We start from the raw sequence: 143,042 nt of genomic DNA on the forward strand, positions 1-143,042 counted from the left end.
ACTTCACAGTGTGGTCTGAGCACAGCTGAACTCACAACGCCTGTACAGTCAGTAATGGTTCACAGCAAAGTTGACACAGTCAGTGTGTATATGGGCAGCTTTCTTGCTTGACCACGTTCTTGTGCACATTCTGGGGTGCAACAAATCTCATGCATCCCCCCCTGTTATTTTCCACTGCGGTGACAGCACTGTGTATCAGATGAACTGAAAACCACACAGACACTAGCCTTTAAAACCACACGCAACAAATGCTTTGCTGTTTTCACAGAAATGCGTTGCTTTCGTTCTCCTTTTTTTGCCTGCAACAGAGGAATGAACAAAGGTGTGACTTTAACCACGAGCTGGTTTCACTGTTTTCAAATGGATTCACTGATAGAGTTTTAGAGATTAAAAACAGCTTCATAACATAAAACGTGATGGAGCAGCAGTACTCTTTGTCACAGTACATTATTAGTGCCAGACTAGCTTGAGGTGACAGAAACACAACTGAAATAACAACCCAGGTTCTCCGAACACATGTTGTGACCCTAACTGCACAATATTTTTGTCTACCAGTCAGGAGATGGTGCAGCAACATCAGCTCCAATCCTGATAATGCCTTGCCCAAGCCAACATATATACAAAAGCAGCAGTTTCCAGTTTGCATGTGATTAAAGCATAGGGCTTTAATAGTGGGACACACTGACAATATTCAACATCAACCCTTTTCAATCTCATGATCCTGTCTGATACTCTCCACAACACTAGTCGCATATTCTTCCTTAAACATTACCATTACTCCATTTCTCTTTATATCTATGCTGTAGAACAGATTGAACCCACCTCCAGTGTTCCTGGCCTTACTTCACACCTGGTCTCATGCACACAGGCTTACTGATGGGTGGCTGTAGCTCAGGAGGCAGAGCAGATCATCTACTGATTGGTAGGTTGGTAGTTCAATCCCTGGCTCCCCCTAGTCTTCATGCCAAATATCCTTGGGCAAGAGCGTAACCATAAGTTGCTCTAAGTGTGAATGTTAGTTAACAAGCACTTAAAAATCATAGAGGGAAGTGGTGTGGTGTATTAAGCGCTTTGAGTACTCCAAGAGAGTAGACAAGTTCTTCTCAGCCCGTTTCTCTTCCTTCTCACCATTACATGAGCTGAATCTCTCCTTTTACCGGTCACAGGCCCTACATTTAAATCAGAATACTTTATTGATCCCTAGGGGAAATTATGCTGGTTACGATGCTCCAGTACAAACAGTAATAAAAAAAAGCAATACAAGAAATAAGAAATAGCACAATATATACAATATATGAATATATATAAGTCATTTACCAATAAATATCTGAATAAGAAAGAAGAGCATGTGCAAAAAAGGTGTAGCTATTGCAGTGTACAGTGTGTTAGATGGAGGAGTTGTACAGGGAGATGGCCACAGGCAGGAATGATTTCCTGTGTCGTTCCGTTCAGTGGTGCTTTTTGGTAATCTTAGCCTCTCACTGAACGTGCTCCTGTGGCTAGCCAGCACGTCATGGAGTGGGTGGAAGGAATTATCCAACATTGTCTTTATCCTGGATAACATTCGCCTCTCCATCACCACCCTAAGAGAGTCCAGCTCGTAATCCTGAGCATTGTCTGGCAGATGTTGAAGGACCTCAGCCGCCTCAGGAAATAGAGTCGGCCCTGGCCTTTCCTGTTAAGTGCTGAGATGTGTTTAGAGCCCAGTCCGGTTTATTGTCAATGTATACTCCGAGGTATTTATAGTCATCTACAATGTCAACATTGACCCCCTGGTTTGAAACAGGGGTCAGGCGTTAAACTTCTTACTCTCACCTCCACACTCCTGCCTTTTCTTCTCTCCCACTGCCTCCTAGCAGGACACCCCCCTTTCTTCTTCTTTTGTCTTTGGGCAACTGTAGCACAGTTTCCACTTGCAGCCTGTTGGCCAACAGCACTAGAGGTGGTTATTGTTGTTAACTTAGACCCAAATATCTAATACTGAAATTTCATTCTTGATGAGCTGCAAATGTGATTTGGTAAAGCATTCTGACTCAATCCTACTAGTCTGGGCTTGGAAATGCCAGTAGGAGTAGGTGTAGGCTGGTTATTGCCCTTTGTAAGAGCTGTGAGTAATTTTTTGTTGTTGTTAGTAACTCAATTATTTTAATTATTTTAGGGCTTTAACTCGAAGTTGGTGTTCTTTTAATTGTCAGTCAGCATATTTACATGTCTACATGCAGCATGCTTACCGAGCTTCAGAATATTAGCTGATGAACTTAGAACTCCAGCCTCTCTTTTAAATACAGTAACATCCAGCTAGAATTAAAACAACATGACTGTGACCACAATCTTTTACTGAGTCCAGAAACTAGTGGTCACCATTGGTGACAACACAATGGTGACATGTACATGCAGTCAATTTTTAGTAATCATGGGTCTGACCACACACATCTTTAAACTCACGCTTTGATTTTCATCTCAGTTAAACATTTATAGACCATGAAAGCGTACATAAAATAATTAAGTTTATAAAGAGCATTGTGCCACTTTCAACCAGTAATTCAGAATAAAGACCTTCCTATATATAACATTTATAACCATTAAATAGAAAGATCAAAAACGTATCTTTTGCTGTTTGTTGTTACATAAACAAGTAAATGTAACTATAACTCAAGTTTCCACACCAGCTTTACATGTAAGCAGAAAAGGAGTTTAAAAAGGTCTGAAAAAGAAGCTGAATTTCATACAGAAATCTAAAAATGTTAGATGGTGTCATGTCAAGAATGAGCACAAGAATCAACAAGAAAACAGTAAGCCTTTAAACAATTTTACAACTTTAGGATATAAAGTTACTTCCTTATCTCATCTCTATGATCAAATCTAAATGGTACCCTTGGATAACTGCCAAAAAAGGGGCAGACCTCTGTAAACCCCCCCTTTCCTTTCTTTTATGTATCACACCAGACTTTTAGGGACTAAAATAGAATATTTGCTCGAAAGTCCAAGAGTTTTTGAGGAAGTTCATTGATAAGTGACTCATTGTTTGACTCTGTTTAATATGTTCTGAAATGGATGTAACATGGAATTATAAGTCTGTGAGTCTCAAAGCTCAGAAATCATAAGTGAAAATTTTTCAGTTATCTCATAGTGAATAAAGCTAAAATATCTACAAATGCATTGCATTGCTTTGGCAGGTCATTGACAAGATGGAAAAAAAAAATCACCCCGCCCCTCTAAACCCCTTTATAAAAGCTGTGTGGTTCACTAACTGTCCGAGCAGTGAAGGATTAAACACACAATGAGGAGCTTCGTCTTGATAACAGCTTTGATTTTCTGCAGCCTCAGTAAGTACTGGCACCTCACTACTCTCACCTTAAAATAAGTAATGGAACGAGGAGCCCAACAAAATTTAAATGTGATTGTTAGAAAGCAGTGATGTAATTAAATTGAATAAAAAGTTGTCACCCTGTTATTGGGTCTGTTGTACTGTACATTTCGAGTTGAATCTCATTTTGTCTTTGTTGTTTGATTCAGGATGGATCTTTGTCTTGGGCTCTGAGGTTCACACTGTGACGGTCCAGCCTGGTGAAGACGTCACACTGCAGTGCTCCAACATTTCCACAAGTCAAACACATACAGAGTGGTTCAGAGTGATTAACATGACTAAAACGAGCTGCATCTCCTCTATGTTTGGGTCTCATGGCCAAGCTTCTTTCTGTAACGGATTTCAAAATGGAAAATTCAATATGAGTTCGAATGTCACTTCTGTCTTTCTTAAAATCACACAAGTGGGTTTATCTGATGCTGGGCTGTATTTCTGTGGATTTTACATAGATGTGCATATTATTATTTCCAATGCAGTAGAGTTAAGATTTGAAGGTAAGCTTTCCTTTGTAGCACAACAACATGATGAGACTTTAAATAAGAATTGGAAGTCACAAAGTATTATAAGACCCATGTTTCTTTACAGGTGGTGAAATGAATGATGAAGAATTTAAGACTGAAAGTAAGATTATTTTCCTGTCTCTAAAAAATGTGATTTTTATTGGGATCATAGTTATTTCACTATTGTCAGTATTATACCTGAAGTACACAGCCTGAAATGTTTCAGTGTAATTTTTTTAGCAGAGTCTGATAGAATGATACACCCAATGAACATCATCCCAGGTAGTCTGACTGGTTTACTCATTATACTGGTCATCATTCTGGTTTTAAAAATCAAAACACCTCAAACAGGTAAAGTTGCTTTTAAAAGACAATTTCTATGGTTGCTAAAAATAAACTAAACACACTTTTATATTTTCAATTTAACTCCAGATCCCCAACCAGGAAACATCAAGGTAAATGTGTTTTTACTCACACTGTGTAAATTGCATGTCATGACTGAAAAGATTAATTTAACCTTGTATTTCTGTGAAGCTTGGAAAGAAAAGCGTTTGGACTTGTTTAAGTTGCTTGAAGATGTTTCACCTCTCATCCGAGAAGCTTCTTCAGTTCTAAAGGGTCAACTGGTGGAGAGTCCCAGATTTAAACTCAGTGGGAGTTTCCCCGCAAAGAGGGACAAAGGACCCCCTGATGATCCTCTATTTGTCCCTCTTTGGGGGGAAACTGGGTTGGGTTGCTGCATGTTGTCCAGCTGGGGCTGTTTTGGATGCTCACTTTCTTGATCAGAATTTTCCCAAGCTTGAGCCTCAGCTAATGCAGCTGCAGCTGCTTTCTGTGATTTGAGTATGTGTAGATTCGCATCCAGATCTGCTTTCCTTTTAAGCTGTTCATCCTGTTTCAGGATGTTATCTTTCTGCTTGTGTAGCAGATTTCAAATGGTAGACTGCCTTGTGATGACAAACAGGGCCCGGTTGCAAAATATGGCTTTATTTTACAAAAGACAAAATGCAGCAGTAAAATCAGTGGACACACACAGCAGCAGGCCTCTCTTCATCCCAGTGTGGGCCACAGTATATATAAAACATACAAATATCAAACAATGGTGTGGTTTCTCTCAACAGCAACATCAAAATCAAATGTAATAGTGGGTTAAGACTGAGACAAATATGAAGCAAAGGATACTCAAAAATAAACTACTGATAATCACTTTTAATATTTAAACTAAAACACATAAATGGGTGGTATAATGGATAAAAGGCTGTTGGTTACTATTTTCGTCGTTCAAAGAAATCAAAAGCACTTTGGGGATATTTAGCCCTCAGAACTAATGCTTAATAAAACAAAATACACCAAATTTAAACTTATAATTTAGTACAGGGAGAGGAGGAAATGTGCCTTACCTGCGTGAAGTCCATACGACTCCGGCTGGGAGCCCCCACACATGCAACATCATTAATGCCCTACTACAACAGTGGCGTGGAACCTTAGTATTACAAACAAATTACATTTAAATAATACACACACACACACATATCTATCTATCTATCTATCTATCTATCTATCTATCTATATATATATATATATATATATATATATATATATATATATATATATATATATATATATATATATATATATATATATATATGCAGTTTTAAGAAAGTTCACTGTGACCTTGTCCGTATGTTATTGCTCAGCTACAAAGGAGAGCTCGACACGTGCAGCTTCTGTTTTTGCCCGTACTCTGTCGGCAGCAGTAGATGAAGACGTAAGCTAGGTGGACCAAAGAGAACTGGACACTCTTGGTCTCGTTTCCAGCATTTTGTCCATCCTTTCTTTTACAGAAATATGACTGATGCGGATGCAGGAGTGGCAGGACAGGAAGAATAAAAGCTAGATCAAGTGATGCGTTAGGTAATGATTTATTTACAGCTACCTTGAGGGCTAGTAGTATTTGGCTTTTAAGCTTCATGGTAAATTAATACTTGGTTCAACAGATCTCTGACTCTGAGTCTTCACACAGTGCTGAAATGAAACCTGGAGTTCTTACTTTCTTCACTAAATGTTATTTTATTCAACATTAAGCTTTCCTGGCTTTATGGGCTTCTTAGCTTTAGGGATTCTTTATAATAATTTGTACAGAGCAACAAAACCCTCTTCTTTTTTTAGCAAAAAATGAATGAAATAATGCTATTTTCCTTCAGTTTCTCTTCTTCAGTCATACCATCCTTAACACTGGCACCCTTCAGGGCTGTGGTCTCAGTCGACTCTTATATTCAGTTTTCACACATGACTACAATCCCATTCATAGCACAAATTTCATATATAAGTTTGCAGATAACATATCCATGGCGCAGATGATAATCAACAACAATTCAGCAACATACAGAGAGAAGGTCCAGGCCCACACATAATCTGGTGGAGAATACCTAACAATGGTTTAGCTTCCTTCATCTGCACCAATCACAGGGGCCTGGCTGGTTACAGGGTTGTCAAGGGTGCAGATCTGGGTCTTCAGTTAACTGAGTGTGATCTCCAAAGGTACAACCAGGCTAAATTTATTGCAGGTATCATTATTAATAAAGGAGGCCAAGGAGTAAATAAACATCGTTACTAAATTGTTATGTAAAGGTTTGTAACTAAATGCGCTATACAGATTAGAAAAAACACCACTAGCAAAGGAAGTGATGTGACAACGCTGTGATCCAATAGCACGTCACCACCAAGAGGAAGTGGCTTGATGATTTTTAAGCCAAGGTACTGCAATGTGTTAACAGGTCACTGACAGGATGAAAAACTAGAAACACCTCGCCCTCTAAAAGCCTTTGTAATAGCTGTGTGGTTTACTAAATGTCCGAGTAGCAACTGGATTAAGCATACAATGGGGAGCTTCACCGTTATAACAGCGTTGTTTTTCTGTATTCACTGTAAGTACTGGCATCTAATGATTCTCAGTCCAAGATATGGATCCTACCAGAATTTAAATATTTTTGGAACCCTGTGAAAATTATTACAGTTAATTTAATACTAATTTGTCTGTGGTGTTTGTTTCAGGCTGGATCTCTGTCTCAGGTTCAGGGTTTCAGACTGTGGAGGTCCAGCCCGGTGAAGAAGTGACACTGCAGTGCACCAACACCTCCAACCATCAAACACAGGCAGACTGGTTTAAAGTGGTCAACCAAACTAAGCCCACTTGTGTCTCTTCTATGTTTGGATCTCATGGCTCAGCATCGTTCTGCGACGGATTTCAAAATGGAAAATTTATTATGAGTTCCAACATCACCTTTGTCTTTCTTCAAATCAAGCAAGTGAATTTATCTGATGTTGGGCTGTATTTCTGTGGATTTTACACAAATAAACACACAGTTATTTCTGATGCAGTAGAGTTAAGAATTCAAGGTAAGCTTGTGGGGTAAAGGCTTATTTCTTGCACATGATTTATCATCAAATTGTTATGTATAAAGTTATACCATGCCTACAGGAAATGGTGAACCCAATGATGAAGTGAAACTCAGTAGTCAAGGTATGGTTAATTTTATCTCTCTAAAATGTTTTTCTTTTGTCACTTTACTCTAGTAAACTGTGACCTGTTTTGTAGCATAATTTTCATTCCTAAAGTAATACAAGTGGATTAATATGCCTTTGCACTTTATTGCCTCAAATTTCAAAGAAGTAAAAATTAGAAACACATTCACAGTAGCACATACATGGATGAGTTAAAAAAAGGATCTAGTAAAAATGTATTTATATATCACCTTTGAAAATAAAACATAAAATATTTAATGAATATTGAACAAGACAACTGAAACAAGAAAACTGATGTAGAAGCCACTTTTGTGTTGTTACCTTATATGCGCTGCTAGGTGTGTATGGTGTGTTTATGGGACCATATTTAAGGTAGACATACGTAATTGGCGCCAGGTGTTATTGGTCGGAAGAAGAACCAGTTTGTGACTGTCGTTCTGTTGTGATAAATGTTTTTGGATAAAGAGAACTGAGTTCAAAAACAAATGCAACTGATGGAATACCATACAGATGTTAAATGGACAAGATAAGTATGGCTGGAGTTATTGGACTTGGTTACAAGTTTCATTCATAACAGTGGCATTGCGTCAACCCCACCAATGAACACCACCGTGGCTTCAACTGTGGTCTTAGCCTCTATAACAGAGAATAAAAATAGTATAACAGATATGTCATGTAATGACAAGTATTTAGAAAATGCACTGATGACTCTGTGAGCTGGGCAGCACAGTGGCACGGTGGTTAGCACTGTTGCCGCACAGCAAGAAGGTCCTGAGTTCTATTCCCCCATCAGGCCGGGGTCTTTCTTGGCCCTGCGACAGACTGGCGACCTGTCCAGGGTGTACCCTGCCTCTTGCCCTATGACAGCTGGGATAGGCTCCAGCGCCCCCCGCGACCCTAAAAAGGATAAGCGGAAGCGAATGGATGGATGGACTCTGTGAGCTGTATGTCAGACAGGTCATTCCAGAGTCCTGGGCAAAAGATCTGTTAAGAGCGAGTACGCTTAAAATAAGTTTTAAGCACACAGAACTGGGGTGATGTAATTCCATGTCTTTCAGTGTATTTATTTATAATCTTCTTTCCATATAAGTAAATATTATTATGGATCTGATGGTCTTTCTCAGTGTAGCTTAAAGCTAATTAAGTTACTCTTATAATCAGGCTCGGTTAGTCAAGATCTTATATCTGTTATTGCCTGTGTAGTGATTTTCTTTAATCCCATGTCAATATTATTTCAAGGAGACCGATACATTAAACAGTAGTTCACTAGATTTAGTTCAGCACTATTTAAGTTTTGTTACTTATTAAGTTATATTTTATTATCAACAGTTATTGTACAGGTCAGCGTATCTAAAATCTTATATTAGACTATCAAATTTGGATTATATGATTTTAACATAAAGAGTGTAACAGTGTAACTCAATGTGTTGTATATTTGCCATTTAAAGATAAACTAAGCATCTGTTTTCTATGTTTTAAAACAGCAATAATCAAGCAAATAAACCCACATATTTTGTTTTAAATACATTTGCTGTGTAAAAATATTTAACATCAATTTAGGTTACTTCATTATTAATTTTTGATTGACCAAGTGTATCTTTTTTTAACTATCAAATCCAAATGTATGAAACTTTTATGTGCAACTGAAATACATAATCGTAACTATTCAATTCAATTAAATTTTTCAAATCAATTTTATTTATATAGCCAAATCACAACAACAGTCACCTCAAGGCGCTTTATATTGTAAGGCAGACCCTATAATAAAACATACAGAGAAAATCCCAACAATCAAATGACGCCCTATGAGCAAGCACTTTGGCAACAGTGGGAAGGAAAAACTCCCTTTTAACAGGAAGAAACCTCCTGCAGAACCAGGCTCAGGGAGGGGCGGGGCCATCTGCTGCGACCGGTTGGGGATGAGAGAAGGAAGACAGTACAGAGGACATGCTGTGGAAGAGAGATAGAGATTAATAACAAGCATGATTCAATGCAGAGAGGTCTATCCGGTCTTTAAGTGATGACGTGATGAATCCTGCTTCCGGGCCCAAACGACTCCACGTTTAATAAGGCTTTTGTGTTCTTTGCATGTTTTAATGCTTTATTTGTTGTTCTATTTAATCTCAACAAGCCCCTGAAAGCAGTCAGTGATCACTGGCGGCCCCTCTCGTTTTTTATTATCGCTAATCATTTTAAAGCTCATTTTTTAAAACCTTACAATATAACTACAGCTCAGCCCATGCAGCAGTGTATTGATAACTAAGCTCGTATTGTTCATGGATTATCTCAGTTGTTCTTCCAATTGAAGTTCAGTCCGTTTACAGCATCCTGACATGCGATTGCATTTGTCCCGAACCTTTGGGAATCCTCACCTTAACTTTTATTGAGTGGAAAAAAGTTAGCGTTCATCATCCAGCTTCACTGTTTATATTATGCTAACATAGCTGTGTCGCTAGCAATCACGTAGATGCAAAGTAGCAAGCTAACTTCCTGCTAACTTCTAACTCTGCTAAATTTCTTAAACTCCGTTTTCGTGGATGCCTGGATGTTAAACTTAGAGCAGCAACGGTGATCATTTTATTACAGATGAAAGGATTTAGACAGTTTTTAACTCTCAGTGATGCCACAGTTAGGGACCTGAAGCAGAGTTTGAGCCCAGGCACGGCTAATGTCATCGGACTTAAAGACCGGATTGACGCATAGTGAGTGAGAAAGTTGACTGAAAAGGAAAACCTCAATGCATCATGGGAATTCCCCAGCAGCCTATGCCTATTGCAGCATAACTAAGGGAGGATTCAGGGCCACCTGGTCCAGCCCTAACTATACACTTTAGCAAAAAGGAAAGAATGCTCTATTAGGGTGATGTGGTACACAGTGTTGGGAAGGTTACTTTTAAAATGTATTCCATTACAGATTACAGAATACATGCCCCAAAATGTATTCTGTAACGTATTCCGTTACGTTACTCAATGACAGTAACGTATTCTGAATACTTTGGAATACTTAATATATTATCATGCTTTTTACAACAACGTGAATGTACTATTGCTGTGTGATTTATTACTATTACTGAAGGTCCGCGACTCCGAACTGTAGTAAAGGGACCTCTGACTAATACGGCGGGGTCCCTGTCGGCTCGTAGCCGAAAAATAGCTTTACTTTGTTGTGTGGGTCAACTTTTCTTGCGAGAGACAGAGAGAGGCGTTGAAAGGCTGCTGCAACGGAACTTATTGTTTTCGGAGGAAAACACGAACACAGTGTACAGTCGAGTCTTAATAGCTTACTTACAGCTGGGCTCGTCAGGCTCTCTTCTTGGCTACAGTGGTTATTATTATATTTACATGCTTCCAGCTCCCGTTTTTGCTCGATGACAACTCATACCTTTCCACTCCCCTTTTTCTCCATCCTCGCGCTCACAGACCCATAACGTGTTTGGCAGTCCATTCTCCCTGCAACACGGACTACACTGCCCATGATGCTACATTCTTTAGAGCTATGCTTGTAGCATTCTGCCTGTTAGCTTAGCACAACAACAACAACGAAAAGGCGCTCTCTCACCCAGGAAACACACAGTCGCAGAGAGAGAGAGAGCGTCGCCCTGTAACCATGGCAACCTAACGCTGCCGCCTGGAACAACAGAACGTAGCTGTCAAACAAAACCCAAACAGTCCTGACCCGCGACAAAATGAAACAGGAAAGTACCGCAGTGTAATCCATTTATTTCAACAAAGTAACTGTATTCTGAATACCACCTTTTTAAACGGTAACTGTAACGGAATACAGTTACTCATATTTTGTATTTTAAATACGTAACGGCGGTACATGTATTCCGTTACTCCCCAACACTGGTGGTACATAAGGTCATTAAGATATTTATGAGTATGTTATTATGTGAGGAGCAGGATTTTGAATTCAATTCTGGATTTACCAGCGAGCAATGAAGGGAAGCTAATACAGGAGAAATCTGCTCTCTCTTTGTAGTCCCTGTCAGTACTCTTGCTGCAGCATTTTGGATTGAAGGCTTTTCAGCAAGTTTTTAGAACATCCTGATAATAATGAATTACAGTTGTCCAGCCTAGAAATAACAAATGCAGAACTAGTTTTTCCGCATCACTCTGAGACAGGATATTTCTAATTTTAGAGATGTTGTACAAATGGAGAAGGCATTCCTACATATTTGTTTAATATGTGCGTTGAAGGACATGTCCTGGTCAAAAATCACTCCAAGTTTCCTCACAGTGTTACTGGAGGCCAAGGTAATGCCATCCAGTGTAAGAATCTGATTGGATACCATATTTCTAAGATTTTCAGGGCCGAGTAAAATAACCTCAGTTTTATCTGAATTAAAGAACATGTTATCTGGCTTCACGGATAGATAGAGTTGGGTGCCATCTGCATAGCAGTGAAAATATTTGCTATGTTTTCTAATGATAATGCCTAGGGGAAGCATGTATAATGTAAGCAGAATTGGTCCTAGCACCGAACCCTGTGGAACTCCATAATTAACCTCAGTGTGTGAAGAGGACTCTCCATTTACATGCACAAATTGGAGTCTATTAGATAGATATGATACAAGCCACTGCAGCACAGTACCTGTAATACCTACAGCATGTTCTAATCGCTGTAATAGGATATTATGGTCAACAGTATCGAACGCTGCACTGAGGTCTAGCAGGACAAGCACAGAGATGAGTCCACTGTCAGAGGCCATAAGAAGATCATTTGTAACCTTCACTAAAGCTGTTTCTGTGCTGTGATGAGCTCTGAAACCTGACTGAAACTCTTCAAATAAACCATTCCTCTGCAGATGATCAGTTAGCTGTTTGACAACTACTCTTTCAAGGATTTTTGATATGAAAGGAAGGTTCTTCTTTCTTCTTCTTCTTTGAGCAGTTTTGTAGGAATGCGGTCTAAAAGACGGTTTGGAGGAAGTAATTATTGAAGTTAACTCAGAAAGATCAATTGGAGAAAAAGAGTCTAACTTAACATCAATGGTACTAAGAGTAGCTGTAGATAATATTAAATCTGTGAGATGATTATGGGTAATTTTTTCTCTAATGATTAAAATTTTATTTGTGAAGAAGTTCATGAAGTCATTACTAGTTAACATTAAAGGGATGGTTGGCTCAACAGAGCTCTGACTTTTTGTCAGCCTGGCTACAGTGCTGAAGAGAAACCTGGGGTTGTTCTTATTTTCTTCAATCAGTGACGAATAGTAGGATGTTCTGGCTTTGCGGAGGGCTTTCTTATAAAGCAACAAACTATTTCTCCAGGCTAAATGATGATCCTCTAAATTTGTGACACACCATTTCCTCTCCAGCTTACGAGTCATCTGCTTTAGGCTACGTGTTTGAGAATTATACCACGGAGTCAGGTACTTCTGATTTGAGGCCTTAGTTTTCACAGGAGCTACAGTATCCAGAGTTGTACGTAGTAGGGAGGTGACATTATTAACAAGATAATCGACCTCGTTTGGAGTAGCTGCTCTGCTCTGTGTTGGTACAGGGCATTGAGGATGATAACAGTGGGTGGATTATATTTTTAAACTGAGTTAAGATGTCTTTGCTTTCAGAAAGACATCTACTTTGATAAAGTCTACTCTCCACTGCTGTGTAATCCATTATTGTAAATGTAAATGTTATCAGGAAATGATCAGACAGGAGAGGGTTTTCAGGAAACACCACTTTGGACACCACTTAGACAGCCAGCAATTTAAGGAGAACATGCGGCTAAATATGTCACTCCTGGTCTGATTGGTCTTGTATTTGCAATTGATAAACATCCACTTAAACAGTTTGGCGTGCTAGTGTAACTTTCTAACACCATTTAAATACCTTTTCAATCTTTACTGCAGAAGAGTGTAATGGAAATACAAAAGCTGTCACTGTGATGTTTATCAGCATGGCTGTTTTCTTCATGATGATTTCTGCTGCTTTGGCTATTAAAGTCAGGCAGCTTCATGCAGGTACAGAAACAAGTGATTTATTAAACATCCTCATATATCTGTAACAATCATGTACAAACTTCTAACTTTTTACTTTGTGTTTTAGCCTCAAAGAACGAGCTGCATCTTGAAAGAAACAAGATGGAGAACATTTTTTGTTACTCAAAAGCTGTGTTACAGGTAATTTATAACTGTGATAGCCTTTCTATTAGAAAAAAGGAGTAATTTAAAAAAAATATACATATATATATATATATATATATATATATATATATATATATATAAAAAGTATGATTATGCAACATTAACCATGTATTGCCAGCAAAGCTGTCTTATCCTATTTGTAGCACTCATTCTGCCTTTTGATGTTAGATTTCTTCTACTCTTTTTAGAGCTTCATCAGATTTTTCTCTGATATCTCTGATTTAAGTAGATGACACTCAAGGAAAGCAATTTTGTACTTGTTCAGCAGTATCACTCAGATGTGCACCAGACTGTCATGAATAAGATGGGTGCAATGACAGTCTCTTTTTTTGCTTTTGTTTTTGTATGTGACTCTAAACTGTTCATTTGCAGGATGAGGGCTCTCTTCACCTGAACTCTGCAGCATTGTGGCTTCTTGCCAAAACAAGAAGCAGAAGGCCTGCAATAGAGAGGAAAGTGGAAACTCACGTTGTTTATTATGTTGGCAGATAAAGTGCGTTCTCTGTGTGTACAATGGTGTTTTTGTTATGGTTATTATTTTGTCCTAATATGTCAGCTCTCTCCTGAAAAGAAAAAGACAAAGGCAAACTTGATTTGTCACACACAACTGAAACAAGGTCTCTACAGTAATTTCACTGAGTAATTTCACTCAGCCCTCTCTTCCTCCCCCTTCAGACCATTTGACTCTCACTCTAAGTAGGACAGTCATCAGGTTCCATTGTTTCTGTTTACCACGCATTTAATAAAAATAGGTTAATAATAGGTTCCTTTCAGATGAAAATCAGAGGAAAAACAACTGAAGAAACAACCATAAAAATGTAACTTTTGATAGATATATGGATTTTAGTAAAACATGTTTTGTTTGTTTTAATAAATAACACTACAGAGCTAATATCTGTTGGCAATTTAATCAACATGAATTTCAGCCTCCCTCATGTCTTCTGACTCTTGTTGTTTTTGTGTGATTTGAACAGAGCTATAGCTCTCTCAATGAATAATTTGGAGCCATAAGTTTTTTTAAAAAGTGGCTAATCCAGTCTGTTAAAGGCCAGTATATGGCAGCTTCCTTCATACAGTCATACGGGAAGACAGTCTTTGTAACAGGCAAAGTGAAAAGGGGCAGACAACAGAAACATTCAACAAGCAAAACTCACAAAACAAACCCAGGGAAAACAAGAGGCAGAGCATGACTTCATGCTGATTAAGCGCACTTATCAGGGCGCTGGGCAATGTGAGTTTATTTTGTATTTTTGAGTACTTATGATGTACTAGAATATTAAGTTCTCGTGTTATTATTTAGTGTGTCTTGGGTTTTAGCTAATATTATCTTCCATGCTCCCTCGCTTGTGTCATTTTCCCATTTCCTGTCTAATTCTCTCTTTTCCGCTATACTTTTAGTTATGTCCGTCCCTTGTCCCTCTTATCTGATCCCATGTTCCTCTCCTTGTGTTCCCAGTCTGTTATGTATTTCATGTCTGCGTGTTCCACATCCTATTGTCAAGCTCATGTTGTCATTTCTACATCTCATTATGTTTCCTGTTTTATTTTCAGTCTCGTTTTCCATTCTCAGTGGGATTAGTTTTGCTTCCCTTGTTGCTATCAGTTTGTGAAGAGTGGGAGAAGAGGGTTGCATTGACAATCCAACACAATGGGCAACACATTGAACACATGTTATGAGTGGTCAGAAACTTGCAAATAACTCATGAAAGAATAAAGTTATGTTGAAACCAAGCACACCATTGTTTTTCTTGTGACATTACCAATAAGTTTGATGTGTCACATGGCCCTCTTCCTATTGAAAAAAGTTGTATCCAAGATGGCCGACTTCTAAATGGCCACCATGGTCACCACCCATCTTGAGGAGTTTGCGCCCTCACATATACTAATGTGCCACAAACAGGACTTTAATATCACCAACCATTCCCATGTTATTACGGTGTATCCATATAAATGGCCCACCCTGTAGATTACTCTAAAGAAATTAACATTCCCATGGCTGATTTGCATTGTTACGCCAATGTCCAAATCTCACTCATTTTTTCTTAATTGCTAAAATGCTTTTATTTTTCATATTTGTATTTTAATGTTTTTAATGTTTGTCAATGGCTTAAATGATTTCAGTTGTCCGTTATACAGCAGGCCTGTTTTATTTAAATGTGTTATATAAATAAAGTGTTTTCACTTCCTGCAATTGTCAGTGTGAATGTTCATATGCAGTTAAAATAAGAAGTGCAAGCACTCTGCTTTAGAGACAGTGAATGTGTTGTCAAGACATTTTTTTTCATCAGAGGTGTAAAGTTGCTATAATGTTTTATTGTCATGTACAACAGCATAACATCCTCACAGAGTGATGCTGAGAAACTAGTTCATGCATGGATTACTTCTAGGCCAGAGAAGGTTGGATCAGGATGACCTAAAAGTTTCCTGAAAAGCCCTTTAGTTGATCCAAAATGTTGCAGTGAGGGTTCTGACAGGCACTAGAAAGAGAGCATATTTCTCCCATACTGGCTTCTCTTCATTGGCTCCCTATTAAACCCTGAAGTTAATTTAAAATCCTTCTACTCATTTTCAAGGTCCTAAATAATCAGGCCCCATCTTATATTAAAGACCTCGTAGTGCAATATCACCATATAGAGCATGTCGCTCTCACACTGCAGGCTTACTTGGAACCAGCTCCCAGTTTGAATTCGGGAGACAGACTCTGTCTCTACTTTTAAGATTAGGCTGAAAACGTTCTGTTTTTATAGAGTTAATAATAAAATAATAATAGTAATACATTTTATTTCAAAACCCTCAAGGACGCTGTACACAAGCAACAACAACAACAAACATAACAATTTACAAAATAATAAGGATAAAACATTGAGCAAATAAATAAAATAAATTAAAACCAGCAGGATGGAAAAATTTATGCGGAATAGGTTAATGTGAACAGGTGAGTTTTTAGTGTGGACTTAAAAGGAGGGAGGGAAGTGATGTTTCTTATCTCAGGAGGAAGGGAGTTCCAAAGATGGCGGGCAGAGAACTCTAAAGTAAGAGGGATGGGGGTGCACAAAACTGGAGGGTTAGTTATACTGCAATAGGTCTAGGCTGCTGGTAGCTTCCCATGATGCACAGAGTTTTTCTTCTTCACTCACCTTTTTCACTTACTATGTGTTTTGTTAAATTCTCAATTCTTTGATCTTTGGGCTGAAGGAAGAACAACACAGAAAACAAGGAGCATGAGTCCAGAGCAGTTCATAAACAAGAAAACAGTTCAACACAGAACCAGATCCATCACGATTCCACGAAAAAGTTCCGGGGGCCGACCGTGCGGACGGCAACGGCGGCAACGGGCAAACAGTTCCGGGGACGACCATGCGGACGGCAACGGCGGCAACGGGCAAACATTTCTGGGGGCCGACCGTGCGAAAAGCAGCAGTAGCGGCACTGGTGGAACAAATCCGGGGAGCGGCCACGCAGAAGGCAGTGGCGGCAGTGGCGGCAGTGAAAAAACAGGTCCGGAGGCCGGCCACGCCAAAGGCTGTGGCGGCGACGGCCTCGTTCAGGGGGCCGCCCTCGACGGCGATGACGTCTGACCAAAGGCCTGGAAAGTGGCCGGCGACGCTGAGGTGGCAGTTGGGGACCTGAAGACGGCGTGGCCCCTGCAGCACCAGGCGAGGGAGAGGCTGGGCCAGACGAGGCAGAGGCAGAAGCTGAAGCAGAGGCTGCACCAGGCAAAGCTGAAGCCGATGCAGGCGAGGCTGATGCGGAGGCTGGACCAGGCGACGCTGAAGCTGATGAGGAGGCGGCTCCAGGCGACGCTGAAGCTGATGAGTAGGCGGCTCCAGGCGACGCTGAAGCTGATGAGTAGGCGGCTGCAGGCGACGCTGAAGCTGATGAGGAGGCTGCTGCAGGCGACGCTGAAGCTGATGAGGAGGCTGCTGCAGGCGACGCTGAAGCTGATGAGGAGGCTGCTGCAGGCGACGCTGAAGCTGATGAGGAGGCAGCTCCAGGCGACGCTGAAGCTGATGAGGAGGCAGCTCCAGGCGACGCTGAAGCTGATGAGGAGGCGGCTGCAGGCGAGGCGGAAGAGGCTGCCGCTGGACCAGGCGAGGCAGAAGAGGCTGCAGCTGGACCAGGCGAGGCAGAAGAGGCTGAAGCTGGACCAGGCGAGGCGGAAGCAGCTGCTGCTGCAGGCGTGGATGAAACTGCTGCTGCTGCAGGCGTGGATGAAACTGCTGCTGCTGCAGGCGTGGATGAAACTACGGGATGATAGTTTTTATATTCCCAGCCCCCAAAAGAGCACAAACAGAAGAGTCTTTAACGTCCAAAGAATGGGAATAAACAGCATCTGAACTATCAGTGTCTGAGACGGATATGTCAGCTGAGACAGTTTTGAGACCTCTAAGTTCAGTTTTGGCACAGCCTGAAAAGTCAGATATGGGGTTGTCAGATAGAGGAGAAACTGACTCAGGGTTAACAAAATCCGGGCTGGCTGTCTCAGAGGGATTTGCCCCAAGATTAGGAAAAGTAACACAACATAAGTCCTTTAGCCCCTCAACTCTGGCATCTGGGTGAAAATCAGTCCTTAAATCCTCTGAGCTGGAGTCTGTGGAACCAGATACATTGGTGTTTGCATTCCTGCTCTTAGGGAGTGAACCGAGAGAGTCTTTCTCACTCACCACAACTGGCGGTTCGGAAGTTCTGGAATGCGGCTGAGGGGTGGAGCGCCGATGGGGCTTATGTCGCTTTCTCCTGGAAACAGGGGCTGGAGATGTAGAGGAGACCGGTAATGGCGAATTAGTGGAAGCTGGCTCCTCGTCCCCCGACCACATTGTTGCCAGAAAAGAGGCAGGTGAACGATAGTCGGACTCAACCAGAATGGGTGGGTCATTCTGTGGCAGCAGCGAAGGATCACTATCCTGCTGCCGCGGTCGTCGTGCCGTTGAAGAAAGCTCCATGTTCTGCCGCTGCTGTGTCGCGGGGAGCTCATACTGCTTCGTAGCAAGCTCCTTCCACTGCTGCTGTGGTTGCTGCGACTTCGGCATGGAGTACTGGGAGCGAGCAAAGGCTGCTAGCTCCCGAGCTTGAAGAACCTCGTGGGCTTCGTGCAGCTCATCCAACAAGCCCATGAACCCCCTGAGTTGGCGGAAATGTGGATTCCTCTCGAGGATTGCTTTGATAGCATTTATCCCAATTGCCATCGCCTTAGTATCCTCTGTGTGGGAAATCCGCTTCATTAAGCTCATGATGCGGGCGAGCCCGCTGGGTCCAGGTTATGGTCGCATCGTTCTGTCATGGCTGTGTGCAGGCAGGCAGAGCGGAAGGACCCAAAATGCAGGACTCACGGAGGCGAAAGTAAACTCAGAATAAACTGCTTTATTGCAGGCTGCTGATCAAACAGAAGACTAACTAAACTGGAAAATATAAACTAACAGGCAGGCAAAAACAGGTAACAGAACACACAGCGGAAACTGAGGGTGAGTAGACATTGATGACACGACACTGACACAAACACACACTGGGCTTAAATACACTGAGGGAGTCATCAAGGAATGAGAAACAGGAGGGAGACACAGCTGAGAGGGTTTGGGCTAACGAGACGCGCGGGAGCAAAGCTAGACACACTGACATGAGGCACAACCTTTCACAATAAAACAGGAAACAAGAAACAGACACAGACTTGACACTGAACTGAACCTATACTAAACACGAGACACAACCCAAGAACTAACCCCTCACAAAGAACATAGAATAATACTAATAAACAAAGCATAACAAAAGGATCAGAATACCAAACCAAAATATAAAGGAATGTAAGAACTGAAAATGCTGGGTCAAAATGACCCAGGACCGTGACAGTAATCAGTAAAGAAAGGCCATCATTCTACACAAACAGCATTTCTAATAACTCTTCTAATAATGCAACCTAAAACTACATAATGATTTCACAATCTTTAATAAGAGGTATAACGTGGCATAAGATAGTATAATAATCTCACAGTTTATTATAACATGTTGCAGTTAGTTATTATTAATCACTGACACTTCCACAGTGTCAGTGATCATTCCTTTGCCCTGTCCTTGCCCCTCACCCCCAGCTGGTTGCCGTAGATAAATGGTGAATTGACTGATTCTTATATAGCACTTCACAATCTGCCTTTGGTGGCTTTTCAGCTAGCAACTGTTCAGCAGTCACCTCATTGTTTTGACACACAAAACAAAACAATCGACAGCACTACACACAATTAAAGAACACACTTACTACACACTCCAAACATGCTAAATGCCACAAATCTCTCACATCTCAAAACTCACCATCTCTCTCACCTCCGTCACTCCCACATCTTTCCCCTCTTCCTAAACAACCACATGTTCTCATATAATTTTTGATTGGTTGTCATATTACATTTTTCCACCAATAGGAAAGGGATGGGGTCTTTTTTCTTGCAAGTAGAGAGTGCTTCAAAAATGCTGTTTTTAAAAGTGACATTAGTACACAGGAAAAAACATCACATACATTTTTTCATGAACCAAGGCTTGGACCCAAATGCAGACTCAGTGCACACAATTAAACTGTTTACCAGACTTTATTTACATGGAAGGAATGAAGAATGTGGCTAGAGCTAAAAATGTCAGCAGAGAGCAGAAACCAAAGGAAAAATGTTTGCCACTGAGTGACTGGTCTCAGGTCTGTCCAATGAGAAATGGGTGTTCGTCTCCCTTCAGCCAGTGACGCCATTCTTCCCAGGCTTCTTCCCAGGCTAATTCTGCTCCTTGGGCAGGCAACAGGAGAAAAAGGCACAATGACTGGAGTTGACCTTGTGGCTCTGACCTTTGAGACAATACTGCCTCCTATTTGAATTGGTCAAAAATGGAAAATTACTGTTATTTGTACTCAGAAGGAGAGTCAAATACTCCAGGGGGAGGTAGGACTGAGTGAGAGACATCATACCACAGGAAGAGAGTTCGCTGTGGCCTGAGACCAAGTGAAATCACAAGGCCTCTACAGACAGCAGAGCTTTATAGCCGAGTTCAAGAGCAAATGACTAAAGACACTATTGCCAGATAATATGAGACTGCATACACGTATAGATATTTGGGATATAATTATAAAGAGATTGTTGACTGCTGCAGCTCTGACACTTTGATTTGAATGCGTAAGTAATAAAACAATTACAATTAATTTTTCATGGAATGCCCATCCTTTTCTCTGTCATCTCTCAACTTTCATAAATCAGGTGGCCATTTTGCCGGACCCTGCTTCTGCAGTAGGTTATTTTCTGTCTTTTGTAGGTGGCATTATATTAATGAGTCTCGTTTTCAAAGCTGAAATAAACTGACAAATCTTCTTCTTTAAAATAAGATTATATTTCCAACTACTGTGCGTGTTAATCATTATATGTAGAGTTGCATTTTCTGAAAATAATCAGACTCAGAATGCTTTATTAATTCCTAAGAAAATTATGTGGTTACCTATCATGATTTGTCTGTATGGCAGGCAGGAGGAGGAGGAGGAGGAGGAGGAGGAGGAGGAGAACTAGGAAGCGCAGAGGAAAACACAGAGCCAAGAGACCACATGAATGTTAATGACACAACAACAAGCAGGGGAAGACTGAGGACTAAAATACACCGGTAGGATAACAAGAGGAACAGGTGGAAACACAGCTGAGACTAGTCAGACGTAAAGAGACAGGGGAAAAGCAGAACTCACAACACTGAACAAAGGACACAGGACTATCAAAGACAAAAAGGAAACAGGAGACAGACACAAAGAGGGGAGACAGAGCGAACATGGAGCACAGAGACAAGAGTAACAAACTGCAACACAGGGACACGGCTGGCTGGGGACACACAGGAGACGCTAGACAGGAAACTAAAGAACAGGCGTGAAACACAGGAGACGCATAGGGGCAAAACCAAAGAACTAGGACGAGAATGAAACAAAGAATATTAATAATCAAAAAGATAAACACTCAGGATGATGAAGGTTACTATTGCTCCAAGACAATAAGAACAGTAACAGACTGGACTAAATTAAATATTACAATATTACAATGTTTACAAAGTATAAGAAAGACCTCTTATATACACGAGTAGCTCAGTTATAAATGTTGAGAATATGACAGAGGTGAAATCTATATGATTGACATTTTGATAAAGAATAACTTCAAAATAACACTTTATGACTAAACACGTGTATCATGACTCTATGACCTAAATGCATTTAGCTTTGAAAGCAACACAAAACTCCTCCCTCTATCACATTTATCACACTGTGGCACCCTTCCTGGTGAACACACCATCTGCGGACATTGCAGGGCAGCAGTCATGTGCACGATGATGAACGTGATACAAGCTTTAGCTCTTTCTTGTTTCTGTAAGTTTGCTCTATTACTCTTTGACATCATTAGCTAATCTTTTATTGCATTTTTAACCTATAATAATTTAGACACATTTGCTTATTAGTAACTTTACACTCACAGGTGTAGCACCATGTAGAGTTATTAAACATCTCATTGTTTCCACAGTTTCAGGCTGGATTGCTGTCTCAGGTTCTGAGTTTCAGACCTCAGAGGTACAGGCAGGTGAAACTGTCACTCTGCAGTGCCCCAGGATTTACACATATGACGTTTTGACCTTCTGGTTCAGACTGGTCAACAGAACCACAGTCAACTCTATTGCTGTTATGTCTAAGAATGTTAATTACAATGCTGAATTTCTTGGAAAATTGGAAATGACAGAAAACACCTCTGATGTCTGTCTCAAAATCAAACAAGTGGATGTGTCTGACTCTGCGCTGTATTTCTGTGGATATTTCTCAGAAGGACGTCTAAATTTAAGCGTCATGCAATTAAAAGTTGGAGGTAAGATTATTGTAAAGTCTTTGTCTCCTCATTCTTCGGTTATTACTCTTTTAATTTATATTACATATGCAATGTAATTATTGTCAACACGCTGTATACAAAGACTATGGTGGTTATAGATTAAGATAAATATAGAAATGAGGACTAAAAAAATCAAGGCTTTATTTTTTAATAGGCACCGATGACCCTCAGGATGACATGGACTGCATCTCTAAACGTAAGTCAACATTTCTGTTATTGTGCAGATGATTAGAAACATTTGAATGTAAAATACATTTTAGCCGTGTTGCTTTTTACCTTTATTTTTGTATTAGAGGCTCACGAAGTAGCAAAGCTGACGAGTGTCACCCTGGGTGTTCTGTCTGTTTTCCTCTTAATGCTCATCACTGGCATGGCTGTTCAACACATATTTGGTGAAACGTCAACTATATGAAAAAATACAAATGTTGCCACAAAGTCTTAGCTTTTAATGTCACTGTATTGTTCACTTAATTGATGATCATGTCTTTAAATTATCAGCTAAAGAACATGAAAATAAGAATCCAGAACAATTTGAGGTGGGAGCCTTTTTATACAGTATGCTATAATGTTTGAATATTTTGATGCTTGCAGCTTTAAGCCAGTTCAGTTATTTTATTTCTGTACTTTTAATTACAGAGTCTGGACCCTGGCACCCTGAAGGATCCAGCACTGCAATCAGCAGTAAAAAGACGCAGGAGGCCTGCAGCAGAAACTCATGTTATTTATACTACAAACAGATAAACTCATTTCCCTGTTTGACTGGTGTTCGTGCTGCTTCTTGTTTTTATTTCTATTTCCTGTCTACTTTCGGCTGCATCTTCACCCCATCAGCCCCTATTTGTTTTGTTTGCTACATGGACTGCCTGCCACTGTATGCAGGAAGCTGCTGTACACTGTCCTTTAACAGATATGATCAGACACTTTTTTCAGTATGTGATTCTAGATTTTTTGTTGCGTTTACCTCAACCTCAAACCAGCAGGAGACAGAGAGCCTGCAGCTGAGAGAGAAGTAAAATTCATGTTGCTTAAGCTGCCAGCAGATAGTAATGTGATAGTAAAGTTTTAAAAGAAGCTGTGAAACCTCATCTACTTGTTTTGATTACATACAGTGTTGGGGAGTAACGGAATACATGTACCGCCGTTACGTATTTAAAATACAAAATATGAGTAACTGTATTCCATTACAGTTACCGTTTTAAAAGGTGGTATTTAGAATACAGTTACTTTGTTGAAATAAATGGATTACATGGCGGTATTTTCCTGTTTCATATTGTGGCGGGTCAGGACTGTTTGGGTTTTGTTTGTGGGGCGATCGTGGCTCAAGAGTTGGGCGTTCGCCTTGTAATTGGAAGGTTGCTGGTTCGAGCCCTGGCTTGGACAGTCTCGGTCGTTGTGTCCTTGGGCAAGACACTTCACCCGTTGCCTACTGGTGGTGGTCAGAGGGCCCGGTGGCGCCAGTGTCCGGCAGCCTCGCCTCTGTCAGTGCGCCCCAGGGTGGCTGTGGCTACAATGTAGCTTGCCATCACCAGTGTGTGAATGTGTGTGTGAATGGGTGGATGACTGGATATGTAAAGCGCTTTGGGGTCCTTAGGAACTAGTAAAGCGCTATATAAATACAGGCCATTTACCATTTGTTTGACAGCTACGTTCTGTTGTTCCAGGCGGCAGCATTACGGTTGCCATATTTACAGGGCGACGCTCTCTCTCTGCGACTGTGTGTTTCCTGGGTGAGAGAGCGCCTTTTTGTTGTTGTTGTTGTGCTAAGCTATGCCGAGCAGTTTGGTAACAGCGCTGTGTTTCTGTTGGAAAATAAACGGCTGTGCTCCCTGGCAACTCAGGGTAGCAAGACCAAACGACACCTCTGTCTCCTCCTTGTCTGAGCTTGCCACAGTATGTTTGGCTTGTTTCCTCCGAAACAATAAGTTCCGTTGGAGCAGCCTTTCAACGTCTCTCTCTGTCTCTCGCCTCACAAGCAAAGTTGACCCAGACAACAAAGTAAAGCTATTTTTTGGCTACGAACCCGACGTATTAGCCAGAGGTCCCTTTACTACGGTTCGGAGCCGCAGACCTTCAGTAATAGTAATAAATCACACAGCAATAGTACATTCATGTAGTTGTAAAAAGCATGATAATATATTAAGTAATCCAAAGTATTCAGAATACGTTACTCTTATTGAGTAACGTAACAGAATACGTTACAAAATACATTTTGGGGCATGTATTCTGTAATCTGTAGTGGAATACATTTTAAAAGTAACCTTCCCAACACTGATTACATAATGTCAGACTTTGCAGATTTTTAGAAAAATAATTACAATTATTTAATGAAAGTGATTAAAACTGCCGCCATGCACCCTTTGAAGACAAATAAATGAATAAATGGATAAAGTCTGCACCACAGGAAGATTTCAGCACTAACAACAAATATGAAATGACTTCATTAATTCAAATACTAAGAGAGACGTTATTTACAAAACTCTCTTCTTGCTGGTGTAACCGGTGTGTTTCTGTGTTGTGTCTGACAAAGAAGGGGGAAAAAAAGAAAGACCTCCAAGTAAATAACTTACTCGCTCCAGCTCCTCTCCCACAGGGGAATTGTAGAAAAAGGGGAGGGGCCAAAGGGGGACACTGTATTCATAGGGTTGCACCAAAGAAGAAGAAGAACAATGAGGAGGGGCTCTAACTGATAATGAATATAACTACAGGCTTGAAGGTCCTAACAGTCAGGTATAAAGAACACATTTTGTGTAATTATAACAATATGTAATCTATGACTGGGTTACACTGGTCTTATATGCAAAAACAAAAACAATTAAATCATTGGAGCTATGGTATAAGGTATGTTTCTCTGAAATTAATTCCATCAAGTTTTATATAAAACACAAACATGATTTTAGTTTGAATACACTGACATTAGTAATTGTTTCATAGTTTCTATTATCTTGTACATTGGAGATTGAGATAGTGGACTCTTATAGGTACCTGGGTGTTCACCTGAATAATAAACTAAAATAAACTCATTAGGAAGGCCAGCTCTGTTCTGGGATGCACCCTGGACCAAGTGCAGGTGGTGGGAGACAGAAGAACTCTGGCAAAAATTGCATCACTTTTGGACAATGTCTGCACTACATGCATGACTCTGGCCAAAATAACATCTCTGATGGACAGTCTCCCACACCCTGCATGTAAATGTTGCTGAACTGCAGAGCTCCTTCAGTGACAGACTGCTGCATCCTAGATGCATGAAGGAGCGTTTGCGCAGGTCCTTCCTCCCTGCAGCTGTCAGACTGTACAATCAGAACTGCTCCCAACAAACATACATGTTTACATCAATGCTGTAACTGCAATAAGTTAATCAACCGATTCGTCCTGCAACCTGGTTTGCCTCTTATCTGTAGTTATTTTTATTTAATTTAATAACTGTACAGTACTCTGTTTATAGCAATGATTGTCCTTAATGTAAATATGTAAGAAAAATTGTGTATGTTTCTGTTCTATGTCCTGTGTAGTGTTTGTTTGTATATGTGTCTTTCTGGCTGCTGTTACAACCAAATTTCCCCTTGTGGGACAATTAAAGGATTATTCCATTCTATTCTATTCTATTCTATTCTATTCTATTCTATTCTATGAGAAAAGAGAAGTTTTCTTTCCTGACATTTGAACAAACAGAAAGTTTGTAGCAACACTGTTTATCAAAGGGTTTTAGCGTTGCAATAAACCCACACACAAAAATAGCGTAACTGCTTTAACAGAAAAGTTTCACATCTCTCTTTCAGCTGTTTATGTCAACTGCTTTAATGCATTTGAAAAGGGTAACATGCTTTTAGAGACAAAAACACTGATCCAGTAAGAGGCTCTACTCTGAAGGCCAGGCTGGCTTCATTTGACAGAAAGCAGCAAAAACTAATCTCCAAAAGTTGATTCTGTTCATCTGGACGTAGCGTTTTGTGGGAGAAACGTTTCATCACTCATCCAAGTGACTTCTTCAGTCTCAGCTGACTGTAGGTTTCCCCAAATCTTATAAACAGTACATTTGCATAATGACTGAAGCCAGCCTACTGAAGGAACAATGGGCTGGGAGGTCAGTTCTTTAATCATAATTATGCAAATTCTCATGACCATTGATCAACAACCAGTGACCAAAACCCACTGATCAAAGACCACTGATCAATGGCCATGAGTACCATTCACAGAGAGTTGGGGAATGGCTGCAATCACAGCACTGTAAGATGGCGAAAGATGTACCCTTAGGCCCCCTCCTCGATTCAGAGACAGTCTTTCCCTTTTCACGTAAATGGCCTCCTTGACTCCGCGCTCAAACCAGCGTTCTTCCCTGACCAGGATGTGAACATCCTCATCATTGAAAGAGTGTCCACTGACCTGTAGGTGCAAATAGACTGCAGAGTCCTGGCCTGACGAGGTAGCTCTTCTGTGTTGTGCCATCCACTTCGCCAGAGGTTGTTTGGTTTCCCCGATGTATAAATCCTGGCAGTCCTCCTGGCACTTAACAGCGTACACTATGTTACTCTGTTTGTGTCGGGGGACCCGATCCTTGGGGTGGACCAATTTTTGGCGCAGCGTGTTTTGGGGTTTAAAACCCACAGAGACCCGGTGTTTCGAAAAAATGTGTCTCAACTGCTCCAATACTCCTGACACATATGGGATCACTAGAGGTTTTCGCTTGGGCAGCGGTAGTCCTTCTCTCCTGGATCGGCTGGAGCTTTCTTTAGGTGCCTTTCCAGCTTTGACAAAAGTCCAGCTGGGATAACAACATTTACTCAGGGCCTTCTTGATGTGCTGTTCTTCTGCCTCCCTGGCCGCTGTGTCAGTGGGGATGGTGTTCGCTCTGTGTTGTAGCGTCCTGATGACACCCAGTTTGTGCTCCAGTGGATGATGAGAGTCAAACCTTAGATACTGATCCATATGTGTAGGTTTACGGTACACGTCAGCTTTTAGATGTCCCCCATTACTGATGGAAATCTCACAGTCTAAGAAGGCTAACCTGCCACTTTTCATATCCTCCCTGGTGAATCTGATGTGTCGGTCCACCGAGTTAATGTGATCCGTGAATTGTGGTACGTCCTGAGATTTGATTTTCACCCAGGTGTCATCCACATATCTGAACCAATGGCTTGGTGGTGTTCCAGGGTAGGATAGCAAAGCCCTCTTTTCCACTTCTTCCATGTACAAATTGGCCACAATGGGTGAAACTGGGGAGCCCATGTTTCTGCCTGTAGTACTGACCCTTGTATGTGAAGTAGGTGGAATGAAGACACAGTTCCAAAAGCAAACACACTTGGTCGATGCTGAGAGTGGTCCTGTTGCTGAGGTTGGGGTCATCCTGTAATCTCTTACGGACTACCTCCAATGCTTCCGTGACTGGGATGCAAGTGAAGAGAGATGTAACGTCGTACGAGACCATGGTTTCATCTGCCTCCATAATGACATCTCTCACCTTCTCAACAAAATCCAGGGTGTTCTGGATGTGGTGTTCAGAGGTGCCCACCAGCGGGTTGAGGATCAAAGCCAGAAACTTGGAGATGTTATAGGTGACAGAGTTGATCATGCAGACAGTCGGTCTTAAAGGTGCACCCTGTTTATGTATTTTCGGTAAACCATACAGACTTGGTGTAGACTCCCCTGGGTATAGCCTGTGGTATGAGGTCCGGTCAATAGCCTTGTCTTGTTCTAACTGCTTCAGACAGTCTATCACTCTCTTCCTGTAGCCACTTCCTGGGTTTCGTTTCAGGGGCTCATAAGTATTTTCATCACTGAGTAGTGACAAAATCTTCTCATGATAGTCGTTCTGGTTTAGCAATACTGTGCACCTACCCTTGTCTACCGGAAGGATGATAATGTTGCTGTCATCACTAAGTGATGTGAGTGCCTTCCTCTCCATGGTGACGTTGGATGCTGGGGGCTTTGCATTGCTGAGACAGGCCGGAACTTTTGTCCGTAGTTTCTCTGCTTCCACTTCTGCAATATTGTTGTTACGAATTGCTGTTTCTGTGGCTGTGATCAGCTCCCCTAGCGGGATTTGTCTCGGTGTGACAGCAAAATTCAACCCTTTAGCAAGGACGTTTTTCTCTGTTTGGGTGAGCTGTCTGTCAGACAAATTCTTCACCCACTTGTCCACATCCTCCGTGTCGCATTTCTTGTCTCTTCTGGCCACTGAGGACACTCTCCGTATTTTGCGGTGGTTTCCGACGTGCAACAAGTAAGTCAAACTTCCTTTGTTGCCTGGTCTTAGACTTCTTGTGCTGTGCTAGACGAGCCCTTCAGTGGGCTGGTTTCAGTCATTATGCAAATGTACTGTTTATAAGATTTGAGGAAACCTGCAGTCAGCTGAGACTGAAGAAGTCACTTGGATGAGTGACGAAACGTTTCTCCCACAAAACGCTACGTCCAGATGAACAGAATCAACTTTTGGAGATTTACTTTCCTGGATGATTGAGAATGTATCAAGACAGCAAAAACTAAGTTTGGCCTCTTTCAGTCTTTTAAATTGTTCCTCATACTCAATGAGCTTGTAAAGGTTAATCATCATATTTAGAGAGGATTACCGCCAGTACATGTCAGACTGGGCAAGGCATGTGATGTGAAAAAAATTGACTAAGAACCAAAATCAAACTGATTTTCAGATATTTATTGAAAGATTGTTGAAGCCTTTGTAAAGACATCAATACTGCATGAACAGTCTTATCACAAGGATTGGCCAAAAAGCAAAATTTAACAGCTCCTTCATACCTATTGTGTGGATACAATGGGCATAAGGGATCTTTCTTTTCCATGGTTGGGAATTCTTACCATCATGCTGATGCTGATGGTGGATTTCCACAGGTGCAGACCCACCACACCAACACCAATGAACATCTGGGGAACTGACAGTGGGATAGTGGACTGATGCTCATTACAGGAATGGTCAGAGCTGACTCTACCTGCTCAGGAAGCTTTTGGAGTGCAGCAGGTGCTCCTGAAGACCTTTTTTGACTCTGTGGTGGCATCAGCCATCTTCTATGGTATCTGTTGAAACAGCAGCTTATCTGCAGCTGAGAGGAAGTGGTTGGATAAGCTCATCAGGAAGGCCAGCTCTGTCATGCCCATTGACTCAGTGCTGGTGGTAGGAGACAGAAGAACTCTGGCAATTAAATCATCAATGTCTGCACTATATGCATGAATCTGTTGGAGACCTGGGGAGCTCCTTCATTGACAGACTTGGACTTTATAATTATCACTGCTCCCAGCAAACACATGACAGGGGGAGAAACAATCAGTCACATTTATCTCTGAAGGAGTAAATACACCCTGTGGGGGTTCAAAGCATATTGGAGGCCTCGCAAAATCACTTGTGGGAATCAAATGACCACAGAGTACTGGAATTTAAGATGATGAGTCAAAATTTGTGTGGTTGATATGACAAATGAACTTACAGCAGTAATTGTTATCATTATTAGGGTTGACTATAAGTAGGTCTAACTGCCATACAGAAAATTCACTAAGAATTTATTAGTGAAGTAGTTGTGAGATTCAAATAGTGTAGGCACAAATTTATTTGGATAAAATTTAGGACTAGAGAAGAAGCTGAAACTCTCAGGAAGAAAGCACCTTGAGTGATTCTTCAAGCCTTTCCAGCGTTTGTGTTTATGTGGATGTTGATCATATGTGAAAATGATCACGAATCACAGAAAACACAACACAACTGAAAAACCTCTCAGGTCACACCATCCTAAACAGGTATTGTCTGTGTTTAGCTGCTGATACCTGGTGACAGAGTTTCCCCCCGTGTGTCACTTAGTTGGAGCTTGATAAGCTCTTGTTGGGGCACTTTTTCACCCAACACTATTACTTTTGTTCCAACGCAGCTGTAGATTGAAAGGGCAAAGCACGTTGATCAACCTTGTTGTCTTCCTCAGCATCAGTGGGCAAATCTTTAAAACTCTGAGTAGGTTTTGTGGTTCTGGAATCCTCTTGTAATTGCTGGCATGAATCTTAAGCGGTTCAACTTTGACTTTAACCTCAGTCTGGGTTCACAGAAGTATCTGGAATCGTCTTTGAAGATCTCTTATCACTTTTCTGGTTTGTAAGGGTGTGGGTTTTTTTTATGCACATTGTGCCTTAACCTGCTGTTTCAAAACTAGTGCTGAGCTTATCTGGAATTCGCCACTTTGAAAGGGTTTCTTTGAGCAAGGTTTTTGCTTCTGCACCTGCATCTTATTTGCAAGAAAGGAAATCTGCTGCTTATTTTGAGAACATGTCAGCAAACACCAAGCATGTTTCTTTACGTTCACATGGCCTGAGTTCAATGTCAAAGTCCACGTGTAGATGATCAAAAGACTACTCTAGGTGTGGATGTGCTGCCTGTAGCCTTTGAATGCCCCTGCTTTTATTATTACTTGCACAAATCATACAAGAGTTAAAAGATTATTGAAAGGGTAATTACAGAATCTCTTTCTAAACCACTGTTGCTGTATTTGTTGTAAAATCCCTCCTTTTAATACATGGTTCTTTCCATGTGTCAGTGTAGCATGATAAGAGCATCATCTCTATCTCACCGTGTCACATTAAGCTGGCTGGTGTTCTTCATGGACCTTTGGTTTGTTCACTGCCCTTGACTCTTGTGCTGCTGGACTCCTTTTCTTGGCTGTTTGTACTGTCTGGGTTCTGTTGGTTCTCAGCAGGGGCCTTGAGCACTGGTCTTCCTGTATGTTTCAGGCTTGGCGTACTGATGGCATGCACTGCGATTTGGTCTTTGTTTTTGTTGGGGCCACCTGGGGTTTCTGGGCTCATCTGGGTTTTTGTTAACACTTTATGTGTTGGTGTTCAAGCTCTAGTGATTTGAGAAGCCTTGATTCGTGTAACAAAACTATGACAGACCAGTCCACATGTTCATGCTTTTCAGAATCTCACACACTTTATTAACACTCAATGTTGCTGTTACAACACGGCTGCAGCTTTCCAGCTGCCAGCCGTGCATCTCGCCTGCAGCTGCATTGCGGACCACGCCCCGCCACATACCTCCATCACCCGACTGAGGCCAAGGAAAACATCCAGGTGAACCTACTCCCTCCCCCTGCAAGTGAGAGATTGAATTGGCCCGGACCGTTGGCGCCCCCAGCTTCTGGCCCAGCAATGGGGAGGTGTCGTTCTTGGTGGCCACCCGCGCATCCAGAGGTGCCGGTGTCGTAGGCTTGGGACCACCCGCGTATCCAGTGGCAGCAGCGGCGGCGCAGCAGCCGTGGAAGTGCACTGAGGCTCCCAGGTGGTTCGGCCGGTGTCATGCTGCATCTCCCCAATCTCGGACTGCACAGGTCCTCCAGACTAATTGACCTCAAGCTCAGGCCGAGCAGCCCTCTGTGGCACGTGGACCTCCATCTCCTCGCACAGCTCATCCACCGCTCTCAGCTGGAGCAGCCCCTCGCACGCCTCCTCCACCATTGGCTGGTCCAGTTCTTCATCTACCTCCGGCTGGAGCAGCTCCTCCTCCACCTCCGGCAGGCGTAGACCCTGACGCACCTCCACCTCCAGTGACTGCGTGGCAGGCCCCCGCCAGGCACAAGCCGCTGCCAGGCACAAAAGGAGTGCGGATGGGTGCAGCAGCAGGCTGCAAACTAACATCTTGTTGTTTCTACTACTTCAGGCTGTGTTTTCTGTCTTGGGTTGTAAGTTTCAGAGCACAGTGGAGTGGGTGTGATTGGTTGTCAATGATGGAGAACCGTTTTTTCAGTTACCTTCTGTTCTTTGTAGGTTGCATTATTTGATTATTATTTGATGTATTCTTTAAAAAAAAATATAAGTACTATGGCGCATGAAGTAGTAAATCAAATCCCAACTTTGTCATATAACAGCATGTCTTTTGTTGTCATAAAAGTGTTGACTCAAGGACTCTTTGACTTTTACTATCTTTCATGGTTCCCATGACAGATAGTAAATGTTTCTTAGGTCTCATTTGATATTTTGTTTAGGTTGCTTGTTCTTCCTAGTTTAAACATTTAGTTTTCTAGTTCTTAGTTTCTTCTTCATTTAATCTGTTCCCTTTTGTGCTCTGGTTGTTTTGGTGTCGTCTGTGTTCTCCCCAGCCCGTCATGTCTATCACCCATGCCTGTTTCTTCCCCAAGTGTCAAGCCTGTGCGTCTTGGTCTGCGTGGTTCCTGTTTTATTTTGACAGGCTCTCATCCTGTGTTCAGTGTTGCTTCCTACTGTCCTGTTAGTTTGATTATTTCCAGCTGTGTTCCATGTTTTCCTCTGCTTATTGTGGTGTCATTCCTGCTGCAGTGTGTTTCCTTGTTCCCCTTGTTTCCATCGCTACTCCTTGTTTCTAGCTTTTTGTTTCCAGTTCTTAGTTTCTAGTTTTAGAGATTTGTGTTTAGCTATGGTTTATAACTTTACAGCAATAAAACTCCCTTCTTTTGGGTCTACCCTTTGCCTGCCACACAGCCAACCCTGACACTATCAGCATTTTAACAACAACCAGCTTTTTAATAATGCATGTTTTTAAAGCTGAGAAAAAAATGAAACATCACTCTTCTTCTTCTTCTTTAAAGTAAAGACAAAAAATAATCTTGCAAAAAGCCCTTTAAGACTAAGCACGTGTATCATGACTCTATGACCTAAACGCATTTAGCTTTGAAAGCAACACAAAACTCCTCCCTCTATCACATTTATCACACTGTGGCACCCTTCCTGGTGAACACACCATCTGCGGACATTGCAGGGCAGCAGTCATGTGCACGATGATGAACGTGATAACAGCTTTAGCTCTCTCTTGTTTCTGTAAGTTTGCTCTATTACTCTTTGACATCATTAGCTAATCTTTTATTGCATTTTTAACCTATAATAAGTTAGACACATTTGCTTATTAGTAACTTTACACTCACAGGTGTAGCACCATGTAGAGCAATAAACATCTCATTGTTTCCACAGTTTCAGGCTGGATTGCTGTCTCAGGTTCTGAGTTTCAGACCTCAGAGGTACAGGCAGGTGAAACTGTCACTCTGCAGTGCCCCAGGATTTACACATATGACGTTTTGACCTTCTGGTTCAGACTGGTCAACAGAACCACAGTCAACTCTATTGCTGTTATGTCTAAGAATGTTAATTACAATGCTGAATTTCTTGGAAAATTGGAAATGACAAAAAACACCTCTGATGTCTGTCTCAAAATCAAACAAGTGGATGTGTCTGACTCTGCGCTGTATTTCTGTGGATTTGTCTCAGAAGGACGTCTAAATTTAAGCGTCACGAAATTAAAGGTTGGAGGTAAGATTATTGTAAAGTCTTTGCCTCCTCATTCTTCAGTTATTACTCTTTTAATTTATATTACATATGCAATGTAATTATTGTCAACACTCTGTATACAAAGACTATGGTGGTTATATATTAAGATAAATATAGAAATGAGGACTAATAAAACCAAGGCTTTATTTTTGAATAGGCACTGATGACCCTCAGGATGACATGGACTGCATCTCTAAACGTAAGGCAACATTTCTTTTATTGTGCAGATAATTAAAAACACATGAATGTGTAATAAATTTCAGTCGTGTCGCTTTTTACCTTTATTTTTGTATTAGAGTCTCACGAAGTAGCAAAGCTGACAAGTGTCACCCTGGGTGTTCTGTCTGTTTTCCTCTTAATGCTCATCACTGGTCTGGCTGTTCAAAACATGAAACTTCAGATGGGTACTTTTTACAGCTACAAAATCGCTCTTATAATCTTTACTCTTCACAAATGTATAATTGGTTTATGAAATAGAATAACACTAAGTTGTTTTTTGTGGATCAGCAAATAAAGAAGAACAGAATCCGGACCACAGTACGGTGAGTAAACTTAAAAATGTACTTTTATGCTCTGATTGGCAGCGCTTAAACAAAATGTGCCTGTACAGCATTACAGTGCAAAATGACATCGTATAAAGGGAGAAATAAGATTTTTAGTTTGTATGTTCCAATTAGCTGTTGACTAATTGTCTTCTTTCCTTTAGAAATGTAAGATAAAAACTTCATTCTTATTGCCTATATTTGTCTATAATTATAATTAATATGTATATATTAATTATAATAAATGAACTCTGAATGTGCTTTTCACAGAATCATGGATCTGATGAGGTGAACTATGCTGCAGTGACAGTTCGACCAAAACCAAAAAGAAGAGAGATCGAGCCGAATGTGATCTATGCTTCCACCAGATAGAATCAGCAGGCAACTTGAACTGACTGATGAGGTCATCATGACTTATTGGGGAAATGAAAAACTCTTGTTAAGAAAAAAAAACAACTTTGCTGTGGTGAACCAATGCTAACTGAATTTTCATATGTGTTTTCCTGTTAATTCTAAGTTCTTACTTCGTCCATCAAAGTGTATTTAGCCAAACAAAAATGTAATGTGATTGTTAATGAAATGGAAATCTGCACACGACCTGAATGGAAACAGTCGATACTTGGTGACTACAAATGTTCTTGAAAAATAAAGACTACATTCATGTGGCACATGGATATAACTGTGACAGGATACTGTATGTATTATCTTATGCTCTTATATGTCTTGATCAAAAGACAAAAAAAACACATGATTATACTTCCACTTCCTGCAAAAGACCTGTTTTTATTACTGCTGACTACACACTTATATGAAACATTTCCTCTGGTTGAAACCTTGCTATCTATGCAGATAAAAATCAGCTGAGTTTTCTCAGCTTGTCCTTGCTGTTGTTGACTTAGCAAGAGTTCTGGCAGCTTCATTTTTGTTTACCGAAAATTAGCCTCAAGATCAATAAATTGGTGATGGGTTCTGTTGAACTATTTAACTTATTGTATTATCAATCATAAAAAACTGAACAATGGCTATGATTATTTAAATCAGATTCATGGCTCTGACGGCCCAAAATATGCTGCAGCGACATTTCGACCAAATGCAAAAAGAAGAGCGATCGAGACAGACACGATCTATGCTGCCACCAGACGGACTGACTATGTAACTGGAAATGATATGATGCAGCAATTCTAACTCTGCAGTGAAGAAACAATGCTACCGCAATTGTACATTTGTATGTTCTGTTTTATTAATTCTCAATATTTTCGTGCTCATTTGAAATCTTTGTCGTCAAACAAACATGATGCTAAATGTCTTGAACAAACACAACATATATTAATAAAATAGAGTTCAGTTAATATAAATACATCTGAAACTCTTTCATCAGACGATACAACATAAGGTCTCATATATCTGTCAAGGCTCGCAGGGCAAGCTGAGAAACAGAAGGGAATGAGAAACAGAAGGAGGGCACAGCTGGGAGTAATCAGACATGACGGGACAGGGGAAACGTAAACACACTGACATCAGACACGGACCTTCAAAGTAAAACAGGAAACACACACACGCAAAGACACAGACTCGGATGCGGGCTTAACACAGAGACCTGACTACACTTGAGGGGACACACAGGCAGGGATGACACAAAACAGAGGGAGCACAGAATAAACACTGGGAAACCAAAACACAAACTGTCATGATTCATAATAAAATCAAAAGTAAAAGTACAAAAAACAAAAACACTGGGTCTCCGACCCAGGACCGTGACAATATAATCCTTGTTGCATATTGCTTTTATATTCATTTGTACATAACATTGATTCCTGCTGTAAATATGCTGCAAAATAACAGCACAATTCTGAAGTGTTCATTAGTGGTCACTGCTTTCCAACAGTTATAAAGTGTTTCATCTGTATAACAACTTTACTCTCCTTAAGCTTCAGTAACGTTTTGTCATGAATTATTCTCAAGTGTATAAATTCTTCAGTGCTATTCAGAAATTGTTCATGCATCTTTTGGTTAGTTAAAAGTAAACTGTTTGTTGCGTCTGCTTGTTTCAGACTGTATATCTGTGTCAACTGAAGCGCTCAAGAAATCAGTACAAACACACAAACTGTTTGTGTGTAGTTTGTCACAGTGCTGCTGACTTCACACTTATATGAAACATTTCCTCTGGTTGAAACCTTGCTATCTATGCAGATAAAAATCAGCTGAGTTGTCTCAGCTTGTCCTTGCTGGTGGTGACTTAGCAAGAGTTCTGGCAGCTTCTGTTTTTGTTTACCAAAAATTAGCCCAAAGATCAATAAATTAGTGATGGGTTCAGTTGACTTATTTTACTTATTGTATCATCAATCATAAAAAATTGAACATCGCTCTTCTTTTCGCTTTTGGTCAAAATGTCGCTGCAGCATATTTTGACCAAAAGCAAAAAGAAGAGAGATCGAGTCAGATATGATCTATGCTGCCACCAGATGGACTCGCTGTGTAAATGGAAATGCTACTGTATCATATTAATGATATAGTGCAGCAACTCTTCATAAAAAAATTTAAAAAAAAAATCTAACTCTGCAATGCTACTGTAATTGTACATTTGTATGTGCTGTTTTATTAATTCTCATCATTTCTGGTAATATAAATACATTTCTAAACATGCTCCAAAATAACATGATCTTATAAAGGTTTAACAGCACAGTGTTCATTAGTGGTCATTGCTTTCCAACAATCATTCATTATGAAGTGTTTCATCTGTATAACAACTTTACTTTCCTTAAGCTTCAGTAACTTCTTGTCATGAATTCCTCTCAAATGTAGAAATTCTCTAGTGCTATTCAGGAATTGTTCATGCATCTTTTGGTTAGTTGAAACTAAACTGTTTGTTGCTTCTGCTTGTTTCAGACATACAGTCTGAAACAAGCAGAAGCAACAAACAGTTTAGTTTCATGACACAGATATACAATCTGTGTCATTTCCATATGCTAGCAAAAGGTACAGCTGCTGTGTTTCCAGGGAGAGAAAAAAGTGTGAGATAATTTTACTCAGAGATGGTAAATGGCCTGGTTCTTCTATAGCGCTTTTCTACTCTGAGAACTCGAAGTGCTTTGTACAACTTGCTTCATTCACACATTCATAAAAGCACTTTTTTATAAGCTTCCTCCAGGTAAGTGCTTTCTATCTAACATTCATATACATTCATACATATACACACATAGAGCAACTCGGCCAAGGATACTTGGCAGAAGAGTAAGAAATTAGGTTATGTTTAAAGGTAAGGGCGACTTAGTGACACTGGATAATATATCATTTTATACATTCAGGAAATCACATGATAGAGTGGGGCTAGGTTTCACAATGAGCTCACCCGAAACCCTGGCTGATTGTGACCCACACCCGTTTTCACACCTTGGCTCATGTGATAAGGTAGATCATCAGGAGGTCCTTTTGTCCCTCTTTGGGGGGAAACTCCCACGGGGTTTAAATCTGGGACTCTCCACCATTTGACCCTTAGAACTGAAGAAGCTTCTCGGATGAGAGGTGAAACGTCTTCAAGTAACTTAAAGAAGTCCAGACGCTTTTCTTTCCAAGCTCCTTAGACTACAATGACCTGGATGACTGAGAACCTTCACAAACTGTAACTGTTGTGTGGAATTCTTTAGATCAGCCTTTAGCATAGGACTGCAGTGTGGTCATCTCCAGATGCATCTGTAAGGAAAATGGATAATAAAAGGATTGTGTAAAACATGGAAACATCTCTGCGTGATCTCTACCAAGATATAAAGAATCGGAGAGAGACCGCCGTTGTCTCTTCACACACATGTACATCTAATAAAAGATATAAATATTGAGACACTGATCCAACATTTTTCTTGATTGACAAATCATTTGATCTTACAGTTTTACTTGAATGTGGCTCCTTTTTTTTTTGAAAAAGCCCTGTACACAAACACGTACACACAGAACAGGAGTTAGAAGGTTAATGGGCATCCAGTCAGTTAGCTAGTTAGTACCTTGTTAGTACCTAGTACCTTAGGCACGTGCGCATATGACAAAATAACCAGCTTCTCTCATTCTATTTCAAACAGGACAAAGATTTAGATTTTTAGATTGTAAATAGGCTATATAAATTTCAATGGGAGCAACAGGACCGTCAAACATCACTGATTTTATTACAGAGTAGGACGGATTGTAGGGTAGCAAACATCGTTCAACACTGTAGGTTACCTGGATGTAATGTTTTCCAGTTTTCCAAGAAACATGGTCTGACTCCTACTGTTGGTATGGTCACAAAAGGTTAAAACAGTGTGTGTGTGTGTGTGTGTGTGTGTGTGTGTGTGTGTGTGTGTGTGTGACAGAGAGAGAGAGAAAGCCTTTTTATGGGATGATCTCATTGTAAGATTTAAATTCAATATATTTAGACTGGTTGACTGAATTGGATCTTGTGTGTGTGTCTGTGTGTGTGTGTGTGTGTGTGTGTGTGTGTGACAGAGAAGGAGAGAGAGAGAGAGAGAGAGAGACCCTCTTTAGGGCAGCATCTCATTGTTGGAAAAAAATATAATATATTCAGACTGGTTGACTGGCATAGACCCTCCGTGTGTCTCTCTCTCTGTGCATTTGTGTATACATATTTGATTTTGTGTGTATCTGTTGGCTGTTCCTTCTTGTTTTTTAAATTTATTTTTATTTCTTTATTTTTTTTTCACAGGTGAACAACAATTAGTTTTGAGGGAACTTAACCATGTTCCGTTTTTTTTTCAGCTTGTCATCTTACTTTTCCAGTATTTTCACTTAAGTTATTACTATTCTGCTCAATCATAGTATTTGTTCTAAATCATTGTTATTATGCTGTATTGTACTATTTCTGCTAAATCATACTATTTCTACTATATTATATTTTTCTTTCTAAATATAGCATTTCTGCTATATAATTGTATTTCTGCTATGTTATAGTATTTGTGCTAAAACAGAGTATTTGTGCTGAAACATAGTATTTCTGTCCAATTATAGTATTTGTGCTAAAACATAGTATTAATTTAAAATGACAATATTCATAGTTCATCACAGTGTCTCTGGTAAATCACAGTATTTCTGCTCTGTTGTGCTATTTTTCTAAATCATAGTGTTTCTGTAATGCTTAAGTATTTTTGGCTAAATATATTCTTTCTGTTATCTTATACTATTTCTCCTAAATTCTTGTATTTTTGAGAAGTTATCATGTTTCTGGTAAGTTACAATATTTCTGCTAAGTTCTGCTATGCTATTGCATTTCTGCCAAGTATTATGTTTCCTCTAAGATATTGCAGTTCTGCTAAGTTATTCCATTTTAGCAAAGTTCCTTTGCTTCTGCAAAGTTTTTACAATTTCTGCAACTTTTCAGCTTTTTCAGCTAGTTTTGCATACAGCTTCAGCTTTAAAGCATCCACACTGCATTTTCGCAGGAAATGCAAATTTTTCTAGTTCTGACTAAATTTGATATTTTTGTCCTTTTACACATGTTTTTGTCCAAATAAGCTCCCGCTGATCAGTTTACATGATTTAATTTCTGGGGAAATAGATGGCTTTACATCAGTGTTGGGTTTAGAGCTTTTATTGACAACAGCAGGACAAGTTAGAAGTCGGGAACGTGAACTCTACACGTGTTCAGTCGTCATGTCCTCATATTGTTTTAAGCTGTGAAGGACATGAGTGTGTTTAAGTAGAAGTCCTCATATGGTAGGAGCAGTGATTATAGTGTGTGTTACATTGTCCTCATATTGTTTTAAGCTGTGAAGGACATGACTGTGTTTCAGTTGCCTTCCTCATGTGGTAGGACCAACAACTCTAGTGTGTGTTACACTGTCCTCATATCGTTGGGTAGCAGAACCGTACAGTGTTAAGTTTCTATAGAATCTGGTATAAGGAAGTCAGATCCTTCTGTAATAATGTTCACTGATACAAATATGATCTGTAGTTAATTAAATAGTCGGGATTTATACTAGAGAATGTTTCTGACGTTATATTGTTGTCTTTTGTTGCAGAGACCAAGTGCTGAGATCCTGTCTCAACCTCCTTCAGACCAATTGGTGAGTGACATACCCACTTCATTCTTCCAACAGGTTACACATTATTTTTTTGTATTTGGTATCAAGTATATGTGTCAGTTGGTCCTAGTGTGTAAATGAAATGCCTTTTGATTGTATTAAAATAATCAGTTTGATTGAAAGTTTCCCATATTCAACATTAGCATTACTTGTTTGTGAACATCTTAGGAGAAAGAAATTGGCGTATCATTTGTTAGTCCTAACTTTCCCTTTAAAGCATCAGCTTGATCTTTATTCCTACTAAATTTGATGTTTTTGTGTTACATTGTCCTCAGATTGTTTTAAGCTGTGAAGGACATGAATTTGTTTTTTTTAGCCTTTCTCAATTGGTAGAACCAACAACTCTAGTGTGTGTTACATTGAAACTGAACAGCAGGGATGTTTGTCATGATGATAATAACACTCTATCCGATTTCAAACAATCACACTGTGATGAGTATTATTAGTAGATTATGTTCACATGTAAAATATTCATATCAAATGGTAAATGGCCTGTATTTGTATAGCGCTTTACTAGTCCCTAAGGACCCCAAAGCGCTTTACACATTCAGTCATTCACCCATTCACACAGACATTCACACACTGGTGAATGACTGTATTTGTATAGCGCTTTACTAGTCCCTAAGGACCCCAAAGCGCTTTACACATTCAGTCATTCACCCATTCACACAGACATTCACACACTGGTGATGGCAGCTACATTGTAGCCACAGCCACCCTGGGGCGCACTGACAGAGGCGAGACTGCCGGACACTGGCGCCACCGGGCCCTCTGACCACCACCAGTAGGCAACAGGTGAAGTGTCTTTCCCAAGGACACAACGACCGAGACTGTCGGAGCCGGGGCTCAAACCGGCAACCTTCCGATTACAACTCTTCAGCCACGATCGCCCCTTAGCCGCTTAATGTAGAATTACACACTGCCCAACGCTGACTTTGCCTACAATGCAGAGAAAAAAGCAAACAGACCTATTGCATGCATTGATTCTCATATTTCACTGTTACTTTTCAAAGGCTCAAGGACCAAGTATTCCGGGGGTTCCAAGCCACACGCTTTACTCAGCTGCCCTGGACAACATGAAGGGCACCTCTGCCTCAATCACCCTGGACAACAAAAACATTAGCAACACTTCACCAAGAAGGGGTAAAGGCACCCAAATACAAAATGTTTTAGGTGAATATACTTGTGATCAAAGGACAAGTTTGTTTTCAGACATGACACTATTGAGAGCTTTTATCATAAATCATTTCATCTTATTTGATTCCCAGCAGAACACAGCACTTCAAATGGTTCATTCCAAGCATCCTTAAAGGAGCAATAAGCAATATCTTTTCACTGCTAGGTGTGCTGTTTTGCACTGCCTGTAAACCAAACCAAAGTCTATGGCTGGAGATCAACACAGAGAGAGGGATTGTGACTTCATGCTGTACTCCAGATGTAATTACACCTCTAGTTCTTCACATAGTCATTTTTAATTCCTTCAACCTAAGTATGATGAATTGTGCTTATTGCTCCTTTAAAGTGCTCCAGTAGAAAGCAAGGTTTAAGAACATTTTGTATTCACATTATAAACTAGAATATTTTCTATCTTTTCTTGCATTCGCATTAAGATATTTTCTTTTGTTTCCATTTATGACAGCTGGGACGGTGAGAAGCAAGTGGACAAATGATGAAGTGAAGGTTGCTGAGCGGCACGTTTCACTTCATAAAAAGCTGCAAAGTACCAGGTAAAAAGGAATGTGACTGCTGCCTCCAAGCAGAGCCGGCAGCTCTGAAAGGCAGAGACTGGGTTGTCATAAGGTACTACATCCACAACAGGATCATAGCATTAAAAGAAAGATGCAAGAAAAAAAGAAACAAGCAAGAGAGATACTTTGTTACTTCCACAGTTATGTCAGTATTGCAGTTTTCTGTATTGCATTGTTCTCACTCATAAATCTGTGGTTTATGCTGGGTGCTTTTTGCAATTAAATGATAAGAAAGGCAGATAATGTTCCACGTTTTTATTCACATGAACATTCACTGCAAAATGAATTAATGCATTACAATATCAAGACTTAAAAAGTAGACTGACCACATTTGACCCATGTCTTTTTTTTTTAAGTCTTTACACAGCTCAGATTTACTGTTTTATTAACACATAAATGTCTGATATTTCTGTCAGAAGTTACCCGACTGGTGAGCATTACTATTGTGCATCCATGTCTATTATATTGTAATCTCAAAAGGAGCTAAGCTAAAAATACAGAACCTACCCTTACCTGGTCCTTATAAGTCATGTATACTTGAAAATTATGTGTTTCCATGGGCTTCACAATTCACCTAAACGTGAAATATCTGTGTGTGACCTTATGGTACTCATAAGTCACATAAACCTGACAGTGTCCTCACAAGTAGCATTAAATTCAGGTTTGACCAAAATTTAGCCCTAGCCAAAATCTCAACAGATGGGCGTGTTCCTGGAAGCATGGGTCAAACTTTTTGTGATTCCCATGCCTCTAGGACCTTCGGAAAGGCACGTTCCCATTTGTCACATTTTTGTCATACGTACTGATATATCATGAAAACACGTATGTGTGTGTGTGTGTGCACGTGAGTAAGTGTGTGTGAATGGGGGTGTGTTACGACCCGGCTCAAAAGGGTCATAAATAAGGAGACGAACATCAGATTGTAGGTGAGAAGAAGTTTTAATCCTAAAATGTGTAGCAGGTTGGCTGAAATGGCTGGTGCCACCAAGGCAAAGACAAGTGAGCTTCTGGGAAGCTTACCTCAGGTATGGTTTTATCCACACCTGACTAGGTGTGGCCAATTAGCACCAGCTGAACACACTGCCATGATTAGGGGCTGCAGAGGGACGTAACAGGGTGCGTTTGTGTGACTTCCTGCTGATCACAAATGGTCATCTCCCCTCACCCCTGCCTTTTTAACAGTCTCACCATACACAAGCACAGGTGAGCACATAAAGGGCAGGAAGTAAAACATCCTCACTAAATAAAAAAGCAAAACCCTCACATGGGATGTGCCTACATATACGCCCCCCTCACCATTCAACAGGCTGGGGAGGGGAACAGAAACAGAAGAATGTCTTGGATCCTACAGCTTGAACTAAGGATTACAAATTTAAGTAACACAATGACAACATTTAACAATTTCAACCTAACACCTACCTAACTATATAAAGAGTATACACCTTCTGCAGTTCTCACACCACTTGATTTTTCAGTACAGAAATGCAGTGGTTGACTGATTTGTCGAGCTTGTGTTGTCATGTCTAAGTTCCATTATGCTTCCTATTTTATTTTGAAAGTCTTGTGTTTCCATGTTCATTGTGTTTAGTTTTGCTTCCCCTGTGGCGTCATGTTGGTTTGTGTCAGCTGTGTTTCCCCAGGTGTTTCCATTACCCACATTACCTTTGTGTATTTAAGTCCTCTGGCTGTGTCCCAATTAAGAGACCACACGCTTGAAGTACACGCACTACGCATACTACATACGGTGCGTACTATGAGTACGAGAAGTGCGGAAGTGAGAGGCTTGTGAAATGCGACGGTCTAGCCTTCGTTGCGCTGTTCAGGTTGCCTAGCAACCATGACACTAACTGCGAGAAACATTGTGTGACATAAATGAAGGAGAAAAAATGTTTTGTTGGTCATTCATTTTTGTCATGACATCACGTTGATTAGTTGAGTATCTGAGGCCACGGGACTGTAAAACATGATTGTTGGGCTTCATTTCTGTACTGAACAGTCATTTTAAGATTTAAGACTAAAATCATCTCACTGTGGTAATGTAAATATAATATGGCCAATATTATATATATTGTCAGATTGTGTGTGTGTGTATATATATATATATGTATGTATATATATATATATATATATATATATATACATATATATATATATTACAGGCTATATTACAGCAGTGAGCTTGAACTCTGGGTCAAAGATTCAAGTTGAAGTTATTTATATTTCCTATCACCTTAAATCTTCACTCAAAGACAAGTATCTTTGACAGTGTATACACAGATGTATTATACATAAGAGACAAATATTGTTCGTTTAATATGTTGGCGTTACATTACATTTGGCTCAATGCTTACATATATGTGTAATACGGAGCCCTGCAAGGGACATGAGAGAAAAAAAAAGATTAAGATGGAATTTTGCAAGATCTCACAAAACAAACTCGGGATCTCGCAAAAGTTTTAGCTGCATTCTTCGGAGGCCACCAGCTCGAAGCTAAACGGGAGGTCGAGGCACGATGTGCCGGGAGAGCGGTGTTCCCCCCGGCTGTAGTAGGTCTCGACCTCCCGTTAGCTTCGAGATGGTGGGTGTCAGACATCTCCGAAAACATCGGAGCACTTTTGCAAATATGTGATGTCTTGTAAACAGGGCAGATATTTGACGTTTACACAGCTACATTCACGCCTCAAAATATCTTAAAAGTTTATTTTGTGACCCAGAAAGAGTAATATTACAACTAAGTAGCTGCCGGCATTGTTGGAATTCAACTTTTGCGAGATCCCGAGTTTGTTTTGCGAGCTCCCGAGTTAGTTTTGCGAGATCTCGCAAAAGTTCATCGTAATTTTTTTTTCTCCCATGTCCCTTGCAGGGCTCCGTAGTGTAAAAACAAAATGTACGATCTATGAAAACTGTTTCTGATAGAATGAAGAGTAAGTAAGCAAGTAAGTAAAACTATAGAGCACCTTTCAAGATAAAAATCACAAAGTGCTTCACAGAAGCTAAAACCTAAAAATAAAAATAGAGTAGACTGATATATTGAATATTCCTTTATTGGGTGAGAAAATCGCACCATGTCATAACTGCTTTCAGTCATACAGAATAGATATCAGAGCCTTAAACAGGCTGACTTCTGCTAAATGGGTCAAACTGGGCAGAAAGTATACAAACACGTAACATCCTTATAAAATATGATGTAACACTATAGATCAACTTACCTCAGAATACATAAAGCATATAAACAATTACAGCAATATGATGCAACGAACACAGCAGTGCTACTAATCCAAAATAAGCTTCATAGAACTGAAACAAACATTTATTTTTAGATCCATTCTGCTGCTGATACATACTTTAGGTTTCTGAACATTAAACTTGTTTCTGCCTTTCATAGTGTGTAACTTGAAGGCTCTGAGTACTTTCTGTGAGTTTGACCTGGTGGATCATCAGGGGTGCAAAGCCTCACAGATGATGTGCAGCAGTGGGCCACACATGGAAATCAAATGTGTGATGAGCTGCAGGATTCAAACACAAGTGTAACTTATAAATACATGTTCATACTTTTATTCCACAATCAGAGAGAAAGAAACAGAGAGAGAGTGCAGGACAGACAGACAGGTGACAGTCTCAGGTGTATACACTGCTACAAAACAGCACCAGAGAAGGAGGATTTAGTGTTTGTGTTATTACGAGTGCTAAACAAGAAGAGTTCCCAGATGGTACAGTGGACACATGTGTGACTCCTGTGATTAAAGCATCTTTCTTTCAGCTTAACGAGTGAACCGTCAGCTTGTTCAAACACACGTTAAAATCCGTTTGGCTCGACACCACCGAACAGAGGCAGTAATATAACATAGCTAACATTAACAGTGCAGTGAATCCTGCTTGTGCCGTGATATTCAGGACTGCAAACCGAGCAGCATCACTGACTTTCAGCTTGTTGTGTTTGTGGATATATGACTGACTTTAATTATCCATAAAATCTTCACATTCTCTGTAAGATTAAGGTCGACTATATATATATTTTAAAGTAAAGGCTTTAAAACCAAGTTAACGCTGAAAGTACAAACATCACTAATGTCACATAACTTTGCCGACATGTGGCCAACAGTAATGTTTTAATGTTCTTCATTATTGAACATTTGCACATAAATAAGTGACATCATATTCAGTACTTACTTTTGACAGTTCACTCTTCGGCCGCTCCCTTCTGCCGTATTTTGCCACAAAATTATCCACACCCACCGCCGCGCTATGAATTGTAGGATATATGGGACCACGAAGCATGCACCGGACCACGCTTGATATTTGGGGAAATCGACGGCGCATTTGGAGTACGCATTTGAAGTACACTTCGGATTGGGACAGACGTCGTCGCGTGGACGTGACATAATCGCACTCAAAATGCGTACTTCAAGCGTGTGGTCTCTTAATTGGGACACAGCCCCTGTCTTCCTCTGTTAAGTGTTGGGTCATCTGTTTTTCTAGCATCACGTACTTCAAGTCACAGGATTACTTTCAAGCTTGGGTTCAGATTCATGTTCATGTGTATGTTTCATGTCACTGTTTTCATAGTTAATCCTAGCTTCCCCAGTTTAGGCTATAGTTTAGTTTCATCATTGCCTTTTGTTTCTACGTTTCGCTGTCAGCCATAATTAAAGGCTTGCTTTTTGTTAAATCCAGTTATGTCCCTCGTGTTTTCCTGCTCTTCTGGCAGGAAAACCTAAAGCTTATTTTGTGCTGTTTGAGTTTTTATTGACCGTACTGGCAAACATCTGTATTTAGAAAGTGGTAAATCAAATAGATATTCATCTTGGGAAAGGAAGTGAAATGAAACGAAGATTAAATTAAATTTGCTGTTACTTGTTAACAGTAATGCGTGTGTTCATTTTACTATCTATAAAATGGCTGAACAGAAATAAACACTGTCTTGAGAGAGCCAGTTTGAAATGGTTTAAGCACCACGTGACACTCTGCCACTATTGCATTGACAGTAGTACACTGAGAGCAACCTTTCTAGTGAACACACCAACTGCGGAGTTTTTAAAGTTTTACTTAAAAAGTTTAAACATGCTATGTTTCTGTGTTCTGTTGCAAATAAAATGCAGTTTTATGAGATTTGCAAGTTATTGCATACTTCTTTTATTTATATGTTAAACATAACTAACATAACTTAAACATACTACATATATGAACTATGCCACAATGACTTTTAATCAATGCCATAGGCAACTGTTGTGTATGCTGCCACCAGATTTGTTCAGGGGGAAGTGAATTGCTGCTCAGAGTAGAAGAAATGCCTTTTCCCACCTGCTGTTTGTGAGACCCCTGTGGGTGGAGTTGTTACTTTTCATAATGCACTGGAGATCCTAATTTCTCTTTGTGCACATTCAAAGTGCAAGAAAACACTTTCTTGTCCACACTATGTTGTAACTTGAATAATATCTATTAATATCTACTTAGCAATAAATCAGGAATAAAAAACAGTTATGTGTCCATGTAATATTTTGAGTTTTTACCCCAGAGTCACCTCAAACATGAACAAACTACTATAGAGAAACAGGATACTTGGTGCTCACAGCTGGTGAGGAGCAAGGATTCGATTTTGTGCACACGTGTGCACACAAATTAAAAAAACTACCCAATTTCTCACTTTTTTACTGTAGACTCTGACATGGGAGAAAAAAAATTACGATGAACTTTTGCGAAATCTCGCAAAACAAACTCGGGATCTCGCAAAAGTTTTCAATGTTAGTGTCCCTTTTTCTATTTAGTGCGATTTCATATTTCATTTTCGTATTTTTTTCTGCCCCTGATCTTTATTTGAAAAAAGAGAAGAAGAAAAAAAGGGCATATTCATTTTTTTGGTGAGCAGACAAAATGGAAAATGATGGTTGTTATTTGTACTCAAAAGGAGAGTCAAATCCTCCAGGGGGAGGTAGGGCTCAGTGAGAGACATCATACCACAGGAAAAGACAGCTCACTGTGGCCTGAGCACAAGTGAACTCACAAGGCCTCTACATACAGCAGAGCATTATAGCTCAAGTTCAAAACAAATGTACACTATGACTACGATATAAGTAAATTTAAGTCAATAAAAAATTTAATTTCCTGCACCTCTAAAACTTTATTTATTACTTATGCTTTGATATCAAAGTCTGTCTGTCACAGGAGAACTTAACCACTGACAACAACTATCAAATGACTTTGTTGATTTCAGGTACAAACGTGATGGTACTTAAAAACTAAACACCCTGATGTGCTTTTGAGTCTCCTAATAAGAAATAACAGAACTCAATGATGGCTCTAATTGGATCTATGGTATTTCTATTAAAGTCATGTCATCAAGTTTATGTAGTAAGGTTATTGCTACTGCACCTGCATCTTATTTGCAAGAAAGGGAAATAAGAGCATCATCTCTATCTCATCGTGTCACATTAACCCGGCTGGTGTTCCTCATGGGCCTCTGGTCAGTTCACTGTCCCTTGACTCTTGTGCTGCTGGACTCCTTTTCTTGGCTGTTTGTGCTGCCTGGATTCTGTTGGGCTGCCCGCGCATCCAGTGGCAGTGGAGGCGCAAGAGGCGTGGAAGTGCGCCGGGGCTCCCAGGCGGCTCGGCCGGCGTCAGTCCCTCCATCTCCTCAACGTCGGGCTGTGCAGGTTTCGGCCACCATTTGTGCCAGCTCCTTCCCTGGCTGGCCCGGTCCTGGGACACACAGGTGCATCCATCTCACATGCAGCAGCATCACAGACAACACCCGCTACAATGTGGACCCTGTTTCTTTTTCTTTCTTGCGATTTATCAGAAGAATAAAGCATAATTGCTTTCTGGAGAAAGGTCTTATGGGCAGATAAGACAAAAACTGAGGTATGTTTGGAGAACTGGTGAGTCTTTCAAACTGTACCAGCTTTTAAGCATGTAGGTGGTAGCTGTAAAGTAAATGTACAACAGATTTTGCATCATGTTCATTTGAAACATCTTTCTACTGTTTCAGGCTGGATTTCTGTCTTAGGTTCTAAGTTTCAGAGCACAGTGGACTGGGTGTGATGGGTTGTCCATGATGGAGAATAGTTTTTTCAGTGACCTCCTGTCACTGTGTTTCTGTCTTTTGTAGATGGCATTTTTTGATCATTTATTCTTTTTTAAAAAACATTTGCTATGGCCCATGAAGTTGTAAATCAAATGGAAGTTGAAACACAACTTCATTATATAACAGCATATCATTTGTTGTCAAAAAAGTGTTGACTTATCTTAACTCAAGGACTCTTTGACTAAGACTATCTGTCATGGTTCCCGGTCCATGACCCAGTGTTTCTATGTTTGTTTCCTGTTTCCTGTTTTGTTTGTTGTTTGTTTTTGGGTTTTTTGTTTGTTTGTTTGTTTGTTTGTTTTTGGTGGGGGGGGGGGTTGACAGGCTCTGTTCAGTTTTTCTTCCTACTATCCTGTTGGTTTCATTATTTCTACTTGTGTTCCATGTTTTCCTCTGCTTACGTGTCTTTCACATAGCTGTTTGTTTCCATCGCTGCTCCTTTATTCTAGCTCTTTGTTTCCAGTTCTTAGTTTCTAGTTTTAAAGTTTTGTGTTTAGCTATGGTTTATAACTTTACAGCAATAAAACTCCCTCCTTTTGTACATCCCTTTGTGTTCTGCGTCCTTCATTTGTGTCCAACCTTTGCCTGCCACACAGCCAACCATGACACTATCAGCATTGTAACAACTGCCAGCTTTTTAATATAGTACCACACGTGTACATCACTGTGTATTGGTTTTCATGTGGATTTCCAGTGATATTGATTCATGTTTGTGGCTGTAATGTGACAAAATGTGGAAAAGTTCAAGGGGGCCGAATACTTTTGCAAGCCACTGTAATGCAGCAAAACAACCTGAAGAGCCGGTTGGGAGCCGAAAGAGCCAGCTCTTTTTAGTGAGCCGAGCCGAAAGAGCCGGTTCTCTAAAAAGAGCCGGAAATCCCATCACTACCAGTTACTTGAAGACAGAAGCTGGCTATACACCTTCTGCAGTTCTCACAACACTTGATTTTTCAGTACAGAAATGCTCATTTTGAATAGTGGAGTACATTCTTCTAAGTATCAAGAAAGGACTTCGAGGAAGTGATCCAAACATGCTCAAGCTCTAAAACTTGCCAGTATTATCAGGGTTAGCAGGGTAATTAAATTAGGGTGCGGTTACTGACCTGTTTGCTCACATCTCATATATTCTTATTTTGTCCTGTTTAAGTTTTTATTGACCCTATTGGCAAACATCTGTATTTAGAAAGTGGTAAATCAAATAGATATTCATCTTGGGAAATTAACTGAAATGAAATGAAGATTAAATAAAATTTGCTGTTACTTGTTAACAGTAATGTGTGGGTCGATGTTGCTATCTACAAAATGGCCAAACAGGAATAAACACTGTCTTGAGAAAGCTCACATGGCCCCTTTGAAATGGTTCAAGTAAAACATGACACTCCACCTCTATCGCATTCACAGTAGTACACTGAGAGCAACCTTTCTAGTGAACACACCAACTGCGGGCTTGCAGAGCGTCAGACACACAACGATGAACTTCAGCTTTATAACAGCTTTAAGTCTTTGTAGCTTCTGTAAGTATAGTTTATTACACTTAACATCAATATTAACTTATTATTGTTTGTTGAACCCATCATCAACTACATTTGCTTATTACTAACTTTACTATTTAGAGATATTGAATTCCCCATCATGTTATCTTACAGTAAGTCTCTAAAGAACATTTGTCTGTTTTTTTTCCATTGTTTCAGGGGGAATTTCCATTTCAGCTTCTGATTTTCAGACTGTAGAGGTCCAGCCAGGTGAAGATGTGACTCTGCAGTCCACTAACAACTCCAAATGGGACTCTTTGACTTTCTGGTTCAGAATGGTCAACAGTACCACAGTCAGCTGCATCTCTCTTTCTTTAACTTCTAAACGTGAGGTTACATACAGTGATGGATTTCAAAATGGAAAATTTGAAATGACAACCAACATCTCCACTGTTTTCCTCAAAATCAAGAAAGTGGATCAATCTGACTCTGGGCTGTATTTCTGTGGATTTTATGATGGATGTCTGGTTTTCAGTGTGACGCATTTAAACGTTGGTGGTAAGATTATTGTATTATTGTAGTTCCCATTGTTTGAATATTTCTCTTTATCATTAAGCTACACTTCCTACATTGCATATACAGTTGAACCCCGGCTTACGAAGACCCCATTAAATGAAAAATTCAAGTTATAAAGGCACTTAACGGCAATATTTCTGCCTGTGGTACGGCAAAATGCCCACGCTGGCTGAGCTCAGAATGCCCACAATGCCTTCCGAATGATGTGATAACCCCTTGGCTTTTGTACTTGCGCTTCGCTGTTCCACATGAAAGACATATTGTTGTTGCATTGCGCTATTTCGTGTGCTTTTCGTTTGCAATTAGCCTATTGTTCATTCATAATGGTGCGGAAAAAACTTTCTGCAAGTGATTCGAGTGAAAAAAAGAAGCGTAAAGTGCTCTCGATGGAAACAATGAGATTATTGATATTGAATTATTGATAAATATGAGTGAAGTCCTCCTCCACCAAGAACTTCGTCTTTAGCCAGCATCGCCTCACTCAAAAGGCGATGGAAAAAGGTGCTTTAACTTATGAAAATTTTGACTTACGAAAGACCCTCTGGAACGAATTTATTTCGTAAGTCGGGGTTCCACTGTACAACAATGTGGATGCTCTATATTTTTATAATTATAATTATTGAATCAATAAAAAACTAATTCATTGTCTTGTTTTCAAAAGACACTGATGAGCCTGTGGATGACATGGACAGCAAATGTAAACGTAAGATTTTTCTAAAAATGTATTTTATTGTGCATGTGCACATGATTTAAAAGCCAAAAACAGTTTTGGAGGCTTTAATTTTCTGCATTTTTCTTGTAGAAGAGTCTGACGTTGCAGCTAAGCTGACGAGCGTCACCTTGGGTGTTCTGTCTGTTTTCCTCCTAATGGTCATCATTGGACTGGTTGTTCAAAACAGGAAACTTAAGCAAGGTACTTTTTAAAACATACAACAGCTTTTCTTGTATTTAATGTTCATGATGTGCACTAATGAACAGAGAGTAACTGTGGTGTTTTTGCCTTCTAGCTTCTAAAGAACAACAACATCTGGACCAAAGTGAGGTGACTAAATTTAAAATGTACTTTTGTACTTTGACAAGGCCCAAACAAAATAGCTCATATACCACTAACATTTGATGTGTTCCTATATGTGTTATAGTAAATATATTTGCATTGTCTGTATGTTGTATTGCAAATATATGATCTACTAAGCAAATAATCACCTTATAAGTAATTATTATTCATTGTGAATGTTCTTTTCACAGAGTCGAGACAATGATGACTTGAACTATGCTACAGTAACGTTTCAGCCGAAAGCAAAAAGAAACCAAATGGAGTCAAATGTGATCTATGCTGCTACCTACGGAGCCCCGCAGGGGACATGGGAGAAAAAAAAAATTAAGACGGACTTTTGCGAGATCTCGCAAAAGTTTTAGCAGCATTCTTCGGACGCCGGCTCGAAGCCGACCGGGAGGTCGAGGCACGATGTGCCGGGAAAGCGGTGTTCCTCCCGACTGTAGTAGGTCTCGACCTCCCGTTAGCTCAAAGCTAACGGGAAGAATGCGGCTAAAACTTTTGCGAGATCTCGCAAAAGTTTTGCGAGATTCCGAGTTTGTTTTGCGAGAGCTCGCAAAAGTTTTGCGAGATCCCGAGTTTGTTTTGCGAGATCCCGAGTTTGTTTTGCGAGATCCCGAGTTTGTTTTGCGAGATCTCGCAAAAGTTTTGCGAGATCCCGAGTTTGTTTTGCGAGATCCCGAGTTTGTTTTGCGAGATCTCGCAAAAGTTTTGCGAGATCCCGAGTTAGTTTTGCGAGATCTCGCAAAAGTCCGTCTTAATTTTTTTTTCTCCCATGTCCCCTCCGGGGCTCCGTAGCTACCAGATAGTCTCTAGTTTTTCTGCTTTTATAGTGGCACTTTTTTGGTGCATGGTTTAAACATAACTGTGATGAAAATTCTGACACCTGTTAAGTTGCATCTTTCTTGTTACAGAATCTCTAATAAAACAGTAAATGCCACCTACATTTCTGAACAACAGAGTATTTCATTGTGTAACCTGGATCAAACTTTGACTTGTATATTGTGCATACTACATGTGCAACCACATGTCTGAATCTGAATCAAAGATACCAGTTAATACAAATACATGTGAACCGATGTGGTAACACACAGCGCTGTGTGTCCGTTAGATATATATCTGTCTTCATGACTGAAAAGATTTTATGCTGTCTTTTATACTTTGACTCATACACTTACTTTGTTTATACCTAACTTGTTAAAAAAAATTACCTTTCTTTTTTTACTTAAAAAGCTTAAACATGTGTGTTTCTGTGTTCTGTGTCAAATAAAATGCAGTTTTATGATATTTGCAAGTTATTGTACACTGTCTTTTATTGATATTTTAAACATACAACTTAGTTAAACAAAACTAACATACCTTAAACATGCTATATTTAGGGACGATGCCACAGTAACTTTTTATCAAAAACAAAAGAGGCCCACAGGCAACTGTTGTGTATGTTGCCACCAGACTGGTTCAGGAGGGAAGTGAATTGCTGCTCAGAGTGTAACGAATGGCTATTTCCCCCCTGCTGTTTGTGAGACATCTGTGGGTAGAGTTGTCACTTCTGCTTTTCATTTTGCACCGGACATCCTAATTTGCAGAAAGAAAGAGACAAATGGGTGAGTTCCATTGACTTCTATCAGCAGAGAGCAGCACACTGCAGTATGACAATCATAATAGAAACAGTCTGTGGTTTCGAGTAGATGATAAAACAGGCAGCTTTTCTGTGTAGGGAAAAAAAACTGTGAAAGCCTAAATTAACATATTTAGAAGCAATATCCAATAATTAGATCATCCTCATAACAAATGTGGGGGTTTTTTTATTCTCATTGACACTTCTGGTGTAAATATCTCTACACAACAGGAGAAATGCATGCATGTTCAACACTTAAAACTTCAGACAGACTGACTCCTTGTCAGCTTGGGTACAGCACTAAAAAAAAACCTTGGGCCATTTTTATTTCCTTTTATCAGTGATAAATAGTAAGATGACTTTGCTGAGGGCTTTTTTAATAGCTAACAAACAGCTTTTCCTGGCCAATTGATGATCTTTTAAATGAGTCTAAACCTCATCAGATTTTGTGTTAAATGCTTTAAGTTGTGTGTGTAAGAGTGATACCAGAGAGTCAAGCCTACATTGTGTTATGGGCATCACTGAGACAGCCAGTGGGTTACAAAGAAAAGTGTCACTACTGCTCTAATTACAGAAGACCAGAGAAAACTAGTCCAATATTATTTTTGCAAAGTTACACACCAGCTCAACATTAATTTTAGTGACCTCCAATTACAGCAAACAGATGTCATTGTTGCCAATGTAAATACAATTTTACTAAATGTACACTTACTCTTAGCCAGTAGTTTCAAATATTCTTTGCTGTCACCTGCTGGACTGAGGTTGAAAGCAAGTACAGACAGCTACATGTATTTTCAGTCTGATTATGTAAGTAATTCCACTGTGTTGGAAAAGAACAAAAGAAATGTTCATTGTTAAAGCAAAGGTCAGTGCTACATAGCTAGCTTAAACAAACTACCACATGTAAATCTTACATATTGTTGACTTGGACATTTGCAGTGTCGGGGCAGAAAAGTTCAGGTAGCATTAATTTGTGGTATAACAGTAAAGTTGACCAAGTATTTTTCAATGTTCCCGCCGTGTGTCTGAGTCCGCGCTGGAATGGTAGCGCTGGGCAGGATGGCTGCTGTGTTTGCTTCGGATTACTCCTCACCCCCCACCCAACCCTGTGGCTTGTCACGTGTTTCATAATGTTGTGCTGTGGACATTTATGTGCTTTTTTGTGCAGAGGAGTTTTTTTGTTTCCTGTTCTCATGCTGTCCTCCCAGGAGCCCAGCATGAGTAGAGGTCTCTTTTTTTCCTCTTGTACTTTCCCATTGTAGTGTATATTTCAGTGTTTTTTCTGTAACGCTACCGATCTCCGACCTGTATCCCCATGTGATGTCTGTGTTGTGTGTGTAAAGTCAAGGGGGTGTCCCATTTCACTGCAGGGCAACCTGCACGTGGCGAATAAAGCCTTGATTGGCTGAATGATTGATTGATAGATATAGATCTAGGAATAAGAAAAGGTTACAATGTTATAGGTTACAACATAGGGTGTATCACATGTTTTTCAGAAGAGTTTCTGGTTATGATGTACCTATGGTGTAGACTGAACAGAACAGATAACTGTGGACACCATAGTCAAATACTTACTAATAAAAATGAAGCGTTCCTGTTTTGTGAACTACAAATGGAATCTGCTCAAAGCCTCAGGTTCACCTGCTGATGATGTATATGATCTGATATTTGTTTGATGAGAGCTTGGTACCCAAGGTCACCAGAGAAAGTGGAAGCAAATGGATGAGTAGTAGGCTGGCAGTTCTGGTGCAGGAACAGATGCTGGAACCTGGGTTCTAACACTGGAGGTTGTAACACTTTTGGGGCTGTGTGGTGTAGACATTGGAGCTGTTGATAGGGAACGGAGGCAAAAGTTGCTGGGTTTAATTTTTCTATATGCAATACACATATACATGCAATATGCTAAGTGGTGAAATAAGATTGGACAGATGAGGCTGGAGAGCTGAACAACTACGGTGAAGAATGAAGGGTGTGAGCTAAACTTCCTGCTTGGCCTATTGGTCTGAGGTAGAAAGTGTCAGTATCATGTTGGCAGGTTCAGTTCAGTTTTATTTGTTCTGCGCAAGTAAGCAAAGAGTCAAAATTGCAATAATGTGTGTCTGATGAGACAAAAAGTCTGCATCAGAAATTGTCACAGGATAAAAAAATAACTAAAGTAATTAAATTTCCATGCGCTTTGTGAGTGTTTTTGCTAGATGTCTGTAATTCTTGATTATACTGTGGGCCTTACACAAACACCATTGAAGGTATATGTTATCTGTATTTTTGACAGTCAGTGCAGCTTCCTAATAATCTCGACATGCCCATCTTGTATACTCTATCAAGAAAAACGTGAGGATATATTGGGATTATTATCCTCTTCAATAAAGGTGTTGTTTGACCTGTTGTGGTTGGGTCTTTTTTATTTTTAACCAGAACTAACTGTTCTGCCACCAACAATCATGCCAAGGTCAAAGTTAATGAAGGCGTTTTTTTCATCCAATGATTGTCTGATTGGATTCATGCATAAAGAGACATACAGACGTGAAAATTGGGTTTTTCATGGTCTGTAAGGTATCTCAGTCTTATTGCTGACTCTACTAATTTGTTCAGGAGATTGATTCAGTCAGTTCATCTGGAAAAGCTGCTCAGAAATTATTTATTCCTACACAATAAACAACTTGTTGACATCACTTCACACTCTTGGTAAGTCAGCCTTACATTGTCTCACAACATCCTGAGTACTGATCACACTTAACCGACTTACAGTGGCTTGCAAAAGTATTCAGCCCCCTTGAACTTTCCCACATTTTGTCACATTACAGCCACAAACAGGAATCAGTTTCGATGGACAGCGTTTGTGAAGAGCAGTTTTCAGATCTTGCCACAGATTCTCGATTGGATTTAGATCTGGACTTTGACTGGGCCATTCTAACACATGGATATGTCTTGTTTTAAACCATTCCATTGTTGCTCTGGCTTTATGTTTAGAGTTGTTGTCCTGCTGGAAGGTGAATCTCCGCCCCAGTCTCAAGTCTTTTGCAGACTCCAAGAGGTTTTCTTCCAAGATTGCCCTGTATTTGGCTCCATCCATCTTCCCATCAACTCTGACCAGCTTCCCTGTCCCTGCTGAAGAGAAGCACCCCCATAGCATGATGCTGCCACCACCATATTTGTGCATATATGTGCAGTGTTAGTTTTCTGCCACACATAGCGTTTTGCATTTTGGCCAAAAAGTTCCATTTTGGTCTCATCTGACCAGAGCACCTTCTTCCACATGTTTGCTGTGTCCCCCACATGGCTTGTGGCAAACTGCAAACGGGACTTCTTATGGTTTTCTGTTAACAATGGCTTTCTTCTTGCCACTCTTCCATAAAGGCCAACTTTGTGCAGTGCACGACTAATAGTTGTCCTATGGACAGATTCCCCCACCTGAGCTGTAGATCTCTGCAGCTCGTCCAGAGTCACCATGGGCCTCTTGGCTGCATTTCTGATCAGTGCTCTCCTTGTTCGGCCTGTGAGTTTAGGTGGGCGGCCTTGTCTTGGTAGGTTTACAGTTGTGCCATACTCCTTCCATTCCTGAATGATCGCTTGAACAGTGCTCCGTGGGATATTCAAGGCTTGGGAAATCTTTTTGTAGCCTAAACCTGCCTTAAATTTCTCAATAACTTTATCCCTGACCTGTCTGGTGTGTTCTTTGGACTTCATGGTGTTGTTGCTATCAATATTCTCTTAGACAACCTCTGAGGCCGTTACAGGGCAGTTGTGGAGCTGTTTTGCAAAGAAGAATGGGCCAGGATTTCAGTCTCTAGATGTGCAAAGCTGGTAGAGACATATCCTAAAAGACTGGCAGCTGTAATTGCAGCAAAAGGTGGTTCTACAAAGTATTGACTCAGGGGGCTGAATAATTACGCACACCCCACTTTTCAGTTATTTATTTGTAAAAAATGTTTGGAATCATGTATGATTTTCATTCCACTTCTCACGTGTACACCACTTTGTATTGGTCTTTCACGTGGAATTTCAATGAAATTGATTCATGTTTGTGGCTGTAATGTGACAAAATGTGGAAAAGTTCAAGGGGGCCGAATACTTTTGCAAGCCACTGTAAGACTTGCATAAACTAACATCACTACCCTCAATGTTAAACTTATACTGGTATCATTCAATTGCTATCAATTAATTATCACTTTTATAGAGGTCAGATATCCACTAAAGATATAATCATGTTGTTAATTTACTTGTGTTATTTGTGCACATGCACGCCAGCCTGCAATTTATGAAGCAACTGGCTTTCTTATTGCATGACTGTTTCTAAAATACTAACCTGAATATAAACTTTTAACTGCAGTAGCTATCCAGCTAGCTAGATAGAGAGATGCTGGTTTAGTCAAAGCTTAATCACATAGACTATTATCATGCCCTGCAGTTATAAAAATCAAAGACAAACTTAATGTGCCAGTGTCAGGAAAGGTTTACAAAAGCATTACTGAGACTGTCTAACAAACAAACCTAACAATATCCTGATTTTTGTTGCTGCGCTTTTCTACAAGCACCAGTGCAGTTGGTCTGCAGTCAGTCTACACATATAAGAACAGCCCACCTCTTTATCTAGAGATCACTTTTGCTGGAGCACCATTCAGTTAGTGCCGTTGCAGTGGCCGTGTGCACAATGGTGAACTTCAACTTGCTATCATTTTTACTCTATACTCTCAGTAAGTACACCTATCTGTTTTTTATCAGTAGTTAGTTTAGATTTGTTGTTGCCATTAAATTAAATTCACAAAAGTTTATTGACAACATAAATTTTAGGTGTTGTTTCGTTCTTTGGACATTTGTCTTTTATGAATACTTGTTGATTGTTTCAGGCTGGATATCTGTTTCAGTCGCACAGTTTTACACTGTGGTGGTTGAGCCTGGACAAGAAATCACACTGCAGTGCTCCAACTTCAGCAGTTTTGCAACCCACATATTCTGGTTCAGACTGGCCGACAGACTCAATGCCAGTCGCATCTCTTTTATGTCGACTGCTAATAGTCGTGTTACCTTCCGTGACGGATTTCAAGATACTAAATTTAGCATGACATCCAACTCCTCTGTGCTATTTCTCAAAATCAAACAAGTGGATCCATCAGACTCTGGGTTATATTTCTGTGGAGAGTTGAACATGGGACGGCCAAGTGTTTTCACTGCAACATATTTGAAGGTTCAAGGTAAGATTGTTCTTTTACTTTAATTTTTGAGTAATTGTCAAAAAGGCAGAATATCCTATATGTGCTACTTTTTTTGCAGTTGATGTTCTTTTAGAAGATGGGTTAACCAATCTATCAACTGTGATCCTCGGCAGTTTAACTGTTTTTCTTCTACTGGTCATCATTGGTCTGGTTGTTAGCATCAGGAAACTTCATACAGGTATTTTTTTGTTTGAATTTAAACTGAAAATGCAACGTTTTTGAGCAAAGAACTGATAGATGTACTGTTTCTGTCATTTAGCTCATGACGAGATGCAGAATTTGCAACACAGTGAGGTAATCTATTTTAACCTTGGATTCCAGTTGATTTATTGATATATTGTCTGATTCAGTTATTTAAACTGTTAGCTTCCATCAGTCAACCGCAATCCATCTAAGTTTAGGTTTAAATTTTTTTTAGCTATGCTGAAAATGCAGAAAACAGAAAATGTTACCATATCTCCATCTCTCCCATTTGGGCATTACTTCAATAAATACCAGTTGGATGTTAATCTTATAGTAAGCACGCCTCTATCCATAGATCGACTGCCAACAGGTTAACATTTAATGCTTTGAGATTAGTGACTTTAAACATTTTCCATTACAGAATGCAGTCTGATGCCATGAACTATGCAGCACTGAGTTTCCATACCAGAACAAAAATGAGAAGGCCTGCACCACAGAGGGAGCTGGAGCCAAATGTTTTGTACGCTGCTACGAGATAGACTCACAAAATAACCGAACACCAGCACAAAGTGAAAGCTATCATATTTATCTGCTTGTGGAGTTCTGTACAGTTGGTGTATGTAAATCTTTACAACCACCTTTAACAAAAAGACACTTTTTCTAATAAAGATTAATACAAAAATGTGCAGTAACTGCTAATACTTTCTCACTTTCTAGCTATCTCTCCGTCTCCCACCACAGCTGCTATGACTTTATCTGAGAGTGATTGGTAGGTAATGGAGGAGTTAGTGAAGACTGATAAATAATGCAGACTATTTTTTGTATTGAGAGGTAGTGAGGCTCTGCTTTAGTTTAATAGTGAGAGGGGCATAAAGGTGTGTGAGATATGTTGAACAGGAAGAGACAAAACTCTGTGGTCTGAATACCACGGAAAATATCACAGGGGTGTCTTGCAAAGATTTTTTTTTTAGGTCATAATCTTCTGAGCATCATGCCTGTCTTAAAATGACTGTGGTTATGGTCATGCAGTGCCATTGAACATAAAGGTTGAAACCACTGTAGGAATTATACAAGGAGTAGTTAAACTGTATTTTAATATTCTAGTATCAAAATGGAGTTTATAAATAGATATTCTGTAATGTCTTTATTGTTAGCATACTTTGTTAGTAGGCCTGTTGAACTGCTAGTTAACAGAAATATCTAATCAGGTAGTCACATAGCCCAAAGGATATATTTACACACATGATGGTTTACAACAAAATGCTGCTTGTATTTAAAAGTGTTAGAAAAAATGCTTTACAAATGGATCTTACCAGTTTAAATATCAGTGAGTCAAGTAGAGAAACATAAATGGTGATACAAGAACAACATTCAGCATGTATACGCAATTTTAATTCAACAAAATAGGGGGGGGGGGAAGCAGCCGTATTTCTATATGGTCACCAACTGTGACATGACAATTGTTTTCTGAGCATAAAAATTTGCTCATTTCATAATTTTGGTGGAAAAAAAATTGTTCTACGTCATTTTAACACAAAATTTCCAACTATAATGAATTTTGAAAACCTCACACTTTATCTGAAACAGCTTCAATCCCCTGTGCAGGTTAACAACATGTTTGTGGCATTTGCACTGTTTATGACTGTACACCACACAACACGCATCAGTACACATTACTGGTGTCACCAGTGTGCCCTGATTATACAGCAGACCTCACTCTTTTCATGGATGATACGTTCACAGTGAGGCAGTTCTTCAGTGTCATTGCTGCACTTTTCACATAATTCTAGTTGATGCCTGTGGTTCATTTACCTTATACAGCATATCTGTGTTGCATTACATCTTAATATCCATTTCTGACCAATAACCAAACTATTCTTTCACTAAGTGGCGCTCCCTCCTAACCTTGACTCAGACTATCACCTCGATTCCTTTGTTATTTCCTCTTGTGTTTATAAAGACTTGAGACTGAAAATGCTTCACTGTTCAATCCTTGTCTGCTATTGAGACATCTTCTCTGCCTGGTGTTCACAGCCCATAACAGATTGATTGATCACGAACAATTCAAATACACTTCAGTATATGTTAGGGGTGTAATTACACAAAATACATAAAAGAAACATATTACACTTGTTACATTTTTAAATACAGTGCATTACGTTACGTTTGTACTCTTTGTTGAAGTGATTTGTTATATTCTTCATTATATTACTTTCATGTTACCTTACACATAGCCTGTTATTCCCATTGCTATGGGCTACAGCAGCAGAAGACCACAAAGGGTGCTGACACCTAAAAATACAAAGCTTAAAATCAAATTAAACAGGCTCAGTAAAACTGGACAAACAATGCCTGATCTGACAAACTGCTGTCACATTATTCAGGTTTGTTAGGGTCAGAATTTGGGGTAAACAATATGAATGGCAGTGTGACCTACTCCTCAAAGAAGGTGAAGGAGGGTCTGTGATGGGAAACTCCAGCAGGAAGTTGTCAGGCTCTGGAGAGACTGATGTTGAAGTCTGACATTCAGACAATCACTCCCTGCACTACACTAGTGTTTCTCTGTGTGCTCTTCTCAAGGCTGTTTCTGAATATTCCTGACATGCCTCCTATATTTACTCTTTAAATGAAAAATAGACACAAGAATACATAGAGAAAGTCTAACTTCTTTTAACTTTTTATTTAAAAAAAAAAGACGTATAAACAAAAACAGTAATCAAAAACATGGGGACATTAATAACAGATTAAAGTGTCTCTCAGCTGACAACCTTGGATCTTGCTTCACTCCCAGACTTCCACTATGGACATTATAACGACTGAAATAGAAGCATTACCTCTTGGAATCAAATGCTGCTGTTCGCTGCTATGTGGCTGGTGTGATCAGACACCTTGTACAGGATATACACTATACAGACAACTGGGCCACCTTAAACCTACAGGAGGTCCTCAGCCATGCCATGAATATACCGGTGCATTGTTTTGCTTAGTTTTTGCTGATGTTAAGGCCACAGGACATTGGAACCCTGCAGTCACTGAGTCAGCAGAGCATCAGTAGCTTTTACACATTAGGCTGAGGTGGAGGTGATACACCCACACTTTGTAACATTACGTGGTCTGCCACTTTGTAGCTGAGTTGTTCTGGTTCCTAGATGCTTCCGTTTTGCAGTAATACCACTTTCACCATTGTGAAATATCTAGGAGGGAAGAAATTTCACAAACTGACTGTCAAACTCAGTAAACTCTTCAGAACAACCCATTTTTTCTAAAACATCTGAAAGGTAGACTGCTGGGTACTTGATTTTATTCACCAGTGGCAATGAGATTTTCAATACCTGTATTTAAAGATTAAGCACTGTGGCCCAGTACATATTGTGTATATCTGACAAAATGAGAGTATTTGATGTCCTCATCAATAAAGCATATTTCCCTACTAAAGGATTTTGTCTGCCCCAATCTGATTAAACTAGCAAACCTTTAGAAGCCATGAACCATTGTGAAAGATTTTTATTTTTAACAAGATGATTGACTATCTGGATTAATGTATTATTGGGGACATGCATAGATGTTTCTAATAAGTACTGCATGTGCTGTGAATTGCAGTTGACCACATGATGGGGCTCTTCCTGATCAGTAAGCAGTTCAACTGTTAAATGCTACTATTTGTTTAAAGACAAGGCGATTCATTTAGTTCATTTGGAAGAGCTGCTCAGAGCATACGTGCTCCTGTGTGTCAAACAAATCTAAATGACGTCACCTCTTGCTCAAGGTAAATCAACATTATTATTATTATTTAACAACACTACTGCGTAGGAGGGGAAATGATAAGACTTTCAAGTCCTATTCAGATAAAGATAAAGACTAATACTGTTTATAATTATTCAAGCTGACATCTTTTGTAGACAGACTTTTGCAACATTACCCAGATTATCTCATTAAACAGGATTTTAATGATACCCAGTTTTTCTTACTCAGTGTCAGTTTGCACTCCGTCACTGTCAGTCTGACTAACTGTACATATAAAAGCACAGCCCGCCTCTTTACGTGCAGATCACTTTTACTGGAGCACAGTTCAGTTAGTGACATTGAGGTGGTGCTTGTCACAATGATGAACATGAAACCAATATTACTCTGCACCTTCAGTAAGTACATCTATCACTTTTTTTACATTTAGTTCTATACAGTAATCCAGCAGAACTGAACCATGTCGCAGGGACTGTTATTGAATATTAAGTTTATTAATGCTCGTTGTTTGTTCCAGGTTGGATCTCTGTCTTAGCCTTCGAGTTTCACTCTGTGGAGGTTCAGCCTGGTGAAGAAGTCACGCTGCAGTGCTCCAACCTTAGCAGTTATCATGTTCACTTATTCTGGTTCAGAATGACCAACAGACTGAAAGCTAGTAAGATCTCGTCTATGATCAGCCCTGAGAGCAGTGTGACTTTCAATGAAGGATTTCAAAATGGCAAGTTCAGCATGGCATCCAACATCTCTGTGCTATTTCTTGAGATCAAACAAGTGGATTCATCTGACTCTGGGCTGTATTTCTGTGGCGAACTCAAGAATGAAAAGTTTATAGTTTATGGTGCAACAAATTTAAAGGTTCAAGGTAAGATTGTTTTTATATTTTCTCTATTGATTCATTTACAGCAATTAAAACATGTACTATTTTTAGTACTTGTCAAAAAACTAAGGATACTCTTACTTATTATTCCTATTATTTATTTGTATTAAATAATGTATTTATTTCTCTTTCTTGTAGAAGGTAGATCACAAAATCCATCCACTATGATCCTGGGCAGTTTAACTGTTTTCCTTCTACTGGTCATCATCGGTCTGATTATCAAGATCAGGAAATTTCATACAGGTATTTACTTATTTTAATTAAACTAAACATGCAAAGGTTTTTAGTGAATAACTAACAGATGTAGCTTTTCTATCAAATAGCTCAAGATGATGGACAGAATCCACAGCGCAGTGAGGTAATCTGTTTAAACCGTAGATTCAGATCGATTGATTTATATATTGTCTGATTCAATCATTCATCAATTAACATCCACCGGTCACCAGCAATCAGTCTTGAATTAGGTTTGAGTTATGTTGCTGAAAATGTACATTTTTATGAACTAAAACATCCACACATCAGTCTAGACTCTAGACAGATTGCCTCTGACCTAGTGGATTTTAAGAGATAAATAAATAATGTGTAAGATTAGTGACTTTGAACATTTTCATTTACAGAATGTGGACTCTGGTGCCATGAACTACGCAGCACTAAGTTTCCCTCACAGAGCAAAGATCAGAAAGCCTGTATCACAGAGAGAGCTGGAGCCAAATGTTGTGTACGCTGCTACGAGATAGACTCACAGGAAAAGCAACACAAACTCTCTCTCACAAATTTTGACTTTGCTTGACAAAAAAAAATGTGACTGATGGTTGATGGGGGACGAGCTAGTGAGGACTTTGATGTATAGCTTAGATTGTCTTACAGTTAAAGTGAGTGAGGCTCTGCTGTAGTGTAATCGTAACACAGATGCAGTTTACCTTATTTAACAGGAAGAGACAGCAACTGTGGTCTGACAGTCAATGAAAATCTCATCTCATCGTTTTAAGACAGTGTTGCTGGTAAAAGTCCTGCACCATTGTACAAGCATGTGTGGCCAGACTCTCCATCAGCTTTTTAGACTATGAATTTGGTTGTTTGATTGCTGCACTTTGTTGTTGGGTTTTCTCACTGTGACATCTGCCTGCCACTGCTACAGTCTCTTCTCTGGGCAGTTAAAGCTTTAATTAATTAACTTGAATCTAAATGGAAAAGATATTTATAAATCTTATAAAGTTTGTATCTGTCTTGTGTGAAACTTAAATGAAAAGCATACAAGAGTGAAAACAGATATAAGATCCCTTGAAAAATTATATAAATGAAACTTGTATGTTTTGGATACTTACTAAAACAATATATGAAAGTAATGAGAAAGTGGCCACTTTCATGAGTAAATTATATAAGCCTTATATGATTCACTATATGAAGTAGGCCACATCTTATGCAAGTCTTTTGTAAGTTTTTACTATTTCTTTTCCATATGGGTAAAGACAAAAATGCATGTATATAATCACACATAAAATCTCATTAAAGCTGATGCAGTCATAAAAATGTGTAATTTTTTCTGGTTTGCTCACAACTTATGTGTAAAAACTAAACTGAACTACCATTATGTGTGAACAGATATAATATCTTTATTGATGAATTCTGGCTAATCCTCTGTTAAAATCACCACACAAAAGTAAATTAATTAACATGTGATTACAACCTATATTAAAACCAAAAGACAACCGTGTGGTATGTGGAGCTGTACTCACAGCCAGAGATGCTTGCCTGCGACCTTATTAGCAATATATTCCAGAATCCTATGTTGTTCAGTGAGTTGAGCCCAACTATATCAGAAAAATAATTCAACAGTTTAAGTATATTTACGTGTGTTAGTTAAAATAATAATAATAATACTTAAATTAACCATTTTAAGAAAAGGGGAAGAAAGGTGATTTAAGGAACTTTGAATATGACATGGTTGTTGGTGCCAGACAGACTGGTCAATTTATTTCAGTAATCTTCTGATGTTTAACTAAATAACCAAACCTTTCAGTCAAGATAGATTCAATCAGAGGACAGTTAGAGCGATAAGGAAAGAGACACAGATAGAAAGTAGTGAGCCAACCAGAAATGACAGAGGGGCTGATAACTGTAGATTGATTCTACCTGCTATGTAAGTTTCTTCATGTATTTAATGTACAACCAGACATGTGGACATACAGTGCACACACACATTAAACCAGTAATGTATTGAATTTGATTGCTTTCCCTATAAAGCTGATAATTGGTATCTTTAGGAGCACTTGCACTTTTTTGCTTATTAGTCTAAGCATCCAATCAGCCATTGGTCAAGCAGTAGTGCAAGGAATGATACGGGTTAAAAACCTTTAGATTAGTTCACACATCAGAAAAAAAATGAATGAAGACACATCACTATATTTCTTATAGTGCAATAACTGGACACATTTTAAGTGTCATTTCCCTGTGTCTGCCCAGCCAGCTCAATAAGGCTACAGGTATTCATGACTGTTTTTCTTCTCTCTCACTATCTCTACTGTCTCCTCCTTGCCTGGGCGGAGCTCACTGTGGGCTTCCGTTTTTGGACAAAACATCTCGAAGCAGTTACTCACCTGTGGCTTGTTATGCTGCTAAAAGACGTGGGTGTTGTGCTGGGAGGGAGCGCTGTCGCCCAAGAAGAAGACATTATAGACCGTCTCTCCCTTCTTTAATCACTGGAAATGTAAGATCGCTGCCCAATAAGATGGATGAGCTCACATCGCTAACCTAGTCACAGAGGGAGTACCGGTGTTCTGGGAATCCATCCTACCTGACAAACCATCCTACCCGTTGTTTCTGTGCATGCGCACAACACGAAATTAAGTGGTGAACCGTACTACCTTTGTGAATATTAGCCAGAAAAATACTCTGACGGGTAAAATTTAGTGCCAAACCATCCTACCTTTGAGAATGTGACCTACAAGCATACCAACAGCTAAAATTTAGTGGCAAATCGTCCTACCTTTGTTAATCTGAGCTAGAAGCATATTTTCACAGCTACAATTCAGTGACAAACCATCCTACCTTTGTGAATATGAGCTATAAGCATACTCTGATGGGCAGAATTAAGTGGCAAACCGTCATACCAACTTAAATTTGTGCTGGAATTACTCTGTGACAGCAGAAATATGCATAAACTACTTACGGTAGGACGTTTTGCCAAAATAGAATGGTTTGTCAGAACACGGGCAATGTAGCATCATGATGCTAACGGAGTCCAGGCTAACACCGCTAACTCCGGACACGAGCGTGACGCTACCTGGATTCCAGCTGCTCCGGGCGGGCAGGACGAGAGAGAGCAGTAAGAGGAAAGGAGGGGGACTGGCAGTGTTTGTGAACGACAGATGGTGTGACCCTGGGCACATGTTAAGCCCCAGCTCTGCTAGGCGACAGGGGAGGTAACATAAATGAGCCCAGAGACTGGACAGTCAGATTAAAAAACTCAAGGTTTATTACCATAACTGAAACGACTCACTAGGCAACGAGGCAATGTAAACAAACAAAAAAAACTGTCAAAGAACAACTCTGCAGCAGAGACATTGAGCTGTTAGGCATTAGCATCCGTGAGTACTACCTGCTCAGGGAATTCTCACATGTTATCGCGATAATCCCCCCCCCTGTCAGCCACTCTGTGGTCAGCAGACTGCATACACAATATCTGAGAGCCCTTCTCCTAATATCAGGGGACTTTAATCATCTCTCACTGAATTCCACGCTGCCCACCTTCACCCAGTATGTGACATGCCCAACCAGAGACAATAAAACACTGAACTTACTGTACGCCAACGCAGAAGAGGCATACAGTTCATCACCTCTCCCTCCCCTGGGCAGATCTGATCACAACCTGGTGCACCTTGTCCCTGTGTATGAGCCCTTAGTGTGCAGGGACCCACCAGACACCCGCACAGCGCAGAGCTGGTTGGAGGAGGGCGACGAGGCTCTTAAAGATTGTTTTGAGTCTACTGTGTGGGAGGCGATCTGTGACGACCACAGAGAGGACATCGACAGCCGGCAGTACGGACTATATTAACTTTTGTGTGGATAACACCACACCCACCAGGACTGTACTGTGTTTCTCTAACAATAAACCTTTGATTACCCCAGAAATTAAAGCTGTCCTCAAGCAGAAGAAGAGGGCCTTCAAATCCAGAGACAAGGAGGAGCTGAAAAGGGTGCAGAGAGGGCTGAGAAGAATGATAAGGAATGGGAAGGACAGCTACAGGCAAAAAATGGAGAACCAGCTTCAACAAAACAACGCTGGCAAAGTCTGGAGAGGCCTCAGAACCATCTCGGGCCACAAAGGTCAGAACTCTCTGCCCGGGGGGGAAGTGAGGTGGGCAAATGATCTGAGTCATTTGTTTAACAGATTTGATTCATCCATGAGGCAGTCTTAAACATCGGCTGCAGACTCACCCACCCCCACTGCTGCTGTTCCACTTCTGACACCTTAGACACTTCACACCTCCTCTACTCACTCTGCTCACCACTCCACACCCCCAACAACAGCATCCAACACACATTTAACACAAGGCCTGTCTCTCTCAACCACCCAGGTTAGGAGAGAACTGAGGAGGATTAAAGCCAGGAAGGCAGCGGTCCAGATGGCATCAGCTCAAGGGTCGTCAGGTCCTGCGCAGACCAACTGTGTGGGGTGATGGAGCACCTCTTCAACCTGAGCCTGAGGCTGGGAAGAGTCCCACAGCTCTGGAAAACCTCCTGTGTTGTACCAGTGCCAAAGACTTCACGCCCCAAGAACTCAACAGCTACAGGCCGGTGGCTCTGACATCCCACCTGATGAAGACCCTGGAGCGGCTGGTCCTGGCTCAGCTTTGGCGCCTGGTGAGCTCATCCCTGGACCCACTTCAGTTTGCCTACCAGCCTGGCATTGGAGCGGATGATGCCGTCATTCACCTCCTACATTGTTCCCTCTCTCACCTGGAGACCGCTGGGAGCACTGTGAGAATCGTGTTCTTTGATTTCTCCAGTGCCTCCAACACCGTTCTTCCCACAGTCATGAAGGACAAGCTGGAGAACTCAGGAGTGGACCATCACCTCACAACATGAATACTGGACTACCTCACCGGCCGACTACAGTACGTGAGAACTCAGGACTGTGAGACTGTGGACAGCTACAGGTACCTTGGTGTTCATCTGAACAATAAACTGGACTGGACTCATAATTCAGACACCCTCTACAGAAAAGGTCAGAGCAGGCTGTACCTGTTGCGGAGACTCCAGTCTTTTGGAGTGAAGGGCCCACTCCTGAACAGTGTTGGTCAAGTTACTTGAAAAAAGTAATCAGTAACTAATTACTGATTACTTCCCCAAAAAAGTAATCCCGTTACTTTACTGATTACTTATTTTCAAAAGTAATTAATTACTTAGTTACTTAGTTACTTTTTAAAAACACGATTTACAACCTGAATAGGTGATAAAGCGATAGATCTTTCAGCCCAATTCTACTTTTTCTGCATAATCCATCATACAAAATGTAATCAAATGGAAAAGTCTCTTTTTAAAACATGTTTTATTAGTTTTAATCTTTTAACTTTATGCATCAAGCAAAAATTTAATTATATGCAACATTCTCTGACTGGAAGAAATTAGTTTAACATTTAAACCTATTTTCTTTCATTCCAGCACATAAAATATATATTTTTTTGTGTTTACACTCAGTCTTTCAAACAAATGCAAGTAAAACACAGCAGAAAATAAATAAAATCAAAGACTCAGCGGTCCTGTTGCTCTATTTTCACCTGTATAGCAGGCTGATGTTTGCCCTGGTGCAGGTGTGCCGCAGCGGTCAGTGGAAGAATCCGCGAGTTTGTCTGTAAATTTCCCTGGTAGCGCACTCAGTGCTTCCTCGGAAATTATGGGGTTTTTCGCTGTAAAAAGAAGTTTTCTTCCCATGCAGTGAACAGCGGACACTAATGTTTTTGTCACTTTTTACGGAATTAAACTCAAAGTAAGGTCAGTACTTCCACGCTCATACTCTCTCCCGCACTCGATATATTATCCATTGTTGATCTGCGCACAGCTGTTGCCACGAACGTCGCACTCGCTTACGTCACTGTCATGAGACACTCTCACAAAAAAATCACGGTTTTAGTAACGCAGTAACGCAGCGTTCCTACAGGAAAGTAACAGTAATCTAATTACCTTTTTTGCAATAGTAATCCCTTACTTTACTCGATACTTGAAAAAAGTAATCGAATTACAGTAATGCGTTACTTGTACTTGTGACGCGTTACTGCCCATCTCTGATGGTCACTCTGTGTTTTGTAAATAAACCATCTTTGCACTTTTCCTCAAGTCTGCACCCGAGTCTGTTCAGTCAACCTTGACAATAATCCATCTTCAGCAGAAATCAAGGCAAATAGCAATATGAAGACAAGATGACTGTTTGTTTGTGACTTCCGAGCACAAACAAACAAAAAGGAGTTGAAAGCATCCGTGAATGACCCACCTCAAAATGTAGCTCTTAAAAAATAAATAAAATGAATTTAAGAAAGAATCATGGCCAAAAACTCATATATAATGATCGACATATTATTATATATGAAGATCTACATACACATTAATAAGGACTGTGTATACTGTCAGTTAGGGTTGATATGATCATGGGACTTGTTATGGTCACTATGCAGCTGCTACTTTGATCAGACAGTGGAGACTGAGTTGAGTTGGTTAGAAGAGCTGCTCAGAGTGTTTTTTTCCATCTGTGCTAAGCACACATAAGCCAGGTCACATGATGCTGGTGGTAAATTACCTTTCACTGCACTCCAGATTACTGGTCACACCTAACTTCACAAACTCGCTTAACTGCTCTCAGCTATAGTAAGGTGACACTTGCACAACCTTTAGTCTACTATTGTTTTTTTTTTTGTTGTTTTTTACATTTTAAGATGTGAAATTAAATGTGAAAACCACACCAGGTGAAAGTGTCACAATTAGATACATTTGAATCTACTACTCTCAAGTCACTTAGCATTTATAGAGCTACTGGTTTAATGTAACATTAACTTTAGTATCACTGCACAGGTAACTCCTAATAAAATACTAAGTTAACATTTTGGATATTAAGGTACTGTCATGAACTGATGGAAATATGAGAATGGGACCCAAGAGCAGACTCAATACACGAGTTGAATTATTGACAAGGTTTATTTACAAAATGTGAACTGAGACAAGAACATGCCTAGAAACTGAAACATAAACAGGGGACCTAGAGCTGAGGAAGATCAAGGGCGGAGAAACGCTTAAATACAGGGAGCACACGGAGAGCCAAGGAATGGGGAGCTCTGCATCAGAGTAGAGGGAGGTTACTGGGCAGGAAGGTAAGTGAATGATTAGCCGTGGGTTGTGCTTCCTTGCATATTGGAGATGGTGAGTCCTGAGGGAGGTGAGAGTGCCCAGTGGGGTGAGAACAATGAAGGAGGATATCCAGTCCCAGAGGATGGTCTGGACACCTCTGGCACACCCTGAAAAATCTCCAAAAAACTGGTATCAAACTGGATTTTAATGAAACACAACTTTTAGATATAAAGGTACTGTCTCATATTTCCACCAGGACCCAAGAGCAGACTCAAGACATGAGTTGAAGGTAAGATGGAGGCTTGGTGGGAGCACTGAAAGACTTGGAGGGTCCCTGCGAAGCAGGTTGCAAGCGAGAATGAAAGATGAGCAGTGTGACTTTAAGTACACAGAGTGGAGTTTGACTGACTTGAAGTAAGCAGCCAAAAAGATGATTGAACTGGAGTAATAATGTCAGCATTGAGTTTTACAGTGGAGGGGAAGTGGAGGTGAGATAAAGAATAGGGCCAAACACCGGGAAAGCAAACAACTGATTACAGAGGTTAGTTATTGAAATTACACTTAGACTTCATGTCTGTAGACAGATGTGAAGTAAACAGTCTGCACAAAAACTTGTGAACATTAACAAAACCAGCAACTGAATAAAGACTGTGATAAATATTGAATACTACAACAAAGAATATTTAATACTGTATAAATTTACTGACACGTCTCTTGTAAACAGCCTATTGTAAAAACTTTACTTGAAAAATAGTATCAAGCTGGATTTTAATGATGCCCAGTTTTTCTTACTCAGTGTCAGTTTGCACTCGTGCTCCTAAAAGCACCGTCACTGTCAGTCTGACTAACTGCACATATAAAAGGACAGCCCGCCTCTTTACATAGAGATCACTTTTACTGGAGCACAGTTTAGTTAGTGACATTGAGGCGGTGCTTGTCACAATGATGAACATGAAGCCAATTTTACTCTGCACCTTCAGTAAGTACATCTGTCACCTTTTCACATTTACTTCTATACAGTAATCCAGCAGGACTGAAACTTACGTACATGTCATTAATGCTCGCTGTTTGTTCCAGGTTGGATCTCTGTCTTAGCCTTCGAGTTTCACTCTGTGGAGGTTCAGCCTGGTGAAGAAGTCACGCTGCAGTGCTCCAACCTCAGCAGACTTTATATTCGCTTATTCTGGTTCAGAATGACCAACAGACCAAACGCTAGCAGGATCTCATCTATGAAAAGCCCTGAGAGCAATGTGACTTTCAATGAAGGATTTCAAAATGGCAAATTCAGCATGACATCCAACACCTCTGTGCTATTTCTTGAGATCAAACAAGTGGATTCATCTGACTCTGGGCTGTATTTCTGTGGTGAAGTCAAGAATGAAATGTTCATAGTTTATGGTGCAACAAATTTAAAGGTTCAAGGTAAGATTGTTTTATATTTTCTCCATTGTTTAATTAACAGCATAAATTGAATTAAGATATGTACTATTTTTAGTACTTGTCAAAAAACTAAGGATACTCTCACTTATTATTCCTATTATTTATTTTTATTAAATAATCTAAACAAATGTCTTTCTTGTAGAGGATTCATCACAAAATCCATCCACTATGATCCTGGGCAGTTTAACTGTTTTCCTTCTACTGGTCATCATCGGTCTGGTTGTCAAGATCAGGAAATTTCATACAGGTATTTATTTGCTTAAACTTAAACTAAACATGCAAAGGTTTTTAGTGGATAACTAACAGATGTAGCTTTTCTATCAAATAGCTCAAGATGATGGACAGAATCCACAACGCAGTGAGGTAATCTGTTTAAACCGTAGATTCAGATCGATTGATTTATATATTGTCTGATTCAATCATTCATCTTCTAACATCCACCAGTCACCAGCAATCAGTCTTGAATTAGGTTTGAGTTATGTTGCTGAAAATGTACATTCATGAATTTCAAATGAAACATTACAGTCTTTGTGTGTCTGTATTCCCAATAGAGCAGAATTTTGTCTAACTCTACACATCAGTCTACACAGATTGCCTCTGACCTAGTGGGTGTTAAGAGATAAATAAATAATGTGCAAGATTAGTGACTTTGAACATTTTCATTTACAGAATGTGGACTCTGGTGCCATGAACTATGCAGCACTAAGTTTCCCTCTGAGAGCAAAAATCAGAAAGCCTGTACCACAGAGAGAGCTGGAGCCAAATGTTGTGTACGCTGCTACGAGATAGACTCACAGGAAAAGCAACACAAAAGATCTTTCACACATGTTGACATTACTTGAGAAAAAAAATTGTCACTGATGGTTGATGAGGGTGGAGCGAGTGAGGACTTTGATGTATAGCTTAGATTGTCTTAAGTGAAAGTGAGTGAGGCTCTGCTGTAGTGTAATAATTATCTTGTTTGACTGGAAGAGACAGTAACTGTGGTCTGAGAGTCAATGAAAATCTCATCTTATCTCTGAGGCTTATTTTACAGACATTGTTGCTGGTAAAAGTTCTGCACCATTTTACAAGTATGTGAGGCCAGACTCTGCATCGGCTTTTTAGACTATGGAGTTAGTTGTTTGGTTGCTGCAAAGTCTTGCCTCTGTGACATCCACCTGCCACAGCTACAGACTCTTCTCTGGGCAGTTAAAGCTCTAATTAATTTTGAACTTGAACCTAGTACATAAATGCATGTATATAATCACACATAAAATCTCATTAAAGCTGAAGCAACAGACTTGCAGGTTGTAATAAAACAGAAGTCATCAAAATGTGTTTGAGTTTTTTTCTGGTTTGCTCACAACGTATGTGTAAAATTGAACTGAACTACCAGTCTGTATGTACAGATATAATATCTTTACTGATGAATTGTGGCTAATCCTCTGCCTATTGTAAACTCCATGTAGTGAACCTTAATAGCTTCCGAAAACTGGAATTTTCGGATAACCTTGCCATCAAAGCTAGCCTTTTTGCCATGAAAGCCTTTTTCAATTGAGATGGCATGAGCAGTGAGTCCAGCCTGGGTGATCCACTCATCCGGGACGACGGTGACAGGAGGGCAGGCAGATGAAGCGAGAAGGAAAAAAAGAGCATGAAACTGTGACTTGTGACCCACAGCAATGACCAGCATCGAGGTAAGTGATCCATGGAGATCCATGAAAAGACTAAAACACAAGGAAACACAAGGTAAGCATAAAGTAGAACTTGAAGCACTGCGAAACTAGAAGTCAAAGCACTAAGGTGAGTTAGCAGACGAACTTGCGAAGACTAGTTAGGTGTGCTTGTCTTAAGTACAGCTGGAACCACCAAGTGTGGACAACAGGTAAGATGATGAGGGCTCCACCCAGAGGTGGAGACCACAGCTATATTTAGCTAGCATCTCTTCACCTAATGTAGCATCATTTTTCTCTAAAGAGATTACTTTCCATTTATCTAAAGCCAAACTTGGCAAACTGTGATTTGATTGCCAGGCCTCCATCCCTGACTGCTTTCCATTCCACATGGCACTCAATACGATATTGTGTCCAGTTTGTTGGCCAACGTGTGTGTTCATGTCACTCTTTTCAGGCTGCATCCAGATATGTGTTTGCCTTTGAGCTCAGCATCAAAAACAGCAAAGCAGCATTCCCAGGTCAATGATTAAAATCAGTGTCAAAGCTGCTTTTCTGCATCAAAAGCACAGGGTTACAGCAATACTCATTCAAAAAAGGACTTTTTTTTACCCCAAGCAAATCTTTTCCTAACCTGTTATGTAAAGCCAATGAGCAATGAAAGAGAGTTCAACTGTTTGTGGATGAAGGAACATGAAAGCAACCATGGTTAAGAACAATGTGAATTGCTTAGTATGAGTACAGCCTTTTGTTTGCCAACAAAAACAGTCAACAGTGTTTTCCTTTCTTTTCTTTTTTCTAAATTCATGTAGTCAAGTTTTAGGATAAGAAACATAAAACTGATTTCAGTTTACTGTTAATTATGATTAACAGTGACTGTAAGAGTGAAATACAAAGTGTGCAGCTTTCTTTCCTGGCTGTCATGAACATGCTACAGATTGTGCCCATCCACCCACCATCTTCCGCCGTGGTGGCAAAACGGTGCATCAGCTAAACTGAAAGCCACAGCAAGATGAACATTAAGCTCTGCATTAAAACCACATGCAAATAAGCTGTTGCTTTCGCACAAATGCTTGATGTCTTTCTTTTTGGCTGTTTAGATCAACAGATTAATGCATATAACCAGAATTATATGCATTAATCTGTTGATGGTCATTTAGCTGTGGCACCCCACCATAAGCCATCGTCCATTGGCGGGCCTACCCCACAGTCTGAGAAACATGGCAGTGGGATAATGCAGCATGTCACAAATTTCATATGATCTTGGACTGCTTTCATGCACATGACTTGAATGGTTTCCACAGTATCCAAATATCAGACATGATTCCATCATTAAATCTGCAGCAGTGAAATGATGCTGCCTTAACGTGCATGAAAGACTGATTCTAGCAGCTTGTTGAATCTATACCACAGCAATGTTACCACAAAGGTGGTAAAGGGAAGTGTGGGGTGGGAGTCCTCCCAGGTAAGGTATTCCTAATAAAATGCCAAGTAAGAGTATTTGTATGTATAAGAAAGAAACTACTCATAATCTCATCAGTGGTAAATTTATGTATTCATTATGATTTTGCTAAACTAATTCCGATCTTTTATCTTCTGTCAAATCTGTTAATGCATTTTATTTGTCTTCTACTTATATATTACAGGAAAACTGTTCTTGGAAAAAAAATCTTGTAAAGACTTGATGACAATGTTGGCCTCAGTCTTGGTACATGCTTTAAAAATCTACAATATTACATGCTGGGACGGAGCTTCAAAGCAGTGAGATCACAATCCAAAGACGTGGTGAAGGTGTTAACAATGCGTGTTACGAAACAGGCAAAACACACCTCATTCATTTTAGTGCTCATGCAGATGTTTGTGCTGCAACATTTTGTGGGCAAGTTATTGTATCTCAGTGGCGAGACAGATAGAAGTTGTTCTTTATTGAAACTTCCTTAGTGAAGCTCAGTTATTAAGAACAGCGATGAGCTTTATTATGAGAACAGCCGTACTTCTCTTCAGCCTTGGTAAGTACTGGCAATGAGTCTTTCTCCAAATGAATTCCATGGGTGAGGGTAATGTTTTACTTAATAACCAGAAGAAAAGCTGTATTTATGAGCTACTAAAACTGTTGACGTCTATTAGTATCTGTTTTGGTCTTAACAGCTCAGAACTACATTTCTTGCTGTTTGTTTCAGGCTGGATCTCCCGCTCAGATCCTCAGACTGTGGAAGTCCAGCCTGGAAAAAATGCCACACTGCTGTGCTCCAACTTTTCCAGTTTTCCTACTCACATAATCTGGTTTAGACTAGTCAACCAAACCTCGCCTATTTGTATTTCATCAGTTTATAATTTTGCTCAGGCCAGTGTTCTCTGCAACGGAATTGAACGTGAAAAAGTTGAATTGACATCCAACATCTCGACTATCTTCCTCAAAATCAAACAAGTAGATTTGTCTGATTCTGGGTTGTACTTCTGTGGATATTATACGAACGGACACCCAGTGATCGTCAACTCAACATATCTAAAGGTTCAAGGTAAGAATGATGTAACATTTCATATGAGAGTTAACCACAGGAAACAGATGTGTGTCTTGCATCAATACAGTGAGATTGTAATGCAGTACTGTGAAGAGGTTGGATCACATTTGAAGAATATTTTCAATTTTTGCACAAAATGTGTTATTCAAGTCAAATGTGGGCATTTCTCCTGTAGGAGGAGCTGATGAAACAACTAACCTGACGAGCTTAATTCTGACCGCTGTGACTGTTGTTCTTACTAAGGTCATCATTTGCCTTGTTATCAAAATGAGGCTTCAGACAGGTACTGTTCAGGAACTCGGTCCTATCTCTTCATGTTTAATTTAAAAAGTCCACTTATGCAATTCAAAGACATGGTCAAAGACAAATCTATAAGAAAATTATCTTGTTTCTTTTTACAGAATCTAGTATCCAGCCTGAGAATTGATTTTTTGTTTTTTTTTCATCGAATCACCTAAAAGAAGAGGAGAATCAGTCTTAGTCATGCTGCAAATACAGCAAATTAAAATGCAGCTGTCACATTCCTGACCAGCCATCTGACCTTTTACAATTATAATTTTACAATGATGCAAGCTGGACAACAGAGTAAAAGGATGATCAGTGCATTAGAACATATAGTTTTTATCTTAAATATAGAACAGGATACAGTGCTAAAAAAATGGCTTAAATATTTTTTATTAAGTTTACCCTTTATAAAACTGTTCAATCGGAATATTGGCATTTTGGATTTAAACGTTCCCAACACGTGCAGCTGTAGCCTGTATCTGACATGTCTGTGGCCAGAACACTAACACTGTAGCTTCAAAATGTTCTCAGTTCAAACCTTAAACGGTGACATCTTAGTGGCTGCATTTATACTTTATAGCTATAGTCATTGTTTTTCACCTCTTAGTCACTTTGTAGTAAAGGGTGTTCTTATTTTTTTCCTCTAACTTAGAGAAAAGATTATATATACATATATATGTATATATACACATACATACATACATACATACATACATATTTAAAGAATCAAATCTTTTCATTCACTCCCAACAGCTAGACTGTCTTATGGTCACTTCTGTTATTACCTGTAGTCTGTGCACTTGTGTAGTGTGTGTATTTAAACAGGCTAAAGGTATCTCAAAGTTAAAAATGGTAAATTGTGAATGTAATGGAAAAGATGATCGTTTGACCATGTTTTCCTAAATTTAACGTACACTGAGAGGGATACCCAAGTTACTGGGGCTACAGATTAGCACTCTTTTGTTGCATCTAGATTGGAACCTTGCAGTGGCCAGGAGAACAAACTTCAGCTTAAACTTAGAAAAACAGGCAGAGAAGAACATGGTTTCATATGTGACATTGGTCTCGTCAACATATTTTTGTCACCAAACATTTTAACTTGTTATAATGTACATGTTTTTGCTCAATATTACCTTTTTTGTCTGGTTTCTCCCAGCTGCGTTTCCCTCCTGTCTCCCATTCCCTGATTGCTCCGGTGTGTATTTAATCCTGTTTTTTCCTTGCCCTGTGTTGATTCTTACCCTCTTTTTTGCCGTGTGTTTTCTTGTTGTGTTCCTGGTTGTTTTGTCTAGCTCACGTTTCTTAGTTTTTAGTTTCTTGAGTTCAGTTTAGTTTCTAGCTCATGTTTGAGGTTTTTGGTTTGTTTTGTAAAGTCAATGCTTTGAAATGTGTTTCCAGCGAATAAAGCTGCATTTTGAGTTTAAGTCCAGTCTCTGAGAGTCCTGCATTTGGGTCCTGCCTCTTGCCTGCTACACAGCCTTTTCATGACACATTGTTTAACTGGTACACTTAATTCTTTTATAAAATTGTACCCTTCTTATTTTCAAAAAGGCAAAAGCCTTATCTATTATAAGAAAATCATCATACATCTTAAGAGTCAAAAAAATGTTGCACTTAGCTGACTAAGTGTTCAAATCTTTAATCCATTAAAACACGTCTTGCAAATCTTTCCCAGTACAATGCCTGTATACAAGAATACCAAAGAAGCAGAGCAGCTTTTAGACACGGCAGCAACATATTTTGCTTTGTAGTGAAGTCTGACTATATAAATTTATAGCCATGAACAGAACAGGAATCAATGGTGTCTCCAGACAGAAAGTACTTATTTTAACCCTGCACCCACAGTTTCCAGTAGCTCTTTATCGAAGGGCAAAACAGTATAAGTGGTGGTTGATGGAGGAGGAGCCAGTGTGGAAAATTCTGAACAGCCCAGATTACCTCATAGCAAGAGTGAGTGAGGCTCTGCCATTGCTTAATGATGAAAGAGAGAGAGAGAGGGAGAGAGAGAGAGAGAGAGAGAGAGATCAGAATCAGAGAGAAACTGAAAGAGAGAGCATGCAGTGGTCTGACAGACACGTTCTGACTCCTGGCTAAACTCGGGGTTAAAATGCACTTCACAAAAGTTAATAAGCTGTAGTGTGAACACAAGTCAGACAAACACAAAGAACCACCAAGTCTGATGTGCGGAACAAATAAACTAAAATGAAGGTAATTAAAGTGAACCTATTAGGAAAATTTCAAAGTTCATATTTTTATTCTTGAATTTTACTAGAGTAGCTTTACAAAATACACAGTTGAAAATATGCTGTTTTTCTTACACTATGACCTTGAAGCAGCCTCCTCTTCTACAACATGTCTTTTGAGCTCCCAAACTTTATGTTGTCTGCTTCAGGCTCAGTTCTTTTGTTAGCAACACACAACAGGAGCAGCTCCCATCAATGCAAAACTGACTCCACTAACATCTCAGTCAGTGACATAACATAGACTGACCGTGAATCCAAAATACTCCAGGTCATTTTGGAAAGAATTAATCATATTTTATAGAAACGGGAAAAAAAACAAGAACATTACATAACTGAATAACCACTACAAACATTGTCCTTACCCTTTATCAATAAAAAAGTCCACAAAATTCACATTTATATAAGAGGAGGGGCACATTTACTGTGTGTGCAGGAGATGAAGTGGAAGGGAAGCAACGCTAAGGGGCACTAGAGGTGGACTCAAGCTGTTCTTCTGTGGTGTAGACAGGAAGAGAAACTGAGTAGGAGTAACCTTTAAGGAAGAATTTGTGATTAGTGTTGTGAAGGTGAAGAGAGTGTCAGAAAGGATCGTGACTTTGAAGCCGGACATAAAAAGGTCTATACTGAATGTTGTCGGTGTGCGTGTCCCAGAAATACTAGAAGAGAAAGGAATTGTGAACTAAGATGGACAAAGTGGTAGAGAGTATCCCCTGAGGGAGAGACTGATGATTGGAGGAGACTTCAATAGAAAGGTGAAGGGAACAGAGGTGATAAGGAGAAAACATGGTAATGGATTTTGCCAGCAGCACGGAAATGGCTGTGATGAGAGAGGAACACTGGATAATGCATAAGAGTGCAGGAAGGTACATACAGGCGGACAACATCTGTCATGTAATGACTGTGTGACAGTCAGATTTTTTTAAAAAGCAACTTTAATGGTGAAGACTTCAAAAAGCAAAAAATACAAAACATGTGCAGAACATGAGGCAGGCATTCACAAACTAGAGCTCTTGAGGAGAAACCTCCGAACAGGGGTTCACACAACACAGATTGAGGACACAAAAAAGAAGACAAGGAAAATGAGACGAGATGAGAAGGGACACAACTGAGGAACACAGCTGAACAGAATCTAAATAATGAGACAGGATGAGACTATCAAAATAAGATTGGAAATAAACACTGAGACTATACTTTACTTAGTATGTGTACATTTCTGTTTTTCCAAGTACTGTTCCAATTCAAAGTATGCATCAAGCCAGGTACGTTAAAGATGTCCAGATTTGTTCCCACTCATTCCCACTCGCCCATTCTATCGAGCATGCATCGGTGGTGACTGGATGGTATTTTGTGCAGTCAGGTAGCACAGAATGCATTTCATCTGAAACTTAAAAAAGCAGCAATGACACATAAGAGCAGCTACAACTGTAAGTAAAGTTTGAAATATTACTGTTTCTCTGATAAACATTAAACTTTAAAGATGTTTTAAGGCAAGAATGCAGATGTGTAAGCAAAGAATATAGCTGTCAATAAAATATTGCTACTTAGCTTGTATGAAGAATAAAGAACAAGTAACAAGCAAGGTTAACTGGTTTTTTTTAATGTATTTAAACTGTATGTTAGGATGTACTGTAAAAGTTGCATGTAAATGTGAATTTACATGATGTCATGTAAATGTGAATAACTGCCAGCTGTGGCTTCAAGCAGTGAGAATAAAAAAAACACATATTTTTTAATCCCAGCAAGAATATTGTTCAGTTATACACAATTAAGATCTCTGTGCCTTTTTCTGAAGGTGATGCGACAGTCTTTTCAGGTAAGCTGAGGAAGTGCATCTCTCTCTATCGTGTCCTCTCTGTTTTCTGTTATTCAATTGTTATCAGCATTACTGACAAAACATTTAATAGCAACTCTTTGCTGACTATAGTTATTTCTTTGCCTGATATAAATAAAGAGTCGTTTTAGCAACAAAGGATTTTCTAATGTAACTGATCTGTTTCTTTGAAGTAAAGTGTAGGAAGGTAATACATTCTGTTCCCAGGATAAGTGTGTATTGGTTTATATGTGTAAAAGATATATAAAAGGGCTCAGTGGGACTGCCCCATCGAGCACTTGCATAGAGTTTTCCTGTTTATGCTTATACCTTGCAAGTAAATGAATGCCTTACGTGCTGCGTGTCTTACTTTATAATAAACTTTTTCTGAAAGTGCCCTACTCATTGAGTCCTTGTCTTTAAAGGAGTTATTAAGCCAGCAGGCCAGAGATATTAGCTTTAACAAATGGTTCTTCAATTGCTAGCTTGAGGACGAAAAATGAGTGACAGAGAAATCTCCTAGTCTGCTGTTATGATTATGAACAAACAGCTATGCTAGAAAGGGGAGTAAAGCACATGAAGCTGGCAGATATGTGACAGCAGATTATGTAGGAAACCAGGAAACCAATGTTTATCAATTCAGTACAGAACCAAGAAAGTGAAAGAAAACCCACAGCAGATTATATTATAATATAACTGAGGAACAGTATCAGCTGTTGTCAGGCCCTCAGTAAGAAGAACTTTCCAGGGAATAAGAAAGACAGATAAGGACAAGTCTTATTCTGCACCAAGAAAGTGAAAGAAAACCCACAACAGATTATATTATAATATTATGGAATTTAATGTTGTCTTCCCCTACCTTTAATCTTACCAACTAATATTTCAAAAACAACTGCTCTTCCTTTATCAACATCTGTCCTGTCTGCTGAATTGGACCCAGTTTCCAAAACACTAATCATGTCTCAGATATAACATATTAATCCTATCATGGGTTCATCACTGTCCTCCACCACTTTTCCTGGAATTTTTTTAAGCCAGGTGTCAGTACGTCTGACGAAGTAAAGAAAGTCCTTACTTTTTCCACCTCTGATGATGTATTAAGGCAGCTCTGAAGCCAAAGGGGGATCAAATCTGGTACTAGCAAGGTTTACCCAATGAAATGGCTCGCAAGTATATAGTGTTATTTAGAAAAACGTGAATAAACAACCTGGACATTCAGGCTAGAGGACAGTTTTATAAAGTGTGTTCATGCAATACTGACAGTTGACAAAAGTCCAGTACATCATGCTAGCTTTTGTGGGCAGACCTAAAAATAGAAGAAAAAAAAAACAAACACCCACCCATTTAAGTGTAAAAACACACTTCCTGGGTCTCACTTCAGTCCCAGACATTTCAAAGGTTCACTGGTCTGTGCAGTAATGAACTTTAGTTTGATTTCGACTTTAGGTCTCTGCAACCTCTGTGCGTACTTGACTTGTAATTACATTCAACTTCACTGCTAACCTTATTTTTGTTATGTTTACCTAGCTGTTGCTTTTATTATTTACCTAAATTAAGTGGTAATGTACTTTTATATTACTTTTATTGTTTCAGTGTTGATTGCAGTCTGCAGGGCTCAGACTGTGGAGGTCCGTCCAGGTGAAGAAGTCACACTGCAATGCTCCAACATTTCCACGTACAGTTCTTTAACGTTCTGGTTCAGACTGGTCAACAGAACCATGGCCAGCTGTATCTCTGTCATGTTCAGAGCTGATAAAAGTGTGGCATACTGTGATGGATTTCATAACGGATCGTTTGAAATGACTTCCAACAGCTCTACTATCTTCTTGAAAATTAAACACGCGCGTGTATCTGACTCTGGACCTTATTTCTGTGGATTTTTCACAATTTTTCCAGTTTTTAATGTGATACATTTAAATGTTAAAGGTAAGAACATTTAAAAGTTTTTGTGGGAGGTTTCAGTCCTGTATGTATTTATTAATTTTTTTGTCAAATTATATATTCGCTTTATTTAAAGACTTAGGTGATACTGATGAGACTGAGAGCATCACCAAAAGTAAGTTTAGCCTAATTACTAATCAGCTGGTTTCTATGTTTGCTTGCTAATTTTGTTAGAAAGTGACCAAGACCGAGAGCTGAACTTAAACTAATGCAATGATTCTGTCTTTGTAGAAGAGTGTGATGGAATATCAGAGCTGGCCGGTCTGATTTTGGCTCCTCTGACTGTTTTCCTTATAAATGCAGTTATCGCCATGGCTTTTAAAATCTGGACACTACAGACAGGTACTAGAAACAGCCACTGGTTAATTTTGGTTGATTTATAAATGAGATTTTGCCTTGACTGACTGGATGTTTTGTTTCTGTGGCAAAGCTGCTGCTGAAGGACAGATACTACAGCAAAGTGAGGTGAATCCATTTTTACTGTCCATGATAATGTGTTTCAATATTTGAAATGATGAGACCTTTGTAACTCTGAGTTCTTGTTTTCAGAACCTGGATTCTGATGAAACAGCAATGACTTTGTGCCCAGCAGCAATAATAAAGAGAAGACCTGCATCACAGAGAGAAGTCGAGACTCATGTTTTTTATGTAGTCCAGTAAATGCTCGGGGAAACATTGATAAGGTTTCCGATAAATCTGCAACTGGGATTTTGTGTGTAGTTAATGAGTCTACTGTAATGTAGAAAAAATGTTTGAGACAGACAAAGTTTCGTTTAATGAAATGTTGTCTTGTTTGGAACAATAAAATCAGGTTTTTCTTTCAGGAAGTGTCTATTATGACATTAACCCTTTAAAACCGGTCGGAGCAGGCACGCTCCGTTTTGCACAACTACTTTTAAATCCTTGTAGAACTGCAACCACGTAAGCTAGCGCAATAATTTTTTTTGCATATGAAACCGGAGGAGTTGTACTTACATCTTATGCCATCAGCTTGTCCTAGGTCACAGTTTCCTTCCACATATGGCTTTGCAAAAACTGCATAAAAAGCACTTGCAGCAACAAAAACATAATATTCCAGAAACACGCTTTGCCGATCCGATCAGCTGTTCGTAACACTTCCTACGTTAGAATAGACGTCAGCGTGAACTATCGCATGTCCGCCGTTACCTGCCCGAAACCGGAAGTGACGTCATTTTCGCGGAAATGTAGTTTTTTACCATCAGGGCCTCATGAGCCTATACTGGTGTTTTTAAAAGTTATGTTTGACTTCATGACTTTCTGTATCGTTTTTGGGATGCTTAGGACTCATATTGCACTGCTGGAAATAGTTTATTTTGATGCATATGCTGCTTTTTTGCAAATTTGCATTATAATATTTATTTTCGTTTTTCCTGCAGTGTATAAAAATTGGTGTATTTCAAAAACTATGAAGACACTCAAAATAAATTTCCTGTGGTGGGAAACTATTTTGTGCAACTTTTTTGTATTTACAGTTTTGAGGGATAAGCCTCTTAAATTTCTCTAACTAGAAATATATGTTAAAAAAACAAAAACTATTTTCAATTTTTTTGTAGTTTATTGCACTTTCTTGCAATTTATGTAATTTCTATGCACTTAATGCATACATATTATTAAAATTTGGGCTATAATGGTTGTATTGATGTATAGCAACTTGAAATGCTCCCAAAAATGGCTCTACAGCATGTAAAAATATAATAAAGCTCTGGCGGACTTGGTTCTATGGTAGGTCTTAAAGGGTTAACTGACTGTTCAGGTTGTCATTTCGTAAGAGATGGAGATCTGCAGCTGTGCAGGAATGAGTAGGGAAAAGAAATACTACTCTAATATACTACTATATAGTATTATTCTATAATAATTTAGTAAAGAAGTTAATGGGTTTTGTTTCAGTATTAAGAACTGGAAGGCAAAGCATCTTACTTCCATCTGCTCTAAAAGATCTATCTCCTCTGGTCTTAAATGTGTTCGTGGGACTACCAACAGCCTTTATTAGATGATCTCAGCCTGCCAGAGGAATCATGGGGATCTAAAAGATCAGATGTAGGCAGGAGCGTCACAACTCAGCGTTTTAAAAGTCAGTACTAAGATTTTAAAATGAATTCTAAAATGTACCGGAAGCCAGTGTAATGAGAGTAAAACTGGTGTAATGTGCTCTCTTTTTCGTGTCTTTGTTAAGAGCCTTCTTCTTCATTTTTTAATTTCAGCATTTTCAGTCCCAATGCCTACTTTTATAAATATTTATATAAGAATAGCTGTAATCTACAACTACTGCTGCCCATCACTCCTCCCAGGGCATGGGTCACCAAAGGTAGATCTCCACAGATTTCTGCCCTAGGCCATTCTTTCTCACTCCAGGTGTAACCCATCTTTTTTGCTTCTGCCTCAAGGTCTCGTCGCCAGGTGTTTCTTGGGCGGCCTCTCTTTCACTTATCTTGGGGGTTCCACCCGAGAGCCTGCCTGCTGATGTTAGTTGGTGGTTTGCGTAGAGCAGGGGTGGACAACTCCAGGCCTCAAGGGCCGGTGTCCTGCAGCTTTTAGATCTCACCCTGGGTCAACACAACTGAATCAAATGATAAGACAAGACAAGACAAGACAACCTTTATTAGTCCCACACGTGGGAAATTTGTTTTGTCACAGCAGGAAGTGGACAGTGCAGTTATATAGCAAAAATGATGAGTTCTTCAGGCCTCTGGAGAACTTCAAGACATGTTGAGGAGGTCCTTTAGCCATTTATATCTGGTGTGTTGGATCAAGGACACATCTAAAGCCTTTGAGGCCTGCAGTTGCCAAACCCCTGGCGTAGATCGTGTCGTATCAGCACAATCTTCTAATAGCTATAAAGCAGGGGTGGGTGTCCTGCAGCAAGCAGGTAATAAAATGATTGCACCACTTAACCAGAGTGATGACAACAAGTCATTTTAAGTAGCTTAGTCCATTCTGCCGTCAGTCTTTAATGTGGCTAGTCAAATGAGAGAGCGGCCATCTTATCTCCTTATATGGAGTGTGGACATCAGGCTGGAGCTAATCGTCTCTAAGCTGTAGTCTAACCGCACTGAGGCAGCTGCACAGTCAGATTATCATACTCTCCCCACAGAGGACAGACATTTCCATGACAGGAAACACTATGTACACGAAAGGAAACTAGTGGCAGAAGTCATAACAGAGTATTATTAAGATTAAAAAATCATGTTCAATAATAATAATGTAAATCATCCTACTTCTTGCCAGTTGTATGACACACTAATCTAAAGGTCACTAATGAAACACTGAATAGCACTGAAAATTCATCTCATGTCTCCTTAACTTTCTTTTAGGACAGTGCAGGCTGGATGAAGATGGTCTGTGGTTGTCTTGTAGCCCACAGTGTGTGTTGTGCCTATCTCAACCAGCTTTAATGACACCTCTGTAAGGTGTCGACTGATCAAGCCTGAAAGCATATGTTCCTATAATTCAAATCTGCAAACACAAGTTTATACAGTATACAAACAGTCAGTGTTGGGAAGGTTACTTTTAAAATGTATTCCATTACAGAATACAGAATACATGCCCCAAAATGTATTCTGTAACGTATTCCGTTACGTTACTCAATGACAGTAACGTATTCTGAATACTTTGGATTACTTAATATATTATCATGCTTTTTACAACAACGTGAATGTACTATTGCTGTGTGATTTATTACTATTACTGAAGGTCCGCGACTCCGAACTGTAGTAAAGGGACCTCTGACTAATACGGCGGGGTCCCTGTCGGCTCGTAGCCGAAAAATAGCTTTACTTTGTTGTGTGGGTCATCTTTTCTTGCGAGAGACAGAGAGAGGCGTTGAAAGACTGCTGCAACGGAACTTATTGTTTTCGGAGGAAAACACGAACACAGTGTACAGTCGAGTCTTAATAGCTTACTTACAGCTGGGCTCGTCAGGCACTCTTCTTGGCTGAAGTGGTTATTATTATATTTACATGCTTCCAGCTCCCGTTTTTCCTCGATGACAACTCGTACCTTTCCACTCCCCTTTTTCTCCCTCCTCGCGCTCACAGACCCATAACGTGTATGGCAGTCCATTCTCCCTGCAACACGGACTACACTGCCCATGATGCTACATTCTTTAGAGCTATGCTTGTAGCATTCTGCCTGTTAGCTTAGCACAACAACAACAACAACAACAACAACGAAAAGGCGCTCTCTCACCCAGGAAACACACAGTCGCAGAGAGAGAGAGAGAGCGTCGCCCTGTAACCATGGCAACCGTAACGCTGCCGCCTGGAACAACAGAACGTAGCTGTCAAACAAAACCCAAACAGTCCTGACCCGCGACAAAATGAAACAGGAAAGTACCGCAGTGTAATCCATTTATTTCAACAAAGTAACTGTATTCTAAATACCACCTTTTTAAACGGTAACTGTAACGGAATACAGTTACTCATATTTTGTATTTTAAATACGTAACGGCGGTACATGTATTCCGTTACTCCCCAACACTGCAAACAGTATATAATTAGCTGAAGAATATTCAGTCCATATTATAATACTGGTTATTATAAAGACTTTTCTTAAACTCCTGAATTTTTTGCCGTTTGGACATCACAGCCCATGCTGTCTTATAGTACGAGACCTTCATGAACTTAGAACACTTAAGCAAGCACCGATTGTGCTTGTTTCAGTGTGTGATTCAAAATTCCTCATTTAAAAAATGTGTGCCCTGAAATAACTGAAATAGCACAGAGGCTTCTGTCAACAAGAAGCAGAAGTCCAGCAACAGAGAGATGACGTTGAAACTCATGTTGCTTTATTCTGCCAACAGGTAAAATGGATTTTCTGTGTTTATAATATAAAAATGTGTATCTATTCTTTTTTATATCTATTTTTTGTCTTAATTGGTCTGCATCTAAACAGAATAAGGGTGTACTTGATGTATGTCAAACTCTCACAGGGAGAGTCAAATAGTCTTCAGGGGGAAATACTCACCCATTCACAGGAAGAGACAGTTCAGTGTGGTCTGAGCACAACTGAAATGACAAGGCCTCCACAGTCAATACAGCTTTAGAACAAAGTTTAAAAAGGAGCAATGAAACTTGGCCCGCTCAGTTTTGACTAGTCTTTGTATTTGTACAGACTTAATGATAAATAATGAAGAAAATTAAAATCCTTCACCCTTGAAGGATCGTAGGATTGAATGAAAATGTGTTATGAATCTAAAATAAAGTGTGCCACAGGAAGACTTAATACCCTGACCACAAACATCAAATGGCATGACTGTAAGACCAAGAATAATGCTACTTTTATAAAGCACATCATCTTTGCTGGAGATTTTATGAACAAGAGCAAACCATAGTTTACTGATTAAAAGATGAAACAGAGTTCTGTGGCAACATGTGTATTTCTACCAAAGTCATATAACATACATTAATGTGTTTTCATTGGACGTTATTTTAATTTCATCAGATCTTTAAAATTTCTAATTGACTTTTCTACCGGCACGTTTTTTTTCTGTACACAGTCGTTATTGTGTTTATTTCAGGAAGCAGGTTTTGTGCATCCTCCCCCCGCCATTTTCCACTGTGGTGACAACACTATGTATCAGCAAAATCGAAAGCAAGACAAAGACAGCCTTCAACTCTGCAACGAAACCACAACAAAGCGCAGTAGTTTGACACAAAGTTCCTATTCGTTTCTTATCATATGTTCATTTAAACAAATAGCTGTCCTGCTCGCCTCCTGGCTGAACCCTGGTTACATTTCCTGATTTATAAAGTTGATACACAGGCTAAGAGCAGAGAAAATGTTGATGACAGATAAGCACAAGCTGATTAGTATGACTCCTCTTTTCTTCAAATTTTAGGTTAAACGATCAACACTTACAATTTTCATATTCCTCAGATCACTGGATTGAAATGGAGGATTTGTACTTTATTTACTCATTGCCATGGTAAATTCTGACATCAGAGCCCTATTGGCACTGCTGCATGTGCTTAACTCGGGATAAATATACTCAAAGTCAGTTGAACTTGCTTTGACAAGCCTTTCTAGAAAGCCGCTTCCTGGAGTTTGGCCAAAGAAACGAACTAATTCATCCTGTTATTTGTCAGATTTTTCTAAAAGCTGTGAAAAGAATCCACCTGTGGTAAATTCAGTTGATTGTAAATGACTTGAAAAGACACACACTAATCTACATATGCTCCTATTATTGACAATATATGACAGAGCACAAACCAAGCATTGAAGTCCAAGGGGTTGTCTGTAGACCCCAGGCTGGGGATGGGTACAAAAAGATTTCTGGACCATTAAAGGTCCCAATGGGCACAGTGGTCTCCATCATCCATACATGGATGAAGCGTGAAACCACAAGCGTGACTTTTCCTAGACCTGGCCACTTGGCCAATCTTAGTGATTGGTATAACCCCGAGCTAAAACCACATTGTTTAAAGCTCATTAACATGTTGAACTTACAGTTTGAATAAGAATAATTTATACCACTTTATGATTCCCTTGTTTCCAATGTTGGTGTAACAATATAATATACAAAAGGTATGTCTAGCATGTCATTTACTCCATGATGGACTGTTTTGTTGCAATTGTAAATTGTTTGTATATTTACCTGAGAGAGGAATAGCAATAGGCCAAGGTGGCTCATGCTCTATGGCAGACTGAGTGAGCAGCTAGTAGCAACTAGCTACTAACACTTGAGAAAAACAGTAAAAATCGATTGTTAACTGTGTTTCTCCCGAAGACCAAGTGAAACACAGTTGGGCTGTGTGTTGCACTACCACATTTCAGAGTGGTTTCCCTCTTCGGCGTCACAACGCAACAGAGTGGTTTGTAGAAATGCTAACAACAATAAAGGTGTGAGGACTGCTGAGGTGAGTTTTCTTGTGCTGCACACTACAAAGGACAGTGTGTTTGTTAACATCCATCGTACTCAAGCATCGGCTGCTCAGGCCTGCAATGGGTTAGGATATTTGTCCATTGCTGGCTTAAATTTTAGTTTAAATTTATTTTCTGTTTACGTGTGCCAACAAATGTAAATGTGTGTAATGTTCTAGTAAAACCGTTTTGCAAAAACTTATGAGATGTTGTGTATTAATAGAGTAGTGTTTACATCTGCAAGCATTTCCTCTGATGGCACTTTTTCAATGAGCGGGGGAATCGTGTTCTTGACTGGGTTGCTACTTTGAGTTTGGCCATAATCTTGTCATTACAGCTGGCTGGGCATCATCTAGTTCAGTTACACTGCTCTCATCTATCAGGTCTGGACAATTGTGTCCATACTGCTCAGTATTGATCCCGCTGTGTTGTGTGATGAGAACATGATCGATTAAACCACAAATGACAGCTTCTTTAATGTGTTTTGCTTCTTGGTAACCTCCTGGTAACTACTGTCAACTAAAACTCATCCATTTGGATTCAGGAAGTAAATCTGTGGCAATTTTGATGGTTATTGATGGTTTCCCTTTTAATATTTTGGCCTTTTGATGACTGCTAAAATTTAGATAGAGAGGCATTACTTAAGAGAATGTTTTTGAGCAAAGCCAAGATGGAAATCGAATGACTAAAGTCACTTTATTTAGGAAAGATCACTGTTTAAGAACTGGGCATTTATTGAGATACATAATTAATAAGCTATTTGGCAAGTAGACCCCAATACCATCAGAGCAACAGATTCTGATTGGTTTACAGCAGGCAGGCAAGAAAATTATTAGACTAGGTCAGGGGTCAGCAACCTTTAAGACCCAAAGAGCCATTTGGACCCGGTTTCCACGCAAAAGAAAACACTGGGAGCCGCAAATACTTTTTGACATCTAAAATTAAGATAACACTGTATATATTGTTTTTTACCTTTATGCTTTGTGTGAACAATTAATGTGTGTTGCTTATGAAATCCATGAAGTGCTACAGAGAAAATTACATTTTATTTATGTAATTAACACATTTTGAACTCTTAAAGAAATATAACAAAAGGAAAGACACCCAGCTGAACTAAAATGATCCAGCAAACAACAACTGTTGTGAGCTGCCACCCTTATATCGCCTTTGGACTTTTGGAGCCTTGACCTGACTTTTAAAATATAATTGGAAAAAAAGCACTATGCTGCTAAAAGATGAAAAGTAGATATTTGCAAAATTCTGCCTAAATATGTATTTTACCTGGTTAATGTGTGTGGCGGGGCGTGGTCTGCAGAGCCGCTGCAGGGGAGGCGGACGCACCTGAGCGGCACCCGCAATCACGCCTCGCCGCCTTAACGTCTGTGCTATCTATGCTGTTGTTGGTATATGTCGGGCTGTGAGCTGAAAAGTATGCATACAGCAACCGTGTGTGAAGAGTGGTCAATAAAGAGATGCTGAAAAGCATGTTCATGGAAACAGCGTCGGGTCTGCCGTGATATGTTTACAATGAGACTTCTGCTCCTGAAACCTCTGCGCACAGCGTCTGCAAATCGGGGCTGTACGAAGTCACTTTCATCTTTACGCAGGACTGTAAGCTGTCATCTGTGAGGCGTGAGCGGTGTTTGTTTTTAACATAGTTCACGGTGGAGAATAGCTGCTGACATAATGTGGATCCGAAGATCCATAACTGGCCTACCTGGGGTTGAAAGTGTCGACAAATGCACGGCGTTTCGGCGGGTACACCGGCTTCTGCGAGTGTGACGCTTATTTTGAGCGATGAAAAAATAATTTTATTTTTATATTTCAAAATCACAATAATCTTCCAATTTAGAACTACAAGTTTTTTAAAAAAAAAGAACTAACATAAATAAAACACACTTCAGCTAAATACTTCTAATTTATTTTCCCAAACCACGCAGAGCTGGAGCCGCGGGTTGCCGACCCCTGGACTAGAGTAATTTTATCATTGTTGAATTGAGGGAAAGACAAAGACTAGCAGCGTGAACACCGAGAGAAGCAAGCAAATGAGTGATCACAGATCTTCCTTACTGAACTTACGAACAAGCTTTATAAACATGTACAACTAAAGTGAAAAAAAAGTAGTGTACGGTCTGTGGCTATGTTTAGAAATGCAGAAGAAGAAAAAAATATTGTAGAAACTAACCTGCAGGCAACAAACAGCAAGGAAATGATCTCAACCACAAGAAGACTGGTTTTGAGCTTAATCAAACACATCAAAGACCTAGCTGTGTTTAAAACACTTACTTTACTGATTAAATCTTTTATTTGACAGTTTACTACACTGAAGTATACAAACTGACTGACCTTGAATAAAAACAACCATATTTGCAAAGACTTGTGGAAAAATCCTCTTATAGTGATAACTGCAGACAATTATTTAATTGCTCATAGTTGACATGAAGGGTGTTTAAACACCCAGATACCAGGACAAAAGGGAGGATATCACACTTGGGGTTAGGCGTGCATGCTTTAGAGGTTAAAGCACCTGAAGTTGTTAGTGTTTTGGCCACACTGGCTCAACAGTAAATGTGCACAAAACACTGAGGCCTGAAAAAGAACGAGAAGTTGAGATGGTTTCTATTTATAAAACCAGGTGCTAACTCAACTCATCTGCTGTGGTGCTTGTTCTAATTTTGTCTGTTCTTATGTGTGAATGTGGGACGAGCAACTAATTCATACCAGTAGTAAGTTGGAGTTAAAAATGGAGGGGAGTTTGCAGCACTCGCGAAGTGAGTGTTTGGCAGGAAGAGGTAACACAGCGTGGTCAGCTGATGTCAAGAGAATCAGGTCTGTATGTGCAAAAGTCAAACCTGAAAGACGGCGGTAAACACCAGCTGAGATGTTCTCAAGACCTCTATACAAGTTAAGTAGAAGAATAAAAACCACCACGAAGCTGAAAATGTAATTTTAACTGTGTGATCACAGGTGTAACCTCTTACCCTCTAAAGGGACAGCCAATCAAAAGAAAGTTGTTTGTTGAAGCGTGAGGTTTTTAACTTTTGGTTTGAACCTTTTGGAGACCAGTTTTGAATCTCTGTTGATAACACTGTACCTTAATATAAGATGAATCTTTAAAAATAGGTGAAGAGACATTAATGTATTCTTCTTTGTTTGTAGACTTTGAATGGTGACAGGCATTTGTAGAGCATTTTTATAATCTTGACCACTTGAGAAGCTTTAACAGACTTAAACAGTGAACAGGAGGTTATGGATGCTTCCAGGGCAAAAATCACAAAAGCTCCTCACTATGAGGTCCAAGAATTAGCCATAGAAGGTACACTGGTGTGAATTGTAGGCTTAGAAACACACCCTACAGAGTTAATAGCATTAAAACAAAAAAATAAATGTGTTTATTAATTATTTTAATAATTATTATTTGATTGATTTTTTGCACACCAAAACAGGAGTGTTGGGAAATGTATGAATGGCATCTGTGTGGTACATTACAAGCACAAAACAGAACCAAAAGCATAGCAGTCAGGTGCTGACAGAGGAATGTGTATGATTAATTGATCATCAGTGGCCCACATTTCCACAGCTTCTTGGTCTGAATCGTTCAAGGATACTGTAACACAAACCAAGAAAGAAACACATCAGCAGTATCTTGCATTTAAAGAAGCAATTGTTGCTGCCCATCAAGAGTTATGAGGTTATTTCTAGAGTAAACAAAAAGTCCATCATTCAACGAGAAAGATCATTCACAAGTGGAAAACATTCAAGACATCTGCCAATCTTCCCAGAAGTGGACATCCCAGCAAACTAACCCCACAATCAGACTGTGCAATGCTTAGAAATGACAAAAAAGGGGCGGGGTAGCTCAGTAGGTAGCATGGTCGTCCCATGATCAGAAGGTAGTGGGTTCGAATCCACTGAACGGCTATCCTGAGGTACCCCTGAGCAAGCTACCGTCCCTACAAGCTGTTCCCCTGATTGGTGGCTGCCCACTGCTTCACTGAGTGAATGGGTTAAACGCAGATAAAGAAATTTCTCCACGGGGATCAATAAAGTATACATTGTTATTTAACAAAAAAAAACAAGAGCTACATCTCAGCTTCTGAAGGCCTCAGTTAGCATGTCAAAGTCTATGACAGTGAACAACTACATCATGTTCAGAAGGGCTGCCAGGATAAAAGCTTCTTCTCTTTAAAAACAACAGCACAGCTTAGGGTTTCAAAGTCACGTCTGAACAAACTGCAAGATTCCAGGAGATACGAGGCAAAAGTAAAACAAACTCAAGGTGTGCCTGGCTATTTCAGGAGGTTGAAGCCAGGGTTACTACAACAGGATATGGTTTGAATTTGCTTCACAGGTCATGTTCAGTGGATGCTTGTACGTAACTACAAAGTCACCAAATGTGTATCCATAATGGCATTTTGACTGACTACAAAACAGACTGAACAATTTTAGTGCCACAAGTCTGGCAAAAATGCCAGAAGGCTGGGATTTTGCTAGTATATGTGCAATAATATGAAAATCAAAACACACTGTTGGATAACGAACATTGTATGAAACAAATGTAAAACCTTTACTACAGCACTGTTGATATTTTATACAACATTCTTGAAAAACAGACCATAGATGCTCTCAAAGCAGACAGGCCCTGAAGAGGTTTTTCTGCTCCATCAGTGAACTGAAGAACAAGCTGACCACAGATACCGCACCGTCACATCCAGAGCTGAAGCTGCGCAGGACGCGGTGGGCTGACAACGTGTCAGTATAGTAGCACAGTGCTGTGACGTAATGATGGAGCAGTCAAAGGCTCACTTTGAGCAAGCACAGCACTTAGTGTCGTTTGAGCTTATTGATCCTGAGCTCTTTCTGCAGTTTAAGGAAAGCCTCCCCCAGAAGCAGCTGGACATTGCAATCAAACATTTCCCACTGATATGTAAAGAGAAACTGAAAGTATTGTACACTGGAGCGGAGTTTGCAGGATTACACTCTGCAGTGTCACTTTTGAGGATGCTGACGGAGAACAAACTTCAGGACACTTTTTTTGAAATGCCGAAATGAACACATATAAACATCAGAAACCATCTGACATCAGCAGACACAGAGCTGTGTTTTAGTACACTGAAGAGGATCAAATCCTTTCTTTGAAGTACTATAGGGTGCGACAGGCTGAACGCACTGGGTGTACTGTGTATTGAGCAGGACTTGATCCAAAAAACCACCAGACTTCAATCACAGGGTGATTAATATGTTTGTATTCCAGAAAGCTGCAAGACAATGTGAGCTTCACTCTAAATAATGTTAGCCAGATAAGCTGGACATCTCTCTCTCTCCCCTATGAAATACCGTAACAAACTCTATAAATAACCCTAAATATGTTTATTTATTTGCTATCATCTTATTTTGGCGCTTATCGCCTTTATTTACCATTAGCTGCGATTAACTTCCCGTTTGAGTTTTAATGCTATTATTTTGAAGGAATGACTTCCTGTGTAACTGTTGTCGCAGTGCAATTTGGCAGCAATCAGGGGATGTTGGAGGGGGGAGTTGTAACTGTGTTTATGGAAGTTTATTTTGTCATTAGCAGCCCCCTTGACAAAGACACAATGATGTAAATAAGTACATGTTGAAATATTTTGTGTGACCAAAACTGCGCATTTGTTAAATGTTGTGTAGAAGGTTAAGTTATTTTATGTTGTAAACGTTAACACTTGTAAGTGTATGGATTGTGACTTATACACTGTTTTTGTGTACACATCCCCAGTTCTGATGGTGAGATTGAGGGTTTATTGCCATTAAACCTAAAAATTCATCAGTAAAGTGCCGTCCTTCATTCCAGTAGGTTTGCTTCCCTACTTTTCTTTAAAGACCAATTTTTTTCTGCTGTACATACCAACTCCTTTTATTGGGAACAAGTTGTTTGAGTCACTATGCTGCAAAATAGTTGTGATATTGCAATTGCAGTGTATTGGCAGTTTCTGCAGTTCCACACATTTTGCATAACATCCCTAGCAGCATCAACAGTAAGTGAATAGATTTTTCTGGCATTGTAGCATTCTGATCATTCAGCCATCATTACATCACTCTTGCATATTTTGTTTTTTCCTAGAAAAAAATGCCTTGTGCTAGTGTGCACAGAAACAAATAGTCAAAAGGTTTGTGGGTAAGTGTGAGAGAGAATGTGTGTGTGTAAGTGGCATTCTGGGTATTTCTCTATATATAGTTTTGTTTGTGTTGCTGTGACGAGGTGTTGTGGCTGCAATGTGGTATCGAGGATGCGATGCTGCTGCTGTTAGTGTGAACTATATAATGCATTTGTTAGCCCACCAAATATCACTATCAGTCACCACTGATGGAGATTTTAGAGAAAGAGAAAGGGACATCCGGTAAGAGGCTGTTTTCTTAGTGAAAAGTTTTTTTCCCATTACAGCCATGGAAAATTAGTTAGCCAGAGTCACTTCTACAGAAAGTCTAAGGAACAACTATTCACATTGACCAAATTTTGCAGGAGTCTCCCCTTGTTTCATTCAGCATCTGACAAAATCTTCATACGCCTCATCTTTTGTTAAAAATGAGCCATAATTTCATAATGGTCCAAATTGTATTGACATACATTTTTCATTCTGTCATCCACACCCCCCCCCCCCCCCCCCACCCCACCCCACCCCCACCACTGGCCCCACCCCACTATCTGAGAACCAGTGCAGCAGGGTGGAACGATGCCACAAAGCTGATAGAATCTCAGATCGCTTTGTGCAACATATCATTCGTATTCAGTCATCTAAATCCAGTGGAGCGCATTGGTATATTCATCTAGACCTCTCTGCATTGAATCATATCTGTTATTAATCTCTGTCTCTCTTCTACAGCATGTCTTTATCCTGTCTTCCTTCTCTCACCCAACCGGTCGCAGCAGATGGCCCCGCCCCTCCCTGAGCCTGGTTCTGTCAGAGGTTTCTTCCTGTTAAAAGGGAGTTTTTCCTTCCCACTGTCGCCAAAGTGCTTGCTCATAGGGGGTCATATGATTGTTGGGTTTTTCTTTGTACCTATGAAGCGCCTTGAGGCGACTTTTGTTGTGATTTGGCGCTATATAAATAAAATTGAATTGAATTGAATCTATTCTCTTCCGCTTATCCTTACAAGGGTCCCAAAGAGGGCCTGGAGTCTATCCCAGCTGCCACAGCCATTAGGCGGAGCACCCTGGTCAAGTCGGGGGGAAAAAGAATTGCAAATCTTCCCCAACGACAAAGTGTCTGAGGAATGTTTGCTGAATCCATGTCAGTAGGAAGTCAAACTCAGTACTACCCAAATAAAGTGGCTGTCTTTGTTTATGTAAATAAATGCAAGAATTGTTCAGTTGTAAGTTTGCCTTCCAGATCAAAGTACTTTTCCCTTCATATGCTGCAAGATGACCATCCTTGCAGAGGAAAGTACTTGTGAAGTCTAAAACTCGATGACAGCGTGGCGTACTCCTTAGGCCCAAACTTTATCCTCTTCCAACGCAAACCTGCATAAATGCAAGAAAAAGAAAAAGAAGCGCACAAAGCTGTGGTGTTTTTTTGGTGGCGGGCAAGTTCTTTTGTCTGAGCAATGTGGTCAAAATAGGAAATAACACCCCTTCATGATGAAACTTTCTTATTTGAAGCTGAAAGATTTCATATGCACAGTGATGAGCTTTAGTATAAGAACAGCTTTACTGCTCGGCAGTCTCAGTAAGTACTGGCACTGAATTTCTCTCAAAATCCAAAATGCAAAAACATTGAACTGAATTTTAAAAACTGAATTTAAAGTCTACTTAAACCTTTGAGAGGTATTAGTATCTGTTTTGGTCTTACCAGCTCAGAACTTCATTCCTTTCCTGTTCTTTTCAGACTGGATCTCTCTCTTACAGTCTCAGACTGTGGAAGTCTGGCCTGGAGAAGATGCTACACTGCTGTGCACCAACTTTTCCAGTTCTCCTACTCAAATTATTTGGTTTAGACTAGTCAACCAAACCCAGGCTCACTGTATTTTATCCATTTATATCTCTACTGATCCCATCTCATTCTGCAATGGAGTTAAACACGAAAAGTTTGAAGTGACATCCAACATCTCAATTGTCTTCCTTAAAATCAAATACACAGATTTGTCTGACTTTGGGCTTTATTTCTGTGGATTTTATTGTGGCAGACACCAAGTGATAGTCAACGCAACATATTTAAAGGTTCATGGTAAGAATGATGTAGCATGTCTCATAAGACCTGACAAAGTGAAACAGATATCAAACCAAACATGACGAGTGAGTGACATCACAGCGACTACAGCCATGTTTTACATGCTGATGGTTTTTAATTCAGTGTGCAGCACAGTGTCATTTTATTTTTATGTTGTTTTCTTGTAAATCTTGGATTAAGGCAGCTTGTTAAATCTCCTTTCAGTGTTGTCACTCCCAACTTTTTGACAGTGTTTTGGTTGCTTTCATTCCTACACTCTGCAGTCTGCAGTGGGTGAAGTGAGAGGCTAGTGCTGGCTTCTATTGAAGTAACAGAAACAATCTTAACATTGTTAAGCAAACATCTTAATTTAACAGTATTAAATATAATAAAACTGTCATTAATTATTTGGGGTTTTTGTAATTAAGTGGGTTTTTTTTTTTCATTTCACTTCAATTTACAGTAGTTTTTAATTTTAGTTCGCTTGTTTGCTTGTTTCACAGATCTTTGGTCACTGTCTTTTGTCAATGCTTCATAAATAAAATTATTTAAATTGCTATAGTAGTGATTGTTATCATGATTATTATAGTCAGGGTGATTACACATACGTTACTATTATTCACAAAATTTGTCTGTCCATACATTTTTACACAATTGAGTCTTAAGCAACCAAAAGTACAGACGGGTAGGTCTTAGGCTCCTTGAGGTTTTGATAGATCCCATATGATGATGTCATCATGTTGCCTAACAACCACCCACCAGTGGGCTAGAACTACCAAATTTTCAGCATACATTTACCTACAGTATGTCAAGGTTACGGGTGCAGGACTCACTCTGGGTGAAAGTCAAAAAAGTGGTTTATTTACACAAGTGAAACAGAGTGAAATGTATACAGCCAGTGACTCACTATTATCCACAATCCAATCCAAGCTCACTCACACTCAACTACTCAGGGTCCACAAAGAAGGGAAACAGGCCAGGGTTCAGGAAGTCTACACACAAGAAAAGAAGTTGATGTTAGCAAGGAGCACCAGGAAAACCTGAGGAAATTACTAGGCAAGCTGGGTTACACTGACACAGGTTAGCACAAGGATCCAGCGAAGAATCATATGCCACTGAGGCCTTAAGTAGCGCAGGAGTAATCATCGGCGATGGATGACAGGTGAGTGGGGACAAAAGCTTAGTAGAGAATTGTATCCATTTTTTTCAGAATAATGAAATCTAATTTCTCTTCATGAAACATATCCATCATGATGTTATCATGCCTACCAACCACCTAACAACAGACTAAAAAACAATGACCAAATAATGCATTGGCATTAGTATAGTACTGCAGTACAGGTGGAAAGTCTAAGTACAGAACTATGTGATTTAGAACAGTGCTCTCTCTTTTCAGTGTTTTTGTCAACAGTGTTGACAAAATGGTCATAGTATAGCATAACTCTTTAAGTCCTCCAGTAGCTTGCTATATTATAGTTGGCTGTCTTCTGCACTCAAGACTTCATGACGTGGTTTGTGCTCTGAAATGTACTGTCAACTGTGGGACCTTTTATAGACAGGTGTGAGCCTTTCCAAATCATGTCCAATCAACTGAATTTACCACAGAGGGACTGTAATCAAGTTGTAGAAACATCTGACAGATGATCAGTAGGAACATGATCCACCTGAACTCATTTTTGGGCCTTAAAAAAAACTTGATTATTTTTTTATTTTTTTTTTATTTTTATTTTTTTGGGAAAAACGGGATATTATAGTATATTAATAACCAAAAATCATATTTGATTTAGAAGGATTGAGCAATGTATGGCATCTTTAACTGTCAATATCTACAGGGGGATAAAAAATATTCATGAACAATGAAGGTGGCATTTTGACAAAATAGCTGGTTGAACTTTGTACATTTGGCCAACCAAGTATTTTATCATTTTTATTTTATTTAAAATGTTTAACTTGTAAGTTGTGTTTAATATTGTCACCTACTGGGAGAGTGATTCTGAACAAAGCAGGGCAGCTACTATTAAAATATTAGATAACCCAAAGAGTTGCTTAAAATTATTGGAAACATATTAAAAATACAAATAATTCCAGTACTGTGGAAAAGAGTTGAATCATCCCCATTTCGTTCTACTTTGGTTTGAAGGAACCAGGATTTCTTGTATTTTTTTTAAGAAGTCTTGAATAATAGACATTGATTGCTTTTTAACCTATTATCAGTCCAGTACTTTTTCTTTTTCTTTTTTGCTTGTTCTGTTTCATTCTGTTTTGTTCTTAAGCATTCTATTAGAAGGAACCTGTCAAATAAACACATAATATGTTCCCATTTCAATAGTTCAATGGAAAATTCAAAAGATAACACAGGTTGACAAACCAACAAGGTGCTATTAGCCAAAAACTTGGCACATTGACATGGTGTATAGGGTGGAGGACAAAAGAACATGTGACAGGTTTAAAGAACTATGTACAACATATGAGGAGTAACCAAAATCCATTTATGGTCAACAAAAGTTATATTATGTGTATATTTTGTATAATAAAAGTAACTTCTATAGTAAATACAGTACCAAACACCATCTTTAAATTAAAACCTACATACTGAATATGTCTTTTTCCTGAAAGCATTTATGTGGTCACTTTAACAAACAGAATACAGAACCCGGGGGCTGTTTTTAACACAAAAAAAGAAGAACAAAAGAAAAGAACAAGGAAAGACAGAGGTTCACCCCGCCTCTTTCTATTAAAAGCAGACTTTCTAGAGCAGAGTTCATTACCAGACATTGCTTTGCTGCAGTCATACAACATGAACACATTTACTTTGATAGCTACATTACTTTTCTGCAGGCTCAGTGAGTATTGTTCTTTAATTACGCTAACCTGGAATAAACATTTACATGTTTATTCAAAGAAATTTTTCTTTTTTGTTTACAGAAAGTTAACCGTTTGTCATCTGTGCTTGTTTCAGGCAGGATATCTACCTCAGTTTCTCATAATGTTGAGGTCCAGCCTGGTGAAGAAGTCACGTTGCAGTGCACCAATATTTCTTCATATAGTGGTGTAACATTCTGGTTCAGACTGATCAACAGAACAAATGCCAGCTGTATCGCAGTCATGTTTGAAAACACAAAAAGCGTTTCACACTGCGATGGATTTCAAAGTGAATCCTTTGAAATGAGCTCCAACATCTCTACTGTCTTTCTCAAAATCAAGCAGGTGGCTGTATCTGACTCTGGACTGTATTTCTGTGGATTTTACACAAGTGGAGGTCCACTTTTTAGTGTGAAGCATTTAAAAGTTCAAGGTAAGATTTAATCTGCATGCTTGTTTGGATTTCTTTTCCTTCCTTTAATACGTTTCTTAAAACCAGTATAAAATCTGAATGTGTTTTTTTTTTTCAAATGACATCAAAATAACAACTGTTCATTACAATCAAAGGTTATGATGAACTTGATGACATCAACAGCATGTCTCAAAGTAAGAGTCCTTTCTTTAGTCTGTTAGCCAAACAGCCAAACCCAGAAAAAGAAAAAAAAATTCTAATGACAGATTTTTTGTTGCAGACATATCTGGTGACAAAATGGAGGTGATGTGTGCGATCTTTGCTACTCTGACTGTTTTCCTCATAATGATCATCACTGGGCTGCTTGTTAAAATCAAAAAGCATCAGAAAGGTACTCCTCTGGCTTTTTTCATGTCTGTCTTAATTTTTCTTTCCAACATGGTGGCAACATGGTGCCTTTTTCAGAAAGGTTGGAACAACAGGATTTATTATTATTAAAACAAGCCGTGAACAAGAATTATGCAAAAAAATAACGTTATAATATCACCATCTACGAAGAATATAGTTTTGCCCATTTAGTTAACCATTTAGCCTAACAATAAAAATTATTATTCTTCAAAAAGCGAAAATGCAAAGCTAATACTTTTGGAACACCAATTTAAAAAAAAAAAAAAATCCAATATCTTTTACTGCGCATGGCTTTCACGCTTAATCACATTGTTTTATTAGAACATAAGAAACTTAGAGCACAGTAGAGGGTCACAGCAGAACATGGAAACTGCTTCTTCCTCAATTCAGTTCAGTTCAATTTAATTCAAGGTTTTTTATTCAATTCTCTTCATGGAGCACCAAATCACAACAAGAGTCTTCTTAATGTGACTATTTCCAAAATGTAGGCTTTTGTTCTAAAGTCTAGAACTTCAAATACTGCAGTTTAATCAAATCCCGTGAGGCATGCCTTATAGAAATACATAATAATTTGTTGCTGTGACACCCAGGTTTATGGCAAAAATGTGATGGGTCGGTCACTGAAGACGACCTGTAAGCATCACATGTAAAAACATTGTGTTAACATAATTTTTGCCATGCAGAGTTACTATTTAACCTCTCAGCATCCACCAGATCTCAGGCAGTCCATGTAGTATTTACTAAATTTACTATAACCCTTTAATATTTTAAGTATTTAAGAATTTAGGATTTAACCAAAACTGCAGTGAAGCTGATGTAATGTCACTTTGTGTCAATTTGCAATGTAAAACCTAAATTAATATGAAGTATAGCTAATAAGAAAATTCTCCTGGAAGATTTTTAACAGTTATTTGAGCAGATGTGTTTTGTACCTCTCACTCTGTTTCTCTCTGTTTGTCACTAAGCTGAAGATGAACAGCAAGATCAACAACAGAGTGAGGTGAGTCCGGCTTCCTGCTATATATATATATATATATATGATGCTGCACATGTCAAACCTGCATTTTCTCTTGTAAACTACATGTGATGAATTTCTGCACTTTACAGAATCTGGGCTCTGATGACATGAACTATGCTACAGTGACCTTTGGTCGAAAACCACGAAGAAGAGAGCCTGAACCAAATGTTGTGTATGCAGCCACCAGATAGATTCAGGAGGCAACTGAACTGCAGCTGCGAGTGAAACCGATGTCCTTTTGCTCTGCTCTTTGTGACAGACCTGTGGGGGGAGTTGTTACTTTACTTTTCATTTTGCATTGAAGACCTGTTTGATCTGAAGAATAAGATTTGTGTTTTAAGACGGAAGACTTAAGTTACTCATGTCTGCTTAGGGTCACTTGTGTGATAGAATATGGAGCTGTGGGAGATTTAGTGAGGTACACGTGAGGTTTGTGGCATTTGATGGGGAGAATCAACACAGTAAAGGCTAAGAACAGCTGATATTAAAATCCTGAGGCCTATTAGCTCAAAGTTTTGAATAAAAAGTATGAAAAGCTGAGAAAATCCAAAAATCACCATGACCGTGTCATTTTGCTGCATGTCTGATTAAAATATTCAACATATTTTAGAACAGTTTTTTTTATTGTACTTACTAAAAATAATGACAAGGACAAGCCGACTGTCTGCATGAGTGAGGTGTCTGCAGGTTTACACTTCTAACAGACTTACACCAACTGAATTCACACAATCCACACGTCTCTGTGAAACTTGTGAATGCTCAAAGCAGTGTGAAACGTTTACCGCCTCATCTGAAACCACTCACTCTGGTCCAGACTGTGAGCATTTCAGCAACGACAGATCGAAGCAAAGCTATGGCGGATACAGCTGCAGTCCATCTCCTGTGTGACATGCACTCTGCTGTTCAATTTAACAACAACTACTCAACAATTTAAGGAGGGATTACATTAAATTTATTTTATATGAATTTCAGTGCTGTGAAAAAGTATTTTCATCATTCCTGAGTTTTTTCTTTATGTGTCACACTTACATGTTTCAGGTCATCAAACAAATTTCATTTTAGACAAAGAAAAGAAAAAACTGAAAAGATGCAGATTGGAAATAATGACTTCAGGAATAAAGGGAAACTATTCAGATGTTTAAAAGTACTTGTCTGAAAACTGGTTATTTCACCCTTAGCAGGAAGAACTACAATCAAGCACTTACAATAACTGGCAATAATTTTGCCAGTTATTGTAAGGTGCAGGTATGGGATGAGGGTTAATGTCCAGGCAGGTGGGAGGTCAGGTGAGTTGAAAAGGTAGGAACAGAGCAGGTAAAAACAGCTGCTAGGCCCAAGATGAAGAACAGGGATGAGCTGGACTGAAGGTATAGGGATACGTGATGTGCTGTGGAATGTTCTTTGTTTGAGAGTGTCTGTGTGGGTATATGAGATGAGCAAAAACTCACTGGTGGGTAGGGATGGGTATCGTTTAGGTTTTATCCGATACCAGTACCAAACCGGTACTTTTGAAACGGTGCCGGTGCTTAAACGGTGCTCGAACCGGTGCTTAAAGAATGGAGAACACAAACTTTGTCCAAAAACCTCTCATGTTTAGCTGTTTTTTTGTAAAAAGATAACAATGTTAGCCTTTTCTGCAGCTCTAGGGCATATATGGTATCACTCTTGGCTGGAAGCAGTGCTTAAACAATGGAAAAAACACAAACTTTGTTCAAAAACCTCTCATGTTTAGCTGTTTTCCACTTTTTCTTTGGTCATTTTAGCCTTTTTGGCCAGGGTGAAGGGAGTATCTGCCCTCAAACAAGAAGACAGCCGTATGTAACTACGACGGTGTTTGCTAGTTCACCTTACATGCATTAATTTAATAACGTGGTTAGCCTACTCAATGTAAATTACACACAGACAACATTAAGCTACTCGCCCAGAGAAGAACGGCTGCTGCTGCCATCATCATCCGTCATCATTTCTGCTACACTGGCAGGGCTAGGGGCTAGGACTCTCCTCTTCGGGTTCTTGGGGGATGTTGCTGACTCATGGTCCGATAACAGGCACCACACCCACACTCGGTGCTCGGTCTTGCAGCAAGCTATCAAATATGGTGCATTTCTCAGCTTTTAAAAAAGCGCTATGCGTCGCCAGGTGTTTCATCAGATTCGAGGAGTTACCTCCTTTGCACAGTATCACAGTATCAGCTTAAAGCACTTGTTGCAGGCTGCTGAGTTTGCATCTTTTGCTGTGAAGTACAGCCAGACTTTGACCGCTTCGCCTTGGGCGTTTTTAATCTGTAGCTCTGCTCTAAAAGAACGTACGTACCTGGACCCGCCTACTATCCTCGGAAAGGTAAAATGATTGGCTAGAATCCAAAGTGTATGACATCTCAGGAAAGAAAAGCACCGAAATAAAGCACCGAAATGTGCGCTGCTTTTCGGTCTGGTTACTACCGTTTATGTTAGAATCCATAATGGCATAATGGATACCGGTACCCATCCCTATTGGTGGGTCCTCACCTGTTTTTGGCTCAAACCTCTTCTTTTGTGTAAAAAAAAAAAAAAAAGCAGTGCTAAAACAGTCCTCGTTTTGAAAGAAGCCCATGACAATAGAAACCCATGCAGCCTGGACCACAGCTGCCACAAAGCAATTTCCTTAACAGTTATGAACATTATCTTTTATAGTGCATTTGGTCACTAAGCTTGTATTTTTAATCTACTATAACACATTTCCAGTAATTTCCCTGAATTCAAAGTTTGAGGAGAAAAATGAGTCTGAGAATAAAGACAGTGCAAACAAGGTCTGTGCCATTAGATTCAAACTTGAACTCCACCTAGATGCATAGGTCTCCACTGGATCACAGAAGAGGAGACAAGGGCAACTTGGTTCACAACATCCAGGATTATTGTCATTTCTGTTTTCTGCATGAATATTGATTTTACACACCTCCGCAGTATTTTTTTAGAAACAGGATTGGAATTGAACTTCAGAGTTTTTCTTGAACTATTTGTGACATTATTTTCTTGAGCACTTAAAGTGTTTATCGTTACAGTTTATGGAGCTTGGAATCTCTTTTGCAAAATCCAAATTTCAAATTCAGACTTGTACTTTAAGGGAGCTAAAACCTGTGTTCATGGTAAATGGCCTGTATTTGTATAGCGCTTTTACTAGTCCCTTAGGACCCCAAAGCGCTTTACACATCCAGTCATCCACCCATTCACACACTGGTGATGGCAAGCTACATTGTAGCCACAGCTGCCCTGGGGCGCACGGACAGAGGCAAGGCTGCCGAACACTGGCACCACCGGGCCCTCTGACCACCACCAGTAGGCAACCGGTGAAGTGTCTTGCCCAAGGCCACAACGAACGAGACTGTCCAAGCCGGGGCTCGAGCCGGCAACCTTCCGATTACAAGGCGAACTCCCAACTCTAGAGCCACAATCGCCCCGCTTTAGTCTTAATCAATGCAAAACTGGTTTGGCAAGAGAGTTAATGTATTTTTTAAACACTTTTATTATTATTGATATGTGTTCCTCCAAAAGTTGATTCTGTTCATCTGGACGTAGCGTTTTGTGGGAGAAATGTTTCATCACTCATCCAAGTGACTTTTTCAGTCTCAGCTGACTGCAGGTTTCCCCAAATCTTATAAACAGTACATTTGCATAATGACTGAAACCAGCCTACTGAAAGAACAATGGGCTGAGAGGTCAGTTCCTTAATCTTAATTATGCAAATTCTCATGACCATTGATCAACAACCACTGACCAAAACCCACTGATCAAAGCCGACTGATCAATGGCCATGAGTACCATACACAGAGAGTTGGGGAATGGCTGCAAACACAGCATTGTAAGATAGCGAAAAATGTACCCTTAGGCCCCCTCCTCGATTCAGAGATGGTCTTTCCCTTTTCACGTAAATGGCCTCCTTGACTCCGCGCTCAAACCAGAGTTCCCCCTTGTCCAGGATGTGTACATCCTCATCATTGAAAGAGTGTCCACTGGCCTGTAGGTGCAAATAGACTGCAGAGTCCTGGCCTGACGAGGTAGCTCTTCTGTGTTGTGCCATCCGCTTCGCCAAAGGTTGTTTGGTTTCCCCGATGTATAAATCCTGGCAGTCCTCCTGGCACTTAACAGCGTACACCATGTTACTCTGTTTGTGTCGGGGGACCCGATCCTTGGGGTGGACCAATTTTTGGTGCAGCGTGTTTTGGGGTCTAAAAGCCACAGAGACGCGGTGTTTAGAAAAAATGTGTTTCAGCTGCTCCGATACTCCTGATACATACGGGATCACTACAGGTTTTCGCTTAGGCAGCAGTCGTCCTTCTCTCCTGGATCGGCTGGAGCTTTCTTTAGGCGCCTTCCCAGCTTTGACAAAAGTCCAGCTGGGATGACCACATTTACTCAGGGCCTTCTAAGATTGATATGTATTAGTTATGTGTATTGATAAAAAATAAGAAATGAACATTAGTTCTGATTATGAAAACTACACTGTGTGACATTTTGACTAAGAACAAACAATATGCATATAATATTACAATATGCATATAATATTACATGTGCTGTTTTGCAGCTTAGTGTGGCTTTTGTGGAGACCAATAACAAAGGGCAACACTAACAAAACACACAAACAAAGCAGTGAATAGTGGCTGACTACAATCTTGAAAAACCGGTGTAACTAATGTTTAACCCTGATGTAACTGTCTGTGTACTGTCTGTGCTATATAATAAATATTTTAACGACACAAAATTCAAAACCTATTAAAGGTTCCAGTTATTACAGATACATTTGAACTTCACATGCCCTCTGTGGTAGCAAACAGTATTTTTATCTGCATAACCAGTGAGGTGTCAACCAGAGGAAGTATGACGGTATCTGGGTTTTTTTTACATGTTAAAGTCACACCAGAACAACAGAGGTGTTTAAATAAATCCAACCGGAAATTACCCCAAAATTGGTAATGACCTCTTGGGGGTCTTTAAACTTACCTACAGAAACAGCTCTGATTTCTGCAGGTAGTTTTGGGAGGAGGGGGTTTGTGTTGCTTTGTTTTTATCCATGATGACACTGGTAAGCTTTAAAGTTAGTGGTGTGGCAGCAGCTTTGACTGATATTTGTGTTAGCACATACACTAGTGGTATAGCCTCTAGCTATCTGCTAGGCCTCATCACTTACTGAACTGGACCTTGCAAGTTCAGAGAACTTTTTTCCAAGTTTGAGACTTAATCTAAGGAATTTTATTGATTTGTTACTTAAGCACCCTATATATTTTCTTTTATTAAGTTTTATAACAGTTCTGTTTTAAACATGCTCCAAATAATATGGTCACATAAAACATAAAACCACTACTCTGAACTTTGACCTCTGTTTTACAGAGAGCACTCATGTGGTTGATTAAAGATACAGAATGAGCAACGTGGGGGTGTTAAACACACAAACACACACACAGCTTCTTTACATCAAATGCACTTACCAGAGGACAGTTCACTAGTACACATTGCTTTGCTGCAGTCATTCACCATGAAGACCTTTATCTTGATAACAGCTTTACTTCTCTGCAGCTTCAGTGAGTATTGGTCCTGAACATGTAAACTGTATAAACTAAACTCTTTTAATGTTTATTCAGATGAATTGTTTATGCAGCCTTGGGTTCAGTGAAAGTAAATTGTTTCTCGTCTCTGCTTTCTTCAGACTGGATATCTATGTCAGTTTCTCAAAATGTGGAGGTCCAGCCAGGCGAAGAAGTCACCTTACAGTGCGCCAACATTTCCACAAGTAATACTGCAACATTCTGGTTCAGACTGTGCAACGGGGCCCAGCCAAAATGTATCTCTGTCATTTTTTAGCAATGATAAAAGTCTTGCATACTGTGAGGAATTTGAAAGTGGATACTTTGAAATGAGTTCCAATATCTCAACCATTTTCCTCAAAATCAAAAATGTGGCTGTATCTGACTCTGGAGAGTATTTCTGTGGATTTTACGCAAATGCAAGACCACTTTTTAGAGTGATACATTTAAAGGTTAAAGGTAAAATTTTAACTTAAGTCTTTCTTCAGATTATTTTTGTTGTTACATAGAAAAACATATTTATGCATTTTTGTAATTTTCTTTCTATCAAAGCAAAAACTGCATAATTACACAACAAAATATGATGCAAAGCTGTTGAATAACATTTTTTTTTTATTTGAAAAGGCAGGATTGAGTTTGTTGATGACAGCAAATCTCAAAGTAAGATTTCTTACATTCTTCCGATTGTTCGTCAAATGTCAAGTCACAGATTGTTGTTGTTGTTTTTTTAATTATCTGATTAAATTGTTTTTGTTACATAAATGTCAGATGACAAAATGGAGCTGGTGTGTGGGATCCTGGGTGCTCTGAATTTTTTCCTCATAGCAGTCATCATTGGGCTGGTCATTAAAATCAAGAAACTACTCTGGCTACCGTACATTGGTAAATTTTTCACATAATTCAAATAATGTAGTCTTTTAATAGCAGTGTATAAGCTATAAAACTGTATTTATTATTTAAAGAAATATAATAAGCTGTTAATTGGAAGAACAATGATGAAACTCCAGTTTTGAGTGAAAAAACTCTGATTGCATCACTGTGAAATTGAGTAAAATCATGCAGCTCCGTTGTGTAACATTAATGAAAACCAATGACAGTTTCATGTTAACCTGCTATAGTGTATCAAAGTGTGATAACTGATCTCTGGTCATTAATTGAAACCTAAACAAAAGGAAACCAGCATAGAAAGTACCACTAAATATTTTATAGCTGCTAGTTATCTGACCAGATGTGTTCTGTGTCTCACTAAGCTGATGGTGAAGAACAATATTCACAGCAGAGTGAGGTAAGTCCAGCTTCAGTGTTTCCTTCTATTTCATATGTATATATATAAAAGTGAAAGACTGACTTTGGGGATCTGTTGTATTTTTGATTAGTTATGTTTGGATTTGTTGGTTTTCATGTTTGGGATTCTCATTGTTTTCTGCATGTCATGTTATATTCTTAGCATTAGTCCTTAGGTTTCTGTTACCTTGCCTTCCCTGTGTCCCACCTTTCATCTTTAGTTACTTTTATCTCTCTGCTCCGTGTTTGCTCATTCTTCTCTGTCAGTCACTCCTTGTCAGGTCTGCGTCTCCGTGCTTATTTTGCATTTCCTGTGTTACTTTGACTGTCTTCTGCCCTGTGTTCAGTGTTTTCGATCTTGCTTCCTCCCCGTCTTGTTTAGTCCCAGCTGTGTTTCCCTCCTGTTTCCCATTCCCTCATTACCCCCTGCTGTATTTAAACCCTGTGTTTTCCTATGTCAGTTGTCACACACTTCTGAGTCGGTTCATAGTTCTTTAGTTTTCTCGGTTTTCTGTTCTTAGTTTCCAGTGTTTAGGTTTTATTTTATTGTCCCCGGTTTGAATTATTTGAGTTTGTCGACACAGCATTAAAGCTGCCTCCCCAGGACTCTAGAGTTCAACCAATTGAGAAATTAGTTCGCATTTGCGACCAAATTTCTCAGTGGTGTGACTAAAAAATATCCTACTCAACCAGCCGTTCGAGTAAAAAAAAAAAAAAAAAAAAAAATTCTCAGCAAATCTGAAAGTCTCTGTGTGGCCAACAGCAGACAACATTATGCCCATATCATGGCCTAAACCAGGGGTGGGCAATCTCAGTCCACGAGGGCCGGTGTCCCTGCAGGTTTTAGATCTCACCTTGAGTCAACACACCTGAATCACATGATTAGTTCGTTACCAGGCCTCTGGAGAACTTCAGGACATGTTGAGGAGCTAATTTAGCCATTTAAATCAGCTGTGATGGATCAAGGACACATCTAAAACCTGCAGGGACACCGGCCCTCGTGGACTGAGATTGCCCACCCCTGGCCTAAACCAATCATGAAGGTGCTGCTTAGAGAAGCTGAACGTGCCGCAGCACTGACTCGCGCTGCTGCTGTTCGATCGATTTGTGTGTCACGCATGTGTCTCTGCACACATGCACAGAAAGAGGAAATGACGTAGGGTATTCCCACAATAATCGAATAGTGGATAGCGGCACCTGCACATTCCGCCAATGTGCCAATGTTCTGCAAAAAAAATCCTAGATCACACCAGTGCAACCAGCCATTTGAGTAAAAAAAAGTCTCCGCAGCTCTGAAAGTCTCTGTGTGGCCAGCAGCAGACAACATTATGCCCATATCGTGATCTAAACCAATCAGAGCTAGTCAAGGGCGGAACCTCTCAGATGCCCATGCCCAAGGTAAGATGTTCAGATATTGAGATGTTTAGTTCGAAGCCTTTGAGGCACTTTTAATTTTGACTTTCTTTTTATTTTATAAAAAGTGTAGTAGTGTAGAGCCCTGCTCCCTGAGTTCACTCCTTGGCTTCTTGTGAGTCCTGCATTTGGATCCTTCATCCTGCCTGCCAAACAGCCACACATGACATTTTCTCTCAAACTCCACATCATGACTTTTTATACCTTACAGGATCCGGCCTCTGATAATGTGAACTATGCTACAGTGACATTTGGACAAAAACCACGAAGAATAGAGCCACAGGCTAATGTTGTGTATGCAGCCACCAGATCTGCATTTCAAAGTTGAACTGATGCCTTTTTATTCTGCTCTTTGTGAGAGACCTGTGGGTGGATTTTTTTACTTTTACTTTTCTTTTGCAATAAGATTTGTGTTTGAAGAAGCTGATATCTGTTTAGGGCCTATTGTATTGTGAGAATATGCAGCTGTCGAGGCTTGTTTGACAGGAAGAGATGACATCACAGTGAGGCCTGAGAATAGCTCAGTAGTAGCCTGTTTGCACAGAGTTTAAACAGGTATTTTTTTAGATTTAAAAGGGCCTAGAGATAAGTTGTTTTTTTTTTTTGTTTGTTTGTTTTACTGTAATGTCAATGTGCTGCATGCCTGAATAAAATATTCAGTCCATTTAAAAAATCTTGATTGTTGTACTTTTTTAAATGAAAGACACATAAAAGCCCACTCTTGAACGGTTGAATTTTGACAGTTGTGACACTTCTTTACACTTCTAAGTGACTTAAAGCAATTTCATCTACATAGTGTATAAACATCTACAACTACAACTTGCAAACTTGTGAAAGCGTTGTGAAACTTTTAGATCTTCATCGTAAACTACTTACCCTGCTCCAGGCTTTAACGCCTTAACAGTGTTTGATAACTTAAACATGTCAGATGCAGGTCTTCTGTGAAATGCACGACTTTTCCAATACAGTTACCTGTATCATACTCAAATAATGTTAACTACCTATTTTTTATTTTTCTGCAAAAAGAAAGATCACATTGCTAAAACAATAATTCAAAAAGTACGTAATATAAGTAATAAATAAACACATTTAAAATTGCATCCCATAGGGTGGATGAAATTCGCTCCTGAGTTTCTTAAGGCTCTGGGAGTGGTGGTGGTGTTTTGATTGGTATGCCCTTTGCACCATTGCGTTGAGATCAGATGCAGTGCTTGTGTATTGGCATTCCCATCTTTAAGAGTGGTGACCGGAGGGTGTGCTCCTATTATAATGGCTTCAAACTACTCAACTTCCCTGGAAAGGTCTGCACCAGAGTACTGAAGAGGAGTCTGCTGGAGCAGCTCTTTAGCCTATCGAAGAAATTCAGAGGTGCCTAGCAATTTGCCTGATCAATCTACAAGTGCTTTGTGGACTTGGAAAAGGCAGTTGACTTTATCTGTCAGGCGATGCTGTGAAGGGTCTTTTAGAAGTATGGATACCATTGCTACAAGTCATTCAGTCCCTTTACAACTGCAAAAAGAGTCTGACCTGCATTGCAGATAGTAAACTGGATTAGTTCCAATTGGGCTGCCCTTTGTTATTCTATCTATAATTTTTATGGACAGTATTTCTAGATGGAGCCAAGTGACAGAAGGCTTTTCTGATCTCGTTTCTGATCTCGTCTCAGCATTTTGCAGATAATCGGGTTGCGTTCAGTAGCCAACATCTTCAGTGTTGCAGTCAAGTGTGAAGCAGCGGGAATGAGGACTAGCACCTCCAACTTGATGGCCATGGTTCTCAGCTAGAAAAGAGTCCACTTCAGGTCAGGGATGAGTTGCTTCCTTAAATGGAGGATTTCTGCATCTCGTTCTTGTTTGCAGAGGAGTAGAAGATTTAGTGGATGTGTTTGAGTTATGTCTGCATTGATTTAAACGATGTATCAGTGCTTTGCAGTAAAGAAAGATGTGAGCATCAATGGAAAGCTGCCAATTTCCTAGTTGATGTACATCTCTACTCTTGCCTACGGTCACTAGGCGAGAGTAGTAGTGTGCTGTAAGTCACAATTGACCTGACAGTGAGGCTCTTCGTGTTCAGTAAGGAGCTCCACATTTAAAGGCTATTAATTTGTTAAGACAGCGGAAACTTATTCAGTCAGTTTACTTGGACAAGCTGCTCAGACTGTGCATCTCCATGTGCTAGACAAACATAGATCAGTTCACATCCGCGTGGTAAATACTGTTGGTCACACTTAACTGATTTAAAACTTGCTGACATCACTACTCGCTGCTCTAGCATGGTGAAACTTACACAATCTCATATCAAAGCGTTTACTCCTGGTTACACATTTCAAGATGTTATCACACACTAAAACCACACCAGGTGAAGGTTCCAGACTAGCATGCCTTTGTGAACCCTAGTCTTGCTAAGACTATTCCAGTAGTTATCATTGGCCAGGTAAGGTTTCTGCTGCTTTTTCTGATCATGTCATTAATTTGCACGTTGTGCACATTCATACAAGTTTGCATTTTAAGTACTCCCTTAATAATGTATGATTAATGTTAACATCACCACACAAGTAACTGTTTATTAGTTACTAAGTAAACAGTAGACTTTCCCCTTTAAGAATTGTATGTGCTTTATTTGAACATGTTCAACTGTAACATGAAGATTGTATTGACTGTGTGGTCAGTAGTTTACTTTATGCCATGTTATGAGTTTCAAAATCAACAGAGAACCTTGACTTAATTATTAATATCAGGAGTATTTGTCTTATGCTGACATATCTGTGGTTAAAGATTGTTGCAAAGACGTAAAGATGTAAATACATAAACTTTTATTTTAAAACATGTTGGATATTTCATGGTAAAGGCACAGCTATATAACACTGTATAAAATTATACAGTGACTCATCTTTTGTAGATGTCCAAATTTGTGTAAAAGCTAGATAATCTAAAATACTGATATTCTGTTCTTCTTACAGCTTTCAGTTTGCAGCTATTCGTCTAAAAGCACTGGCACTCTCAGTCAAAGCAGCTGTACATATAAAAGAACAGCCCGCCTCTTTATGCAGAGATTGCTTTTACTGGAGCACAGTTCACTTACAAACATTGCAGTAGTGGTGGTACACACAATGGTGAACTTTACCTTGATGCCAGTTTTATTCTGCACCATGAGTAAGTACACGTTTCACTATTTTCTCACACAATGGTTAAATCTGTACCACAATCCAAGTGATTTAAATATTGTAGCCAACTTTACTCATAGGCATTGTCGGGTTTGTGTGGAGTTTGACATTTAGGAATATTTGCTTGTTTCAGGTTGGATCTCTTCCTCGGTCACACAGTTTTACACAGCGGAGGTTCAGCCTGGTCAAGAAGTCACAGTGAAGTGCTCCAATTTCAGCAGATATCACTCCCACATATTTTGGTTTAAAATGGCCAGCAGTCCCAATGCCAGCTGCATCTCATCTATGTCCAGCTCTGATAGCAACGTTTCTTTCTGTGATGGATTTAAAAAAAGCAAATTTCACATGACATCCAACACCTCTGTGTTATTTCTTGAGATCAAACAAGTGAATTCTTCTGACTCTGCGCTTTATTTCTGTGGAGAGAAACAGACAGATGGAAGGTCAGTCATCTCAAGTGGAACATATTTAAAAGTTCAAGGTAAGTAATGCTGTTTATGGTATTTTATTGTAAAGAAAATAAAGAAAAATAGCAAAGAAAATTATATACCATTTTGAGTAAATGTAAAAACAGGCAGTAGACTTTGTAAAGTTTTGATTTTAATTGTCCATTTTGTAGACGTGGCTGATGGATTAACACATGAACAAATGATGACTGTGATCCTGGGCATTTTAACTGTTGTCCTTCTGGTGGTCATCTTTAGTCTGGCTGTTAAAATCAGGAGATTTCATACAGGTATTTATATGACTTCATTTAAATTGTCCAATCAAACATCTGTGGTATATTACTGACCGATGTATTGTCCCTGTCGTTTAGCTCAAGATGATCCACAGAATCCACAACAGAGTGAGGTAATCTATTTTAATATTAGATTTTGACTTTAGATTAAGATTTATAAGTGGATAACAAAGACATCCAACTTGAACCCACTGAGGGTTCGAGTTGTTTTTATTTAACTGTGTTAGATTTTTTTGTTGTTTTTGTTTTTAGAAACTAGAAACGGTTACTTTTCAGATTAGGTTTCATATATTCTTTTTGGCATCTCAGTTTTTTTGTCAACAGTTTTCATTGGTGCTTCCAAAAAAGGTGAAAATTAGATTGGAAAGTGCTGAATGTTAATCTAACCTTAACCAAACCTGATACCTAGATAATGGCCTCTCTCCTGGTGGATGTTAACATGTGATGTTTTGGGATTATTGAATTTAAACATTTTCATTTACAGAATGTGGATTCTGATGTCATGACCTATACATCAGTGAGTTTCCATCCCAAAGCTAAAATCAGAAGGCCTGAACCACCGAGGGAGCTGGAGCCTAATGTTGTGTACGCTGCTACGAGATAGACTCACAAACCAAACCCAACGTTAGCTCAGAGTGGAACATGATCTGCTTGTGGGGTTTTGTACCGTTGGTGTGTGGGAAGAGTTGTAATTATTAATTATGTAAAATTTATGCAACCACTGTTAATTGGTTTATAAGACAACAATAACTTTTCATTCAAATAATCCAAAATACAATTTTGGCAAGAACCCTAAATGTTACAGAACTTTTATCTGAACTTTATAGTCGGTTGATTAAAGATGACCTATAATGCACATTTCAAGCCGTTGTTTTTGTCCTTCTGTTCTACTACACTACACCCTCTCTTGGCGATATTGTTGTATATATTACATGAGTAATTATTAAGTCATTTTCAGTACAATACATATATTTAGACATATTTAAGTCCCTTTCTTCTGTTGGTTTATTGTAAAGAGTTTTTGTTTCTGTTCTAGAGATTTCTATCAGAATCCAAAGCCTGATGCTTATAGTTCTTTCATTGTAGTGCGAATCACTGGTCTCCGAAATGACCAAACTGTGAAAAGTTAAAAGAGCAAGAGCTTTCACTCAGTTGTTACATTCTTCTAAATAAAGAATCTCAGATATATATTTGACAAAACGCATTTGATATATGAATATGATCATGGTAGTGATAAAAAATTATTAAGATTCATAATTTTTTCCATTTAGGTAGAAATATGGAGATGAATAAATACATGAAATTACGTATGAAATTATTTTTCTCATTCACACTTTCTAATTTCCAACGAAACTACAGGACAAACCATGGGGTATGACAGCATAACATTAAATTAAAATATTTATTTTGAAGACATATTTTAATTGCTTCTCATTGTTTTCTGACATTTTGCACAGTACAGTCTATAATTTCTTGGACAAAAACGCATCTCTTGTAGTTTTGCCTCTGTACACCACCGGAACTGAGATCAAACAATCACTGTGTGATTGAAGTGCAGACTTTCAGATTTAATTTGAGAGTTTTGAAAATCTACTTTTTTAGAGCCATTTTTCTACACTTTTCACCACGTACAGAGACTTAAATCAGACAACATAGCATAAATTTAAATATAAGGATCGTTTATAATACTGGGATGAAAATCCTTTGCAGTCGATGACTGTCTGAAGTCTGGAACCCACAGAATCATTTCAACAAAAGTTTTCAGAGAATTTAAAAATACAAAAAAACAACGTCAGACCTCTTAACGTGAAGATACAGTATATTTCATACAGTATTTACAGTGAGCAAGTTTGTAGAAGTAACTCAAACCTCTCTAAAGCGGTATCACCATACAGCTGCCTGAGGGTTTGTAACAGGTCTCACTTACTTAGACCCACATCACCAGTTCAGCTCTACGACGTGCATCGCGTGTTCAAACTTGTGAAGAGATGCTTGCAGCAGTGTGACATTTTCTCACCCTAAAGTAAAAGCATGTGTTTCTGAAGACTCATAGCAGAAGTAGCTCCCACCATCTGCAGTATGCAGTACAAAACTGACATCTGTGGAAACTGGCCTTACCCTTAGATCAGCAGTGTCAAACTCATTTTATTTCAAGTAAACCATAAATGATTACCTATAAATATTTTCCTTTCTTTTTGCCAAAACAAATGAGAGTACACAGCTGGAGATGACTTAACTTATCAAACTGCTATGCTAACAGGAAATACATTAAGAATGCTCCTGTATTTGTACTTGGGTGGAATTAAAAAGGTGGTCAACTACTCATACAGAGATGCATTTGCAATAACTTACAACATAATGCTTCCTGGTGCAATAAACACACAAAGACAAAGAAATGATGCCTCGTTCACCACAAATTCCACACGTTATAAAGTCATGCAGTGGGCTGGAAGTTGTATGTTTGAGACCCCTGATCTTAAGGCTATTGAAACCACAGACTATATATAAAGGATGGTTGCACTCACCATGATGTTACCCACTGGTTTCTGAACTTTATATTTTAAAGTGTCAGAGTTTTTTATTTTTGCTACTACCATGCTGGTTTTTAAAGCCTTAATTGACAATATGTAGACAAGCACTGAGTCATAATGGGGGGTGGATTCCCATTAATTTCCTACGGCGGACACCACAGATGTAACAAGGTTGATTTAAACACTCAAAATTCAATGAAAGAGGTCATCATCAAGTGCATAGTGTGGAGAAAGTTATAAGGCCTTGAGGCAATCAGATGTAAAAAACAATATTTATGTGTGTTTTAAGTTAGTCAGATTTGACCCGAACACGACAGGAATTTTTTTAATGACATCCATCCATCCATTCGCTTCCGCTCATCCTTTCCAGGGTTGTGGGGGCGCTGGAGCCTGTCCCAGCTGTCATAGGGCAAGAGGCAGGGTACACCCTGGACAGGGCACCAGTCTGTCGCAGGGCTAACACACAGAGACAGACAACCATTCGCACTCAAATTCACTCCCGCATTCACACCTATGGGCAATTTAAATTGATCAATTAACCTATCCCCACTAACTGCATGTCTTTGAACTGTGGGAGGAAGCTGGAGTATTAACAGCACCTTCTAGTGGCCGTAGTTATTATATAACACAGGAAGAAATCAGTCATCATGATAAAGGTTCAAGAAGGCTCTACACATTTCTTAAGCCTTTTATATATATATATATATATATATATATCCTCAGCTCCAACATACTGAAAAAAATGTCATTTGTACATCATGTGGGTATAAATGTAGTATCAGTGTCTTTTCCTGGTAGCGTTTTTGTGGTCGGTTGAGAAAAACACCCTCCTCTTTTTATTGAAAGACCCCCCTTCCTGGGTCTCACTTCAATTCCAGACATTGCAAAGCTTCAGTCGTGTGTGCAGTGATGAACTTTACCTTGATAACAGCTTTGTCTCTTAAGACAGTCTCTACAGCCTGTGCTAACTTAATTACATTTGATGTCATATTTCTGTTAACCTAGCATTAATTAAGACTTAATTCAATTAATTGATTAATTTTAATTGCATTTTCTTGTTTAAGAACACATTTGATTTGTTTCATCCTGGATCTCCATCAGCGGGTCTCAGACTGTGGAGGTCCATCCAGAAGAAATCATGCTGCAGCGCTCCATCGTCCAGTTCATAACAATCTGGTTCACTCATCCAGCTGGATCAGAGTCATGTTTACAACTGATAAAAGTGCTTCATGCTGCGAAGGATTTCAGAGTGGATCATCGGAAATGACTTTCAGCATCTCAACCATCTTCTTCCTAACCAAACATGTGGATGTATTTGGCTCTGGAATGTATTTCTATGGATTTAATGCAGATGTATATCCAGGCTTTAGAATGATACACTTAAATATTAAAGGTAAGAAAAGTTTCTTTTGATCAGATTTCTTTGTTTTAAATGTTAAAATGCACAAAAAAAATATTTATCCAGATGTCAAAACAAAGATGACGTGAAAACTATTTTCATTTTATCAAACGGCAGCAGTGAATTTGATGATGTGGACAACAAAGAAAAGAGTGACCGACAGAGAGACCAAGACCTGAATTTGAACCAATGAAATGATCCTGTCATAGAATAATTTGATGGCAAAGCTGATTCTGGCTCCTCTGACTGTTTTCCTTGTAAATATCATCAGTGGTATGGCTGTTAAAGTCAAGAAACACCATACGGGCACCAAGAGGATTTATCTGATCATTTTTTGCGAAGTATGAAAGAGGTTTTAGCATAATGATTTACATTGATGCCATGTTGTTCTGTCTCTGTAATGTAGCTGCTGCTGCTGAAGGATAGAAACTGCATAAATTTTTATCTTCTTTTTTGTTCACTGTTTATGCAATTTTTTCATTAATTAATTAAGACACTACAAGTTGTTACTGTACTTTGAAGAATCTGGACTCACCTGAAGCAGCTGGAATAAGAAACAGAAGTCGGCATCAGAGAAAGAAGTGGATACTTGTTTATGTAACTCAAGGTTAAATTGTTGTTTTATATTGTTTGTGTGCGACTGATTAGTTAGAGTAAAGAAAATGTTTCATTAATTTTTTTCTCTCTTGTCTGGCTTTTCACTGAATTAGATCCAATCTTTGTTTGTTGGAGGAGGCTGGAACAATCACAACAGTCTATCCTGATTCTCTTATAATGAGAGTTAGATGAAGTTCTGGACATCAATCTGAGCTCAACCACCTTAAGGCCACAGCTGCCATGGGGAAAGAAGCAGGGTACACCCTGAAAAGGTTACAAGTCCATCACATAACCAGTCAATCATCATTCCTCCGTGCTGTGAAAAAGTATTTTCTCCAGGCCATCGCACTACCGCCACCATGTTTGACTGCTGGTATGATGTTCTTTCTATGAAATGATAGGTTAATTTTACATCAGCAGTGGCTTTCACTTTCAAACACTCCCATCGATGCCATTTTTGCAAAGTCTCTTCTTGTTGTTGAATCATGAACACTGAGCTTAACTGAAACAAGTGATGCCTGCGGTTCTTTAGATATTGATCTGGGTTCTTTTGTGACTGCTTGTATGAGTTGTCAGTAATAAATTACCTGAAAATTAAGTGTGACAAATATGCAAAACAGGAAACAGCAAAGAGGTAAATACTTTTTCACTTGCACTGTAGGCTGCAACTAAACATGCATGTCTTTGGAACATGGGTGGAAAAGTCACACTCTGCTGGTCATTAGAAAAAATACCAGTATAAGCAGTTTTCACTTTTCAGACCCAAAACCTACATACATCTTTTAAGTGCACTGTGTGCTTAAGATGCTCTCCTTTATCCCCCTGGCCACCAGCTGCTCTCACCAACTGTTTTCTTACCTTTGCCACCCACCTGATCTCAAATCTGCTTGGACACACAGGTTTTTTTTGTTTGTTTGTTTGTCGTCTTAGTCTTCTCTGCAATTATTATTTTGAGATAGTGGGAAGGAAAAACTCAATTTTAACAGGAAGAAACCTCCTGCAGAACCGGCTCAAGGAGCAAATTTCCACATCATCTTCATCAGGCTATGTCAGACCAGAATAGACTGAGGAGGATTTAATGTTTCAATGGGTTGCATTTAAGGTGTCATCGATTGAATATGTTAGAAATAAAACACAGCAAAATTATGAACACTTGTGAATTCACAGCATTACTTTTCATCCAGCATTGCTCTCTCATTTGAACTTCTTTTGACTTTTGCTATTGAACTTTTTATAACCTTTAAAAAGCCTTACATGTGTCTCCTTTTCCTCTCTGACTGAAGCATCACTCTTTGGTCCTTTGTTTTTGTAGAACAAAAGCCTGAAGAGGAATTTTGCTGGCAACTGTGAAGAGGTGATATTGTTCATGTCTGCTGTGGTGTCTTAAATTTCCGCTTCATCTTTATCTCAACAAATAAGGTGTTACTTGATGTTTGTGAATCTTACTCACAGGTCACAAATGGTCTGCAGGGGGAGGGAGGGATGACATACTTATCACTTCAGCTGAAATCGCAGAGCATCAACAGTCAGTAGTCTTTTAGGAGAAGAAGAGGCGGTGAAACCTGACCTAGTTGGTTTTGACTTGATAAAATCAGCGTTTGTAGTTGTACAGAGTTTTGGAAAAGTAATAGCAAAAAGTAAATTATTGTCATCTCTGGATTATTTATATTAAAAGGACTAATAAATAATGAAGACACAAGATGAATGCTTGTAATACGGTTAGGTGGTCTGGGTGTAATTTTTTTTTAATTGTCTCTATTGTATCCTGACACATTTGTTGTTTATATGAAAAAAAAACAAAAGATGCAGCTTTCTTCTCTGTCCATGTTCTTATACAAATTTCAGCCAGCACCTGGGGAGGGATTTTAATTCAATTCGATTCAATTCAATTTTATTTATACAGCACCAAATCACAAAAAAAGTCGCTTCAAGGCACTTTATATTGTAAGATAGACCCTGAAATAATACATACAAAGAAAAAAAAAAACAATCATTTAACCCCAATGAGCAAGCACTTTGGCTGCAGTGGGAAGGAAAAACTCCCTTTTAACGGGAAGAAACCTGCAGCAGAACCAGGCTCAGAGCAGCAATCTGAACTATTTGGATGCAGGAATTACAGTCGAGGATGAGTTGACTAACAAGTGCCTCATAACAAGAAGTGTGGCTGATCGGTAGGCCAGATCTCTGCTAACACATTGTGTGAATAATGAAAGTCCTTGTCATAATCCTTGATCACTGTTAGCAGTCAGCATAAAAACTGCTTTGTAACACCCCCACCCCTCCCCCTTTAATAAAGAAATTGTGTTTCATTTTCTTTTAAATTGTCTTACAGTTGTTTTTAACCTGACACAAATGAGTGAACGCACACGCGCACTTAAAACAGCAAGTATCGGTATAGATTTTGCTCATTTGTTGTCAACCCGTTTCTTGCCTAAAAGCTGTGATGTGGTCATGACGTTGTGGTAAAAGCTGCATCTTTTTCTTTATGGTGCTTTTTTCCCCTTTTTTCCCCTTTTCTTTATGAATCATTTGACAGTTTGTGTGTCGAGCAAAGCTAATGTAAAAACCGCGCATGACTAAAGTCAGAAATGTGCATAGCTAAAATGAAAGAGAAAGTAGTTCATAAAATGTGTCTCTATCTGTGCAAATGATCTGGGGAAGAAAAAGAAGTGCACAAACTAAGAAGACAACAAATAGCAATGGAATAGTCTAAACCACAGGAAGACTGGTTTGTACCTGTAACCACACACATCAAAGGCCTGGCAGATGATGCTTAAAGAGTTACTTTACCTTTAACACTCTCTGTAACAGTCAACCACTGTGTTTAACTTAATTTATACCACCTGACTGGTCTTCACATTGAAATCTGATCTGCTGAAACAAAAGGCCTATTACCAAACACTTGCATACATACTTAGTATGAGGCTCACATATCATAGGTGAGTGTGAAGAATAGCCATTAATCATTGCTGTGTGTGTCTGTCGAATTGCTGGTGTGCTTTGCAGTAACTTGCTGCATGTCTATACAAATGATCCCATCCACACATTTAGGAAACACTAAAAATCACAAGACCATACAATAAAAAGACTTAAGGTCTGTTTCATGCATCAAAAAGAATAATGCATTATATATTTTGTGATATGCTTCAGAGTTTGAATGTACTGGTTTCCAGGATTTGTAATTATGCCACCTCAGTTGTATAATGTGTGGGCTTTTGTTGACAAAAACTGGACTTCAAAGGTGGAGGCCTGTAGGTGGAGCAAAAGTTTAGACTTTTTTTTAACACCAGCAGCTGATCCACCTCATCTGCTGTTGTGCTTTTTCTTAATGATGTTCTGTTCTTATTTTTGCATTTTACATGATGAGCAAGGAAGTCATAAAAGCAAGTTGTAAGTCAAAAGTAAATGTTTGATGTGAGTTTGCAGCAGTGGCAAAGTGAGTGTTTAACAGGAAGAGGCAACCCTGTGTGGTTTGAACACAAATGGAGTGAAGAGAATGAGGCCTGTAAGAGCAAAAGCCAAACCTACAAGGAAGCAGTAAAACCAGCTGAAAAAACATGTTCTCAAGAATAGCAACAAACAGCTTTATCTGACTTAATCCACTGTCACCCCTCAGAACTCCATTGTGGACTGTGCTGCTGTTTAAAGGAGGACTAATATGATTTCTTTGTGGCTACCCAGTTAAAGGAAAAATCCAAAGTAAATCACATTGTTGTTTGATAAAAGTGTTTGTTTGATAAAAGTGAGAGCATATAATTATTAATCAGACCCTCCCTCTCTAAAGCCTAAGATAAGACAGATAAAATCCAAAACAATCAACTTGAATTATATATTTTATTAATTTTTATTTTATATAATTACATTTTGCTGTTGATTCCTAAAACTAAGTGAAAAGGCTCCATAATTGTGTCATTAAGAATGAATACTTCCATGTTGTAACATCAGTCAAAATCAATGGAAATTTTTCACACACTGCTGTTGTAGCAGTTGTAATATTCATAATTTTTTAAATTGGAGAACTTGAATTGAACAAAATATACAGACTGCCCTGAGGGCCCGACGTCCTGTAGTGGACCCTCTGATCACTGCCTTTCACTGTGGAGCCCTATTGGCATTTTCCATAACATACCACTGGCCCCCTGTAGTTTTTACAGATGACAGCAGGTTCACCCTGAGCACATGTGATAGACATGAAAGATAATGAGAGATCATTATACTGCCTGTAACATCATTTTTGCATGACTGGTTTGGTTGCGGGTCAGTGACAGTCTGGAGAAGCGTGTCAGTGAAGGGAAACAAGACAGAATAAAAAGAAACAGTTAAAAGGAGGGCCGGAAACAATATGACAATTGTTTGAAACAAAAACTAGCCACGAAATAACATACTAGTTTGAATCAAAAGCCAGACTAAAATAATACGTTTTAAGACGCAATTTAAAAGACTGGATGGACTGGAAGGAACAAATATAAGGAGGGAGGTTATTCCAGAGTCTGGGAGCTACGACAGCAAAGACCCGATCACCTCTAGACTTCAGACGAGACCTCGGTTGTGTCTGGAGCATTTGATTGGAAGATCTAAGTGCCTTATTGGGGAAATACAAATGAAGGAGTTCAAATAAATAGCTGGGAGCCAAATTATTTAGAATTTTAAAGGTAAGCAAAAGAATTTTGAAATTGATACCATAATCAACAGGGAGCCAATGTAGGTTGGCTAAAACTGGTGTGATGTGGGTATAATTTCTAGTACCAGTTAAGAGACGCGCAGCTGCGTTTTGAACTAACTGACATTTTTTCTCGTTGAATTTTTGGCATGTCTTCCAACACACAATGTGGCAGCCCTTCACTAGTAACATATTATCCAGTCCATATCAGTATAGATATCCAACATGATTTTTTTTTCCTGCACTTTCTCTTTCAAAAAAAAAAAATTAGCAGAATCTACGTGTTGATGACATGAACTATGCCACAGTGAATTTGGACTAAAGCTCTGGAGACCCGGAGCCATATGTCGTGTTCAGTGCCACCAGTTCAGGAAGCAGCTGAACCTCAGCTCAGAGTGGAACTTTGCCTTTATTATTAGTCCTTTATTTATCCAGGTAAAAAAATCTCATTGAGATTAAAAATCTCATTTTCAAGAGAGACCTGGCATCATGGCAACAAAAGTCAAAATAGTCAAAAGTCAAAATTACTCTGTTCTTTGTCAGAAAGTTGTGGTGGTAGTTGTTACCCTGTTTTTTTTTGTTTTTGTTTTTTTTTTGAGGCCTTATAATATTTGAAAAATAAAACTTTTATTTGAGGAAAGAAGAATATGGGGCTGAAGTCTCCTTAGGGTGAAATGTGCAAACACTATTGTCACAGCTGCATAATCTACAGCTGTGAATATGCACAGAATTTTAAAAAGATCAAATGAATGACACAAGCTTGCTGTTGCATTTTGACAGTTGTAACACTCGGCACTATCTGCATTAGTCAGATGTATACGTGTTAAAGTCTAACAGGTTTACAGTAACTTGATTCAATGTGTACAAGCGTCCATAAAACTTGTGAACTTGTGAAGTGCTTAAAGCAGCTTGAAACGTTTACAGCCTCATCTGAAACCACTCACTCTGGTCCACACTTTGAATGTTCCAGCAGTAACAGATCAAAGGAAAGCTACAGCGGGTGCAGCTGCAGTCCATCTCCCCTGTGACATGCACTCCCCTCACAGCACATTCAATTATTCCAACAATATATATTAGATTATAGTTATATGAATTTCTTTGGGTCAGTCTAATTACATCCACGAGGCTTTTCAACACTCTACACTCATGCATGAAATCCATTTTTATGTGCTCATTCTTAGAAGATCAAATACCTTGTTAACACAACAACTTGTGCTTGAGACGGTTTATACCCTCAGGTATTTTTCTAGTATTACTGACCACTGTTGTCAATTATTACTAACCTCGTGACCAGGGCCGTGCAGAGAGGTTTAAAGGGGCGGGTGCTCAAAGTTAAAAAGGGGCACATTGAACCAGGCTGAATAACAACAACACACATTCATCAAGAATCTAATATGGGCAACAAGGCAAAGCAAACGTAGCCGATGTTTTACCTGATGGGTACAATGCTGCTGTTGAGGGGTTGCTGTGGATAGTGCTGGAGGGCAGGGCTGTGTTGATCTGAGACTGTAGACATTAAAAAGTCCATAGGACAGATGGCAGCTGATTAAACAAGTGTCATGAGATAATAACAAAATGCAAAGATTGGTGACAGCGCTTGGAACCATAAGGCAACAAAAAACTGTGAGAAATAATTTAGGCTCTGCCTGTGAATCACTCTTTGCTTCTCTTCTTCCTTCCATCATTTCATATATCACTCTCCACTTGCTGTCTATCTGAGAACAAGGCACAACTTGCTATTGCAATAAACTATAATTTAATTATCCACACCTAACAACTCTTGCACTTAATCTATAATAAAATGATGAGAGAAAAATGTTATAGTTATTGCATCTGTAGAGATACAATAATTTTACTGCTGTAAAATCCAAATTTTGTCTTATTTAAAATATAAATCTAATATAATCTGCTTCTTAATGTCTGTTCTTTAAAATACAGCGTGTGTTTTTTAATATATTATAATTATAATAATGCATAATTATGTGGACATGCATATTAGATCGTTTTTTAGTGAAATATAATCCCTCCAGAAAGGCAAGAAAAGCCCTGTAACTTACTTTAAAACTAAATATTAGGGGTGCAACGATACACAAAATTCACGGTTCGGTTCGGTTCGATACTTTGGTGTCACGGTTCGATATTTTTTCGATACAAAAAAAATGTTCATGCCTTTTTAATTTGTCATTTATTAAAATTATAAATATATATTTTAACTCAAAAGTACAGTTTTTTAAATGTAATGTTGCTGAAACAACAAAGTAATAAAAAATAAATCTATCTGATTGAGGAATCACTCATCTTTGGAAAAGAGAGTTTATTGCAGAGAAATGGCTGTTTCCAAAATAAAAGCTATACTATACGCTTCTTCTGGGCTATATTCTCAGCAGCATATTAAACATATCAGGTCCCCATAAGGAGAATCATGTGCTAACGGCTGTCTAAATGACTCGGGTAAAGTTTGTAGCATGCGTGCTTGTTGTCTTTGCACTAGGATGATGTCGGAGTAAATGTGCAGTCATATTCATTTTGTTCCCACTAGTGCTGTCAGCGCTAATCTGAAATGACGTTAACGCCACAACACGGCAAATCTCCGTTAACGAGCTACCGTGGATCGCTCCGTGCGTGGGGCTGGACGGCGTCAACACATTAACAAGCTAACTGCGCTAACGCAGTAGTTCCCACCCATGTAATTGAGCATTGCGTGGCACATCCGACATACTGTTTTACTTTTGTCCATGACGCGCTTACCTTCAGGGTCATACTTCACATGAAGACCAAAATAGTTCCAAAGGCCAGATCTGAATGAGGGTGGGGGAGGTTCAATTTGCCATGTTGCAACGAGCTTAGCTTCTGTCTCGCTAGCTTGTGCTGCGCTCAGTGGATCTGCGCTCGACAGTGCAGCCTAGGCGGAGTAGTCGAACGCAGATCCACTGAGCGCTCAACACAGACAGCATCGTCAGAAGGAAAGTTGATAAAATAAATTAAAAATTTTGTATTGTTCGATACATATGCGTACCGAACCGAAAGCACTGTATCGAACGGTTCAATATCGATACGAGTATCGTTGCACCCCTACTAAATATGTTCCCTAAAACGGTGGACAGAGCTACAGACCCATGACAGCCTTACACAGGTAGCCAGCAGCTATGACCAGCACTACTTGTGCAGTTAATAAAAGGACAGGTAATGTTTGTCACGCTGTTGCACACACAGCACGCTCATTTGTTTCAGTTCGTCAGTTGCAACAAGACAGCTTACCAACGTGTACGTAATAAGCTAATACTCCTGTGTGCTATACACTACAGTGTACGCTGTACACCTACTTACTGGTTTTGTCCAATCAGTCTGTGTCTCTGAGTTCATTTGTGTTTCTCCTACAGCTCCAGACCGCAAAAAATGCGCGTGCTCTTTGTGAGCTCGTTCCCGGCTCGTAACCAGCGCGTTCTGCCGTCAAGGGTGATCTTTGGTTAAATGTGATCATGTGACTGATGCAAGCCAGATCCTTTTATTTAGCAAAACTGTGATTAATAGTTAAATATTATTGTTGAGGGGCACAGACAGGACTCCACACGCACACACACATTAAAAAATAATAATAATAATTTTTTTTAAAAAGTTGCCTCAACAAAAGGGCACTTTGGTCACCCATCAGGAAAGGGGCGGGTGCTCAAGCCCCTCTAGCCCCCCTCCCTCTGCACGTGCCTGCTCGTGACATCCAGCAGTTATTCACTGAGAAAGAAATAGATGTAACTCTCTTTATGAGTTTTTATGTATGGAATTTTCATGTGTTTGACACTCAGATATACAGCAAACACATCCAAAACATAACCAAACCTTAAATGGATACCTGAAGATCTGGCTGATTTTTTTTCAGCCCCGTTTGGTTCTTTTGCCATCAGAATTGTTGTCTAAAGGCAAAGAAAGATGCCCAACGGATTTACTTTACCAAATGGACCATCCCGGCCTTGTCGTATTGGTCTATTTGATTCACCTTTGTTTTTATTTTTTTTATTTTTTTTTATTTTCACTTGCTACACACGGGACAGACATGACTGGGGGAAAGAAAAGGGAGAAAGAAAGAGAGGTAGGGAAAGAAAAACAGCAGAGAAGAGGAGCAGTGATAAAGGGCTGTCAAGAGCTGTATTCTAAAACACTTCTTCAGCAGAGAATCAGAGAGGAGAAACACACAGGTTTTCTTGCTAGTAAGGGCAGTCACCAGAGCGCTCGCACGAGAGTGAGGGCTCAGAGACTCGCAGCTCTGAGACTGCCCTGGTCTTTATTTATACATCAGTGGGTGTTTGTTCCTTACATTGGAATGTGGATGTGTGTGTGTGTGTGTGTGTGTGTGTGTGTGTGTGTGTGTGTGTGTGTGTAGGTGTAGTCAGAGTGTGACCCCATAACCGACTTCCCTAAAACTGCTGGTCTGGAAGTCCAACAGTTCATCTAAACACTTAGACTAAAACTTGACATAGCTACGTTTATCCTACCATAAAACAATAGGAGAAGGTACGACCTCTCCCATACTCCCAGAGTGTGGGTGTGAATGCCAGAGCACTTTGGAATGCACACAAAGCCTTTGCAGACTATTAAGGATCACACATCCTATCACTACCATATGCAAACTTATATAATTAAAAGATTATACTGACTACTAAGTACAATTTTCTATTGACAAGGGCAAAAAACAAAAACCAACAAAACAAACAGACAAAAAGTACATCACCTGGATCACCTGTTGAGAAAGAAAAAAGAGAAAACAAGCAGGAAAAAAAAGAGAGTGCAATATAATAAACAACATCATCACAATAATCTATGTGAATATAACAGTAAATACTAAATATTGAATATTATTGTGCAGCACAAAGGATAGACAGCGCACAGTGTGCTTTGAGGTAGCAGCCAAAAAGGGTGTAGTTTGTGTCTGTGAGCACCTGTGTGTACACCTGTGAGCATGAGCGCGCTTGTATTTAAAAGGTTCCTTCATGTAATTATCTGCTAGAGGGTGTGGGGGGCCATAGCCCGGTCCTCCAGGGCATGAAGCAGGTATGGAGAAGGCTCCAGACATCCAGAGGCCCTCAGAGCACAAGATCTGGCTGATGTTAAGAAGTTAAAACTTTATTTATTTATTGGCACCTGCATCCAGTTTAGAATGTGTAGTTAACTGTGCATGTCTTTGGACTGTGAGAGAGACCGGTCCTTATACCTTATACATGGTTACATCATATACAGCAGAGATAGCTGAACTTGGTGTAATAGTAACAGATGGACAAACATATCTGTATTTAAAAAACTGTATGTATATCTTTATTTAGAAATGACAACACCTTGTCATTTAACACTTTAGTGTTGAAGGTTTATTGGGTGGGTGTGGTGGTGTGTGTGAAAACGCAATGTGAAACTGTCATTCTGTGGGCCCCAACCCACAGGAGTGGGCACACGGGTTTGGTGCTTGGTGGATCGGGTGGCAGTCAGATGCGGGGGTCCTGGCACGCTGATCCCTGGCTTCCAAAACTGTCTTGTGCTACATGGAATGTTGCCACACTGACAGGAAAGGAGTCCGAGCTTGTGTATGAGGTTGAGAGATAACAACTAGATATAGTCAGTTTACCTCAACAGATGGCTCAGGTTCTGGAACCAGTTTCCTAGAGAGTGGTTTCACTCTGCAGTTACCCTCGGTGAGACACAACGGGCAAGGGTGGGTATAACTGTATCCCCCCAGTTTGCTGCCTATATGTTGGGCTTTTCCCCAGTGTACAAGAGGGCTGTTCCCTGTATCTCAGGTCCTGAGTATTGTTTGTGCTCCAAATAAAAATTCAGCTTTCCACCCAGAAACTAAGTTGTTCTGCTCTGGGACTTAAATGCTCACATCATCAATGATAATGTGACCTGGAGGGGTGTGATTGGAACAGCCTGTCTGATAGAGTTCTGTTATTTTACTTCTGTGTGAACCACAGTTTGTCCATAACTAACACCAATGTTTGTATTCCACACACACTCACTGACCTCGACTGAGAATGTAGTCAGGCAGTTGAAGGAACTGTACTGCCTCTGCTATGGTTGGGCAGTCAGCTAAACTCCTTCCCCACATCAAGACTCTGATGACACGATTCCCGGTTCACAGGTTTATTGACACAGGGAAAGGTGAAACTGTAACAAACAGTACAAGGCATAATCACAGTACTTATTCACCATATACATATATAACGATGAAAATATATTAACCCAGTTTTTTTTAATATGTCAACATGCAATGTTCATATGAATTACTTCCCTTTTTGACTCAAATACAAACATCAAATTATGATTTTAACAAGTCTTGCTATAATTCGTTTGTCGTTCCCCTTTAACTAGCGCCATAAGCGATTGCTAGCGTAAACTGCATAAGATTGGTTTTATCATTAAACTTACAGAAAAATGAACTTACTTGAAAGGAAGTGATCTATACATGCACATAAAATATAAAACAAGTCTATACATACCCGCAATGCTACCAAAGGCATAGGATGTATGTAGATGCCACTGGATTTATCTGGCTAAGGCCACCATGCTGCACATGCCTTCTCCTTAATTCACAGACTTACTTCCTGTTTACCGACGACATCATGTCCTATTACCGACTACAGGTTTTAAGGTGGCACCAGAGAGTTACAATTGCATATTTAAACATTTACCAAATCCAAGAAAACAGTCTACCTTAAAAACTTTTGATATCAGAACAGGAACACTTTGACAAACTTCTCAATCCCATAGTCATGCCTTCCATCAAGAAAGCAGAGAGAGACAACTAGCCCATCACTGAGGGGGAAGTCACTGACGTGGCTAAACAAGTGCACAGTGGCAGGGCCCCTGGGGTGGATGAGATTTGCTCTAAGTTCCTGAAGGCTCTGGATTTTGTATGGTTGCACTGACTGATATGCCTTGCCAACATTGTTTGAGGGTTGGGGCATCAAGCTTATGAGAATTTGCATAATCATGATTAAATCAAGCTCATGCTTTTGGTTACACTTTACTGTCTTACTATCACTAACTCACATCATTGTTCACCAAGGTGAACAGTGCAGCAAGATGACAAACAGCCAAAAGCATGTATTCCTTAAAGGCTGCACATTCCAAGCTATGACGCCACCACATCAGCTGAAGTTTCCATGCTAACATGCATTTGAATCTACTAAGACTTGAGGACATTATTCTCGTAGCTATCATTGACCAGGTTAGACTTCTGCTGGTTTTTATGAACATGTCATCAACTTGAATGTCACGCGCATTCATACCAGTGTTCATTCCATGGAGCTCATAACTTCTATAATTAACATAGGCATCACTGCACAAGTAGCTGTTCTAAATTACAAAGGAGAATACAGACTTGCAGGCTGTCTGGTGCTAAAGATAAATTGCAACCCGATCAAACATATATAATATAGTACAATTATGAGATCGGTATTTTGCTGCATGCCATGTTAGTAGTTACAAAATCACGGCAGAAGCTCGCTAAACATAGTGTTTATATCATGTGAAGACAAAATGTATAAAAATATGTAGTGACATATCTTTTGTAGACATGTAAGCTTCAGCAAAAATACTATCTACATTATATAAAATCTGTCATACAATAATGATAATGATATTCTGCTTTTTGTTTTCAGCTGTCAGTTTTCACCATTTGCTAAAAAAGCAAATTTGCTTTTTTAGCAAATTTGCTCAGCCACTGAGCAGCCGCCAATATGAAAGAGCAGTCGTCTCTTTATATAGAGATAACTTTTACTGGAGCATAGTTCACTTACAGACATTGTAGTGGTGGTACGCACAATAATGAACTTTACCTTGGTGCCACTTTTTCCCTGCATCTTTAGTAAGTACACTTTTCCCTTTTTTCTCAGTACAGTTTCAACCCTTCATTCTGTACGATAATCGAGCCAAAAAGAATCGTGTAGACCAGGGTTCGGCAACCTTTCTGATGACAAGTGCCATCTAAAGTCAGTGTGCCATATGATTGCATTAGCAATAAATTTAATAACGCTCTATATTAACAGTTACACACTATATAGAACCACTTTATAGAATTATATTTGTTCGCAGATGTTGGCAGCTGTCAGCGAATAGTTATCAGCTATTTTGAAACAAAAAAAGACACTTTTTATCCATAACAGCAAATGAACTGTACAACAGAAAATATAAATGCTATTTATGGTCTCCTCACAACAATGATAAGAAAAATAAACTGGGCCAATATGGCACGTTTGTTAATACAGGGATACACATGTTAATGTGATCTCTGGTCTCCCACTCAGAGACACAGGTCTCCGAGTGTCCAGCATTCAGACAGCTACCTGAGGACACTCATGTGAGAGAAAATCTGCTCACACAGATATGTAGAGCCAAATACTGTCAATAAGGCCTCTGCAATGTTCTAAAGACAGTTAAGCTTGTCAGGTACTGATGTCCAGCAGGTGAAAATGCAGCTCCATGAACACGCACACCTATGGATTCCAGCTGCTTCGATGTTGCATTAACTGGCATTAACTCAGCCAGTTAATGCAAGACAAATCTAGCTGCTCATTAAAGCTTTCTGGTTTGATCAGAAAATAAAACATTGGTCCAAACACCTGAAAGTCCCAAAAATGCATTGTGAATTCTGTCTCGAGTCTACGGATGTATCCGTGTATCTCCGTGGTGCTGATGCTGTGCTGAGCGGAGCTCCTGAAGCTTTTGAAGTGGCGGAATGTGGAAAGCTAACAACGTCCCTCTCACCAGTAGGTAAAGATATTTTTAGCCATTTACAAGTTGAATCTGGTAGTTGGGGTTGTTAGCTAAGATACCGTCATTAAGAAGCGGCACAACTAATGTGTCTATGCAAGCTGATTTGCGATGTGCACCGCTGGCGCGGCCATTTATTTTTTGATGCACCTTCTCAGATTAATTCACTGTGTGTCGTGCCCAGGGCTGGACTGGGACAAAAAATCGGCCCTGGCATTTTGACTAGAGACCAGCCCACCAGGTATTAAAGCCATAAAGGCTTTGAATGAAAACAAACGCTGTTGTGACAGTGATGTACGCTGTCTTGTTGGTATATGTATGATTTCTATACATTTTACATCAGATAAAAACTTTGGTTGTAAGCTTCAGATAGTTATTTAATAACAGCCAGACATTTTAAATGAGAATAAGAAAGTATATCTTTGTGCCCCCCTCTCCCTGTTAATGCCCCACCTGGCCCCCCTGGCAAAACTTTGCCAGACCCGCCCCTGCACAGTTACCAGTTGTCAGCTACAAAGGATCCTGGTGTTATTTGTCTCTCAGAAACAGATCATAACTTCCCTTCAACTCATTCATGTCACCTAAAAGGTAAACCTGTTTCTCCATCACCTGTTCAGCTCTGATGATTCAGTAAGGACATCTCCTGGTTTCATCTTCATGTTTCCCTCTCACCACATATCCAAACCGACATCATGACCAGCAGGTTTACAGCTGTGGCTCCAGCAACCATCAGCTGATACTAGAAATTAATATTAAATAAATTCTAACAACTTAAACAAGCTTAAATGTGCTGCTGTTGTTTAGCGCGACATCCGACGGTTTCCTCTTTCTGGCGCAAAGTGGACGATAAACAAACGAGAGAAAAGCCGATCAGCTGATCATTGATCAGTTTCATGATTGAAGTAGCAACAGGAGAGGGAGAATGAGAGAAGAAGAAACAGCTGTGCAGCGTAACGACAGAATAACTCCAGCTTTGTGTCTTTTTCATTGTAGCTGAAGTCCGGGACAAACTGTTCCTTTTCAGCTCAACACGAAACGCATAATATTTTCTCTGAATACGGGACGATTCCGTCTTTTTACGGGGCGGTTGGCAACTCTACTAACTTATGAATAAAATAAAGTTCATGCTAGCTAGTACGCAGTACGAGTTATTGTAACTGACTGTAAAAAGTCAGCACAACGAAAATAAACTACACCTAAACCTGCTTTATATCTGACCCAGATAGACTGCAGGTCATAACTTCTTACCTGAAATTCAGTTCACCTGACACTCGGACCGGCGGCCGCCTCGGGTCTCTCCTCCTCCTGCCTCCCCTTTCTCTCATCCACCTGCTGGCCTCCACCACTTGCTAATGTTACTGAATCTGTGGAAGCTACACCATAGCCACCACCAAACAACTGAGTTATTTTTATACACCGGCCAGCATCTGGCCAATCCACCACCTTTGATTGTTTATACTGTTACAAAAAAATAAATAAAAAATCATCGGCCCGATGGCCAGTCCAGCTATGGTCGTGCCATCAGTTAACCCTTTGCGTGCCAGCTGTGGCACGCGTGCCTAGGGTTGCCGACCCCTGGTGTAGACGCTTCATGGATGGTGTAATTCGATGTTTGGTTCCTGTTGAATTTCAAGTTTAGGATTCCTGGTTTGTTTTAGGTTGGATCTCGTCCTCAGTCGCACAGTTTTACACTGTCGAGGTTCAGCCTGGTGAAGAAGTCACAGTGAAGTGCTCCAATTTTAGCAGATTTCACTCCCGCATATTTTGGTTTAAAATGACCAGCAGTCCCAACATCAGTTGCATCTCGTCTATGTTAACCTCTGAAAAGGTTTTTTCCTGTGATGGAAAAAAAATTTGCACGTCATCCAACACGTCTGTGGTATTTCTCAAAATCAAACAAGTAAATTCATCTGACTCGGGGCTGTATTTCTGTGGAGAGAAACTCAATGACAAGCTAGTAATTGTAACATATTTAAAGGTTCAAGGTAAATAACCCTGTGTCTGTCTTTTTATATATGTGTTTAGTTAAAATAGGTAGTATACTATAATTTTGTATTTTCTATTTTTTAGAATTATCTGATGGATTAACAAATCCGTTAAGTATCATCCTGAGTGGGCTAACTGTTTTCCTTCTGCTGGTCATCATTGTTCTGATTGTCAAAATCAGGAAATTTCCTACAGGTATTGTTGAGAAATCAGTTTTACCCCGGTTCTTTTTATTCCTCGAGCATCCAGAGATGGCACCGGACTCAGTAGTCATTTTCACAAAACCCTTATTAATCTTTATTCATCTTCATTTAAGCATGCACTTCTAGAAGGGAAGACGAGGCCGGTGTGTCCCTCTCCAAAATCTTCACCCCTTTGTTCGTTATAGCCAGCTTTATAGAGGCGTCCCCATCATAAAACCCCCTACGGTGTGCTGCAAACTCTGTGTCTGTGTCTATGTGCACGAGCACATGAATGCCTACATGTGCGCGTTCCCACGTGTCTATGTGAGTGCTCGTGTGTGACTGTGTACGCATACCTGTGTGTATGTGTGAGTGCACATGAGTGAGTGTGCGTGTGGATGTGTGTGCGTGACAGTTAAAACACTGTGGGTGTAGGTGACTCCCTAAGTCATAAAACCCATCTCCCTTCCAGATCACAGTTATCCAGTTACAAATATTGAGACCCCCACCCTAACATTCTCTGGGAAATATCCACTCAGCATTAACTCCTCTCTGTTTTACTTTCACAGTTCAAGTGGGGGAGGTGTCTCCTACAATCTACTCCTAAGTTCACGACACAGTGAGGCCTTTATTATATTGAGGGCAATGTCTCTACAATAGTTCTACATTCTATGTTAACACATTTCTAAATTCTAAAATCAGCTAAACACTCCTACAAATCCCCCTTTTTATCTGCCCTATGGCAGATAAAACTAAACTAAATCCCTCACCATAATGTTTTCATACTGTGACTCCCCATTTCCCAAAAGTGGCATCATGGTGTCTGCCTTTGTATCAGATTCTCCCACAGCACGATTGATGAGTCTTACGAACAAGGCTCTGATACAAGGCACACAGCAACACCCACATGTCACTAATACTGCAATAAAAACAGACAAAGAAACCATAATTAACATAATGAAATCTTTCCATTGCCCAAAGACAGAGGTCATCCACGCTTCCAGCAGGTCATCTAATCCCGAATGCTCATACATTGTGGTGGACAACGTCTTTAGGCCTTCCAGAACTCGGGTCACAGAGCCGTCGGGAACTGTGTTATTTGGGATGAAAGTACAATACATATCCCCAAACATGGCGCAAACGCCCCCTTTTTTGGTGGAGTCGCTGGAATGGATTAAGGTCTGTCTCTGGGCAATTCACTTATAAGAAAAATCACAGTTAAAATAACAACAGTCACACCTAACACTACCGTTTCTCTCCAATTCCCCCTCAACCAGCCTAGAGAAGTTGACATGATTTAAATGTAGATAAAAGGCTCGTCTGTTTACATCTCTCCCTCACAGAAGGCTTCTCTGCAGAGCATCAAATCTGCATGGCAAAGTGACACACTTTAGGTGATCTTCATCCTTGGGAAAAGTGGTGTCAACTATTTCCCAGTCTCCTAGTATTTGTGCCTCACACAGAATCACAATTCCATCCTCTGCGCTGTCACTTTTGGAGCTTGGCACGCTCTCTCCATCCCTCAGGTTCTCATGTTCCAAAGCTGCTGAAGATTTAAGGCAGAGCACGTCGTACACCTTAGTTGTCTTCCTCAGCGTCAACATTGAATCTTTCATTTTATTTAAAATCTTGCTGTGGGAAGTATCCTCTTGATCTCCTGGAAGCTCAGTAGCACAGCTCTCTGTGTGATGTCTGCTGTGCTGAAGATGATCTCTGATCCTCCTGAAGCCTCTCTCCTGGCCTCAGCTCCCATCTTGTGGACGATCCTCTCAGCCACTCCTTCTCGTCATGGCACCTCACGACATCTACAGATTAAAAAATAACACTCCTCTTGCCACATGGCTTCCACCATGTGTCAACTCCCCAATGAGACATGCACAAGAATGTTGCACATTCTCTCTAAAACAATCTCCAGGGTTTCCCACTTGGAGCAGCCATACTCCAACCTGTAACCCTGTGTAAAAACATTAATCAGCAGTCACATGTTAAGCTTGTTTAACTCCCAGCTCCACCTGGAGCCTGTAACCTGGAAGACAAATCTGTTAAATCAAACTTCACATTTGCAACCAACTGTAGATCATAAGAGTGATAAAGTACTCAGCATAACAGACAAGTATCATGTGCAGGTTTTCTCCAATTATTAAATCACTATTATTACCATAATTTGTCCCAAATCATGAATCATCCCAATTTATTCCACAATTTAATCTGTGACTTTCCTTAAACAATGTCACTCCACCCATTTTATCACTATGAGCTCAATAGCCCATCTTCAACTATTCCATAAACACTGCATCCCTTATTTGTTTTTCTCATGTCACTTGTCCGCTTCTGCTGAATCCTCCATATGCACTCTTAAAGAAAACAAACATTAGCAACACACATGATCGTGTGGTGGGCAGGTGTCGGCCATCCACATTCCAGAGGTGCCGTAAAAGGCCATAAAATTAAGCCTGCTGTAAAAAGAATGACACTGGTTTCAACACAGGAAATTTCTCACGTTATTCACATCGTCAAAGTAACCTTCAACATTTTCCCAACAACACAGTGTAACAGCATCACCAACTCATAACCTGTAGTAAAGAAACAAACATCCACCAATTGTTCTGTTAGAAATCACATCATCAAATCACATGAAGAACTGTAATGCTGTAGAAAAGAGAATGCAAATGTTAGCGCTGCGCAGGTGTGTACACACTTTCTCACAGTAAGTTCTGTGAGCAACACAAGCCCATGAATAACACACCCCTGGTAGATTCACAAACACAGAAAATGGCATTTAAAAGGTTAAACCATCACGCAACCTCGAATGTTGCTGTCATCTTTCTGCTCCTGTAAAAGGAAACACATAAATTCATCCACCCTTTTGTCCTGTCTAGGTGGAGGTTAACCTTGAGTCGTGGTCAAGTCTTGTCAGCTTTTGTCAGCTTTTACCAATCAGTTTTTTTCTCTTTCACTCATTCATTCATACATTCATTCATTCTTTGCTGATAGTGGAACCTATCGTCGCATTTAGTTTCCACTCTCAGCAAAATGACGTCATTTCAAAAAGAAAAAGAAGAACTTTAGATCGGATTACCTCGCTGAATCCTTTTTAGGCAGGGACTCTCATTTTCTAATTGTCCCAAATAAGTGGCTTTCTCCTGAGCCCATTTTAATGTGGAGAAGCTCACTTGTAACAATTTTCTCGACGACGTGTCGTACAGCGCTTTCTGTTCTAATCGTGCAGATCTGCTTAAAGAAAAGAAATTCACAAACAGAAATCAGTGCACTGTTCAAAAAATAAAAATAAAATGAAAAATGACAAATAAAACTGAAAAACAAAAGAAAATAAAAAATACAGAAGCCCGGTCTTAAGACTTGTCACAGAATATTCTTTCTCTTATAGGTGAGAAAACACCAAATCTAAAACTTGGTGCCATGGTAAAACCTTCCCCATACTTCAGAAACAAAAACCAAACAAAACAAAACAAAAACAAAAAATCTGCTAGTTTCACTCATTTAAACTCTGGCTGCAGGATTCTGTTCACCCCTGCTATCATGTTCCCCAAAATAATACTAATTCAGTCGTCTATGTATCAGTTCTCAACCCACTCAATAAACCAGACAGGATGATGGTAACAGTATTACCTACTTAAAATTGTGTTTGATCTTCATTACGTGTGTGTGTGTCTGTGTGTTAGTCGGGTTAATACATTTTCTGTTTTTATGTATCCTTTTATGTACCTTCCCCCTTTTTTCTGAAACAAAACTCCGTTCACTCCAAATTTTGTTTCAGAAACATCTAAATGAAAAACTCTGTCATAGTCAGGCACAGCTAAACCCCAAATGCTTGCAGGTTACCATAGGCAACCACACTGTGTGTTGTTAACCCCTTCTACAAATACCCTCTTGTAATGTGTTACACTTTGTGTATGATTTTTGTTATCTCTAGTGCATATTATCTGCATGTGTGGTGTCACCTTTCCATTTTTCTAACAGTACACTTGCATACCTCAGTGCTTGTCTCCCTCCCCCTTTTGTGGTGGTCTGGACACTGTGTCAACCCTCCACTTCCAGGCAGTCGCTTGTCTCCCCGGATTCCTTAACCTAATTTGATTCCCCACACTAAAACAGCAGCCTCAGCCCTCTTCTGCTCCTTTTCTTCTCTCCCACTTTTCAGTCCAATGGCAGTCAGTTTTCTTCAGCTTTGTCCCGTGTATCTCTTTGTCCCACTGTCTCTTTCATTGCCATCTCACTCCAAACATGGCAAATGTCAAACTCAGACAGTCTTCTCAAAAGTCCTTCACACACAGTGAGGTTGCAGCTTGCTGGAAACGCATCTCCATCCATCCAATCTAGATGGTGGATCTTCTCTTGCTGATGCCGTTTGCCCACAGCGCTGCTGGACCTCTCTGCTCAGAACTCTGGTATTGTCTCTTGGACTCCTGTCCACTGTTGATGTTCATGCTTATGCTTCTGAAACTGCACTCTGTGTCTTCAGGGAGAGATCAGCTTCCTTGGAGCTTGCTTGTTCAGGATGAGGACGGGAAGCTGCAAAACAATTCAGCCAAAAAATTCTGGCTGGGTGTTTTTATTTTTTTCTAATGATTTTAACCTATAATTTTCTTCCGACTGCTTCCCATGGAGAATTGATCCAGGTCCGTTCCCCACCTGTAATCGACAGACTGAGAGACTTTCATTATTCACTGTGACTGCATATGTTTTCATCACTCCTAAAGCAACACATCTCTACTTATTTTGTTTTGAACTCTACTGACTTTAAACCCCAAAAATAAAATTTTTATTTGTTCTTAACCGCAAACACAAAAATCTTCTTGATGTTGTTGTTAATTATTTTCATCCACCACACTCCAAATTATGTTTTCTTTTGTGTCCAGCAGGGGAAGAAGATGACCTGTAGTGTCACTACTTCCCCCAGTTGGAGACAATTTCCCACTCACACTTCCACACTTTTTATTTTCTTTGTTTTCATCATTTTCTTTCTCTCTCTTTTTTTACCCCATTGTTTTACACCCACACATTAACCTGTTAACTCACTCCTCCAACCTCATCTTCCTTTCACCCCAACAGCTGTCATACAGTCAGCAATCAAATTCTCCATTCATCCTTGAGTACTTGATCACCTTTAAATGTCACTGTTAATTTTATCAATTTATTTATCATTACTTTAACACTAATCCACTTTTTAATTTGCTTTATTTACTTTAGTTCATTTTCTCCTATTTAATCACTACGATTTCTTGACTACTTATTATTTCACAGAAAATCAACTAATGTACTTTGTCTCCCTATTTGTCATCAAGGAATTCACACACACTCACAGGCTGATCACTCGCCCCCACCTTTTCTTTCTCTCTCACACACACGCACATTTTACTCTTCGTTCGTTCCACCTGTGAACCCGCCCCTCGAGGCTGGCTCACACACACCTCATGCTTCTAGCAGTCCCATTCAAACTTTCTGCGAGACACTTCTTCCTCTGCTTATTCCGGACAACGCCCTAAACGGCACACAGAGCGGGTGCCGTCCGCACAAATTATTCAAACTGCGCCACGGACTCGATACCGTGGTTTCTCTTCCCCTAAAAAATATAAAACCAAATTAAACCCCCCAATTGACTTCACAGTTTGCAACAACTCGTGACACGGCCTCCTGCCGCGATTTCTGCACACCACAAACACACACTTTTAGACACGAATTCTTTTTGTTACTTTAATTTACTCCCGTACTTCAGACGAGACACAGACTCTAACTGCGCTTTCACACACACACACAATCTACACACACTGCAATCAGTGGGCTGAGCCAAGCAGTCGTACTCTCACTAAGAAGCAACTTGCCCCCACTCTCATGCATGTTATCAACCGCGACTAGGATCCAACACCTAGCTTTAGTTATGTTGCATCTTCAAAAAATAAAAATACAATAACTGAGACTTACAATGAAGTATCGTTGCAACTGGTTTACTGAACCTTCTTTTCAGTGCATGTACAGAACAGGAGTATCCATTTTCTGCTGCCTCCTACAGGACACACTCTTCTTCCACTTCCTTACACATTAATGTAACACAGAACCAATACTGCCTCTCCTGGCATTACCATTGTAACAACACCCTCATTCTGTTTCTTTCAGAAGAATAACAGGAACTTAGGGTGTAGGTATCTATGAATAATAACTATTATGTATACTCATATATTTATATAACCTACTAATTTCTTGCGATACCACATCTCCTCCCCCCTTAAGTCAACAACTCCCTTGACTTACAAACTAACTGTTTATCTAAAGAATGCTTAACAAGCAATCAACATGTAATTAAGGTAACCATACAACCATACAACTGTACATAGGTTTCCACGTTTCTCTTTTTTTTTTTTTTAACTAACTAGGAAGGTACGTCCTTCCTGTGAGATCAGAGCGCATTGTTGCTCTATTTCTGGAAGATCTCACTCTACCTAACAAAGTCCTTTAAAGTCTCTGGTGGACGTCTCTCTCTCTGGGAACGTCGCAACACGGGTGTCACTGAAGAGTCTCCGGGAGCCGGAGTCTCCGGAGCATAAGGCAACTCCATTGCCGGAGGTTGTGGCGCTGTGTCCAACTCCGATGGCAAGCAGCACTCAGGCACTGATTCTTTGTCAAGCAATGGCTCCACCTCCCTGTCTGGTGTACTGGGAACAGTGTCAGCCACTCTTGCTCTCACCTGATCCACGTGCCGCTTCACAGTTTGACCTGATCCAATGGTAACAATGTAAGACACTGGACCCGATGCTCTCACAATGACTGCGGGAATCCACTTCGGGCCATAGGAGTAGTTTCTGATGAAGACCTTGTCTCCCGGTGTGAAACTTCTCAGTCTTTTCTTGGTGTCATGATTTTCTTTCTGTTTCAATTGTTTGTGCTGCACTTTTGTTTTCACATCAGGCATGAGCAAGTCCAAAACTGATCTGAGTCTCCGTGACATCATCAACTCGGCAGGTGATAAACCAGTAGTGGCATGCGGTGTGATGCGATAACTGAACAGAAATCGGGACAGTCTGGTGTGCAAGGTATCACCTTTGACTTTCTTCATCCCCTCCTTAAAGGTCTGGACCGCCCTCTCAGCCAGCCCATTTGAAGAAGGGTGGAAAGGTGCTGATCTCACATGGTCAATTCCATTCTGCTTCATGAATGACTCAAATTCAGCACTTGTGAAACATGTTCCGTTATCTGAAACTAACATTTTAGGTAGTCCAAACACACTGAAACTCTGGCGCAGTTTCTCTATAGTTACCTGTGATGTAGAGGATTTCACAGGGTAAATGTCCATCCACTTGGAATGAGCATCCACAATGATTAGAAACATCTCCCCGAGGAAAGGCCCTGCATAGTCCACATGGATTCTGGACCATGGTGACTCCGGCCACTCCCAAGGGTGTAATGGTGCAGTAGGTGGTGACTTGTAGTGTTTCTGACACTCCTCACATGCCTGCACTTCTCTTTCAATGTTCTCATCCATCCCTGGCCACCATACATACGACCTTGCCAAGCCTTTCATCTTCGACATGCCTGTATGAGTCTGGTGCAGGAGTTTCAATATTTTGTCTCGGCCTTTGGTGGGAATAATTACTCGGGCTCCCCAGAGCACGCAACCATCCCTCACACTCAGTTCCAGCTTTCTCTGTCGATATGGCTTCAAACAGGCATCGGTCTCAGTTGGCCAGCCTTTTAAGGTGTACTCGTGGACTCGCGACAACAAGACATCCTTAGCTGTCCATCGTTTGATCTGTGCAGTGTCCACTAATGTGTCATCCAGTACATCCATCATTAAAACCTGCTCAGCCATCTCTTGCTCAGGTGCTGAGTCTGGTACCGGCAACCGGCTGAGCGCATCCGCGTTTTCATGGTGTTTTCCTGGCTTGTACCTGATGTTGTACTCGTAAGCACT

General features: G+C 39.7%; 10 protein-coding genes, 2 long non-coding RNA genes and 1 pseudogene across 12 annotated transcripts in view; 12 read left to right on the forward strand and 1 right to left on the reverse strand.

The window, feature by feature from the left end:
• Positions 1 to 6,584: 6,584 nt before the first annotated feature.
• On the forward strand, positions 6,585 to 15,661 carry LOC146391615 (uncharacterized). Its single transcript, XM_084924561.1, has 6 exons — positions 6,585 to 6,794; positions 6,922 to 7,266; positions 7,349 to 7,390; positions 13,247 to 13,357; positions 13,443 to 13,516; positions 13,913 to 15,661. The coding sequence occupies exons 1-6, from the start codon at positions 6,749 to 6,751 to the stop codon at positions 14,030 to 14,032; spliced, it is 738 nt and encodes a 245-aa protein (XP_084780687.1). The 5' UTR covers positions 6,585 to 6,748; the 3' UTR covers positions 14,033 to 15,661.
• A 6,151-nt stretch (positions 15,662 to 21,812) lies between these two features.
• Positions 21,813 to 25,196, forward strand: LOC146391616 (uncharacterized). Its single transcript, XR_014799945.1, has 4 exons — positions 21,813 to 21,902; positions 22,054 to 22,389; positions 22,565 to 22,946; positions 23,047 to 25,196. It is a non-coding gene; the product is annotated as an uncharacterized LOC146391616 (long non-coding RNA).
• Positions 25,197 to 26,577: 1,381 nt separating this feature from the next.
• On the reverse strand, positions 26,578 to 31,688 carry LOC146391617 (uncharacterized; annotated as a pseudogene).
• A 1,421-nt stretch (positions 31,689 to 33,109) lies between these two features.
• On the forward strand, positions 33,110 to 35,185 carry LOC146391618 (uncharacterized). The gene is made up of 6 exons (XM_084924562.1): positions 33,110 to 33,180; positions 33,331 to 33,666; positions 33,842 to 33,883; positions 33,981 to 34,088; positions 34,192 to 34,226; positions 34,497 to 35,185. Exons 1-6 carry the CDS (start codon positions 33,132 to 33,134, stop codon positions 34,596 to 34,598), a joined length of 672 nt encoding a protein of 223 aa, XP_084780688.1. The 5' UTR covers positions 33,110 to 33,131; the 3' UTR covers positions 34,599 to 35,185.
• Positions 35,186 to 48,488: 13,303 nt separating this feature from the next.
• Positions 48,489 to 52,584, forward strand: LOC146391619 (uncharacterized). Its single transcript, XM_084922879.1, has 6 exons — positions 48,489 to 48,732; positions 50,812 to 51,150; positions 51,830 to 51,871; positions 51,974 to 52,081; positions 52,176 to 52,210; positions 52,414 to 52,584. Exons 1-6 carry the CDS (start codon positions 48,489 to 48,491, stop codon positions 52,582 to 52,584), a joined length of 939 nt encoding a protein of 312 aa, XP_084779005.1.
• A 5,907-nt stretch (positions 52,585 to 58,491) lies between these two features.
• Positions 58,492 to 59,775, forward strand: LOC146391620 (uncharacterized). The gene is made up of 5 exons (XM_084924563.1): positions 58,492 to 58,534; positions 58,688 to 59,032; positions 59,112 to 59,231; positions 59,313 to 59,347; positions 59,665 to 59,775. The coding sequence occupies exons 1-5, from the start codon at positions 58,492 to 58,494 to the stop codon at positions 59,773 to 59,775; spliced, it is 654 nt and encodes a 217-aa protein (XP_084780689.1).
• A 1,877-nt stretch (positions 59,776 to 61,652) lies between these two features.
• Positions 61,653 to 64,591, forward strand: LOC146391621 (uncharacterized). The gene is made up of 6 exons (XM_084922880.1): positions 61,653 to 61,699; positions 63,284 to 63,375; positions 63,495 to 63,839; positions 63,993 to 64,097; positions 64,178 to 64,212; positions 64,472 to 64,591. Exons 1-6 carry the CDS (start codon positions 61,653 to 61,655, stop codon positions 64,589 to 64,591), a joined length of 744 nt encoding a protein of 247 aa, XP_084779006.1.
• Positions 64,592 to 72,119: 7,528 nt separating this feature from the next.
• On the forward strand, positions 72,120 to 73,421 carry LOC146391622 (uncharacterized). Its single transcript, XM_084918954.1, has 5 exons — positions 72,120 to 72,171; positions 72,270 to 72,622; positions 72,777 to 72,879; positions 72,961 to 72,995; positions 73,302 to 73,421. Exons 1-5 carry the CDS (start codon positions 72,135 to 72,137, stop codon positions 73,419 to 73,421), a joined length of 648 nt encoding a protein of 215 aa, XP_084775080.1. The 5' UTR covers positions 72,120 to 72,134.
• A 2,646-nt stretch (positions 73,422 to 76,067) lies between these two features.
• LOC146391623 (T-cell surface glycoprotein CD8 beta chain-like) lies at positions 76,068 to 78,507 on the forward strand. Its single transcript, XM_084924565.1, has 4 exons — positions 76,068 to 76,296; positions 76,468 to 76,806; positions 76,985 to 77,092; positions 77,211 to 78,507. Exons 1-4 carry the CDS (start codon positions 76,254 to 76,256, stop codon positions 77,234 to 77,236), a joined length of 516 nt encoding a protein of 171 aa, XP_084780691.1. The 5' UTR covers positions 76,068 to 76,253; the 3' UTR covers positions 77,237 to 78,507.
• A 2,229-nt stretch (positions 78,508 to 80,736) lies between these two features.
• LOC146391624 (uncharacterized) lies at positions 80,737 to 103,041 on the forward strand. Its single transcript, XM_084922881.1, has 6 exons — positions 80,737 to 80,761; positions 82,741 to 83,051; positions 83,185 to 83,203; positions 83,320 to 83,430; positions 102,798 to 102,832; positions 102,940 to 103,041. Exons 1-6 carry the CDS (start codon positions 80,737 to 80,739, stop codon positions 103,039 to 103,041), a joined length of 603 nt encoding a protein of 200 aa, XP_084779007.1.
• An 11,106-nt stretch (positions 103,042 to 114,147) lies between these two features.
• Positions 114,148 to 115,865, forward strand: LOC146391625 (uncharacterized). Its single transcript, XM_084924564.1, has 5 exons — positions 114,148 to 114,256; positions 114,401 to 114,748; positions 114,887 to 115,003; positions 115,085 to 115,119; positions 115,491 to 115,865. Exons 1-5 carry the CDS (start codon positions 114,148 to 114,150, stop codon positions 115,608 to 115,610), a joined length of 729 nt encoding a protein of 242 aa, XP_084780690.1. The 3' UTR covers positions 115,611 to 115,865.
• Positions 115,866 to 118,424: 2,559 nt separating this feature from the next.
• Positions 118,425 to 122,077, forward strand: LOC146391626 (uncharacterized). The gene is made up of 3 exons (XR_014799200.1): positions 118,425 to 118,930; positions 119,054 to 119,906; positions 120,846 to 122,077. It is a non-coding gene; the product is annotated as an uncharacterized LOC146391626 (long non-coding RNA).
• Positions 122,078 to 132,002: 9,925 nt separating this feature from the next.
• LOC146391627 (uncharacterized) overlaps positions 132,003 to 143,042 on the forward strand; it is a 16,079-nt gene continuing 5,039 nt past the window's right edge. The window contains exons 1-4 of the mRNA XM_084922882.1: positions 132,003 to 132,042; positions 134,606 to 134,932; positions 135,018 to 135,128; positions 142,040 to 142,104. Of these exons, the coding sequence (XP_084779008.1) occupies positions 132,003 to 132,042; positions 134,606 to 134,932; positions 135,018 to 135,128; positions 142,040 to 142,104 (543 nt within the window). The remainder of the gene's footprint in view (positions 132,043 to 134,605; positions 134,933 to 135,017; positions 135,129 to 142,039; positions 142,105 to 143,042) is intronic.

The sequence above is a fragment of the Perissodus microlepis genome, chromosome 3 (genome assembly GCF_051167445.1).
Source record: "Perissodus microlepis isolate ML-2025 ecotype Zambia chromosome 3, ASM5116744v1, whole genome shotgun sequence".
Classification (NCBI taxonomy): domain Eukaryota; kingdom Metazoa; phylum Chordata; class Actinopteri; order Cichliformes; family Cichlidae; genus Perissodus; species Perissodus microlepis.

What these genes read in the sequence shown, in the direction of transcription:
- LOC146391624 (XM_084922881.1), top strand. Translation starts at nt 80,737, where the DNA reads ATGACACATAAGAGCAGCTACAACT. An exon ending in AATCTGGACACTACAGACAG is followed by an intron (nt 83,431 to 102,797) that starts GTACTAGAAACA and finishes TTTGTCACTAAG; the next exon opens with CTGAAGATGAACAGCAAGAT. An exon ending in AAGATCAACAACAGAGTGAG is followed by an intron (nt 102,833 to 102,939) that starts GTGAGTCCGGCT and finishes TGCACTTTACAG; the next exon opens with AATCTGGGCTCTGATGACAT.
- LOC146391615 (XM_084924561.1), top strand. Translation starts at nt 6,749, where the DNA reads ATGGGGAGCTTCACCGTTATAACAGCGTTGTTTTTCTGTATTCACT. An exon ending in GTTGTTTTTCTGTATTCACT is followed by an intron (nt 6,795 to 6,921) that starts GTAAGTACTGGC and finishes TGTTTGTTTCAG; the next exon opens with GCTGGATCTCTGTCTCAGGT. An exon ending in AGTAGAGTTAAGAATTCAAG is followed by an intron (nt 7,267 to 7,348) that starts GTAAGCTTGTGG and finishes CCATGCCTACAG; the next exon opens with GAAATGGTGAACCCAATGAT.
- LOC146391623 (XM_084924565.1), top strand. Translation starts at nt 76,254, where the DNA reads ATGAGCTTTATTATGAGAACAGCCGTACTTCTCTTCAGCCTTG. An exon ending in CGTACTTCTCTTCAGCCTTG is followed by an intron (nt 76,297 to 76,467) that starts GTAAGTACTGGC and finishes TGTTTGTTTCAG; the next exon opens with GCTGGATCTCCCGCTCAGAT. An exon ending in CAAAATGAGGCTTCAGACAG is followed by an intron (nt 77,093 to 77,210) that starts GTACTGTTCAGG and finishes TTCTTTTTACAG; the next exon opens with AATCTAGTATCCAGCCTGAG.
- LOC146391621 (XM_084922880.1), top strand. Translation starts at nt 61,653, where the DNA reads ATGAATGGCAGTGTGACCTACTCCTCAAAGAAGGTGAAGGAGGGTCT. An exon ending in AATATTACTCTGCACCTTCA is followed by an intron (nt 63,376 to 63,494) that starts GTAAGTACATCT and finishes TGTTTGTTCCAG; the next exon opens with GTTGGATCTCTGTCTTAGCC. An exon ending in AGAATCCACAGCGCAGTGAG is followed by an intron (nt 64,213 to 64,471) that starts GTAATCTGTTTA and finishes TTTCATTTACAG; the next exon opens with AATGTGGACTCTGGTGCCAT.
- LOC146391622 (XM_084918954.1), top strand. Translation starts at nt 72,135, where the DNA reads ATGATGAACATGAAGCCAATTTTACTCTGCACCTTCA. An exon ending in AATTTTACTCTGCACCTTCA is followed by an intron (nt 72,172 to 72,269) that starts GTAAGTACATCT and finishes TGTTTGTTCCAG; the next exon opens with GTTGGATCTCTGTCTTAGCC. An exon ending in GATCAGGAAATTTCATACAG is followed by an intron (nt 72,880 to 72,960) that starts GTATTTATTTGC and finishes TCTATCAAATAG; the next exon opens with CTCAAGATGATGGACAGAAT.
- LOC146391619 (XM_084922879.1), top strand. Translation starts at nt 48,489, where the DNA reads ATGGGCCTCTGGTCAGTTCACTGTCCCTTGACTCTTGTGCTGCTGGAC. An exon ending in CATGGACAGCAAATGTAAAC is followed by an intron (nt 51,872 to 51,973) that starts GTAAGATTTTTC and finishes TTCTTGTAGAAG; the next exon opens with AGTCTGACGTTGCAGCTAAG. An exon ending in AAACAGGAAACTTAAGCAAG is followed by an intron (nt 52,082 to 52,175) that starts GTACTTTTTAAA and finishes TTTGCCTTCTAG; the next exon opens with CTTCTAAAGAACAACAACAT.
- LOC146391618 (XM_084924562.1), top strand. Translation starts at nt 33,132, where the DNA reads ATGTGCACGATGATGAACGTGATAACAGCTTTAGCTCTCTCTTGTTTC. An exon ending in TTTAGCTCTCTCTTGTTTCT is followed by an intron (nt 33,181 to 33,330) that starts GTAAGTTTGCTC and finishes TTGTTTCCACAG; the next exon opens with TTTCAGGCTGGATTGCTGTC. An exon ending in CACGAAATTAAAGGTTGGAG is followed by an intron (nt 33,667 to 33,841) that starts GTAAGATTATTG and finishes ATTTTTGAATAG; the next exon opens with GCACTGATGACCCTCAGGAT.
- LOC146391625 (XM_084924564.1), top strand. Translation starts at nt 114,148, where the DNA reads ATGCAGAGATTGCTTTTACTGGAGCACAGTTCACTTACAAACATTGCA. An exon ending in AGTTTTATTCTGCACCATGA is followed by an intron (nt 114,257 to 114,400) that starts GTAAGTACACGT and finishes TGCTTGTTTCAG; the next exon opens with GTTGGATCTCTTCCTCGGTC. An exon ending in AACATATTTAAAAGTTCAAG is followed by an intron (nt 114,749 to 114,886) that starts GTAAGTAATGCT and finishes TCCATTTTGTAG; the next exon opens with ACGTGGCTGATGGATTAACA.
- LOC146391620 (XM_084924563.1), top strand. Translation starts at nt 58,492, where the DNA reads ATGGTGAACTTCAACTTGCTATCATTTTTACTCTATACTCTCA. An exon ending in ATTTTTACTCTATACTCTCA is followed by an intron (nt 58,535 to 58,687) that starts GTAAGTACACCT and finishes TGATTGTTTCAG; the next exon opens with GCTGGATATCTGTTTCAGTC. An exon ending in CATCAGGAAACTTCATACAG is followed by an intron (nt 59,232 to 59,312) that starts GTATTTTTTTGT and finishes TCTGTCATTTAG; the next exon opens with CTCATGACGAGATGCAGAAT.